The 110437-nt window shown below is 40.9% G+C and overlaps 4 protein-coding genes and 2 non-coding genes across 7 annotated transcripts; all 6 read right to left on the minus strand.

Moving 5' to 3' along the window:
* Window positions 1–6554: 6554 nt before the first annotated feature.
* On the minus strand, window positions 6555–23710 carry trim66 (tripartite motif containing 66). The gene is made up of 18 exons (XM_069663282.1): window positions 23641–23710; window positions 20129–20353; window positions 19206–19419; window positions 17453–17582; window positions 17010–17126; window positions 16712–16826; window positions 16299–16445; window positions 15985–16102; window positions 15076–15893; window positions 12120–12326; window positions 11371–11500; window positions 11210–11285; window positions 10950–11118; window positions 9933–10810; window positions 9721–9844; window positions 9537–9611; window positions 8699–8851; window positions 6555–8580 (listed from the first exon to the last, which is right to left on the minus strand). The coding sequence occupies exons 2-18, from the start codon at window positions 20135–20137 to the stop codon at window positions 8344–8346; spliced, it is 3717 nt and encodes a 1238-aa protein (XP_069519383.1). The 5' UTR covers window positions 20138–20353; window positions 23641–23710; the 3' UTR covers window positions 6555–8343.
* Window positions 23711–24846: 1136 nt separating this feature from the next.
* dennd2b (DENN domain containing 2B) lies at window positions 24847–80491 on the minus strand. 2 transcript variants are annotated; one of them, XM_069657788.1, is made up of 20 exons: window positions 80412–80491; window positions 62504–62602; window positions 55578–56837; window positions 53162–53307; window positions 48810–48931; window positions 47194–47409; window positions 46867–46963; window positions 46647–46691; window positions 45359–45543; window positions 44083–44192; window positions 42432–42501; window positions 39729–39806; window positions 38577–38717; window positions 38318–38466; window positions 31375–31552; window positions 29734–29775; window positions 29145–29256; window positions 26481–26720; window positions 26103–26189; window positions 24847–25346 (listed from the first exon to the last, which is right to left on the minus strand). In XM_069657788.1, the coding sequence occupies exons 2-20, from the start codon at window positions 62575–62577 to the stop codon at window positions 25312–25314; spliced, it is 3387 nt and encodes a 1128-aa protein (XP_069513889.1). In that variant the 5' UTR covers window positions 62578–62602; window positions 80412–80491; the 3' UTR covers window positions 24847–25311. The 2 variants fall into 2 exon arrangements, with proteins under 2 accessions (XP_069513889.1, XP_069513895.1); XM_069657794.1 differs by lacking the exon at window positions 80412–80491 and adding an exon at window positions 73392–73548.
* Window positions 28158–28229, minus strand: trnae-uuc (transfer RNA glutamic acid (anticodon UUC)). The gene has a single exon. It is a non-coding gene; the product is annotated as a tRNA-Glu (tRNA).
* Window positions 28767–28838, minus strand: trnae-uuc (transfer RNA glutamic acid (anticodon UUC)). Its single transcript has one exon. It is a non-coding gene; the product is annotated as a tRNA-Glu (tRNA).
* Window positions 80492–81634: 1143 nt separating the features above from the next.
* On the minus strand, window positions 81635–87877 carry tmem9b (TMEM9 domain family, member B). The gene is made up of 5 exons (XM_069664023.1): window positions 87668–87877; window positions 86134–86225; window positions 85948–86056; window positions 85472–85606; window positions 81635–82885 (listed from the first exon to the last, which is right to left on the minus strand). Exons 1-5 carry the CDS (start codon window positions 87737–87739, stop codon window positions 82730–82732), a joined length of 564 nt encoding a protein of 187 aa, XP_069520124.1. The 5' UTR covers window positions 87740–87877; the 3' UTR covers window positions 81635–82729.
* A 2302-nt stretch (window positions 87878–90179) lies between these two features.
* Window positions 90180–106227, minus strand: scube2 (signal peptide, CUB domain, EGF-like 2). Its single transcript, XM_069685385.1, has 23 exons — window positions 106140–106227; window positions 105555–105671; window positions 105173–105298; window positions 104723–104857; window positions 103733–103858; window positions 103502–103618; window positions 102303–102392; window positions 101657–101773; window positions 101449–101571; window positions 101050–101166; window positions 100788–100910; window positions 100373–100489; window positions 99644–99733; window positions 99372–99494; window positions 98644–98811; window positions 98136–98342; window positions 94390–94560; window positions 93204–93371; window positions 92298–92459; window positions 91973–92170; window positions 91621–91773; window positions 91443–91522; window positions 90180–91273 (listed from the first exon to the last, which is right to left on the minus strand). The coding sequence occupies exons 1-23, from the start codon at window positions 106225–106227 to the stop codon at window positions 91127–91129; spliced, it is 3063 nt and encodes a 1020-aa protein (XP_069541486.1). The 3' UTR covers window positions 90180–91126.
* Between the last annotated feature and the right edge of the window lie 4210 nt (window positions 106228–110437).

Below are 110437 nucleotides of genomic sequence, written 5' to 3' on the forward strand. Positions count from 1 at the left end.
GATAAATAAGTTGACATCTCCTGAAAACAACCGGAAATTACTCATCACAGGATAACGGAGTAGATAGAATGTATAGTTGCATGTCCACTTAGGGCTTCCATAGACGAGTCAATAGACATAAGAATAATTAATTGACATCAATTTCTGCCCAACAGGTCTTTGATATTGCAAAGATATTACAAAGCATTATAAGAGCAACTTTTCACATATGAACACTCCCACCTAACTTACAAATATTCGCCCTGCATCATAGCCTCATGCCTTTCTATATCCACTGTTCTTTCCCTGTAATAGTGAAGTGATAGGCTATATTGATATCATGTATGTCTTGTTTCTTTGTGCAATGTTACTCACGCTGTTAAATGAGTCTTGTCACTGTGTTGTGCAACTTCCACTGACCCTGATCATGTCTTGAAGTTGAGAGTAAAGTGGCCCATCGTTATGATTTGGCGCTATATACATTTTGATTGATTATTTGAATTGATTGATAAGATAATGCTTCAGTTGTTTAATAAGAAAAAGCCGCAAACATTTTCTGCTTGTGGCCAAATAAGACACGTGAAGATATCATCTTGGACTGCAGGAAACTACAGACGTTTCTTTTCTTTTTCTTTCCAAGTCATTTTTTTTTACTAAATGTTTGATTGATCTGTTGGGAAAAAATATTGACAAATTATTTAATAATGGAAATAATTATTTGTGGCACTAATGTCCTTTTCAAGTGGCGTATGCTAGTCAGACCACTGCAGCATATAAAACATTACCAAATGCTTCTAAATGCACAGAGTCAGAACAGTTCCCACTTTCCCATCTCAAGCAGACCATCAAGATATCACACATTTCAATCACTGTCGGGGGCCTTTTGAAGTTGGCTTTCCTTAATGGCAGAACGAGTGGAATAAATTAGGCTTAAGCAGCTCTGTAATGACGGTGCCTCTAGCTGTAACAAGCAGCCGCTAAAATATAGCCTGCAAATCAAACAAAAACAGAATCTTACTTACTGCAATTAAAATATAAACTGCTATCCGTTTTGCTTGAGCCTAAATATCACATTTTCCTCATGTGAAACTTAATCATTTATTGACAGCTTGGCTTTGATGACAAATGATAAACTTCACAGTGCTAATGAAGCGTGGAATTACATTACCTGATGAGGCAAGAAATTGCATGTTTAGAATGCAAATACAGAGCCCATCTACTTCACTAAGTTATGAGGTGAATCCTAATATTATGCAGAGAGATTATCAAAGCTTGTGGTCTAAATGTAATATGCCAAGAGCACATCAACATTAAGCCATTAAAGCACGCTACTAAAGAGCTGTGCAAATACCTGACAGCTGACGTGCTACAGCTCTGACGACGAGGAGGTGCTCTATGTTGCTGTTCCTACGCTCAGCAAACGTAATATATGTAGTGTCCCCGTAAACAAATCATTTAAAGGCCCCTCTGAGAATCCCTTCTGTCTCCAATGGTCATGTTTGATAAGTGTCTGTGGGCAAGAAAACATGCTTTGCCAAAAGGAAGCAAAAGATCAAATTCTGCCATTCGCTCAGAGCACTCCACATGTTGCTCGGAGATAAGGGCCAACAAATTCAAATTTTCTCATTGGTTTAATCCTGGTTAAGGCTAATCTCTGCCCTTGCTGGGCTCAGCCTTAGGAAGCTGGGAGGGCAGACATCTAAAAAAATGTAGGCCATAGCAGAAACAAGAACAAATCAAATTCATTTCAATGACAACCTGGAGAGAAGTCAGCATATTCATATCAGAATACACAGATGTCCACACCTATAGTTATGAATCATTTATTGTCCTCCTGCAGAGGTGATAGCGTTGAGACTATTCACTAAAATATTTTTAATCAGTCAAAACAAAATATGCAGGACAACAACGTCAACCTGTATAAGCACCTACGATTTCACATTATTGCAGGCTTTAACAAAAGCAAAAAATAGCATTAAGAGCTTTTAACTTGTAAGGGATATAACAGTTAGCTTACATTTTACAATGTTACATTTCATTTAGCATTGTAAATTGTAACATTGTAAAATGTAAGGTAACTGCTGTGTTTCAAACGTTCAGACGCTTGAACCGAGAGTGAGTGCCCAAACTAAGCTAACTTAACAAGTTAGTTACTTAGATCAGTGAAGGCATCTTATAGTTATCTTACCAGGAAGGCCTTTAATTCCGTATGTATGTTTTTTTAGCATAACTCTTACTAACTAACCTAAGTGAGTAAGCTAATGCTAATAATGTTAGAACATATGAAGATATATTATTTATTCCTAAATATATATTAATACAGGATAGAAACAACTGGTACTAAAAGCTGATAACTGTCACTGTGCAGTTTACCATCTTGTAACGTTACAACTATGTAAATGAACGCTAATCTTGTAAAACGTGAAAACGCGCAATGAGCTAATTACTGAACATTAATTTAAGGAAAGCAGCGTTCAACATGGCACACGTTGTCATGGCAACGAAACATAGAGTTGCAGAACCGTTTGCTCTGAAAATGAATCAAACAGGTTTAAAATATGTTTCAAACGATTAACATATGACATTTCACATTTTGGAGGGTAAAATGTGAAAGTTGCTGTTAGAAAACGAACAAAAGTTTCTTACCTCTCAGAAGTGATCATTTTCGCTCTGCAGGTTGGTCCTCATGCAAAAAGTTTTTCAGCGTGTGACTACGGAAGGCGAAGGGGGACACAACTGAAATGAATTAACAGGGTTTCTGCTTATTCAGGGGCTTGCAGCGCCCCCGGTGGCCCTTATGTGTCGGCCATCGTGAAATAAACTAGAATTTAAGATAAACGTGACCCAAGCAGGACTTCCATTGAATTTCCAACTAGCCATTAACCATAGGCTCTCTTACATGAAAGCGAATGTTTAACCCGTTTCTTCCTGTGGCATCTTGATTTTCTTTGTCCTTAGTCTCCATCTAGTGGACAAAACTGGATTCTTTTTCTCTGAGTTATTGGTATGACAGATTTCATTTACAATTCAATCAGGACCAAACAAACCATGGTTATATATCTGGAAAAGTTATTTCCAGATATAGTTATCGTTATTTTTGAGTCAACCCATCCCAATGATTAGTGTATCCACTGTATCACAGATTACTAACCAAATATAAAGAAATACAAACATAATAAATGAAAGCATGGCCTTTGTGCTGAGTTCAAACTGTTTTTACTATTAAAGCAGCTTTTGAAGCAAATTTTACCAAACTTTTTCCTCTTCCTCTGTAAATTCTTTTTTACCAAGACATGCTGTTAACTCATAAGTATGTGCACAGCCATTTGGCATGATCTCATCCATACCAGCTTAGAGAAAACATTAAGAATAGTTTTTACTGTAACATAAAAACAACGCTACATACAGTTTAAATGTATTTGTAAGCAGACACTTACAATAACCAAAAAGTTAGTACAAAATTAGCTCCAGCTTAGTATGCAGCAGAATCACAGAGACCCCATTACATAAGACTCTGGAGTGCTGCACTAAAAAATGAAAATGCACAAAGCTTTCTAACCGAGAGGCAGCAAACACAGCATGGTGCCAGTTAAGTCAAACTATGGAACAATGATTACTGTAATTACTGCGCTGCATAATTGCTCAGAGGAGCCAAAAAGCTAATTAGTTTAGGCCAGAAGTGAAAAGGTTTGAAATTTTATACCGCTCTTCAAACTGTAATTCTATTACAGTCATCCAGTCTGTATGATAAACACTGAGTGATGGTAAAATGTGAACGTCACTCATTTCAAACACATATGAAGTAGACTGAGAGGAGGGTTTGTTGAGTCACTTTAGACACGAATAATATAATTAGTCTAACAGCAACAGAAACATAGTGAAAAGCCATATGAGACCAACAAATGACATATCTCTCAGTGATATAACGACATTACTGGTTTAATGAATATATTTACATACTGGCACAGCATGTGCTCTCTTCAATGAAACATTTAGTTATGAATCTCACCAGAACAGCTGTGCAGAATATAAGAGAAGGAAATATGGAGTCAGTGTTTGAAGTACATGCAAGTTACTCACACAGTCATTGAATAACACAAAATATAGACATGTCAAATGCTATATGGTGCAGAGACTTCATCTGAGTTTTGATGTGTTTACATGCTGCACAACGTTATACAAACAAAATATATATATCTATATATTTGCATATTTTGCATTTAACAAATTGATGTACGTTTTGCAAGGAAATGTAGTTGTTTTTGCGCAAAAGTAAAGTAAAGTTTTTATTTCCCATATCGGACACTGACACTACCCTAAACACGCTGAAATGTCATAATCACTCAGCTAAAGGTAAGAAACACCCCAGTTAGCTTCAGGGGACACATTCAAGTCATAATCACCTCTTTCACTGTCACTACTTTCAGTTATTATCTTTCCTCGTAACTGTGGTGATGTTATGTTAATGATAACTACATAAATCATATACTAAACTAAAATTGAGCTAGGTCTATGTTGATCATATATGAATTTCAAGAGAGAGATGAATTTAAAGGACCTATTCAAGGATCGTCAGATGCAGTTGCAGAATGTAACCCGCAGATTATTAAAAGTCAGAACATGTTAAAATGTAACACATCTGTTGACCTCTGCGTCCTCTCTCTCTCTCTCTTCTGTCTCCACATGCACAAAGATTTCACAGACTGCTTCACTGGTCAGCTCTCATTTTTCTCTCAGAACCGGTCTGCCCTTTTCATTGTCCACCAAAGGTCACAGAAGTGTCTCATTATTATCCTCTAATGTTTTACTCCAAATCTTCTGACTGAAAGGTCACAAACCTTATTCAAGAATAAAACACAGCACAATGCCCCCAGACCAACACCAATGATGTATATGTAACATCTTTGACTTATCTCACATGTGCTCATTAAAAATTACACAAAAAGAGAATGAGTGTGTAATGTCTGTAAAGATTTCATCCATGTATTTTTGTGGGACATTATAAACACACCAGGAGTTTGTCTTGATAGTTCTTAAAGGCGATCCCTCCCTTTTGTTGAGCCAGTAGTGTTGTAATAATTGCAGATGTAAACAGAGGTCACAAGGTCAAGAAAAAGGAAATGGGGGCAATCAAGTGCTGCTAAGTGAACGTGCCCTAATCCAATCTAATCATTGCTTTACACACCTTAAAAGCCAAACTTTGTTGGGGACAAAGTATATTAATTTCCTTCACCCAAATCTAGTTCATCCAACCAACTTTCTATATAGTAGTAACTATAAAAAAAAGCCTGTAAAGAAAGTGCTTTACACAATCGAGGAAGATTTACACGTGTAGAAACATGGCGCAACATGTGAGGCAAGGTTTGATTCCTGAGTGGCATCATTTTTGGTTCAGTGCCTTCAGGGGTATTCCCAGAAATGTTGCAGACTCTATATAAGCTCACTATCAAAGAAATGTGCTTTAAGGGTTTCGGGGAACTGATTCACTACTGTGTAACAGCACAGTTGCTATAAAAAGTCTGTAAGTCAGAGAACGTGATCTGTGAGAAGATTCCGCTAGTTGGTTTTGAATGCAGTCACAAAGGTTACAGAAGCGATGGCCCCTCGGCTAAATGTTTAGTGCGAGCTGAATTTAGCATGTGGTTTCATTAATACAGACGCATAGTCAAAAAAAAAAGTCTACTCACTGGCCACACTAACTGGACAAACTGTGAAGCTTTGCATGAACACATTTGTATATTTGTTCATGTTAACATAAAGTGAGAAATACTAATTCTGTATTTATTGTAATGCACAAGCTTATGCATGATTTTCATGTCCTGTGTTGGACCGTGTGCTAAGAAATCTGCACAAATCTGCTCCTGCAGCTTTTTACAGTTACAAGTAGAAGTACAGCCTTCTTGCTTTAAATGGCACTAAGAGATCCCAACCATGTTATATCACCCAACACAAACACACTGGATTGATGAACACCGTACCATAGAGAGGGATTTTGGTGTGGGATATTTCAATCATCATCATCATTACTGGGACTAATCAGAGAAGACACAATGAAATTAGAGACGTTATTTTTATAGGGAGGATGTTTTAATCATGACCCCTTAAAACCTGTCAGGAAACTGTGAGATAATGGAAAATGATATAATCATTTAGAAGAAATGTGCAGGAAAAATTATTTTATCATAATATATAAAGCGCTGGAGATGTGCCACCTTTCCATAGTTAATAAAAGTGAGATACAATTTTAAGACATATGTTTGAATTGTATTTTAGAGCATTTATATATTTGCTACTGTACATTTAAAGAGAGAAGCTTTCAATCAAAATACTAAGAATCAAACTTTGAGCCCTGTTGCTACTTAACTGTGGTGCTGTAATTAATGATAACTTATATAAATGATATACACTTCCTAAACCTTTACCAACTCCTTTAAATACAAATAAATGAGCAGAGTAAATAGTGAAGTAGATGAGATGCCAGACAAGTGAACTTCCCTTTGGGGATCCATAAAGTTATCGTCATTGTTATTGTTAAATAAAAGTGGCAATTAGAAAATAATACAATAATAACAATATTTTCTCTTGAATGCATTTTATTGATATTCACATGTGTGCATTTATCATCGACTGTAACAGTAAAAAAAATGAAAGAAAAGAACCAGGCTGCTCACCTGAAACAGTAACAGGTAACTATCAGTCCCTCATACAAGAGGGAATAATGTTACATCTACTTATATTAAAGGAAGTAACATTACATACACTGTATATTCACTACTCTTGACAATGATCAAGGAGTGCACAGACAATTGTTTTGTGCAGTAATTACTCTAAATGTCAAGTCAAATCTAGCTTAGGCTGCAGGAAGGAAGAACAGAATATTATAAACAGGAAATGCCCTACAACAGCAGGTATTATAAAATGACATATTTCAGAGTGGCTCTACTAAAAGCATGAACATCTTATAGTCATTGATATTGAATGATATCAGTACCTACACTTATCAAGCCTGAGATATTTAGAAAACAGAAGAGAACAACATTTTGCTGAAACACTGGTGGAACAGAAAGGCTACATGTATACAGAAACTTTAGATATGGTTAAATGTTAAATTAAAAGTTTCCTGCATTGTTTCATCTGGATATTAAATCCTTTACAAATATAAAAAACATATGCCCCTTTAAAGGGGGGTATTATACTAATTTCAAGCTTCATAGTTCACTCTGTTATAAGTGTGGAGTAGCTTAGCATAATTTACAGTTAAAGAAAACTTTTCTCACACTGGTGCTCTGTGCAGGCCCTCATACAGCCTCTGCCCAAAACGACTCAGTCAGCTCTGTCCCTTGAAGAAACCCCGCCTCTACAAGCCCACTTTCTTCTGATTGGCCAGCTCTCTGAAGCCTGCTGAGGCTGCACTTTGTGATGTCACAAAGTGCAGCTTGTAGAAAAAATTGTGAAACCTGGCGTTGACAGCATCCTGCAGACTGAGCTGAGAAGCCTGGGGATTACTCCAACATACTTTTACCTACAGATTTGAAATGTACCCATGTTTAATATGGACATCCAACATTGTAACATTAGGTCTTAAAATGTGAAACAGCATAATACCCCCTCTTTAAGTTCCAACACTGGTTATAGTGCCCTCAATTACTCAGATTATGTTTTATTCTCTCAACAAGACAAAATTAATCAGATTTACAAATGTATTTCTATAAAAAAAGCTACTGAGACACATAATTATATCAGTAATTAAACATATTGTAATTGCCTGAAATCATTTCGTAATTAATGACAAATATTGTAAAAAAAAACATGATAAATATAGTATGTACCATTGTGAAAGTCTCAAAGTGCCAAGTATAATCAGAGCTATGTCAGTCACCTAAAATAATCCACTTCATAAAGATGCAAAGTGAGAAGCATAAACATCCAACTACAGCATCCTCTTTGTACAGTATAGCGTATAACATCAGCTATGTGACGTGAAGACTTTTAAATGTAAATACAGTATTGTGAAGCACATGAGGAGTATCTAGGCAATGATTATGTTATGGTATGATACAGTTACAATTACAGCATCGCCTTTAAGGCTTCAGGAGGAACTCAACAAACTGTTTGATTCATGTTTACACTCTCTGCTCCTTTGATTAGTCTGCAGGGATAATAATCCATCCTACATTTCAAATACTCAAAGTACTGTTTTAATATGTTCAGCTGCCATCGGATGGCAGCACTGTGATATTATTGCAAGCCACTAATTAGAAATACTCTCAGATTACATCCCCACAGTCTGCTCAACAGCAAACAGCATAATTACACACACATACAGCATCAATGTGTCCATGGTTGACCTCCATTCCCCTCTGCTTAGAAGTTATGTCTCCGTGACTTGAGGGAGTGTCTCCTCTTCCTCTTCCTGTGGCACTGCTCCCTCCTCTCTGGCCAGGGGAAACCGCCCTCGGCCGTCCTGTAGGCCTCATCGTACTCATCGCTGTCAGAGTCTACCTCAGCTGCTAAGAAGACTCGCTCTTGGAAAACTTCTTTCAGCTTGGAGGTGAAGAACGACTCGAGGCTGCGGCCTGCTTGGGCCACCTCAGAGTCAGGCTGAGGTCGGAGAGAGAAAGAGGTGTTATTCAAGTTGATTACTGACCTATTATGATTTAAATGACCATTTATTGTGATTATCGTTAGAATTGTACATATGAGATTATTTTGAACTTACATAATTAAACTTTGCACAGTTGCGGAACATGAGATAGACATCAGCAACAAACTGGTCTGCTGAGTTATAATGTCGGCTGTTCCTCATGTTGAGTTTGGCCCTGATCACAGACAGGTCCATGGGCCTCTTAATGATCTGGTAGTAATGACGAGCCTGCATGAAAAACAATGTTAGACATAATCCACCATGCCACTTTAGTTCCCTGTTACCATTCAAGTGTTATGACCTGAATTCTTTCTGCTTTGAGATGCATGAAATAAATGTTGCATAAATTGAATAATGTAACACTGTGACAAAAAGGGCACCACAGATGTGTTTACATAAATCAGTCAATCTTAATTCATCCTAATGATAAATATGCTGACACAATATGTCAGCTATGCACCTACAAACTGTAGGTTCTTAGATCGTCTACACTGGACTTGGGAGGGGGTGCATTTCTGCCAATGGTTTAGAGCTATTGATTGATAGCACCAATTCTGCAATGTCTCATTGAAGACAGAGAAACAGAAGAATGAAAACCAAAGTAAACATGGACATAAAGACTGAATATATTGTTTAACGAGGAAGAAAATGTGTTTAGCCCATTTGTCTGGTTTCAAGGAGAAACTTCAGAATTTTAACATACTGTATATATTTGTTACAAAAAAACGGGGCAAGTGTAGGCCCAAAACCTTGACAAATATGGTGGAAATCCAAGTGTTTTTTTGCCGAAGATATGACAAACTTTTTTAATGATCTTTCTGTGGTCCTGTACGTCTGATCAAAAGTAAATGAGATTTCGAAAAGGAGTTGGTGTCTTCTGTAACTGGACTTTGAGAAATGAAAGATCACTCACAAGTGGGCTGACGGGCTCGTGGAAGGGAGCACTCAGGATGTTACTGAGGATCAGAAGAGTCAGCCGCTCACACTTCTAACAGTTGAACAAACATGAAAGACAGTTGTTATAAATGCAGGAAGAGGAACACACAGAAAACCATTTAAAAAAACATTTATATTTTGCAGGTACTGAAAGGACTTACTCTCAGGTCATATGCAGACAGTCCGTGTGCTGGTGCATGCTCTCCGGATGCTCTCGCATTCTCACAGTCGTACTCCACCTCTGGCTGCACCACATCTCTGCACAAGCTGCACACCCAGTCACCTCTGAGCCAGTAAGAAACACAACCAGGTTATGAACAATGACAGGATGATGTTGAATGTAGGGTATAAATTTAGAGTATATGATGCTTACGAGGGGAAGCTTAGCAGAGACGGGATGTGGCAGGACAGATGAAAGACTTTAGGACAGCGGTCGCAGCACAGCAGCTCGCCTCCGATCAGACACACGGCACAGAAGTCCTCACTCTCCATCGCTGCACTGTCCTGGTAGGGCTGGACCTCCTCTGAGCCTCGTGGAGCTGCAGGGTTTGCTATCAGAAGCGGCCTCTGAGCAGGACCGATGTGCGAGTCCTCCTCCAGGTCAGAGCGGAGCGGTTGCGGGTCGTCGGTTGTCAGTTCAGGGTCAGAATCTAAGTCGAGCTCAGACTCCACAGAGCCCTGCGAGTCTTGAGGCTGATCGGATGCTAGGTCTGAGTCCATCTCAGCCTGAAACCTGGGATCATAGTCAGGCTGGACGTCGGACTCTGTTCCTCCATCGCCTGATTCCTCAGCACCATGAAGCTCTTGTCCATCCTCTGATCCGGGTTCTGCTTCATACTCCAGACTTGGCTCTGAATCCCCTGGAATATCAGCCTCACCACAGAGCCCCATCTCTCCTGCAGCCACAGATTTCTCCTCAGCTTCAGAGGAAGACTCTGCATTTGGGTCAGAGTCTGGTGATGCATCCGAGTCCTGAGGGGGTTCTGGATCAGTCCAAGAGAACACTGCGTCCTCTGACACTGATCTGGGATCAGAGTCGGAGTCCAGCTCTATTGCTGAGTAACTCTGTGGCACGTATTTGGGGTCAGTGAACGGCAGTGTGGGGGCTTTACAAGAACTGATGCGCCCTCTACTGTCAAACTCATTGGTGGTTGTATTTATGTGAGACTGATTGTGGGTCTGACGCTGTGCATATGGGGGCGCTGTGTGTGAGCGGGTGGTCCTCATGGTCTCTGAGCCTCCAGCTATCCCCTGTGATCACAGCACAGAAGAGAAGAGAAGATGTCTTACACACTTAGCATACTATATTTGTACGTGTCACATTGTCACAGCATGTTAACAACAATTTCTAGTAACTATGTAAAAAAATGAGACATACTTCTGGTGCTGCATTGTGCCAGTTTCTGTGCTGCGACAGAGTTTCACTGTTCTCCGTCCCGCTGGCAGGTAAAGGGTCGCTCTGTCGTCGTCCATGTGGAGGAAGCTGAGACACAAGTATTTTGAGACGCTCTAAGCAAACCACAGGGACCCTGGGCCTTCCTGAGTCCTTCTCAACATCTCTGTTACAACAAGACAAGACAAGAAGAGAACACATGACAACGAAACTACTTGTTTTTAGTTGTTGTTTTTTCCTTGACTGCTTTTACACACCTGTCGGGGCCATTTCTTGACATCCTGCTTTTCTCCTTGGCCTCATAATCTTCATTTACGTAAGGGAAATAATGTTCTAAAAAAGAGAAATATGGTGAGCATGTATTCATTAAGGTTGATGTGAGAAGCCATGACATGATGAAGAGGTATATTTGAAGCACCTGGCTCAGTCTTATAGGACAGCAGAGGAGAGCGGTGGCGTCTGTAGGGATGCATCTCAGATGAAGATTCCTTGACTACACAGAGCACCCCATCTGAAGCCCTCCTCTGCCTGGGATCCACATCTGTGTACTGAGAACAAAACACACATTCTGTTAAACTTCTAAGGTTCAAACTTCAACGACAGATTAAAAACAGCCTCATTAGTGAAGTAACTTCACCAGGATGCTTTTATTTATCTAAACAATGACTTGCAATGGATTTATAGACGTACAGGAGCGTGCAATCTTTCAAGTTATGGTAAAATTTGAACATAATTAGTCAGAAAAATTGGCTACTAGGTTCTTTACGCTCCCTCAAGTGCACTACTAGATATATTTTGATTTGATCTAAAACTCCTGCCTTTAAAGTTTGAGTTCAAAGTATTCTTGACCTGAATTTTAATGTTTTGTTTTTTCTATTTAATTGAGAGCGCCACAGACTTAGCATTGCACTTCCAAAACTTTGCCAGCCATCTGAAGCCATGTTTTGGACCCTTGGAAGACATTTTGGCTCTATTTTCTGACAGTAAAGACAAACAATTAAGAATATATTCAGCAGATTAATCAAAGGTGAAAATAGAATCGGAGTAATATGTTCATTGTTGAGTACAGCTGTGTGTGACAGGAGACAACAGTGATCGAAGCTATTTTATCTGACAGCCGAGCTACACTTCCTCTTCATGTGTGATTATATTCAGATGCAGGGCTACCTTATTTGCGGCTCCTGCCTCTGGGCCCTGAGTGCTTCCTGTGGGCCTTTCAGTGTAAGGGCTGCCGGATGGGGCTGCCAGTTCTGCCGGGATGCTCTGGGAGCGTCTCTTCCTCCTCGTGCACACCAAACTAGGACTGAGTCTGCTGCTCTGCACGTCAGATACACACTCGTGGGCTGTCACTGGTACCTCCAGGGACGTGGATCTCTGTTAGAAAGACACAAGCATGGTTTCAAGCCGCATCACATGCACAGACGCTGCTGTTCATGTCGTTAACAAACGAGGGTGGGATGTGGTGCAGTGGAAACAACCTTGAAATGCAAACAGACACACACCAAATGAGCACAAACATCATTCAGAGTTATTAATTAAAATCCTTACACACATGGAGACTGGTCCACACAGCTGCATGTATTACTGTTAATGTGTATGCAATAACAGGGTTGGTTATTACACTAATTATCATATGTAAATTCACTATCAGTGTGCAGTGTGGCCCTCTGAATAAACCAGTGACTACAAAAGTGTGAGCTGCAGCGCACTGCTGGGCCATGAGAAGTCATTTACATTAAAAACATTACAATAGTAGTTTCACTATTTGTGCTTATTTTGTTGCTTACGTGTATTTGGATGGATTGTTTACTCGTATGTAGATTTATGAAATCGAAAATTGGGAATTAGACTTGTGAGAATATAGTTAGGAAATGGCTAGATTAAACCAAAACAGCAAATTAGTCTAAGCCTCTCTCTGCGTCTCTATATCTTTATTACAATTAAACTAATGCAAGAGACCCAAAATGCTAATTTACACACCTTAGCGGGGTTTTAGCTAATGTGAGCTAAAAGGCAGAAAAATCATTTAGCACCACTTTTTTCAACACGCACCTCTTTCCTCTTCCTTCCTTTTCAAGTGCACCATCCTACAAAATCAGGCCACACAGAGCACGTGCTCCTAAGTATCATGCGATTTAAACACTTACCTGCCCCGTGCCCCTTGGGAGAAGCTACATAGGACTCAGACTGCAGAGGAAAATAGACTATAATCCTTCTCTCTGGAACAATGGAGGTGGGGGAGTAGGAATTTATCTCAAAGTGCAAAGCAGAACTGAAGTCAAACTGGCAGCTCCCTCTATTCCCTCAGTGGCTCATTAATGACAGGTTAAGTACATAAACGACTGCACCCAAGTGGTTTTATGTCGTTTCAGATGCTGCGACTTGAGAATGCAAATATAATACATCATTGTGCTTGTGAGCGTGCACGCTAGGAAATTTTAGAGAGGTGATTATGTGGCTGCTCAGACTTCTGGCATCAAGCGTGATGATGAAGAACAGTGCTCTCCTGGTTTTTGGGATGCATTGCTATGAACAGCTCAGAGCTTTAATTGTCAAAGCAGCTCTTTGTTTTGCCATCATCCTTTCTTCATAAAAGCACAAGCACTTTTTTGTTGCACCATCTGTTTTCAGGCGAGCTGTCAACTGTGGGAAGAGATCATTCTGGCATTCAAATAAAGTGCTACTTTATTTTTAGGCGTTTACAGATAATCAAAAGTGATCACTGCCGCCAATTTCACACTGAAACATTTCAGAAATTTAGAGTTAAACATCCTCACACTGATGATTGATTTGACTTAAATAACATCAGGTGATAATCATTGTTGTATTTGGCTTTATGCTTTTGTTTTCTTCTTTGTGTTTGTCTGAGCTACTGCTGTGAACACCTGTGTTCTACAGGAAGTAGGCCTGACACTGACCAACACACTGTGGTTTTGGCAGAAGCGCCAATAAACAGCGTTGAGTGGTTTACCAAGCCAGGAGTTGTGAGTTGGGTTCAAATTAGACCGACGGTATAGAAACTCAGCAGAACCACGTGTGAAACGAAAAACCGAAGACTGTGGTGCAAAACATTCACACCGCACGCCCTGCTTTGATCTCACAGCAGCAAACACATCAACATCTACATTTCTCAGCCTTGTTTTGTTTGCTAAATATGTTGCTGTAGTACGACAATGAGTTCATGTGATAGATTCCAACAAGAAGAAGATACAAGTATTACAGACTTGTACTTGTACAAAAGGGCTTTTGCATATAACATGTAATAAATCGCTTAATCGCCCTGCTTCAAAAGTGAAACTTAAAGTTAATGTATTATGCTGTTTCACATTTTAAGACAATGTTGCAATGTTGGATGTCCAGACTAACCGTGGGTGAAGTTTCAAATCTGTAGGTAAAAGTATGTTGGAGTAATCCCCGGGCTTCGCAGCTCAGTCTGCAGGCTGCTGTGAACGTCAGGTTTCACACAGTTTGTTCTACATGCTGCACTTTGTGACCTCAGCAGCCTTCGGAGAGCTGGCCAATCAGAAGAAAGTGGGCTTGTAGGGGCGGGGTTTCTTAAAGGGACAGAGCTGACTGAGTCGTTTCAGGCAGAGGCTGTATGAGGGCCTGCACAGAGCACCAGTGTGAAAGAGTTTTTTGAACTGTAAATTATGCTAAGCTACTCCACAGGTATCACAGAGTGAAATGTGAAGCTTGAAATTAGCATAATAACCCCCCCTCCCTATATATATATATATAGGCTGTAAATTAGGGCTGTACTTACATAAGAACACCTTAGGTGTAAATTGAGTCAATCACCTGTAGGACACTCTTGTGTGAAACCTCCCGTTATTGCTTTTTTGCTCATGCTTATGTCTATGTTGTCTGTTGATGTGATAAAGTTTTACAGCCGAATGACCCAAATGTACTTTTTGAGCTGTGAAAGCTCAGTAACAACGACTGTGTGAACGCTGTGGTTAGATTAACTGTCAACTGCTGTTTTCAAGGTCATCAATGTACTTTGAAAGGCTTTTTCCTTTTCTTGTTTGAGTTGTTGATTATAATGATGTATCAAGGGAAGTTATTGCAGTGCACATCTGCACCAATTAAAAATCAAATAAGAGGGATGTTTTAATAGTCTCACCCTGCCGTCTCTGTGGTCTCTGAGCGTCAGCATTGGTCTGTTTCTCTGCGGCTCTTTCCTCAGCTCTGCAGTAGGATGACCATGGAGCTGCTGTTGGACGGGACTCTGCTCCCTCCTGTCCGGCTGCAACTCTTCTTCCAACAGCTCACTGCTTTCAACCCCAGCCGTTCGTTCATGATCCTCCTCCAGTCTGCATCTGTCCTCCCAGTTCTCTCCAGTCATCACATCTCTGTCCAAAGCTGTGTGGCCGAGATCCTGCTGCAGAGATGAGCTGGTCGACAGCTTCCTCTGACACTGGCCTGGCCTGCTGTGGTCCGCACTTTGCTGAGCTGGGCTGTCTGGAAGAACGTCTCTCGGGTGTTGGTGATAGAGATAAGACTTTGTTTGAGCCTGGTGCTGAGAGGCAGCAGCATGCGGCTTGGATGCAGGTCCTCGACTGCAGTTGAGCTGGATGGGTCCCATGATTGGGACAGGTGATGAAGGGGGAGGACATTGGGACGAGCTGTCCGGGTCCCAGCACCTCTGGAGCTGCTGGCTCTGGTGCAGGGAGGAGATGAGGGCAGGCTGAACACAGTTGGAGTCATAATGTATGGCTTCCAGCTGGCTTTTGTCCAGACTGGACAGATCTGGCTGAGAGGGAATGCCGTGCAGGCAACACATCTGGGGCTCACAGCAGGCCTGGTACCCACAGCCTGCCTCTCGTCCTCTGTGACACACAGGCGGCAGAGCCATGCAGGTGAGGGGCTGCGGCCTGAGGATACTGGAGCAGGACAGGCCCTGAGGATAGGTGCAGTTTCCCCCTTCAATATTTAGCTGGCCTGCAGAGCAACAGAGGCACATTAAGAGCTCTGTTCAAGTATCATGCAAACATGTTAAATAACTATCTTGGTTCAATACCATCCCTTTTACCTAAAGAGGAAATCTGCTTGGTCCAGTAACTCGCATCCCAGTTGAATTTGATCTTGACAGGACTCCAGGAGTCTGAGTGGAGCAACGGCTCAACAAGTTGCTGCATCTGGAGTGAAATCTGAAAAGAGAAGAGAAGAGAAGAAGATGTGTCCCTCCTTTTGTCTCTATGAAGGGGTGAGGCTTCAAACTAAGTGGATCCTACATGTCCCCCTTTAAAGATTTAAAATATAAAAGGGAGATCAAACTTGTAGTTTGACTTCCTCCTCATAGGATTGCGTGTGTTACAATGAGGCATCGGGCGCCTGTCAGCGTACCAGAGCCCTGCTGAAGAGCACCGGGCCTCTGCAGTGGTGGGTCTTCGCCCAGGTGATGAACTTCTGAACATGGTCCAGCTGGCCACACGTCTCTATTGCCCCCTGCAGCTGGTCCTCCAGACGCTGCTGGAAGTCCTCTGAGATTTTCTGTTAAGAAACCAAAACAATGCATCCAGTTACATGTAAGCACTTGTATACAGAGAGTCATGGCTGAACTGAATCAATGGTTCATTTTTTATTTTTTTTACTGATCTGTTCCATAAATTGGCTTAAGCAGCTTTGACAGATTATTATGGGTTCCCGTTTGCTTGCTTTCAGGACTGATTACATCACGGCGGTTACTGATTCTTTGCATGTAGATTCACAGCTGGCTGAACGATAAGAAGGAAAGAAAAAGAGGGGAAAGTAATTACCTCCAGTTGCTCTATTAATAGGTTAGCTCGTTTGTTAAGCTCGTTCATCATAATCATCTTTGCCATTTTAATCTGGTTCTCTGCCTTCCTGTGTGCAATCTTTACTCCGTGAAGTCTACCGAGACAGAGAGGAGAAAATAAATGCATCAGTCCCGGCAGAAGAATCCCAAATGTAGAAGAAGAAAGCAGACATTAATTTATGCATTAGCTTGCTATATTTCACTCCGCTGAATTATTGACTTGAGGAGTTGCTCAGACTTGGGACTATGATTTTGCTTCTGTGTGAGTCAACACCAACCTGTCCTCTATCTGTTTGGCATTGTTCTCCACTGCAGACCTCCTCTCCTCCACCTGCACCATCAGGCTCTCAAACAGCCACTGCTGATCCTGTAGGGCCTTCCCGATTTGCACCACCCTGAATAAAAACAAGATCACAATGTCCACCACACAGAAAGTTCACTAATTTATTCTCTGGGCATGAAGATCACCAGAATTAAATTTGTTGTCCCTGGGGACGGGGCATTATGCAGGTGACCTTAGAGGCAGCTACAGTGCTGTAACATCACACTAAACAAAAGCGTATGAATACTTAATAGGTATTAGGCGGGCCAAGGATAGTGTATGCAAATGCACATGATAAAAGTGACAAGGCAGTTAAAGAGAGTAGCTGCTCAGAGGCAGTTTTAACCTGCGGTTAGCCCTCCTCTGCTGTGTCCTTGTGCTGTGTGTCTGAGGACTGACCTGTGGGTTTTGTGGGAGGACAGGTGACAGCTGCTACAGCACAGAAGGTCACATGACTCACAAAACAGCTCCAAGGGCTCCTGTCTGTGCGAGTGGCACATGAGAAGGGAACAAGGATACGACCCCGGACCTAAAAGACAGACGGAGAGAGAGGAGAGGGGAGAGAGGGGAGAGAGCATGGAGCATCAGCAAAATTCAAAAAGTGGAGGGACATGAGCGCGTACATGCAGTTCAGAAAGTTTTTGAGGGAGCAAACATTTAAATTCATTATCAGGGACTTTTAATAGCTTAAGAGTTATCAAATGATCAGGCAAGCTATTAATTTTCTTAAAGGAACTCATTTAACTTTGATTAAAGTTGTCACCAGTAGATGCCTGAGAGGCATGCAGCATCACACATGTTATCACTTCACAATCTAATTGCACATACAAACTTGCAATATTTAAAATTTCGGTGCATAGTTTGAATAATTAGATAAGAAATAAGAAAGAGTTTTATGCTTAGGTTTATCGCTGAATAAAACAAACACAATATCAAATGTTAGTGAGCTCTGGAGGTACAGGAGGGCAGTTTTTGTTATCTTCCCCTTGTTTTCAGTCTTTATGCAAAGCTGAGCGAACCGGCTGATGGCCACAGCTTCATGTTGATTGTACAGACATGAGAGTGGTGTCTTTTTATTTAACTCTGAGCTGGAAATTCAATAAGCACATTTTTATTTCAGGAGCCACAACAATGGGTGTCATTTGTCTGAATTAGAACAGACCTCTGCAATGAGTTTCCAGTTGTACATTCTGCTGCACATTGTACATGGGCTTTTTAAAAAAACTTTTCATTGTATAAGCATGCTGTGAAACGTTCAAATAGTGCCACCAAAGTGGATGGTTAAAGGGAAACTGTAATAAGTTATAATGGTGTGCAGGATTAAAACTGGCCTGCTCTGCACAGAACTATAATCAAATTGTGGAAAATAGGTTGCAAGTTAAGGTTGCATTGAGACTGTGTTGAAGTGTGATGAGTGGCAAAGATGCAAGCGAACATTATTTCAGTGCTGTCCAAATGGTCTTTGATGCACACTCAAAAATATCCTTCACATATTTCTAAATAGGTCACAGTAGAAACAGTTGGCCCACAGTACGTCTATCTAACAATAGCAGGATAAGGCTAATGAACGCAGCCCTGCTGCTCTCTGCTGGCCGGCTTACCTCAGCCAACCCTCCTCCTGCCTGCAGATCATCACAGATCTTTGTGGTAGAGAGCTGAGCATCACCCCGTGTGCATTCATTGACCACATCCTGTCAGTCAGCGCAGTCAAACATTTTCTCACAAGTATACGAAACCAAACAGAAACACAATAAAGGTGTTCAGGACGTGCTTGTTATGATTTGACAACTTGTGCAATGCACACCTGCAGAAGCAGCTGGCAACAAAGCTGCCAGGCTTACTTGAGGGTCTTTAAATAGCAGCACGCTAATATTAGCAAAAATGAAATCATAGGAGCACTTTAGAATCTGGGACACGTGTTAATGAGAGGTGTAATAAAACACAGGGATCTCCAGGAACTATAATCAACCATTGCCACTGCCATGCATTATTCAGTGCAATGGTTCCTACTGAGACATGATTAACAAGCAAACAGAGCAGCAGAGGGAAAACAAGAAGTCAAAACAGACTGTGCAGCCTGATTAATAATCTGTTACTCTGGACTGGAAAATGTATGTATGAGACAAACTCTTGAAATATGTGGATCTCTTGCCTTGTCCGGTGGGAGGCAGGGAGCTGGAGCCTCTCTGGTGCAGGTCGGGACACTGGGGGGCACTGGGCCTCTGTTGTGGGTGCAGGTCTGTGTACTGGGAGGTGGTGGAGGCTCTCTGATGCTGATGCACATCTGTGCACTGGTAACACAACCACTTGTTGCAGAGTGTGCACAGACTCTGTGCGAGTGTCGGCTCTGAGCACTCTGAGCAGCTCTGAAAGAGACACAACGAATAAACAATGAACACCCTCTGTCACACTTAGATACCCTGTGTGAAAAAGAGCATATGTATGAAACATATGTGTCGCTGCTTCTGTTTCAGCTTAATCACACTTCTGAGAGTTGTTAACTGTTGTCATGACACTGAAAACGTTTTATTAACACTTTAACAACCATTTTAATGTTATGATGCATGTGAACGTTAAAAATAAAAGACTTACAATCTGCTAAAATACGGATTTAGACAATTTTATTGTAAAAAAACTCTGTTTACATCTGATCTTTGTTCCAGATATGAGCAGTTAAAGAAGAATGAGTTTTGTGAATAGAAAACTGGGCAAACGATGCATTTTACAGCTACTTTCACCTCAGTGCTACTTCGTTAATCCCTGTGAGGGATTTTGTCCTCTGTGTTTGACCCTTTCTGCCAATTTAGGAGCACAGAGAAGCACCTTGGGACCAAATCCAGTTTTAAAACCCTCTTCCTTGCCCAGAGGCAATGTCAGGGCTTTTCCACATATCTCGCATGTCAAGTTGGGTGAATAGAGAACAACACAAACATAGTAAGCATGCCAACTCTACACAGAAAGGCCCCAGATGCCCTGAAGGGGTTCATGCACGGGATCAACAGTAAAAACTCACAGACTGCTGCACAAACACAAACAGAAGAAACTGTTGAAAAATCAAGAAAACAAAAACCTTACCTTCTCCATTTCAGAGCTTTGAGAGCGGAGCCGTTGCCTTCTCAGCAGGAGGGAGAGAAGAGGAGAGCGAGCAGCCTGACGCCTCAGCAGCAGAAACACTGAGGCTTCTACCTGAAGCAGGAAGCAGTGCGCACCGAGAGGTGGCCCCAGAGGAGACGGCTTACATGACAGCCTCACTGTTCTCTCTCCTCCCCCAGTTCATCCATGTGTAGGACCCCAGCCTCACTGCAGCGGAGGAGAGGAGCGTCACATTCAAATTTCATCCACTGCTCGCTGTTGCAGCCGCCAAAAAAAGAGAGAAAATCTAATCCTTTTTCTTAAATAAGCCTGTGCATAATAATTGGGAATTAGGGAGATAAGACAATTATTTTTTTGTAGGGCAAAATATCCCCGGAAGCCCTTTCCAAAATGGAGGAAGGAAGACCAAGTGACCTACAATAAGCAAGGAGGGAGAAATTGTATTGTAAGCAACTTTTGGTTCTTCTGAGCAGGCACAGTGTGAGGCAGGAGTAGGTGACGCTCGCTCAGGTTGTGTCGGGCTGTGTTGAGCTGGGATAGGTGGGCCGGCTGTGGCCTTCTTCCCTTTGTCAGCACAAGGAGGGGACAGGTCCCAGTGGAGCTACACGCCAACGTAGCTCACTGAAACCGGGTCAGGCTCTGATAAGCTCCAGATGGGACTAGGATACACTCGTGCAATTCCCTCTAACACTGTGAAATCAATTAAGATTTTAACTTAGCATGTCAAAGATAATGAACACAGTAAGACAGGAGTAACAAACTGTCGATGAAGAAGGAGAAAATTCAGACACTGAATAGATTATACGTAGAGCAGTATATCTGCAAAAGAAACATGACAATATAAAAGTAAAAAAAAGCAGAACTAGAGGAAAGCAATCAAAACTTTTGCCCAACATTTATAACCCACCATCAAACCAATTTCACATCTGGATCTGTAAGCAAGTCTGCCTAACAACAACCCCTGCAGCCTGACCTACAAATCTGACAACTTTCTCATCCTTGGGTGCTTCAGCAGGGAGCTCAGAGCAATCCCATTCCCCATTGTGCACTAAAAGACCCAATTTGAAACACAATTAGTCAGTCGGAGAACACCCTGCCTCTCAGCTCACTCAGCTCTGCAGCATTTTCAAACTGTGCACATGCCTTCACTGCACCTTCACAGCGTTTATCTCTCAGACTGCAACCTCCCAGCAGCCTCCCCTGCCCCGCTAAGTGAAGCTGGCACTACATACGCATGTCATCTCATGAGATGTCACCATAATAGAAACCTGTGCAGTGATCCCTCCCTTGAAAGCACCCCCTATGTAACATCTATTAACTCTGAGGAGATGAGATCACGTATAAAAGCAGGATTATCTTCAACCAATCCTAAATTGTTACGCCATTTAACTATTTCAGTACTTAACTTAATGAACAACGTCCTCTGTTTTCTGCACAGTAGAAAAACATCTTCACTTGCCTATAATGCAGATAACTCTTAGAAATATTATAACTCATAAATAATGTAAAGAATGTGAGACCCCCAGTAAAGGAGTTTGCTTAAGAGTTGACTTAAGGTGCTTCGTCTTCAAGCAGAAGACATTTTCGTTATGTTTATCTACTCATTCTAGGGGTGGTTAAACTGCTGCAACCGCTGAGATCACACCATCCACCTCCTGTCAACCGATTTCAGGCGAGCGACAATAGTTTTACTTTCGTTTGCTGAGACACCTCACTCTTATTTTTCAAAACGTCTTTCAACAACCCTCTTTGTGTGCTTCATAGATACATTTTTTGGCCACTAGGGGCCAGAGAAGGTCTAAAAACACAGCAGCAGGCCAACAGCTCTGACATATCATTGACTTGTAAAGTTGTTGTGGCTAACTAAGTGGTACATTATATGCCTATCACATTATGCTACAGACATGCTGGCTGCACGATGCTGAGCAATTAGCACAAGTGGGTTTATTAGCTGTAATCAAGGTACGCTGGCAGTGAGACACAATGTGTGAACTTCCCAGTCAATTCCTATTTCAAATTACATTTAGTCATTAAAGTCAACATTTTTTTAAAGAATTATATCAATTTTCCTGACTGATGCAGGTTAAAGTATCCATCCATTATCGATACCGCTTATCCTGTTCAAGGTCGCGGGGGGGCTGGAGCCTATCCCAGCTGTCATTGGGCGAGAGGCGGGGTACACCCTTTAACTCATAGCCTCTGTAATGCGAGAGGAACTGTGTTTTCTAATTCTGATGGGATTTGGAGGCAGATTCTGGTGTTTTTTGGGTAAATAACATCAAATTTGGCAGTTTAAGACAAAAAAACTTTAAAAATTACTATTAAACTAAATGAGGTACTGAGTATTTCACAAAAAGGAAAGGCATTCAAACAGCATTTGAAGAAAGAGAATGATTGTACAGAAATAGTATAAAGGTAGACTAATGAATAAAACATGAAAATATAAGTGACTGTGGCGCTTAATTGGCATTTAAAAGAAACTGTGTTAAGCTGCTTTTAAATCCTACTAATCTGAGCAATTTCAGTTTTAACATGTTAAAGATAAATCCTCCATGGAGGCTAATGTTAGTCACAGAGTTCCACAGGGTACATTGTTCGGCACCTTAAATATACTTCTTCATGGTAATATTGGCCATAAATTATAATCATATCGCAGAAGATACCAAATTATATCAATCTGCACCTAAACTCAGACTAATCTTTGAAGTTTAACTTGAGGGTATTCTGATTTATTTCCCCCCTTGTCCTTATTATAGTTAAAGTTTGGCAATGCAGTTTATGATATACAGTTACTGTATCTGAGGCTTGGTAGGATACCTTAGAAATATAGCTGTAAAACAACAAATCAGTGTGGAAACGCACTGGGAAATCTGTGTCAGTACACCACCATAGTTTTGTGTTATTATTACTGACTGCATAAAGCTGAGGGAATTTGGGACTTCCAGAGATTCTCCTTATGGTGTCTTACACGTTTGGCTACCTGTTCCATCTGTTCATGAACGTGTCAGTCTGACAGCACTTTATTAACGCGCCTCAGCTTAATAACAGCCAGTATGTCAGTCAAACTGCAGAGCGCCCGCCCCCGCATCCTCTGCCTGCCTCTGCATTAGCAGCCTCACCTCCAGCGCATCACTGAGCGTGATATTATTTTTTAGAAAGTGCGCATGAGATTACGCCCCTATCATGGCATCGTGGTGCAATCCACAACACAACAAGAGGGCAGCCAGAACAATAAGTCAGCACACGGATAGTTTTCTGCACAGAGCATCCAAAAACTGTGTCTGTGTACAAATTAATTCCGCTCGTTAAGTGCGCAGCTCATGCGGAGCATCCTGTCAGGTAAACACGAGCGTGTGTGAGGATGTCAGAGTGCTGTTCTCAGTCCAGTGGAAACGAGCCTGTCAGCCGAGCAACTCAACTTCTGTCTGCCCGTCAATCATGTCAAGTGTGCTGCAGTGTGTGTCAGTCCAAAGCGAGAGTGTGTCTTTTTTTACCTTGACCCGAGCATCTCCGAGAGTCGATCCCCCCATCGGATGTCGCTCTTCAGACCGGCCAAAATTTTGGATACCAAGTCTCGCAGTTAATCGTGAGATTTTATGTTCGTCCTCGTGCAATACTTCTGACGTTTCTCAAAGCTGTAGTGTGACACTCAGTGAGACATCTGGGTTATTATGAGAGTATAATATAATGCCCTGCCCCCTTTATGGGGGAAGTATTACATCTATTACTTTTAAATAACAAAGACAATTCTCCGGACGCACCAACAAGCCTGTTTAAGATTTTTTGTTGTGGTGTGGCTTTTTTATGGCTGTTAATTATTTTGGTTTTATTTCGTGTTGTAATGTGATTATGTCTTTAATGTGCTGCAGATTAGGAACCTTATGTAAACCAGTCAGGCCAGGTTTAAATGCACAACACATTTTAACTTTTCTAATGTTAATATAATTCTTCTTGTCATCATATGATATTATTAATTAGTTTACCTACAATAAGATTTTTAATGAAGCATGTGGTTCAGTGTCACTCCAAAATGGTGTGTAGCATGGCTTTTCAGTATGTGAATTCTCTCTACTCTTAATGCAAAACATCAACCATCAGCTAAATGTATTTTAATAAAAGTAAATAATCCGTATAACATATAAAAATGGGAATAAAGTACCCTGAAATGTGATGTCTAATCATTGAATAAACTTTGCTACTCTGTAAGAAGATAAAAAATGTTGTGAAAATGTGATTAACTTCATCCTAAACATAAATTGTTATTTCAAAATCAAATGTCACCTTTAATTGCTTTAAAGGACACAAGCGGAGGAAAAGTAATATGGCGGCTGGACTCGACAGTGAGCCTCTCAGTCAGGAGAGCTAATAACAGTGTGGCAGTGACAGCCACCAGAGTGATGTGTACAGACGTAATAAGGTTACCAGCAGCATGTGGTAGCTGGTGCTAGACTAACTGTGCCTTCTGGGATCCTGCCAGCTTCTCCTAATGCGCAGCTTTGGGGAGAGCTGTCATTAACATGCCAGGTGTATTAAAAAAAAGAAAAGAAGTGTCGTTTTTTTATTCATCTGTTGTAAAATATGATCTTCTGTTTTTAAAAGTGATATATGTATGCTGTGTAAGAAAAATAACACATTGCTACTGGCAGTCAAAATCAGAGATTAACCTTTAACCAACATTTAATTACAAAAATATTTAACATGTGAATAATTAGTAAACGTAATACTTTACACTCAGGCAGCTTTTGAACTACCATTTTTTATTAAAAGATCGCAAAAGACTCCGAAGAGTGACAATCATCCTCTTCATCGTCCTGATGCATGTACAGTTTGCTGAAAAGGTTTTACACTCCTTGAACAGAGGACAACATTGTAGTGAAATCATGTAAAAGAAAACATATGAACTGTACATCTATGCCAACGTCACATCACACACACTCTCATTACTCTCTTCACAAGCACACCTGGACATCAGTGGTTACTCTGAGGCTCGCTCGCTGTGTACCGTCCTGCTATCACTATCTCATAAGGCACTATAAACATACACTGAAGAGTATCACAGCCAGCTTACAGTGAAATAATATGTACATGTTTACATTAAAAAAGTGAGAATCATCATGATGCAGAGATCAGATCTTCAGTTTGTAGTAGGACTGCATGATTTCCCCTCAGTTCTTTTTGTGGAGGAACTTCATTTTACTTCCTGAAAACAGATAAAACACATCCTGTTAAATACACATCTGAGAGGTTAAACTTAAATCATCTTTCAGACCGTGTACAGGCTGAGATTACGCCCTCATTTAGCTCTGATTCATCTTTCTACAGTCTGTTTATACATCCAAATACCTGTTGCGTTGTTTCCTGATAATATAGTGCTCCACTCTGAATAATAAATTGTGTCTACACCTTCAGTAGAAGAATGTAAAAACAGTCGCATAGTGTCAGACTCTGCTCTTACATTATTCTGCAGGATTAAGCTCAGAGATCCAAGTGAAGTAACAAAAAGCAAAGCACATTTTTGACCTTAATATGAATTATTGTCAGAATTATCAGGACTGTGTTGGTGATTTCCATCATGTCAGATATGTATGAGTAAAAGTCTGGAAACAGCAGCAGCAAGTGAATATTGGAAATATTGTAGTCTAGCTCCCTCTGGCAAATAAAATCAGTAACAACAGAGAGACACGTGTGCATTTTAATCCTGTAGTTTGATAGTGCTCAAAAAAGTAAGAGAAGAAATAAGTCACATTGCCCTCAAGGGTGTTATGCAGCCTGATTTTAAAAGTTCTTACATTTTTGTGTTTTTAACATCTTGGCGAGGGACTACACATGAAGATATTTATTTCTTGGCTACTTTCTTGCTTTTTTTTTGCATTGTCCCTAAAATAGACTAAACTAAACATTTTTTTTAAACTCCTGTAATCTGAGCCTGGCCTTGTGCGTCTGCTGCAGAACTCACCAAGGCCTTTCAGAAACTTGTTGACTCCACTCTGCTCTGTGTCTGGCAGCTCCTCCAGATACTGATCCACCCTCTGCTCAAACAAACCTGTCAACAGACAAACAGAAGAGATAAAAATAAAATCTCAGTATCCTAAGAAGATACAGTTACTTTTGTCTGCCAAGTAGCAGAGTGATCCGGTGTAAAAACATGCTGATGGTAACTTTCAGCCACTAGGGATCAGTGTTACTGCAGCGCCTTCACCTGCACAGTTGGTGTTAGAGGTAATAAAAGGTTGGAAATGCATACAGGAAAGTGTCCAGGCTTTCCATCAAAACTTTTAAGGAAGAAAGAGAACTGAATAAACACAGCTGAGATTCAGGGAAAAAAATGGTCTACCTTTAGCCCGGGTCTTCCTCAGCTCCCGATCCTGAATGAACCCTGCAAACATCTGAGACTCCATGAAGACGCCCAGGAAACGACGGATGCTTTTAGATGCGACGGACTTGCGGAAAGGCTCTCTCTGGAAGACGCGCTCTCCTCGCTCGTTCTGGGTGATGAACAGGGAGTAATGGCCGATGGTCTCCAGGAAGAAGCGGATGAAGGCCTCTGACACCAGGCTGTTCAAAGAGTTATACTCTGTTGACACAAAGGAGGAAGTACTTAGTCCATTTATCCACGTCACTTACATAAATATTCATAACAATAAAAAGAGTCATGAAACGAATAGAGCAATCACAGTCAGAATACATGGTTTGGCTTAACGCTTACGGCCACATGAGTAATAAAAGTAATAAAAGTATCCCATAATGCCTGGTCAAATCCTTCTGATTCTAATTAACCACAAATAAAAAAAAATATTAAAGTGGTTGCCTCTTTATTACTTCCCTTTTCTCTTAAATCTAGGTTTTCAAAGAGTGTCAAAAGTAAAGTAAAGGACAAGAGGACATGGCAAGAGAACAGACTCACACCATTATTGTTACAACTCTGTAAAGAAACTGAAGCTGAAGCTGAACTCAAAGCTACGACACTCAGTAAGCATTACCAGATCTGTAACTGTGGGCCTTACCAACGGTCATTAAAGCACATTTTCACCATGATTGGGGTTTTTGCTCTGTTTCTGCATTCCCTTGCTGTTAGTCATAATTGCTGTTTGTTATTTTCCTCTCATATTGCTTCTTTTGTACAGTAAAACTGTAAATAAATATAAGGTGTCATAGGCGTGGCACACTGTAGAAAAGAACGTTGTTTTGTGTAGAAGTATGATGTAAAGTCAAGCTTAAACATCCAGTTCATTGAGCGGGATACAAGCAGAAAGGCTCTGGTGTTGTTTTGCACATTAGTCAGAGCAGGTTGTGACTGACATGCGGCAGATGTAACGTAACCACAGTGAGTGCTTGCTGGAAGTTTTATTTTGGAGAAGAATGTGGAAAACAGATGCTGCAATCACTTATGCTCCCATTTCCTCAGTCAGGAAGTCCTTCTTTTGACTCCTGTTAGATCATAACCTTTAAGCGTTTCTGTGTGAGAAACATCGACGCTACATTAAGATGTGTTTAATTTGATTGGTCAAATCATTGAAACGACACAATGATGGTTAGTTCAGTAGTTTCAGACTAGTTTCTGTACCAGCAACCCAATATCTGTCCACCCTTTGGACTTCCTTACTGAACCCTTGCTGAATTCACTCATTCATGCTGTGACGTAATCACCTAATGTCTGTGAGGCCTAAACACTACAGCAACAAAATACACTTTGAGTTCCTCTGTAGCTGATACTTCTGTGTCATGATGTGGTTGAATGTTTTTCATATTCATAAAACATCCTTTTGCGTCAGCATTTTTTTTAAAACAATGTCACCTCTGTTTTTAAATGAATTGTGGGTAATTAAATCAAGGAAATCACTCTGGAAGTGCTTTCAGACCAGGTGAATTGTGGGTTTTGACACATGTCACATGTACTCAAGGAACTCTTCCTTGTTTCCAAGCAAGTTCATTTTTGTCTTCAGTCTCCGTATTCATGTTTGTAATCTATTGTTTTCATATGTTCTTCACACAAACCTTCCCAAAACCCTTGTTCCCACACCGGGAGTTGAACCCGGGCCGCCTGGGTGAAAACCAGGAATCCTAACCGCTAGACCATATGGGACATGTTTACAGACAGATTTTCTATGCATTCCATTGTTATTATACATTTCTGCTTGTGTTGGTTTTTCTATGCTCATATTTCATCTTGCTGTCAAACTGTGATATTACAGTAAATACCACATGTCATAGGCCTGGCCCGCTGTCTAAATATCACACTGCTTTAAGTGGAGGAACATTTTGTGTCTAATAGTATCATGTAAAGTCAAGCTTGAACATACATTCAATCTAACAGACTCTAAGGTGCACTTCACAAGTGTCTTGCTTTGATTGGTACATTAGCTTGAACAGGCTGTGACTGACATGCAGCAGATGTAACTCAACCACTGACGGTGTTAGAATGTGGAAAGCAGAGACAGAAGGTGTTTAAAGCTCACTTCCTGCTCTTACATGTGAACCATAGTGCAGCTTCAAGTGTTAGCTTTTGAATGAGCATTAGGTTGCTTTGTTTTTTGCTATTTGAAGCCCTATATAGCTATTACTCTTACCTGAGGTTTACATGGACACACTTTACTACAGATAAACCTTCCCAAAACCCTAATTCCCACACCGGGAGTTGAACCCGGGCCGCCTGGGTGAAAACCAGGAATCCTAACCGCTAGACCATGTGGGACATACATTCCCTGGATGATATTCGCCTTCAGATTCAACTTTGCAAAGGAATCATATCGGGGGGGGGGGGGATTTGCCACCAGTCAGATCTGCACGTACCTTTCATTATCAGAAACAGCGTATTATCTCACCTGACCTCGGTTGATCTTTATGGCTCACTGTGATGAGAGGTCTGTTCAGAGGACGTCATCTTTAACGAGTTTCACAGAGACTCGGACTGAACATGTCCCGCTACAGAGACTGTTGCTCTAATTAACAAGGAAAACATCTGTCTTTGTAGGGGAGAGATGATCCGTCACTTATTCACCTTCGTCTGACTCGCTGTCAGAGTCCTGATTGATGATGTCATTCCTCTGCTCCAGAGCTTGCTCAAGAGCTGCCTGAAGTTTCCGCGGCAACAGCGAGGCCTCGTCGTCCATCTGTAAACAACAGAGAGCCCTGAAGTCACCAGCGATAAACAACAATGTTTGGAGGATATGTTTCAAAGGCTCAGACTTACAACAGAGACCCGCATGTTTTACAACCCTGTTTGAAGTGAGACCGTGTAACTTTTTATAGAAGAAAACACACATGTTCATCTTCTTCTATAATGGTCTGGTATAACTGCTACCTTTTGCTAGCTTGCTAATGTTTGCTAGCTTCACTTAGATTACTTTAAAGACCTTCTGTTGTTATCTAGCATACATTAATGAGGCAGTTTGCTGACTGTGTTGAATGTTTTATTACTCGAGAACCCTGATAATTGAATACAAAATTCTTATGATGAAATATTTTAAAGGTCTCTGGCTAGGATGTCACTTTAGACTAGGATGCCATTATCTTACAAATGCCCCATATCAGCAGATGTTACATAGTCTTGCCTTTTTTGTCTTTGTTGCATGACTTTATGAACTTACCTGTCGGATGAATCTGTCAGTTCCCAGGTCAACCATTAAAGCCTGAAATGAGGGAAACAAAAGCATATCATTCATAAGAACTTATTCTTTTATCTCTTACAGGTATACGTTTTTATTCCACCTGGAAACGTACATTTTTCTCCACTAAATTCAGTCTGGAATAGAAACAATCATAACCTTTAAAGAGTCTACATAAAAATACAAAATAAAATACAACATAAAATCCACTACTTAAAAATCAAATCGGTTTCATGAGTCAATCAGCAACAGGAAGTGTGATGTAAGTAGACAGCAGATGTTGTTGACAGCACATTAACAGGTCATTGTTAACTGTGACTGACATAAACATAAATCACCTCTCTGAAGGCTGTACTTTAGATTAAGATAAAAAGATATTAAGATTTAAAAAGAGTTAATCGATTTTTATCAGAAAACCTGGTGAAACCCAACACCTGCAAAACAGATTAAGGTCAAACTTAACTGGGCGTTGGCTAGAATAAATATTGTGAACCAAAACTGGATTGAAAAAAAGGCCACATCTCTTCTGACACTGGCTCACAAGCAGTTCATCAAAATAGAGCTACCTGAGGTCCCCTGCTGTAAATGTTCAGAACAAATATGATGAGTAGAGTTTTTTGGCCTGTCAGAAACATTTAATTAACCTGTGAAAAATGTCCTGGCTGGACTGTCAATTTAGGTCTTTTAGGTCAACAAGTACATTGATGTTCTCCCTTTTAAAGTGATTCATTGTTTAGTTGGTAGAATTTAAGCAAATCAAGAAAAATCGAACCATCATGAGTTTCCAAATCCTTAGGTAAACATTTAAATTGTCTGATCAAACAGTCTGAAACCCCCAAACTTCAGTTATCTGTCATAGAAAAATATAAAAACTGAAACAAGAAAATGAGACACACAACTGAAATGCTGTAGCATTTTTGCAGACAAATTTTCTGTCAGTCAGCCTAATGAATAATCAACTATTTATTTCAGCTCCTTTAAAATACGTAGTACTAAGCTTCTGTTCAATCAATGACTAAAAAATCACGTCTTAATAAGTTAACAAAAAAAACGCAACTTTAAAAGAATTAGCTGCACCAATAAACATGTTTATATAAAAAACAGATCACATAGCTCCATGTCATATAAGCATGGCCGACAGGACTGACTCAATTGGATAAATGAAATATAAAATATTGCTAAACTGGCAGATCAGGAGGAGTTAATACGTCAGTGGTTTGTTTACAGCATCTTCACTGCCCCCTAGTGGCCAAAAAACATTGAATGCACCTTTAAGTTGTTTAAAGGTAAGTTGATTTAAATTGTGACCCTAGTTTGAATCCTTTCCCTTAGTTGGAAGTCACCTGGCTGGTTCCCTGATATAATAAGCCTCGAGGTAGAGGAGGTAGGACAGACAATAGAGGGCCGATTTATAAAGGAATTACTCTGAATCTGTACTGTTGTGATTTATCAGCCAAGAAGATCCACTCATCCAAGAAAGAGGCTTCAATCACAAAAATATACAGAGCAAAGACAGACAGAACGCCAGGGACAGACAAAACATGCAGGAAATGTAAAATGTCTGGAGAAGAGAGTGCACTCAGAGGTAGAGAGTCGGGGAAAACACAAAGACGGAGGACTCACCTCTTCCACGGGCAACTCTTTGAGCTTCGGCAGAGAGCTGGACAGCAGCCCCACCAGGAAGGGAGTGGGACAGCAAACGATATCCAACATGGACGCGGGCAGCACGGGGATGAAGGTGTGTTGCCAGGAGAAGGGGTAGAGCAGCGCCACCACTGCGTGCATGCAGCTGGACAGGGTGCTGATGAGGAGGAAAAGCGACACATCAATCACAGCACTGAAACAACAACAGCCTGCAGAGGCCACACCAGATAAACTGAACGCAGTCAGAACACATAGATAACGATATTTTTTACAGACTGGGAGTGGTGCTTTAAATGGTAACAACATTTTTCCAAAAATAGTGCCTACTGATGTCATACAATTTTGCGAGACAAAAACTGTGGATTTGCCTTTTTTTCCGTTGCACTTCCCACCCTTCCTCTTACAGGTTGAACACATGTACTACAAACCACAAAGAGGATGTGTGAGCCAAATTAAAAGCATTACTGTGACATTAATCACGTCTTTATGGGTGGCGTGACTCTGACATGTTGATATAGTTAAGCTGGAGGCTTGTTGACGCGATACCAAAAGAGCACCAACACAGTTTAACTCCGACAGCTGTGGTATAAAACGGAGATCACAAATAGCAGCCCGTCTTTCTCACGATCCGTCGCTTGTTGACAGAGGCTGACCCTCCTCCCCCTCTGTCCTCTACATACTGTCCAGTCCATGTACACAAAGAGAGTGAAAATAAACTGTGGCTGCACACACACACAGACACACACACAGTGGAGCACTAAATCAGTATGGATCAGGAACAAGGCCCAGGATCAAACATGGTATGCAAACGCACCCCACTTGAGACGTATACACTTTTAATGAGGCATGTTTTCCAGGGTCGCTGCAGTCGACAGTTTACACAAGTGACTCCTTTTTATGTGACCTCTCATTCACGCAAACTTTCATCTTCAGACTGGAGGAACCTTAACTCATTTTGGGCAACAAATAGAGAACAGACATCAGTCTCCTCATCAATATCCTGGCGTGATGGCAAGCTTTTCCCTCTGTTCATTCAGGCTTTTCATCTTAACTTCCCATGAGTCAAATCGCCAACATCCAAATGTGTTTCCTTCACAGGGTAAAACAGAATTACACAAGTGAAAACCCAAAGGCTGCAATAACCGCAGAATCCAGTCTTTTTTTCCAGTTTTGCTCATAACATGAAGCACTTGCAGCTCTGCTTTGGCCGGTCTGATTTCCATTTGCCTGAGGAGGGCTCGATAATTCCTAACAGATCCCATCTCCCGGGTTTGACGAGTTCCAACAGGGAACGATGGGGGCACAGATCTCAGAAAACCTTCGCCACAGGCTACACGCGGCCCTACACGCCACCGATACCAAAAAGGATCAATTACACTCGTTCCCCAACCGCACACTCCTGGGAGAGGATGAACTTGCAATGAAAACATTCTGCACTACCAGAGGTTGCCACTCAACTCTGGAGAAAGAAAGAGACATTCCTGTGAGATTCAGACTAAATTTAAGACCTGCAGACCATGCATGGGTTATAACAAAGAAGAACAAGCTCTCCAGCCCCTTTGCCCACTGTCAGGTGAGAATATCACATAAGCAATAAAAAAATAAACATCCTGAATGACATCCTTTAATTACACAGAATCTGCAAGGGGACCTTTAACAAAAACCTTGACATTTGTGTTGCGTTATTGCTTTTGGTTCCTATACATGGATACATATAGAGATTCCAATATATTACACATTGGATTATGATGTAAAGTGGCAAGAGGAGAAGTTCTAGTGATAGAAACGTTGGTCGGTCTACAGTTTTGGTCCAGAGGTAAACATTTCTTCGGCAACTATTACCATAAAGTTTTCTTTGATCAAATACCTGCAAAACTCTTGACATTCCCATGTTCTCTTGTTAGTCAATGTTAGCATGCTAGCATGTTAAACTAAGATGGCAAACATGTTAGCATTAAGGTCAGCATGTGCTGATGTTATCATGTAGCTCAAAGCATCACTATGCAAAGTACGGCGTTGCGTCTAAAAGGCTTAAGACTCTCTAACTACTTTGTTACCCTCATATTAATCTATATTTACAGATTCTACATAGAAATGTAGAACCTGTTGGCAGGGGCGTAGATTTGAGGGATGGCAAGTGTTTGTACTACGCTTGTAGTCTGAGTAATATTGACCAATCACGTATCAGCAGGCTGCGGTGAATGCAGGAAAAACAGTCTATGTGGAGAGCAAAAGCAGGCGGAACGTAATGACATCCCAGCTCCCATCAGGGTCATCTGACAACGATTTGTCTTCTTATTAATCTCTATAAACAGACGTCTGCAGCAAGTTCAGCTAACAATCCGTTTTAGATCTAAAATACAACTTGAGATAAACTCCCTGTGTGAGCTGTGTCACGAAAGCCGTTCAGCGTTCAGATTTCCTGACTTTCTCGAATGCATCAGAAATGATCAATCCGACCTCCGTTGAACAAACAAGCATTTTAAAAGTAGTTTTCTTCTCCTCTTGAGGACAGACCTGACAAAGCTTCACTTTTACTTTTACTAATCTGCACCATCATGATTGAAATTTCAGCAAAGGTCAGACCTGTTAATTAAAGTTAAAAAAAAATGTGCTGCATTGTTTCTGAAAACAATGCAGCACGCGGAAAAGGAAGTCTTGACTGGAAGTCGTTTATCGCTAAACGCTGGCTTCACACCCCAGCATGTCCACCGTTGTCCCCAGAGGCTATACTGTCGTCAGACTATAGGCGATGGGATCCTAGATTGCCCTCATATAGATATGTACGGAAGCCCAAAGCAGACATGCAGCCGAAGAATAGATCAGACCACGACATGCCATGCTGCCATTGCACACTCTAATCAGGTAAGTTAAGCTTATTTCTATGTTTGTTTTGCGCTTTTGCAACTCTGGGGACACAAATTATGATCATCTGTTAAGCTGTAGCAGTGTTGTTATCTCCAGATGCATGTCCGCTTCGGGCTTCCGTAGATATGAGAGGGGGCCAAAGTTAATACGCTGTCTGGCTTCACGGTATTTTTACTAATGTGTCAGGCTGCAGTACTCTCTGACAGAACACAGCTGATTCTGATTGATTCTCTTAGAGCAGCAAGCAAAACAACAAGATATGTGAATACTCTATCATACAAAGATGATCCACAGAGACAGAACGCTTAAAATGTTCAACCCCGAAGTGGCACTTATAAAATATACACCATAAACATTAATTTGATTAATCTCAATCTGATTACACATTTAAAAGTCATATTAATTGATGACTCCTCTCTCAGGGAAAGAGAGAAGAACCAGTGAGGTCTGTGCAGAGCTGTTACGTGTTGAGGTTTGCGAGCTAATCCTGACATATTAGCTCTCGTGGGTCTGCCAGGCCTGGTTTAGTGTGTGTGAGGCTGAACTGGCAGATACTCCAGGAAACATGGGATCCAGAGGCTTAGTCCGTGAAACCCGGGGGAGGAGGGAAAATTTCAGTGTCCGAGACAGAGAGAGGGAGGGAGACAAAAGCCTGTATCGCCACATGCCTCAGAGCGGTACTGAAGCAACTGCACTGTGTCTAGCAGTCCTGGCATGGCACAGACCGATTCCACAGACAGAGGACAAAGAGGACGAGACTGAGAGGAACTGAACACAGCTGTCAGACACCAGCTGTGCTGCAAGGATCTGCAAAAGCATTCTCCAATGTTCAAGCTCAAAATAACAGAAAATTACATAAAGAGTCGACAGAATGTCCATATGGAGCTATAGTATTCCTTATGAAAAGCTGCACGTGGTTTATTTTTATCCTCTAGCAGAATGTTCTCTGCTCCCTCGGTCCCCAAATGGTTTTCCCTCACTTCCTGTCTTAAAGGATCTCTCAGACTCGGCTCTCCGGCTTCACAGAAGGCAACAGCAGGAGCCATTTTACACTGAGACACAGCTCCTACATGTGAAACTCTATACATGCTCCTACTTAAACCACAATATCGTCTGAGTTTGATCAGCGCCGTCTCGAGAGCAGATGAATGTGTGCAGGTGTTTGTGTACGTGAGCGTCTACATGTGACACTGATTTAAAAATCAGCTGCTCGGGCTCTGCTAATAGCCAAGTCCTTCTTGTGTCTTTGGAAAACAGAAACTTTTCACATGTTTACAGTGAGCGAATTTCGCTCCAGCTCGGAGTTAAACACCACATGGGAAACCGGTTAAGTTGTTAAAAGCGGTTTTGGCGACGTGCCAGCTCTGCGGAGCGTGTTACACAAAGTGTCTGAGAATAACGGAGGCGAAATGAAACGAGTGTGCTACCATGCTGATTAGAAAAATGCCAGCGGCTACGGCAATAATTCTACCTGTCTGAGGATTTACAGTCACCATTGATCATAACGCTGCAGCTGCAAAATGTCTTGGTTGTCGACATACCTGAAACTAACTTTGAGAAACGTGTGTGCACCAAACCAGAGTCTCTATGCAACAGTGAGCTGCATTAATTCACCATCGCCATCTCTTACTTTTCCCCTCTCTCCTCCTTTCAAACATGCACTTGTCATCTCCTATTTTATTCCCTACTTTTCTTCTCATCTACCTCATCTGACATGTGAGATAATCACCTCCTGCAACAGGTCTGTCTCTGCAATAAAACTGTGGCAATTCTGGTTAAGATAAAGAAGGGAAGCTGGTGCGATTCAATCATCGTACAGATGGAGTTATATCAGGGAAAGTCTTCTGTATCCAACATGCAGTAACACTTTGACTCTAGGAGTACTTCACGGCCATGCCAAGAGCTCAATCCAGACTTGCAAACACAGTTTGGGCACCGTCCTCATCTCTACCTCGAGGACCGACAGAGGCTGTTTACATAAGTCTGCAGCTCTGACAAAGCTCAGTCAGAATCTGCAGGTCAATTGAGTTAAGCAATTACAGAGTGACATAGTTGATGATGACTTTATCTGATTAGGATTCCAACTTGTTATTACAGGCATCAGATGGGGAAGATCACTTTGAAAGAAATTGTCTGTGCAGACTTTCCTGCAGAGGCAACAATCTGTCTGGAAAAAACAACAAAGGATTCTGGGTAATATAGCAAGAGTTAAGAGAACGTAACAAAGAAACGAGCCATAGAAGACCCCACAGAGAACGAACACGACTTTTCCTCCCGCTTCCTGCTTGTGTTGGATATACATTTCAAGGGGAAGACTCATACATCATGTTCTGCGGGCGAAGTATTTTGGGAATGGATTATGTACCAAAGCCCCAGAGGGAGCAGCCCTTTTATCAGAGAAGTCATTAATGCTGCAGTGAGGCCCTGTCACTGTTACAGAAGCATCCAAGACACGGGAGATCTGCATGTATGCATGGATGCTTACATGTTTACATCACACACACACATGGTTTGAGCAGATCATACAGGAAACATGCGGATAATATTGATAATGCATACATGCTGGTGACAATTTTTGCAATGTTAGCATGCTAACTTGTGCTAATTAGACTTATTCCCCACAGTGTTTCATAACGCAGTGACTGAACGACTGAACTTTGACTCGAACAATGAATATTGCATTGCTTGTAATCAACCGTTGATATATTGAGGAATACATCATGATAATATTGTATCATGAGTCGCCACGTGACTCCCGCCCTGTGACTCCTCGATGTTATCGCTTCCTATAATGAGCAGCTTAGGCCCATTTTCTCCGGGGACACAGAGAGGTCCGCAGCTCATACTTAGGGAGTGAACGTGGCATCATAAGTCAAACGGTGACAGTCCAGCCACAGATCACAGAGGGCAGAGTCGCGCACACAGGAAGTACATTCCTTCTCCTCGCAGTCACTGCCCCCACTGATGTTTGTTTAAACTTGGCTTTGATACATGGAGAGATTACTTCTCCTCTCAAATCTCCTCCCACTCCACCCTCGCCTCCGACGCTCTAAAAGTACCCCTCTCTTTTTCTGTAACGAGAGAACAGACTGGGACACGCAGGCCCTGGAGACTCTTCGCATCTTATCAGCTCCACCCTGTCCTCCTCCTGGCAGTGACTCTCACTGCTGTGACCCACTTTTCGTTGGTATCAAACTGATTCAATGACGAGCTAACTCGCTGACCTGTTGCCTGATTTTCTGATACTAATTGATACATACCTATCAAAACAGTTACATGAAAATCTCCAGCTGCCAAAACCACAGCATGGGGGGATGTTATGTGTCTGTGTGTGTAGAAAGGATCCAGCCTGACAAAATGAGCCAGGATTTTTCTAAATTGGCAGGCTGAGGGAGAGCTATCTTTTTAGACTCTCAGTTTAATATGACCAGGAGGCATGGACAACAACATCAGTGTGCCAGGACAGGTGAAACAATGCACCTAAACATGTCCTTCAACCTAGTGTACGATACAAATATTTGTAGTCAGAAAAGATGCCAGCAATCTTCTTAGACTTGTTCCTTTTATAAAACTTCAAACAAACCTTAATGATGCATTAAAATGAGTCATTATATCCACTCATTCAATTATCCATTCGTCTTCTAAGCCCCTTTATTATGTTTAGGGGCCCCCGGGAGCTGTCCAATTGTCAGTCCATCACAGGGATCTATGAGAGTTATTATTAATACATTTAAATGAACTTTCAGTCCTGGGGCTCCTGAGGTCTGACACTACATTTGTCAGTAACACCTGGGACATATTTTATTAGGACAAAAATGTAGGAAGTAAAATATTCCAAGGAATTATCAACTGTCGATTAATCCCCAAATTTGCTCTGGCCACATTTATAGAAAAACGTCTCACTCTCTCACAGTGCAAGAGGAAAAAGAAAAAGAGCTGTGAAAACAATCAATAGGTGAGACAAAGAAGCAAATAACAGTTTTCTTCCATTAAAATGAGGTTTGGGAGGTAATGGTTTCACTGCAGATGGACTAAAGATAGATCAGAGCCATACCTGAGTTTATCAGCCACAAAGATGACTCTGCGCTCCAGCAGCAGCGAGGCAAACACTCGGATCACCTGCCGTACACTCAGGCAACTGAACAGACTGTCAAAGTCCACATGCTCCAGTCTGGAGTCCGTGGGCCGCCTCAGCTCGATGACCTGAGAGACCAACGAAATATGTGAGATTTTAGTTATCACAACCAGGAATTAAACAACTGAATATGGAAGGCATTTGGGGAAAATTAAAGCAGTGAAAGAGAAGCTCTGACCTCATTTCCTGCTCCAGGCAGAAAGGTCTTCACTTTGATAATCTTCCCTGGTGCAGGGAAGGGAGACTCCATCAGACTCCTCATGAAGGGGTACACCAGGGCTGCTGAGACGCCTCGTCGCCGCTCCACTTCGTCCAGGATCTGAACATGGGAAGACAGAGCAGAGTTTTCTTAAGATATTTCAACCATATTTTGACATCAACACTGCACACTTCCCTGGAAATCTGTTAGTATGAAAGGAGACGAGGATTTTAGGGCTTGATCTATGTTGAATGAACAGCCAAGACAAGAAGTAGTGCGTCTTCATCAAGGTTATTGACAATGGCGACAACAAATGGAAACATATTATGTGTTTGACTAGACAGCAGTCGTCTGGAGCTCAGTATTCTTTTTTTCTGTTTTGAAAAATAGCAAATGAATTTCTTTCCATGACTGTGATTGGAAATTTCCACCCAGCGTGCCTGTCTGTCTGTTTTGGTTCAAGCTGCCTCCTCTCTGGAAAGCTGATTGGAGAATCACTTGTTTTCAAGGTCATATGATATCACCTCTCTCCATCTGTCTATCTGACAGCCTGTCTGTCCTTCTCTCACACACAACTCCCTCTGAAATCAAACACTAGCTTCAAAGCACTTGTTTTCCATAAAGGTTTGCTACTGACCGTTTCTTAAAATGGTGATATTTTATGCTTTCTTTTTAACTCTTGAATCGGTTCATTTACATTTCAGGTTACAGCCAATAATCACAGCTCAGTTGTCATCTAGACAAGCTTGACAAGGCTCTGACAATGCATATTTGTACTAAGTCTTTGAAATGGATTTTATATTTTCATGTCATAAAGCAGCACTTTGTCTGGACTTCTTCAAGTTGAATTAATAGATAATCAGATAAGGCTGCTCTGCTCTGTGTTAACACCAATGAGACAAATGTGAAGGAAACATTTATTCTGGAAAATCAGGCAGTAAAAAAAATAAGGTTTACCACTGAACAGGCGTTCAGCAGAAGGTCTGCTGAAAGTCATTCACTTCGGCTGTAACCGCAGCTTCAACACCACAGATAGCTATCAAGATAGCTGGCCGTCTCCAGTGTGTGTGTGTGTGTGTGTGTGTGTGTGTGTGTGTGTGTGTGTGTGTGAGTGTGTGAGGCTGAACTCACCGTGGAGAACAAGTCAAAACAGCCCAGTCTGCTGATGACACAATACACCTCTGGAAGGCGAGGTCCTTTCCCAGTCGGCTGTAAAGTAAAGCAACAAAGACTCGTTGGACTCTGATGTTAATGGACTGGATGAAGAGAAACACTCACAGTCATTCCGACAGATTAGAGATATCATAACTTCAAGTCTCACGTATACTGTAGGGTGAGCCCTAAAATAAATTGACTGCGTTTCCCATAATGTAACTTTTGGCAGAGCGTTGACAACACCACACCCCCAATCTGTAACACGGGCCTTCTGCTAAAATAAAGTACCTTCAAAGCTGAGACAACCCTTACTACATTATTAAGGACACTTTTCAGACTTCTCTGGAGCCACAGGAGACATAAAGATATCCTTTCACAGGCTGAATTTTACTCCCTGGGAAAAGCAAATTGCACTTGATGTGTAAAAACGGAAGATCGGCAAGTTTCTTTTTTTCTGGCTTTGATTTCACCCCTCAAAAACTCATCTCTGTTCATCATCAAAATTGACATGATAAAAGTCCCCATTGTGCCTTAAAATTGGTTAGATGTGACTCTATAACTTTGCCTTTATTCAAGATGCAGAGCCATTTGTCCCCGCCTCTAAATCTTTACCATCCCCGTTCATCCCTTCCTTAAAGCCTTAGTCATGTTGATGTATGAGTATGGTAATGAATTTAATGTATCTAACTTGTATCTAACTAAGAAGGGTTACAGGGATAGATACCATGAGCCTTGACCCTGACGTTATCATACAGGTAAAAGTGTTAATCCTTTGTCTGGGCCATCAACAAGTTCAAGTTAAATATTTTTGGGGGGCTTTTTATGTCTTTATTTGATTGAGACGACAGTGGATAGTGTTGGAAACGGGGAGGAGAGAGTGGAGAGGGCATTCAGCCAGGGGTCGAGGGGGGGAGGTCAAGCCCAGGGCCGCCGCATCAAGGCAAATAGCCTCTGTATATGCGACGCATGATTTTGAGTTAAACAAGTGCCCCGTTAATGTGAAACTTAACATGCAAAATAACGCTACATAGCTACACATGGGTTGTCCTCTTGATACCCGCCGCAGCATCACCTCACATATTGTTGGGATTAATTCCTTCTCAGATATGTGGTGGATGAAACCATGATTTTAAGACTGTGGTTTCAGAGGGGAAACGCTAAGCCAAGCCTGTTGCTGCTTATTTTGCTCCTGATATGTCTTGTACAAACTCAGATGTTTGCAAAGTTAAAAACTAGATTTTCATTGGACGGGGGGTTTTAAGTTTGCTTAGCAAAGATGAATGAAAATGTTTTTGATCAAACATGTGACTGGACGACCAAAGTACAGTAGTTTCTAGATGAGTTGTTTGGATAAAGTCGCTGAGGTCTTCTAATCTAAGCTGTGATTCAAAGTGAAAGTCTTTCATGTGGATACTAACTTCCTAAACACAGGTGGTTTATCTGCTCCTGCTGATGCTATCTATCTTCTTCCGTACACTCACAGGCCATTATGTGCTTCGAGACACAGACGCTCAAACACACAGACACAAACGAACACAAGCACTCAAGAAACACCAATCCTCGTGTCCATATTAGGAATACAATTTTCTCCTCTTGTTTCTCCTCCGCTTTTTCAAATGGATGATTAAATCAACTATGTGGAGCTTGATTCAAGTCCTCAGGAATGCTCGGTTACTGCCAACGGCTGGTTGGACAGCAGGAAGGAGGAAAGAAGAGGAAAGAGGAGGAAACAAAGTCAGTGGAGGGGAGCAGCTCACCTCCTCCTCCACCTTCATTAAAATCTGCTTCTATGAAGATGAATCTCAGATCAACAGAGCAGATCAGAGAAGTTTAAAATGTTTTTGTCTGGTCGAAGAATTCCCCAAATTTCCTGCTGTTATCCAGCACATACAGGCAGTGGTGAAGACACTCCCTGCAAACCTCTGGGAGCATACACACTGTAGTACTGTAAACACACTCAAAAAAGGCCATACAGCAAACAAAGAGTACCACCACATTCACAGAATCCCACACAGCTATGATCTCTACCCACAAGCTAAATGTGAAGCTGGACAGAAAACTTCAAAGCTCCCTGCAGACTCATTACGAAGGAAAAAAAAGCTCCACGATGACAAAGTTAAGATTTTTCATGGTTTCTCTTTGTCCTGCCTCTCCTGAGAAACTCTCGTAAATTGAATGTGTTAATCCTAAATGAGTTTTTATCTGTAATTATAATATTCTCACCATATTTGTGCCCACTTTATGGCTCAGATTGAAAGTATTAACACTATTTAAATATCATGTAGCAGCTTGATTTCTTTGTGTTTTATAGGACACATATTTCAAATTCAAATTAGACTGTGATGTGGTTTGAATGTTTGTTATTCCAGATGTGTCTTTAACAGCTTGACGTGGCTATTTCCTGGGCAAACGTGAGCAACAAAAAGAAGCGCATTATCCTCACGCTGATCAGCAGCTGTAATAATGTGTTGGTAAATCTCTACTGTGTGCTTATTCTGTCCTTTTTTTGCTTCATATGTCCTCTTTCCTGCTGCCACAGTGGATAGTCATGTAACACATGGATGCCCCCACGGGAAAAACCTATCACATGTTCACACAAAAACGTTCTGTCACAACAAACAGGCTCGGCGGGGTGTGAACAGGGAGCAGACGAGGAGGGGTCGAGCAGCAGTGGCTTACCAGCAGGCGTCTGCAGTACCCGAACCTCCTGCTGCCGTCCTCTCCGGTCAGCATGAAGGAGAAGGTCTCACTGGGGAACAAACAAAGTTACGAACATGAGGATCAACACACAGACACATGTAGCACACACATGAACATAATAAGGACACAGCTTTGTGTTGGGTGTTACATTAACATGATGGTGAAGCGGCTGATAAAGCACAGATTAAAGGTTTGATCATGTATGGCAACATGCGTGTTCAAAATATAACCGTGATGATAAAATCAGTTGATACATTTTACGACAACATAGTTTCAAAACATGCAGTAAGTGCAGTAGTTATTTCTGTAATCGTTTCTTTTACACCTAAAGCAACAGTCGATAGTGGGGAACTCGTCACGAGTACATTGCTCTGCCTATTAAACTGTTGTAAAATGTGTCCTCCAGGGAGGGAAGCTTTCCAGAATTAGAGATAATTACCTTAATGATGTCATCAGGGTTATCATTATTACACCTTAAGACTTTATTAAAGCCTGCAGAAAGCCTGCACCACAAAATGGGGTGTGCGTTCTGAAAAATGTGGCAATTACCAGGCGGCGAGTGTTTATTGAAAGACCCTACTGTTGTTTTATGGCAGAAGTTCTCAAACTTTCTCAAACTCCTGTCATGTCTGCTTTCAGAGGCCAAAAAAGTTTCTTTAAATTTGTATCAATCATTAACAATAACTTGTAATAAAATGCATTATTGTTACTTATTTTAATTTTTAAAAATGCAATTAATTATACTCCTTTCCCAGCAAAATTAGGAGGTTTTTCAGACCCGGGAAGACCTGCTTATAAATGCGGATTGTCTCTGTTCCCATTGCCAGTGGAGTATACTCCTTTCAGTGTCTTTTCTGCTGCGTCACCGTCTGACGTCAAAAAGGTGACGGAGACAGGGTTAGTAAACAGTGAAGATGTTACGGTGGTTAGGTCTTTATTGTATCTATTACTCATTCAGTCTGTTTATCAAACTCGGCAGCGACAACTTTGGACAGTGTTTGAGCTCTGCTTGGAGGAATTTGTAGCTGAGATGACAAGTAGTCCCCGAAGTTACTGACAGAGCATAGCACCACGCCGGCAAGGGGGCAGTGTTTAGCGTTAGGGGAGGCGATAATTACCCGGGTCTGCTGCAGAGTCATTTGTCTGAACGCCGATTGTAGCCTTTCCCACTAAGCAAAAAAGCCGGGTGTTAGTGGGTGTTAGTGGGTTTTTTGACAAGTGGGAAAGCTGCTTTAGAGGCGCTGGTTTAGCTCAGTGGGTAGAGCAGGCTGCCCATATACAGAAGCTATAGGCCTCAATGCAGCTGCTCGACTCCCGCCCTCAGCCCTTTGCTGCATGTCATTCCCCTCCTCTCTTCTCCCCATATTTCCTGTCTCTCTTCAGCTGTCTGATCTAATAAAGGCAAAATGGCCAAGAAAAGAAAGCTTTTAAAAATGCATTTATTATATTCAGGCCCACTCAACCTTATTCCCCTTCATCGCTCATGTGCCCTTCCCCCCTTCAACGGCTCTGTGCCCCAGTTTAAGAACCACTGCTTTATGGTGAGGGTGTGAATATCGATGGAATTAAACGCTAATTGACCACATAGTAATAATATGTAGGGCAGAATTAGGATGATGTTCAGCCATACCTGCTGTACTCAGACACAGGACTCCAGTCTTTTGCATCTGGGAAACAGAACTGAGGGATGGCTTTGAGTCTCTGTTCTGCCTCCCTCATCTGCTTGGTGGGCCTCTCTAGCTGTAAGAGGAGAAGAGAGGGGAGAAGAAGAGTTAGAGTTTCAATTAGCTCTTTCTCCTTCAGATAACTGAGTCCTCCTTTTTCAAGATCCCTGTGGATGTCAGCATGACCAATAACTGACCCGACTGACATTTCTCTCATAAAGGGGTAAAACCTTTGCCCCCTCCAGTCCTCATTAACTCAACAACAGAGAGTGTTTCCCCTGGATGGCAGTGATGTACTTCTCCCAAGGGACACTTTAGCTGAACCATATCTTAAATAACTTTGAAATATATCTTTGGATGAGTAAAAACACTTCCCTGGCAAAGAAATAGATCATTTTCCAACCACAAACAAACTCCCAAGACAAGAGAATGTTAACGGCCTGTATGTTTTTAATGTTTTTATGAATCACCTGCATAATCAACAGGGAAAACTGGAAGAAATGTGTATTTTTATATCGTTCAAACCTTCAAAAATGAGCTTGGCTCCTTGTCTTATAATAGATAATGCACATCATTTGTTTGCATACACCCCGCTAGTAAACCATGACTTACAGCTCACAGTGAGAACACTCTGCAAAGCCAGCATTATTTATTCGGCTTTTATTCTATTACCTTTTTTTTCAAGATGGCACTGGCCTGATTTACCTATGGCATGAATATTGTTTTATACTATATATCTGTCACACTGTTTAAATATGACTTAACTTCATTACCATTTGTGAAAACTGAAAATCAACAGTTTATCTTCATCATCAATGCTGCTGACAGCTGTTAGATGAGTTTTCTAAACTCTCTGTTGATATCTACATGCATGAGTTTATTTGCTTTAGCGTTTATGTGTCAAATTAAGTAGGCCTAGTATGTTTCTACATATCAACTATAATTAGGGCTGACCTTTCTTAGACCATGCCATAGATTTTCTAACTGATAAATACATTTTTCCACCTTCTGTAGTCGCCTAAATAAACTAACTCACCAAAATGAGTGCTTATAAAATATATCCTTTCTGTCAGCAGCATTAAACAAGGAGATTAATGTGGCTTGGACTCATCATAAGCTTTGGCAAACAGTCAGCACTGATGTATTGTGTGTGTAGTTTGTGATTTGTAATTTCAGAGCTTAAACACCATTAAGATGTATTTATGATGCATTTAAGGGGATGGCTTCTGTTGTGACTTTTACCTTGGGGAACTGGTAGGTGACCTCTGGAGAATAAGAGTTTTTGGTGGGTTTCTTTTTTAGAGAAACAACCACAAAATACTCAAAGAGCTCTCTCTCCTGCCACTCGATGAGCTGCAGCTCCAGCGTGCGGTAGCTCGGGGCCCGTCGAAGGATGGACTGCAGTTTCAACAACCTCTGAGTGTGAGCTGAGGAGAGAATCAAACATTAACACAATCCCTGTATAAACTAAATTCAGTTAACAGTTCAAAGGCTCAAAACCTTCAGTAGTTGGTGTAATTCACTTTAACTGACGTAACGAAAAGTACAAAACAGACAAACATCACTAAATCTGATTAGTGACACCTCCTGTGATTTAATCTTGATATGCAGTTCACCCTATCTATATGGCGGCCATTTTCCCCTGAGATCATGTTCATGGTCGGAAACTCACATTCTTTTATTATGTCATAGGCCTACTGCTGTGCTCCAGGTTTTAAGTATTATTAACATAGGATAAAGTGGCATTTTTCCACCGCTTCTCAGTTGTTCACAGCTGAAAAGACGATCTATTGTGAAAACCCTGAGTGACATCGGACAATATTTCAAGTTAAAACTACACATTTGATAACTATTAGCTATATCAGGCAAGAGCTAATCCTAGCATTCAGCCAACACCTAGCTAACATAATAGTTAGCTAGGTTTTAGCTAATCCTAGCATTCAGCCAACATCTAGCTAACATAATAGTTAGCTAGGTTTTAGCTAATGCTAGCATTCAGCCAACACCTAGCTAACATAATAGTTAGCTAGGTTTTAGCTAATGCTAGCATTCAGCCAACACCTATTCAGCATTGTTGCATTCCTCATATTTGCACTATTGTCCTTCTTGTAGCCTACATATTAGTTTGATATTTCATGTTGAAGTGTACAAAGAGAGCAGAGTCGAATTCCTTGTACGTGTACCTGGCCAGTAAAGCTGATTAAGTTGCTAGATTACAGTTAGCGAGGAACTTAAGCCTAACCTATTGTATTGTGCTATAAAACTATGAAATGGTAAGGTTAGCATTCAGCCACTTTCAAATTAACAGCAATATTAGCCAGAAAGTGGTTGAATGCTAACATTAGCTTCTGTTTAGTGGCAGCTAAAGGGTTATCATATACAGGTATGTTACAGGAAATATGGGGAGGTAAACATTATCACCTGTAAAATACTAAAGTGGGAATATGTTGCACAAACACTGAGAAAAACAGCTGTCAGCAAACATTCAGGGCTGACAGACGTGTAGCACCTAACTGTTGCGGTCACTCACCTTTGAACCTGTCGTCGGAATCACTCTCACTCTCACTGTTGTCATCTGTAGGCAGACATGAGACAGACAAGAGGGTTTTCTAAGGGTCGGAGTTCAGTTTCACAAACATGCGTTCATGTCATGAGTGGGACACAGAAAAGACTCTCTGTGGGTGGTTGAGACACAAATATTTACCCTCTTATCTTGCCAGTGGATAAAGGTAATAAAGAAAAGCTCTTACCCCTCAGAGATGTAGTCTCAACATTGGACATGGAGAGCTTCTTCAGCCTCTTCTTCCCACGTTTTGTGCAGTAGATGGAGTTGATCCTCTGGACCAGCTGTAAACAGAGGAAAGTTTTGATTCTTTTGATCCTAAGTATAGAAGAAGGCGGTGTACCTGGCCAAAAGTAATATGTGCTTAAAATACAACAGAAAAGGTTCAAGTTCTGCTCTGACTTGTTCCCTACAGAAACATGAGTTTATCTGAGGGGCAGGACGGGAAAGAGAACACAGTGAGAGATCTGCAGGGCTTAGTCCAGGTGTTTGTGTAGGATCTGCTCGTGTGTACCTTGGGGATCCTCCAGTGCCTGTGTGAGGCCAGGGTATCGCCGGTGCTACGGAGGCTATCATCCAGCAGGCCACAAGGTGAAGTCGAAACACCCAGCGGGGGGTGAAGCAGCATTTCATCGTGGCTGTAGCGTTTGGACAACTGGGACATCCGGTGGCTCTTCCTGTCGCTCGAACCAGTGAGTCGAAGGGACTGGCTGCTGGGTTTGGACGGCAGCTATAGTCAGAAAGGGAAAAATATGGGAGGTTATGTAAATTCACATTCACTTTGGCAGCAACAGTGTCAGATTAGATGTAAACGCAGGTGTGTTTTAAGGCCTACACAGGCCTACTCGCTGATGGTTTGTCTTCAACTGAACACTGAATTTTTTTGAAGGTTTTATTGTATGTGGTCATTAATCTTTTTTTAGTTTGTTCCCCAATAATAAGACAGAAGAAATAGTACACCTCTTCTGCCTGCTCTCTCTGGCTGACCAACGCCGCTCTGATCCCCATCTTATCATCTCTGATCAATCATTGGGTTAACTCATTTGCTAAAAGATATCAATTTAACAGACATGTCCTTAACTTAAAATCTTTGAAAATTTAACTTCAAGGTCATCCCAGTGCAATAATTTGATATACTTTACATAATAATCATTGAGATTCTGAATGAGTCAGTCTGCCATTCCCAAGCAGGATACACATTTCTCACCTAAACTTGAGGGATTTAAAGAAGATGCATGCATGTTTTACAGTGTTAATGTATCTAATCGTATCGTATCATTTATGTCAGCCTCACAGTTTACTGTTCACTCTCTTTACAACGTATAAGAGAGGTGTGAAGTTACTGCCAATTTCCATAGAACATTAAAACATTACAAGCTTTGAACCAGGAGAAAATGGCCTTTATTGGAGCACAGGAAACTCCAGAGGCTAGAGGTTAGCACAACAACAACTCATCAAAATTACATTTACAAAAAGAAGTCATCATTACCTTGTGCTTTTTTTCTACTGCTGATGAGGTTAACATTTAGAAGTGATGGAAAAGAAGAAGCCAACAGAAAAAGCTGTTGGCAGAAAAGCTAAAGGTGACACCCTCCTCAGGAATCTAACAAACTTTACAGTGACCAGTTTTTGTGCAAAAAACTAGTCCCATCTTGTGAACCATGAAATCAGACCGCAGTTGCTCATGTCGTGAGAAAAAGGTCAATTGTTGATTGATATCTTTGTTTACACAACAGGAAATAGTTTGGCTGCACTATAAACAGAAACAGCAGTTGCTCCTGTGTTGTGTTCCTGAAAAAGTATCTGGAAAAGGATTATTTTCTGGAGTAATGAAACAAACTTTTTTGTCACCATCTGTGGTCATTTGTGTCTCCTCTTTATATATTGGGACGAGTGTGTCTGTGTTTAAATGAGGACGCCAAATCCTCCAGTAGGCCTTTCTGTGGACAGTCACCAGATCTAAACATATCAAACTGTTTCCTGCAGTGACAGAAATCAGGTGTGGGATTCTTAAAAAGATCTTGTCCAGGTGCAGCACTTGTGATTGGATTAACACAGGAGAACATATGTGCTATGATCACAAGAGGAAAACACATCAGTGCAGTTGATCCCAACAGGCTTATGACTAACCTGAGGTGGAGAGTTCAGCTTCCTGTCGATGGTGGTCCAAGATCTACTGCTCTCCGTCAGACAAGACTTCCGACCCAAACTCCTCCGCTTCAGGTCAACATCCTCATACGGGTTCTCCTTCTCTGTAAGGATGAAGAAACGTTTCAGTGTAACATCAGGAGCAAAGCTACATGTCTTTGACAGGAGACAGATGAGACCGTGAGGTCAAAAAGGGTAAACAGGGGGCAGTAAAGGGTGTCAGGGGGCAAAAGAGGGCCTCCCTATGGTAAATTTGAATGGAGATGAGTCATGAAAGGTAAGTCAAAGGTCACTGCCTGCTGGCTCAAGTGAATTCCCTCTTTTATAAACAGTTACTGTTGGCTCTGGGCCCCTCAGGCCCCACTGGGCCCAGCTGAAACTTCTGGACACAACAGTGCTGGTGAGTCACTGTCAAGGCATGCCTACTGTCTGCTGTGAGGGCTGAGGAGGAGGAGGAGGAGGAGGAAGGGGAGTGTCATCTTCTTAGACTGAGATTCTGAAAAAAAACCTTTACTAAAGAATTTATTATGCAATTAGATGACACTGCTAACTTTTGAAATAGAGAGTTCTTTCTTTCTTGAGTAAAACATAAATATATATTTGTAAAATATTCAGAAAAGACTTGTTCAGAAACCATTTTTCCTTCCTGATACTGGTTTCAAAACCTAGACTTGAGTATTAGCCAATAGCACCCCTCCAATATTTGTGTCTGTTATAGTTCCAAGATAATTTACCTTAAATCAGTTAATGGCAACTGGTTAAGGTATCTATCTGATCGGTACATTGGTTGACGATACCCGCTACTGCATTTTATGCAGGGTTGGAGGCCTATATTGATACTGGTATTGGTAACTGTACTCCAGAGTATGGAAATAAACCATTTGAATCCCATGTTGTGGGCCTAAACTTATTTAGAATATCTGGAAGGGTTAGAAAACGGTGTAAAAACCCATTTTACACTGAGAATGCACTGTATCTCAACACGTTTCATTAAGCACAAACTTTGCTACTCCTCTATTGTAGAGGACTTCAGTCAACACATGATAGCAGCAAAAAAGGAGAGAAAAGGAGCTTTACAGAGCGGTGCACAGCTCTCACTGATGTCACCTGGCAGATGGCCAACCTCAATAAAGAGAAAACTTGTGTAACACCACAGTCCATGTCTATTCAGACATGTGCTCTGAGAATAGCTTCTTGGCAGGGTCTGAAAAAGGTTGTGAGAAAGTGAAGAAACCACAGCGAAGAATAAAAACAGAGCCAGATGGCGTCTAAAATGCATGAGGGGAACTTCGAGAAGAAAGAAAAGCAGTGTTATCTGTCGGTAGAAAGGGGAACGAACAGAGATCGACTTGGTAGCTGTGTTCCTTCTTCCGCCATGAACTCAGCCTCTCAGACAATGAGAGTGTCCTTTAAAAACATCTAAGATTAACCTGTGTTTGTTCAGCTTTATTCAGTTATCTATTTTTAGGTTAATTATTGAACCTGTTTGAGGTAAATACACACACCCATGCACACAAAGTGAACACAGCCTGGGATCTTCCGAGCGCTGGGTTGTGTCTCACAGTAAATTAGCCGACTGGAGTGGATTTTCTGTGCATCATTAAAGCTGAGGAGCCGAAAAAGAGGGCTCAGCCTGACCCCACGTTGTGCTGCAGCTCCATTAAACTGAAGCAATACTGTAATGAGAGCCTGCTGGGAAAATGATATGTCTGTAAAGCTCCTTATGGACTGGAGGGTACTAATCTACTCCTCTGATTACAAACATCCAGATCTCTTGCTCACACGGCCCCAGTAACACAGTATTATGCAGGGAGTGGACACACCTCGGCTGCTGCACACTGTGATTGTACATTTCTGTGAACACAATGGACTCTCTGGGCAGGGCGAGGCACAGAACAAACTATACCCACAATGTCAGGTTCAGGTTACCCTATAAAGTGGATGAAACACAGTAAAGTGGCCGTCGTAAACCAAAATGTGCATGGGAAAAAAAAATTGGTTCAATTTGCATGACTACCATAGACGGAAAGTCTGCTTGGGACCAAATTCGAGGGATTATGAAGGAAAACTTCTGTCTGATTTTGCACCAAAGAATAACAAAATCACATGTCCAACTGTGCATGTAACTGTCCAGATTAACTCTATTTAAATATGAATTACTCATTAAGTGTAACCAGACTGTCTCCCATGCTTCTTCTCAAGAGTTACAGCAGACAACACTGAAGCAAACTAGGTCAGCGAGTGAGTTTGAACAAGACCAGGCCTCTATGATGCAGACAGCTGAATCACAGTGTCAGTGGAGCACAGGGCGTGATTCATCTGCCGGTAAACACATCACTCAATGGGACACCATTAATCAACCACACCAGTCAAAAGCATTTAAAACAGTTGCCAATATTGAAATATGTCATGCAGTTGTAGTCACACTTTATCATAGGTGACAAATGACATGCACTCTTGAAGTAAACACCTGGAATCAAGCATTACGTGACTGAATGTAGAACCGAGACATGTCCAGAAGCCAAGATGTCCTCATGAAGGTTAGGAAACATGTGGGGACTTCTGGTTCTGTGCAGGAAATTCTTGTTAAAATAGGGGCTCAGAGGGACCAAAACATGGCTAATTTACTGCTTTGGCTGCCTCTCACATGGATCATCTGACCTGTAAAACACTGCTCTCCTCCATTAGGACGCCTTGTTTGAAATAGCTGGAGCAATCTCACACATAGTCAGAGACAATATCTTTGTCAGGGACAAACAGAAGTTGGCAAAAGTGCGTCTCCGAACTTCACTCTGTACACCCACAGTGCTGGATGAACAATGGGAGCTTTGTTGGGATTCACATGAAAATCAGGCATGCCCTGACGCTCTCTTTGAGACTACCCAGCTTAAAAAAAAAAAATGCTGATGAGCCGACACTGATCACTGATTCGAGAACAACATTGCTGCTTGTAGAAGAAATACCATGAAGCAAGACTTGCAGCAGCCCTTATTTGGTCATCATCACTGAGCTTTTATCATGAAAAATGTTTCACAGTATGAACGTTCTTTTTTTACTGCATCTGAAATTCAAGCTTCATCATGAGACTTTGCTCACACTGACACACATTTCCACCGTGTTGAGTATGCACAGGGGGAACCAGCAACTGGACCGGGCAGAGGGCCGGGGGTCATTTGCTAGTGGAAAGGAATTTGGCTCTCCAACAAGTTCAGCTTCAACAGTTTACAGCAGTATGCACAATGTGACGCTAAAAGGGTCTGTAATGTGAAAGAATGCTGCTCCAAGATCAAAATATAAGGTTTGCATTTACTCCTCGTGGAAGGATCTGAACACAAACCAACACATATTTTCTATCACTCCCTGATGTTGCTGTTAAATTTCACCTAACATTATCTTTAATAGGGTTGGGCCGACCACAAAGCCCTATACGATTATAACATTGTAATTTAAGGCCCTGTTAGATAGTCCTGATTATTGACATTGCTGTTGTATTTCCTTACAACAAGGCAGCCTAAAAAAAAGTGTCATCGTCTATGGCGATGTGTCACTCTAGACATCATCTTGTGCCAATTTGGAATTCATCGCCCAACCCCACTTTTAATGCTTCATCCTGACATTCCTTAAACACTGTCACTGCCGATGACTGTTCATTCATTACCAATTTGGATTCATCTGTTGATTATTTTCTGGATTAAGGGATTATTTGGTGCATAAAATATCAAAACATACTAAATAATGAGCCTCCGTCCATCCATTATTTATACCGCTAATCCTGTTCGGGGTCGTTTGGGGGCTGAAGCCGATCCCAGCTGTCATTGGGCGAGAGGCGGGGTAAACCCTGGACTGATCGCCAGTCAGTCACAGGGCTGACACATGGAGACAACCAATCACACTCACATTCACACCTACATTAAATTTAGAGTCACCAAATAACAAATAAACATTTCTTTGGACTGTGGGAGGAAGCCGGAGTACCCGAAGGGAACCCAATCATGCACGGGGAGAACATGCAAACTTCACACAGAAAGGCCCCTGGTTCTAACCAGGGACCTTCTAGCTGTGAGTCGACAGCGCTTACCAATGCACCACCAACATGTCAAAATTACAAATATATTTTAAAATCTTATAAAACAGAGAAAACTAACAAATATTCACATTAAAAAGGCTGGAACCAACAAAAATTACATTTTACAATCATTCAATAATCAAAAAAATTAGTGATTATTGATCAGTTGATAAACTAATCGACTTATCAAGCCATCACATCAGCTCTAGAGTGCCTAACATCAGACAAAACCAGTAAAATGAAGGTCTTAATGAACCAGTGTGCTTACCTACTATGTCCTCATAGGCATTCTCCTCTAAAGTGCTTTTTGAATTGGGCCGACTCCGCGTGTCTGTGGTCAGTGTGCCATTCTCTGTAGGTGAGGACGGATGTGAAGATGGCAGACTGGTAGGATCCTCCGACTCACACGATTCTCTGGAAACAAATGATGAAAGTAAAACAGACCAAGATGAGGAAAGGCATTGCATCGTAGAGAAAACAGAAAGAGTCCAGATGGTGTTGAAAAAGTCCAGACGGCTGTTTTTACTTCTTATCCACTTGCCAACTACAACAGAGGAAGGCTCAACAGGTGGCAATAAAGACAAGTCCAAAGCATCAAATTATTCCTCAGAAATCTTGAATCAGGAGCCACTAATTATATAATACAAAACAAAACAGAAAGAGCAGTGTCGACATGTGCTCCGGTCACAAGGAAAGTCACAAGTAAACACGCAGATATCTTACTATTTTAGGGTGTTCTTTGTACGCCACATGTGAAGGCGCTGCAGAGGAACTTTGCAGCACAAGTGCAGGGATCTACAGTACGGACATGTCGCCCCATCGACAGCTTGTGGCTTTAAAGCTTGGTCTGAAATTGCCTTGGCCACAGGAATGTTAAACACAGAGTCCAAGGGATGAACGTTTTAGGATTTCATCCCCCGTTTTTACATAGGGACAATCCGGAGAGGCCCCACCCTCCCACTGAGGGCGTCTGATACTGAGAGCTATATGTTAAGAATGAAAACAAGACTCGGCGCATATGTACCCAACGAGGAGGCACAATGATCAAGTGTTGGATTTCATGCTTCTCTAAAGGGATTCAAGGCTGCTAGATTAAAGAGAGTATCATCAGTTACAGATGAACTTCTGTTTGAGTTAGACTAAACAGAAGATTGGCGAGGAGTGCATTTGGATTGCCAAATCTCTTTATGGAAGAAGAATCCCTCATTTCAAACCATCTGTAATATCAATCAGTTGGTTTCTATGATACATAGAAAGCACTTACGGCATGACTAACTATATAAATTGAATGAATAAGGTAAGCTGGAGGGACAAGAATGTAATGTTCTTCACCTGGAGTATAAAATACTATAAATCTTCAGTGGTCTTTGGGAACACAGAGCAACTACTACAAATGCAAACTAAAAACCAACTTAGGAGAGCCAATATAAGTCACTTAAACACTACAGCCACACTGATCAGTAACTTATTAAACTACCACACCAACAAAGCAAACATTTCCAAGGAATCCGAATTCCTCAGAAGGCCGTCAAATATGTCATAAACATTTCAAACTCCAACATCAGAACTTATTAAGATATCGATCATCAAAAAGGGATACAACAATCCAGGCTTCTCTTCTTATGTTTCCAATACCTTAGCTCATGATCTCTTCTGATACCATACACCAGGCCATTACCAGTGCTCTCCACCTCCCCAGTTCAAAATGTGTTTACCTCACTGGGTGGAACTCTTTGGAATCATTTGTGTTTGAAGGGAACATGAGATAGCACCAGGAACTGTGTTTGCACCCTGCCATGCCAAAATAAACGCAACACATAAAACATGAATTGTACAATGACATTCGCATAGAAACTTTAAGGTCATTAAGGTCATAAGGTCATTATTAGTGTCAATATATACGCCTTTCCCACCAAAATTAGCCTATTGGTGCAGGTTTTTCAGAACCGGGAAGACCCACTAATAGATGCCGATTGTCTCTGTTCCCATTGCCAGTGAAGTATACTCCTGTCAGTCTCTTTTCTGCCGCATCACTGTGATGTCACAAACACGCCGGAGATAGGGTAAGTAAACAGTGAAGATGTTATGGTGGTTAGGTCTTGTATCTATTACTCATTCAGTCTATTTATTAAACTCAGCGCCAACAAATTTGGAACGATGTTCGAGCGCTGCTTGAACGGAGACGGGCAGAATTTGTAGCTGAGATGACAAGGAGTCGCAGAAGTTACCGACGGAGCATAGCATCGCGTCGAAAAGGGGGCGGAGATTAGTGTGTCGACATGGGTTTTCTGTTGCCATCATTGCCGATCGGAGCTGAGGCAATAATTACCCGGGTCTACTGCAGAGTCAATAGACCCGGGTCTGAATGGCGATTGTACCCTTTCCCACTAAGCAAAAAAGTTGGGTGTTAGCGGGTGTTAGTGGGTTTTTTGACCAGTGGGAAAGGGGTTATAGATTTGGAGTGATGGAATGGTACGTCCCAAAACAACCAAGCTTTACAAGACAAGTACATTGCGATTCCACTAAGAAGCATCTCCTGCACAAACTGTTGGGTGAGTCAAAAGTAACAGCACAAATGTTTATTGTCTGAGAATGCAGGAATCAGATGTATGCAGCTCACAGTGATTGAGCTGACAATCTTAATCCAAGGTAAAGGAGAGAAATAAGCACACTGTTGCTCTCACCTGTCCTGGATCCTCACTGAGGTGCTCCCCTCAGTCTTCACTGCTCGTGTCATACTGGGTGCAGGGGTGGAGGGCAGAGGCGGGGGCGACTCAGAGGCTCTGTCCGGAGGTAGTCCATTGGCTGACAACAGGCCCTTCTGGTCCCGTTTGGCGTCGTACTCAAAAGTGCGTTTGGGTTTGGGTAAGGGGTTGACTGGCGTGCCCACAGGGGTCTGCTGGCCGGGTGGTTCTGGGCTCTCAGACCTGGCTGAGCTCACACTGAACCTTTGCCTGAGTTTAGAAAGCTTGTCAGGCACCAAGACAGAGTCTGGTTCAGTGGCGACTGAGCAAATGCTGCTGCGCTTACTGTTGCATGTACTGCCCAAGTCGTCACCTATCGCAAAAGACTTCTGTCTCATCTTGTCCGCAGCGTAGCAGTTGTTCAGATACCGAGGAGGGGACGGGTTGGGATTCTCCTTCAAGGCTTGCTCTATCTTTTGTATCCTGTTTAGGACTGCCGAGGTCTCCTTCCGAGTGGACAGGGAACGTACAAATGTCCCTGAGGACTCCAACTTGCCAATCCTTTTCTGGAAGCGACCTTTGTCTGAAACTCCTTCTTCCTCTTCTGTCTCTGTGTAGGAACATTCAGAGAAAGCCGTGCTCATCCTGCGAACCCCCTTAAAGTCAAAAGTTTTCTCGCTGCAAGGAGATGAGAGCAGGCTGGGGCAGCCCTCACTGCCCCCTACACGCTCCCCTCCTCTTTTATCAAGACACAAGCTCATCCTAGGCAGAGCCACCCTTCTGCACTCCCATTCTGAGATCTTTTTGCGGATTGTGGTGGGGGGAATACCCGCTACCGAGCGGCCGAGCGAGAGGGTGCGTTTGTGGCTTTGGTTTGAAGAAGGTCCCAGTGAGAGAGTGCTCCAACTCAGTGGTCTACCATTAGGTCCGTCTCCTGGAGAGAGATCCCCGGGTCTCTCCTTCTGACTCTCCTGACAGGACTTGGTTAGAGCTGGGGGCTTATAGATGGAGAGCCTGTTGTCCAGGCAGCTGATGCTCTTTGACTTTGTGAGACGGCCTTGGGATTCGGTGTCTCCTGTGAGAGATGCACCACTGCACAGGCTGGAGGTCTTGCTGCTCCAGCCAGCACGTACCAGGAACCGGCCGTCAGTCCTGACGTACCTACTCTGCTTCCCAGAGTTCTCGCTGTCGCTGAGGTGAGGCTGCTGGCTCTGCCCCTGACTGGCAGAGAGAACAGGACCTGGCGATGTGGACTGGCACCTGAAACAAGATAGAAAAATAGATGAACAAAAACTGAGTCTCACAAACGGCCCCTTGATGCTGGCTCCAAAACGAGTCAATCCCCTTAAGTCACCATGGCAACATGCCCAACTTTACAGCACAATTAAACATGTTCACTGCCTGGTTTTGATGCCTGTGGCTTATTTTCTCATTCATGAAAGGGGGTGAATTCTTTATAACTCACCCATATAATTTATATAAAGGCTAAAAGTTAAGCATAATTAGGGGCGAGGCTACTCTAATTATGCAGGGTGTAACCATAGCCACTTCTCTGCCATCTTTGTCGTGTTGATGCCTGGAGATTTTTTCATTAGAATATCACACATATGGCTTGCCCTGCACCGAACCAACAGACTGTCCAAGAAGTTTAGTATAATTCTATTTATATGTAAGCAGCAGTTAGCAGGTATGAGTATATGCGCTGACAATTCCTGGCAGTTTAGCTTGTTCACCGTTTGTCATACATTGATTTGTTTGTGTAAAACTGTGAATGGGAGTCAGGGTTGATGATGTCATCTCCCAGAGGTGGTGTCAGGCCTTAGCAACAAGAAGACCTGTATTTTTAAGTAGCCTCCTGTCAGCTACCACTGCCAATAGAATCTTGCTCTGTGGGAAACACTGTCTATCTATCGAATTACTCAGCTAATGAGTAATCCCTAGACGTAGTCTGTTTAGCTTAGATAATTTAGCGTTTTCCAACCTCACGCTGCTCTTTTGCTCGACCTTCTTGTCTATATATGGGCACTTCTGTCTTAAAAGAACTAACATTGCGACTGCCACTATGTCAAACTTAAGGCTTCATATCGGCGGACCACAAACAAATGGGTGACATCATGGTAGCTCCGTGCACTTCTTACATACAGTCTTCTTACATACAGTCGAACAGCAGGAGCTTGCACAAGCTAAACACTCCAGTTGTGTCGGCCACACTGGAAAATAGATATTGCTGACTGTGCGTGTTTAGACTAAGAATGAAAACCAGAAGGATTTGGGTACACAACATTAGTAAAGTTAAACACTCTGTTATGAAAGTCGAAGCCTTTTGAAGACAAATTTTGTACATACTTTTGTATGTCAACATTAATTTGATTATTTCCTGGGAATCAATAAGAGGACCCATTAGCAACAACATTTTGGCAATTTATCGCAAGTTAGGTTTTTATGTCAAATTAATGTCATTAACTCGGATGGATTTCGACTGAGTGTCTGTGGTTCTATAGTTCATACAATCACTCTGAAGGTTCTCCAAAAGATACTGATCTCTTCTTTGTTGTCACAGTTGTCATCTATTTGAGTAAGGGTAATTTCTTAAACTATATGTATTTAAAATTATTGTTAAGGCTGTTGCATTCTTGGTGTGAACAGCCCTTTACCAGATATTAAAAGAGACAAATCTAAAACAGCTGCCAACAAATCCCGTCAAGTCTGCAGCATGACAAGAAACTTAATGTGGAACAGATGTGAGAAAACTAAAGAATCAGCTGAAGATTCTGAATTCATTCCCCAGATCAAAGACCGAATAAAAACCTGATCCACTTATTCAGAACAACCACAGGAAAATATTCTGTCTTTGGCAGCATGAGATTAAAACAAATGCCAAAGGAAATAAAGTCTACATTAAAATGCCACTGTGGATTTTTCCACATAATCTTAATAAGTTCAGGAGACTCATCGTGGACCTCACACAGATAGCTCGATTTATTACAGCAGTCTTACCTGTGAAAGCCTCACACTGCTCCTGTCTGGTCCTCTAGCCTTTCCTGATCCCTGCAGATGAGTAACATAGGTGCTGCAGTAGTCCCACGCTCCCACCTGACACACACTTGCGCTATCTCACGGTGCTCACGTCAGTTAAGATTTCCACAGAGGAACAGACTTTTTCCTGACACCTTACTACTCATAGTTCTTGAGGAACTGTGTCATGACTTGGACGCTGGCTAAGTCTTGCGAAAGTGAAGCGTTGGGAGATCTGATGTCACAGCCATGGTTAGAATAACAAGCGTTATGGGAGGAGGAAGCTGAGGGCTGCGGACTGTGATCCAACAATGCAGGTTGGGACACATCTCCTCTCACACCTTTCTGCCCTTCCCTGGTTTCACTCCTCCTGCTCCGGGGTGGGGAGACTTTTACAACCTGTAAGCTGCAGTGGGTGATGGATGCTTCTTATCTTACTTTCCCTGAAGAAATATGAGAATCTGAGACGGTGGCTCATGTCTGGAGATTTGTACTGCTAGTTTGCAGTTTTCTGAAGGATGCTGAATATATTTTAAGCACACAAAGATTTTTAGTCTGGGATTTACTTGACTGATGTATGAACTGATATCACTGAAATATGAATTCTCCCAGCATACTGAAGAAAGTAAAAATAAATATGATGCTGCTTTTGCTCTTGTAGAACGGTCTGACCGTTATTTACTGTTCATTTCAGTCACTATCATCAGTATATATATATGCATATACCACAAAGTGCACTTCCTACCGGAAGTACTCTTCAGAACTGAAGGATCGTTTGGTGTCACTTCAGGGTTTATTTCACACAATAATGTTATTTCAAAACAAATATTTGTATTAATTTGTGTTTTACTGTTCTGTCATTCATAATCTGTTTATACTCCAGGAGACCACTCATGAGTGCCCGCAGAAGGAGTTAACACTCTCGATAAATACATGAATAAAAATAAATAACTGTTAACAACTACTTTAGAGTGTGTTACAGACAATTTACTTAATGTTCATATAAATGTCAAATGTAGTAAATCCTTTATATCTATATATTATGAGCATTTAAACATTAAATAGACTTTATCTTCGATCTCAACTGTATCCATAACAACCAAAGCCTTTTGTTATCATTAAAGTAAAAATCTCGTGATTTTCATGTGAATAAATGTCTGTTAAGTCTCTATCTATCGCCGAATGAGGTAACACAATGGTGATTGAGCCTATGGCCCACTGATGAAAGCCTTTAGTATTATTATGGACTGGATGTCTGTGGCGACATTTGCGGAAAAAATCACAAGCAGCGCCCAGTTAGTGACGCGTTTTCCATCACCAAGCAGTGGTTGGTCTGCCAGAGAGGGTAGGCAGAGCTAAGCGGCTGCTTCTCGGTCTCTGCAAGTGTTGAGAGTAAACAGTAATCTACTATGGCTGAACAAACAAAGAAAATCGATGACTACAGAACCAAAGAATCCAAAGATCAGCGAGGAAAATCAAGAGTTTCAATCGGAGCAAACCGTGGACGTCACACTCTGGATATCTGGGAAGTGTGCTCCGGCAATTACCGTTTATCGCCACAGGTGCAGCCAAAGAGAACGAAACTGAGATCTTCGAGATTACAAATATAAGGCTTTTTAGATTTACCTCACATGAGCCTCTAAAATGCTGCTGTTATTCTGCTGGTGTTCCTTTGCTGTAAATACACTGACTCTGATTATGACCTCACTCAGGTTATTAATGTAAGTAAACACCAACTCGGGCTCGAAAAGAGTTCAACTCCAACCTCAGGTGAAACGTCTACAATAAGTCAAACAGGCCAAATGAAGAAAATACTTTGTGAGCTGATATTAATCAGCAGGCCAACCCATGACAAGCTGCAGTTCTTCAGCAGGGAGCTATTAGAACAAATTAAAGTGTTTCTGGATCCCGATCCTCACGAAACGTCTGCCAATGAGCCTGGATGATGTAGGAAGCCAGAGAGGGAGCAGAGTCTCTGAGGCTAAATATCAATGAAAATGTTTTAGTAGCAACCAGACCAAAACACACAGTAATGCAGCTCTAATGCCAGAAACAGTGCAGTAATTGAGTTAATCATGACTTTTGGTGTTTGGAGTTTGGTTTGAATGCCTTTAAGGGTTTTACATTATGTCTAATTTCACAATGAAAATATGGGGAGGATCAATGCTGTCTCAGCCACTGAATGCAACATATTTTAGAATATTATGTCCTCATTCAAACAGCTTTTATGCTGGTGAATAAAACATAAATTGCAGAGTGAGGGCCTCTTGTTTAGAGACAAAAAGGAAATATGTGCAGGACTTTCTGCTCATAGGGGTTGGGGATTTTTAGCGGGTTCCGGTGGTCTCAATCATGCTTATAAAAATAAACTCACGTCAGACAGCTTCATCTGGGCGGCCACACGTACAGTACTGTTAAAAGAGCTGCATGCCAGTCACAACCTGGCCTCTGGCTCTCACTCAGGCGTTCAGGGCATGCTCACCACAAACCACTTCCTGTTTCTGACCAGGAGGGAGGAAGCAGAGGGCGCGCACAAACAGCACTTCTACCATTATAGATCAACATATGTGAACTTTATCATCCATCAGCACTTTAAAAACAACTTAAAAACTCCAATCCAGCACACATTTTAGTTCAACTTATTTGCTTGCAAATCAGTACATAGGATAAATTCAGTGGATGTGCATTTGTGGATGTGTAAAACTCTCCCTCTCTCTCTGCCGTGTCAGCATGTTTCGTGTTGCCAAAACACCTCTCTGGATTGCTCTTGTAGTCGCTTGTTATCTTCGAGGTGCAGCACACCCTTTCAAAGCACAATTCACTGGGACAATGCTGTAAGTGGTTTATTTCCATTTATTCCCCCACAGAAGATCACAGAACATCCTACATATTTTGTACCATGTTGCTGCAGTGTGTGCCTCTTGAGGCTGCACAATTCAGCGTAGGTGTAAGTTGTCCTAAAAAAGATCCCTAGCTGTCATGTTAGTTGGGAGGAAAGCACTGTGCAGCAACACATTTCTCTCCATCATAAAGTGAATCTAGGGTAACTCAGGCCCTCCAGGAGAGGAATTTACCAGAAAATGAAGTTATCTACATCATCATTTTAGGATCATGATCGACATTTGTGTGGTTTGCCACTTCCAGTACGGCTAACATACACCACAAGCAACAGCAGAGAGCGGCTGCCAAAGCTAACTTTATATTTTCTGGTAAGAAATATGGTCCTGTGTATCTTTAACACCACTTCCTCCTCAGCACATGAACAGAGGTAGGAATGAATGAGCAACACCTACAGATAAACAGCAGCATTACAACACAGATAACAGCACCTAACAAACAACTGCGATAAAATCAGCCATCAGACCGTCACAAGGTGTGAACACAGGCTATGTTTCATAGCTGTGACGTACAACGATCACATGTAAGTGCTGCATGCAATAGACAAAATCTTTGCTCACCAGTCCGCCTGCTCCTAAGAAGACTTTGTGGTCTAAGAAGAAGCTCAGTAAAAGTGGACACTATAATAAACTGTAAGAATCACTTCCAGATATCACATATCATTCCCAAAGTTTGTTATCCTTTCCCAGCAGGACACTGTCAGCTCTCAACATGCTAACACAAGCTTCTGCTCACTACTCACAGCTCAGAGCTGGATGGGGCCCTCATCCAGGATGCAGGATCCTGCTTGCTAAAGCTCTGGAAGTCTTATCATGACTGTCAATCATTGATGGTTCTTTCCCATGAGTGAAAGTGAAAAGAAAAAGGACTACAGGATGTTCATCGATGGGAAGATATGGCTGAAAACTAATGAACTGATGAGCTGTCCCCTTTAAATCGAAAGAACAAACACTGTGATGTGACTGGAAGTGCACATTAACCTGCTCACTCCTCCTGAACCGGATGTCACTGACCTGTCGGGGACGTCCCGCGGAGCTTTACCCCCTCCTGCACGAGGCGCAGCCTTCGAACTCTTGTTGGCTGTCATGTTGGTCTGCAAACCGCCCACTCACCTGACGGACAAACACAAAGACACAACACATTTAAAAAGCTGATTACCACAATAAAAACAAGCAGAAAACTTTAAAAACTAAACTTCTTTTAAGGTTATTTGGGTTTGACAATGAGTGTTTGAGGAAGTTAACCCTGATTATGATGATATTAAATGGAATAAGACTACTTAGATTCCTAAAAGGATCCGATCTTGTCCTTTACATGCACTTTAATCCAGCTATAGCTCATTGAGCAACATACCTGTAAGACCACAACCAGGGCCCAGAACAAGTCTCAGTGAACCTTTAATGTGAAGAGGTAAACTCATGTTATTTGTCTTGGCTTTGCAGCTCTGCTCACCACCTTAACGTTGATCTGACACAGCTTAACTTTGGCATCAAAGGGTGAACACATGTTCCAACAGTAACAAGAGGATTTTTATAAGGAAATTATGAACTATTACCCTACAGTTCCTATTAGCCTCACTTAAGTTCTTACACACTAAATTTACTTTTGTTTCCTTTCTTTTTTTTCATTAGGGAAGATGGGAGTAGCTCAGTCTGTAGGGACTTGGCTTGAAAACTGGAGGGTGGCCGATTCAAACCCTTGTACGGACCGAGCACAGAATAGGTGCTGGTAGCTGGAGAGGCGCCAGGCCAATCCTCTTGAATGATGAATTTCAACAAACCAAAAGCAAGGGGCATTCCCAACACAGCATGTTAAACATGTTGCGCCAGAGAAACTGGCACAGATGTTCTTTCACTTTTCAATCGAACAACACATACAACACAATACATCACTGCCACTGAAACAGGTCAACTGACAATATTCAAACCAGTTCCTGATGTTGATTTGGAAAACAGCCAGAGAGGAAATATTGAAAGAAAGCCATCGATGACATAGCTGCTACGCCTGTTGATGGTTTTATGTTGCTTAAGCTGGGAGAATCAAATGTGTTAACTGAGCCAATTGATGAGGACATTTATATTTTGCTGTAACTTAAGGGTAATGAAGTTTTGACACCCATAGTGACATTTGACAGAATGTACGATGGGCATTTTATATATATATATAAAGACACAAAACAAAGACACATTGGTTACAAGGATTCCTCTTTTTATCGTGTCCACAATATAAACACAGTGTGGCACTTTGTAGTTCAAATACAAAGAAGGCGCCGGAGACAGGGTTGGTAAACAGTGAAGATGTTACGGTGGTTCGGTCTTTATGGTATCTATCTATTACTCCTTCAGTAATAGACACCGACAAATTTGAAAACAATGTCCGGAGACGGGCGGAAATTGTAGCCGAGATGACAAGGAGTCGCAGAAGTTACCGACAGAGCATAGCATCGCGCCTGAAAGGGGCTTAGATTAGCGTGTCGACACAGGTTTTGTATTCCCATGGATGCTGATCAGAGCCGAGGTGATAATTACCCGGGTCTACTGCAGAGTCATTTGACCCGGGTCTGAATGCTGATTGTAACCTTTCCCACTAAACAAAAAAGCAGTGTGTTAGCTGGTTTTTTGACCAGTGGGAAAGCGGCTCTACAGACAATTTTAGAGTCAGCAGTGAACCTAACGAAAATGTCTTTGCACCGTGGCAGGAAGCCAGAGTACCTTGAGGAAACCCACACATGCACAGGGAGAACATGCAAACTCCTCACAGTATCGCTGACCACTGCATCACCGTCCATCCATACCATGAACATGATTGGCAATTTTTTATCTTATTAGACGACATACGCAGAAATCAATATCTCTGATAAGCTAATATTGGCTGATACAGCAGACCCTCTGAATAGATCGGTCAAGCTCTAATATCTAGCTGTGCAGATGGTCCGGCCTTTATCTACCAATGGATTTCCTCTAATGAGAATGAATGAGTTTTAAATCTGTTTCGGGGAGTTGCTTGGAGATTGCAAACAATTGACAATCATTTTCCCTCACCCTCCCTTTGCGTGGGAGAACCTTCAGTGAACGGCCTTCTCAAAGGCCAGTGTTTGGTCCACTCTGGGCTACTGTAGAAACATGAGTTGCAACTTGGCTGATTCTAAGGTACAAATAAAAACATATTTTTGGGGGGTTAAACATAATAAAAAAAGCATTACTTTAAATATTATGGGCCATTTATGCCCTGAAATCTTTCACACTGGTCCTTTAAAGCATGCTCTTAAAGATGCATGTTGTTTCCTGTGGACTGTTGTTCTGCTTAACACGAGAAAAACAGCTGTTAAAAAACTCTTCTTTATAATAAACATTTCCTCAACTTAATCTCAAATTAGACCAGCAGCTAGTTAAACCCTCCCTCACTTCAACTGCAGGTCGTTGACCCCTGAAATCACTTTGTGAAATGCAGCATTGACCCTTTGAAGAGGGCTCAAAGTGATTGTTCTGGTGCATAAGGAGGTCAAACGCAGATCTCTGGAGATCAGAGGTGGAGGATGGGAGGGGGACAGGCAGCTTGGCTTGTTTACAGGAAGTTGTTGTATGAAGAAGCCAGCCAACCAGTCGTGGAGCTGAGTCCTATAGAGACAAATGAGGAGAGAGAGGGAGCATTCCTGCTGTCAGCTATTTCCTGTAACTGTGGACTGAGCGGAGAGGACGGGCCATGCATCATTATTTTCATCAGAGGAAAAGACAGTGATGTCCTGTCCTGCTCTCCAGTACTGATATTAGACTTAAATGCAAAGACAACTGGCACAAAAATGACATAAAGTCTTGTATTATATATATATATTCTGTGATCCAAGCTTAGAGACGTTCATCAGCCAGTGTGTAGAGTTGCAGGTGACTCAGAGGGAGATCTATATCAAACAACATGACAATTCTTCCAAAATGAAATCACTTTTAAATGCTTTCTAGAAAACAGAGAACCACAGCCACATTTGGGATAAGGAATATCGGTTGCACTGTGAAAAGACTCTTTTTGGACACACAAATGGAACAAAAATTAGCTAAATAACTTGTCTGAAATTGCCTGATTTAACAAAACAAATCATTCTGGACAGCTAAAACAAAAAGGAAATGGGTACAAAAATAAGCAGAGCTTGAGAAACACAATCTTTCACATTAATCTAAATCAAACCAAATTAAAATATCACATGCTTACAAAAAAATCAGACACACTGGCAACTTAAATCAATCATACACTGATAGGAGGATAAACTGCAGGGAGCGAAGAAAATGTAACATCTCAAAGATTTACATAATTTAGTTACATAAAAGTGAGAGCAATGTTTATTTATATATTTCTGGTCAGGGAAAGCTGCAATCCCAGAAATGGGTCACACAGGCCCAAGATGGACTTCGCAGTGTAAACACCAAGGCGTTAGCCAACTGACTTCCTGAGGCCTGATAGCATCTCTCGACACAAAATAACAGCCTGTAAACAAGCACTTCTGAGAAAGCTCTGGAGTACCTTTAAAGTGCATTCAGCCAGATTCAACACAAGTTTTCTCTGGAGATTTCAGAGCCAGAGGAAAGCTAACCGCCAACAGCTATATGTCCACGGGAGGCATTTTGGGAGTCTTGATGACGCACTCGACATTGATTGTTGTTCAGATGTTTGCTGTGTCACAGAATGAGGCAGGGCGTGAAAGGACATCAGTGTATGTTTGCAGCACTTTGGCCTAAAGTTAATATTCATTTGCAGACGACTTTGTTTGAAAATGTTTCACAGATAAAAATAAGAATGTTGCAAATATTTCTATAATTCTATATAATAATTCTATATGGATTATGCACTAGGAGACTCTAAACTCTCCCTGCGATACTTCATGACTCCTCGCGGTGGCACTTGTGACATGAATGGGGGTAACGTGAACGGAAAATTAATTGGCCAAAGAAGATATTAATTAGATATTGTGATGTATCATTGTATGATTATTTTGTGATAAATTCATTATTGCAGAATCGCTGTATCGTGATTTTATCTTTATCCTGGGCAACGCATCGCGTATCGTGAGTTATCCTGCGATTTCCACCCCTATTCCCACCATTTTTTACTGGTCTGATTTGAGATTAAGTTCAGCTTTCAAATGTACTTAGGTGGCTGTCTGACAAACACATATCTGTAATAAATAATATTTATATTATAATATACATTGTCAACCGAGCGAAGTGCAGTGCACGCTCTGCTCAGCTGTGATGCTCTGCTACTACATGTGCTGCAGACGGTGCTGGAAGTATAGTTAACTTTCATACTGGCATATATCAGAAAACATTTAACCCATTACAAATTAATGTATGATAAACAGGCAAATATCAGATGATTATATCTGCTAACCGTCATCCTATAATTTGGATTTTAGCTTTGGAGTTGAAGGATGGATGAGGATGAATGTATGTGTCATAACTTCCCGCTCCTTTTAGCTCTGTTGTGGTCTCCATAAAGCCGCCACATGCTCCCCTACATCTCCAGCTTTCAGGTAGCTTTCTCTCTCTGCTATTTGAGTTGAAAAACAGCACCCGGAAACAACACTGAAGTGAACAGTGGGCCTGAACCACAACAGTTAAGTTCAAGGCTGCAAAACAATAACCTAAAAGCAACTTTGAATCTGTGTAGACCTGAAGGGAACAGCAGACTTCATCACTGTTAGCAAGTATTAATAAGGTAGCTTTAAGTGTATAGATTTATATAGAGTAAAGAAAAAGTGTTCTTGAGGCGGTTTGACCTCATTGTCGATGGTTTCGATGTGAAAACTAACAAACAAGGTCAGGTTACAAACATGAGCAATAAGGGGAAACACAGAGTGGCAGCATATGACGTCAAAACACACACACACACCAATTATTAAGCCTCCACTCACTCTGGTGACGTCTTCACAAACGTCATCAGTCTTTACAGTAAACACAACCATACACTACTATTCTGTTTTACACACAGACACTTCTAAAAGACACTTCATTGTTAAATTTGCTCCTAAATCAGACATCTGCGGCTTAAATATCTCTCTGTTATGACCTTTAGCCTTGTCAGACAAAACATAAAACCATGTAACAGTGAAAAAAAAGTTTGTTTTTCATTCACCAAATCTGTGTACTTGTAAGGAGATTTTTCATTTTCTTCAAACTCAGCACAGAGAGATTAAAAAGTCATCTCTGAGTTTGTCTCTTTGGCTCGGGCCCACACATTTAATCCTACAAGCCGAGCTGTCTCTTTAAGATACTCAACACCACGGCCTAAATGACCCAGCTTGGCTATTTGCAGAGTTTTTCCCGGTTTTGTCATGCTCATGCCGAGAAATATTAATTGATTACAAGAGACTTATATCAATGACGCATACTTTCCTCAGAAACAAGAGCATATTCATGAAACGGGACTACAACAGTGTCTCCATTAGACTATTTGGGCTGGAATAAAGAGCCCTTTGTGTTCAATGCGTCCTTGGGAGGGAGAAGTGGTTAAAAAGTAAGTCTTTTATCAGCTGTGTGCATGTGTGTGTGTACGTGTGTGTCTCTGCGTGTATGTGCGACTCTATTAGGTTAAGTATCTTTCAAAAGAGAGTCCATGCGTCCTTGGCCCTGTCACATTTGACGGATCATCTGACACACAGTCCTCTCCACTACATGCAGGAATGTACTAATATTTGCCCGAGCCGTCAGTCTGCGGCTGCATTCAGAATATTAAAGAATGTTTTCAGAGGGTGAGAGAAAGCGGAGGGGTCGGGAAGAAACACCTGCATCTCATGCCAAGAGTTTCTTTCTCGTTCAATAAAGACGGCGCTCAAATATGCTCTCACCCGGCACCTGGCGCTTCACGTTGCAGCACGATTTTATCTACCAATGTTAGGACGTCACGATGGATAAACTTTCATTAACCTGATGCTGGATTATGATCTTTGTTTATCCTAAAACATGCAGTAGCAGACACATAAAAAGAGGCGAATACAGTCCTCCTCTGTCTATTTCTACTCTGCTTTTTCTGGCTGACCTGTTCCTCGTTTTCTGCTGATCAGCAACCTGACTTCAAGGTTTTATAAAAACCCCACTGCAGAGCGTCACAGGCAGCCAAGAAGTTACAGAGGAAAGGAAGATCTCTGCAAATTCTCAACTCTTTCCACACGTCACAGCGCTCTGGCAGGCAGGAGCCCACACACTGATCCACGCCATTGTTGGAATATCTGCAGAAAGAGCAGTTTTTGTCCACTACGGACAAAAAGAGGCTTGAGATGAGACTGAGCATTATGGGAGTTCAGTCAAAGGTAGAAGGGACCAAGCTCTTGATACTCAGGATTATACAGTCCATTTAAAGGCCTTTACATACACACTGTACATGTGAGGTTCAATCAAAACCTCTCACATTAAGCTGCTTTATTATGCCATATCTGTACCTAACTGTCTCTGGATAGTGGTTTAAGACTCTGACAGCCTAAATGTGTCTGCATGTAAAAGAAAACCACCAAGGTTGATGCTACTGGCAGTTGCACAAAGCCATACCTACATAATTACCCCCACACTCGACCACATGCCTCACCGTGCCGCCACTGTATAGCTCTGCACGCCAGGTGGAACCAATTCTTCCAATCTTTTTTTATCTCCTTTTTTAGCCGTTTCAGCTTCTTTTTTTTCAGAGCGATCATGGCATATTTTCTCTTTGTGGAAAACCCTTCTGTGTAACCTAGATATGAGCGTGCACAGCTGCAGAGGCAGGCATGTGGAAAACAGGCTTATATCCATCTGAGCTGCAGCAGGAGGGCCAGCGTCAGTGTCAGGGAGCTGACCTCTGACACACAGGCTGGGACTTTTCCTAGGATGTAAGTATGATAAGATGTTTTCTTGTTTGCCTCACACTTAAAGAGGAGGTATTATGCTGTTTCACATTTTAAGACACGTGTTACAATGTTGGATGTCCAGACTAAACGTGGGTGAAGTTTCAAATCTGTAGGTAAAAGTATGTTGCAGTAATCCCCAGGCTTCTCTGCTCAGTCTGCTGTGAACAACGTTTTTTCTACACGCTGCACTTTGTGACGTCACAAAGGCTTCTCTCAGCAGGCTTCAGAGAGCTGGCCAATCAGAAGAAAGCGGGCTTGTAGGGGCGGGGTTTCTTAAAGGGACAGAGCTGACAGGCAGAGGCTGTATGAGGGCCTGCACAGGGCACCAGTATGAGAAAAATTATGTTTTTTTTAACTGTAAATTACGCTAAGCTACTCCAAAGGTATCACAGAGTGAAATATGAAGCTTGAAATTAGCATAAGACCCCCCTTTAAAGTCAGAGATCAGCTAAGCAAATACATATATTTGGTGTTCCTTCTTCTTTCACCTCAGATGTTTTTAAGTGCCACTCCTCTGGTTTCGCAATGGTCGCATGATACGAACGTTATCACTCCGCCCACTCGCACGCTGTGAATGTTCCTGACTATTACTTGCTGCGTTCACACAGGAGGCTGGCAGGAAAAAGCCTGCATAAAGACGAGGAGAAAAATGTGGCCGTTTGCAATCACAGATGCAGCCCACCCGGACAAGGTCAGGAGTGCAGTGCGCATGTGAAAGGGGCTCAAAATAAATGGAAGCGATCTTATAAGGGAGGCATGTGTATCATGACAAAGTTAGATAAAGAAGTAGCTTTAATTCTTAGGATAAAATGCTATGGAAAATTAAATGTTTGTTGATTTATGGCACTGTGAAAAAAATATGCTCCAAGAAAAGCAACTAGCCATTTATCAGAGGTTATCAGCTGTCTACTTTATGACCAGGATTTACAAATCACAAGCTTTAAGAAAAGGCACACAGCATTTATTCTGAATAATAACAGGTCCTGACAAGTGTTTAAGAGCTGAGAGGTTCACAAACACAGCCCACAGTGTTTGTGTTCAGACTTCAAAGCTGACAGTAAATTGTGTGTGTGTGTGTGTGTGTAAGATTAACGTCCTGAATAAATGACGGCATGAACGTCTCGTGACATGTTAATGTTGACATGGTGATGTCATGGTGTGGTGGCGAGGTATGCAGCTCATTAAGACATCAAACATCACTGAATGCATTCTGCATTAAGACGCTGGTTTGGACGTGAACAAGTTAAATGTGGCTGTCAGTTAAATGTTAATACGGTTAACCTAACGAAATGTGAATAGAAAGATGCCACATGCATGAAGTCAGGCTAACATTCCTTTAATTACAGTGTAATTCAGAGGCTATAAATCTATGATAATACATTATTAGTGGGTGTAGGTCTCAGCTAATAAAACCACACACTACAGGCAGGCACTTGTAGCTTCATTTTAAGTGATCATCAGCAAAGAGGCGTCATGAGGGGCAACAAAAAATGAATGTAGGTTTTTCTATCAGAAGAGACATTGTGTGTTTGAGGTTAATAACTTCAGTTGAGGTTGGAGCAAAGTTAAGGCAGACGGTCTTGTGACCTGAACAAGACTCAAGTAGATATCAGACGAAGAAATCTTCTTAGAAGGAATGATTTAAAAATAATACTCTCTCCACTCTGGTTCCTTGAGCAAGAGCATGAACAAAAATGTCCCATCAGAGCTTTTATATAGCCGACTCTAAAACGAAGCACCTCTCAGCCTTGTCTTAGAGTGTATGACCCTGAAGTTAAGCACTTACAAACACAAGCTCCCTCAACAAAACAATGGTTAAAAATAACCGACGGTCCAGCTGCAGGTCTAAAAGTTACCACCAAAACACTAACTGTTCATGAATCTTGAATTTGCCAGAATGGCTGCACGTACTTTATAGATCATCTCATGCAAACACCTGCAGCACAACTTCAACTAAACAAAGAGCGAACAAGAAATGAAGAGACAAAACTCCCATTTAACCACGATCTTCTCCATCAACCATCACCACAATGATGCAAAGGATGCTCAGATGATCACCTCGCTTCTCCTGAGGGAATGACTACTTCAAACATCACTGTAAGAGTAGATATTAACATCTGGAAAAAAGTCTATACATTTCCTGCTGGATTAAATATTTTGGCAACACCTTGTTTGTACTACTTGCTCATATTTCTTGCAGTTAATTCCCATTTCAATGCACACCGTACTAATAACAAATTTGGTGGCAGTTCACTTAAAAACATAACGTTCACTGTAACCCAAAGCACTGTTACACTGTTACACATATTTTAAGCGCAACTTGGACCAACACAACCTAACTTATGGCATTAAGTGCCATGTCACATACATATGGAAAAGCTCAACAACAATGTTTCTTTATAAATGTGACAGCTATGTGACTCATATACTGTAACTCCAAACACCTTGTCCCTGCAGACTACTTCCTTGAGAAGTACCTTTTCTTTACAAAGGACTATGGTCATTTCAATGACTCATTGTGCAAAGAGACATTGTTACGTTTTTAAGATCCCCATTAAAACACACCCTCTCTATCTGCATGGATAAATATAAACCAGGAAGGACAACTTTAACAGGGATGTTTAGTTGACAAAGGTCCCTCTAAAAGCGTCTGACTACAGGCCAGACTCACTGCTGTTAGACAGAAAAGAGAGCAGGGAAGAATTTCCTCAATAGCTTTGTGTTGACAGTCCCGTCCAGTGAGAGGGGAAGGTCATTGTTTGATTACACAATAGAAAGAGTTTCAGGGGAAAGAGAGAGCTAAAGAAAACCATTTTCTGGGGTCTGAATTATAGTGAGTAAGATAAGATCATAACAATAAAAGTTTTAATCTGTAAAGAAAACTAATTTAAACTTCCATGGTGTCATTACATTTAGTCTACAAAACACTCAGTGAGAGCATGCATTGATGAACAGTGTTATTCTAACATTAGTTCCTTTTAAATTGGATTATCTGCATGTAGATAAGCGCCAAGTTCACACAGATAATCATGCGTTACATGAACCCCGTTGTTTCAGTGCAGAAAGTGGAGAAAATAATCAGAAATACACAACTTTTAGTGTGAAATATAATCATTTTCAACTATTGAATGAGTTGTTGCAGAGCCAACGGCTTAAACTTTGGCAGAATTTCATGAAATCTGTGATTAACTTTAGAAATAAAATAAAAAATAGATTTAGTTAAACATACGGCCCACTAACTATCAAATTAACTAAATAAAAAGAAGCGCTGGAAACCCCGTCATTACTGACAGAATATACTGTATGTAGTCTAGTTTGTGTAAAAAAAAAACTATACTGACAATACTGATTTGAACATAAAGTGTGTATATCCCTTTTACATAGACTACCTTTACTTTCTGTACATGACATGTACAATTGGCTTTGACACATACAGTGCATAGGTCTGTGCCCTTCTAAAGTGCTGTATATGTAAAGTCCAAAAGAATACAGCATGAACAAAGAAAACTGCATGTGTACAATCTGAATAAACTCTGACCATAAGTAGCCACGTAAAGTAAACGAATTTAAAGCTCATACATTTTGTTTCATGTGCGTTTTATCTTAAAAGAGCACCTCTCTTAAATCCAAACTACAACAGGGAAAGTACACAGTGAGTTCAGTCTGCTCCTGAGTGCTGTTCTGTTTCTGTTTATCTGCTGCTTCTTTGACTTGTTGGATGTCTCAGCGATAACTCGGTCTAATTACAACCCACACAGTCACTGCTTGTATCCGCCGGGACATTTTTCCTCATTCAAATGGTCAGAAGAGAAAAAAACAGTCGCGGTGTTTAAGCCTCGTTTCATAGTTTAACATATCAATGACCAAATATGGTCACGTGGAGATAAGGACAGCATTTAAACGCACCATTGTAACTTTCCACACAACTTTTAGGCTTTTATTTTGAAGCTTTGTTTTCCTATCGCTGCTTGCTTAAAGTTTAACCCTCCTGTGTTAGCTCGTCAATAACGGTTCAGAAAGCAGGCGGCTTTTACCTCCGAGTTTCTCCTCACATCCATGGCTAGTGCTGCTGCTGACATTTTCAGATTATAATCCCTTTTTGCGACGCAATAATCCGGTTCGTCTCCTCGTTGGAAAACTTTGGCTGGTTACCTGCCCTCCTCTTTACTCTCCGACTTATGTCTTTCCAACAAAAACCGACAAAAAAAGAAAAAAAAAGAAAAGCCCTCCTGCCTCCCCTCTCTCAGTCTGCTGCAGAGTGGAAGGCAGGACTTGTAACCATGGAAGCGGGTTGTTTGCCCCCCACTTTCCTCAGGATTTGCCCCCCTAGCCCTCCTCCTCCTCCTCAGCCAGGCATTCATGCTCTCTGTCCCTTGTTTATTGTCAGGGTGAGGATGAGGAGTTTGGATGAATATTCACGAGATGAAGGCTGCTGATGAGATGAGAGCACGTTGCTGCACACACACATTGTCACGCTGCTGAAAACCTCCACATAATGTGAATACATTTTAACCACACAAAGATGCCTTTCACTGTGTAACCAAGCTGCCCATAGAGTAATGCACGAGGAATCAGAGTTATCTACATGCATAGACACATTTTATGAACAGTATCATGAATTATAGTCAGTAAGTTTCCCGATCATTTAGGCTACTAAAGTACTTATACTGTAAAACATATAGGCTACTTTATCTTATCCAAGTTTCATCTTATCTTCTTCTTATCTTATCTTATCTTATCCACATTGTTTAGATAAAGTATATAAGCAGAAATGTACAAATTAAATAGAAGTATTAGAAGTAACTTGTACTAGTACTCGTGAAAACAGTTAAAAAGCTTTTCATATCATATCATTAGATCACTACATTTTTGTAGTTGAAACTTACTATCTAAGCTGCATTATAGCTTTTTAGATGTTCAAGGTAAGTTAATTCTAACTTCTTACATACAGTTTGTGAGATGACAGTAAAATGGGGTGTAAAATTGAAATTTGAAAAGTTACTTAAAGCTCCTGTGAGGAGCTTTCAGGTTTGTGTTGGTTTTGGCGCCCCCTGTGGACAAATCCGTACCTCGTATCTCTTTGCCGATTTTGTCCTGTACATGCTTAAGTGGTGTTTTGTAACAAAAAATCTCATCCTACTTTCTTTTAACAGTCATATGTATCACTCACTTTTAAATTTGCCCTGAAAAATGTAAACAAAGACAGCGTGCAGTTTATCACTTTGTCTGACACCTACCCCCCGCCAGCAGTTTCAGGCATTAAAAATAACTATATAGAAATAATCAATCTTCTTCCTGATGGTCTGGTTTGCTTCTGTAGATCATGTAGAGTTAGAATTAATTTCAGTCTGTTTCATAACCAGATAAAAACTCCACACAGGAGCTTTAAAACTATTACATACTGACATATACATACAAGCATATATTCTTTCTAAAATTCAGTGGAGTACATAAAAGAAGGTGGAGTACTTAAAAGAAGGTACTCAAGTTAAATTATGGTCCTCCAAATTATAGCCTACTTTATTACTTAAGAATTTAGTACACTAAACATCATGCATTTAAAATCTTGCTTACGTCAAAGTGCCCTCGTACTATCGATGTACCTAAAATATTAAAAGCAAAAGTATTCATTATGTAGCAGAATTGCCCATGTCAGTGTCAGTGCCTACTTGAGAGGATAGTTTGACCTTAACAATGGTGTACCTAATATAGCATACTGATTTAAGGTTTTGCACTGTCAAATATTTACTTCATGCACTAAAGATGTAGTACTAGGCATGTAGTTAAGATTTATGTAATATAAGACGCTGATACCAAAGTAAATCGTTAACTCACCAAAACGTAACTTAGAGAGTAACTTCACAACCCCTGAAAATCTTGTTTCTGCTGACCTCTAGTGGTCAAACATCTCACTTTTTCGCAGCGACGTTGAAGCGTACACCATGACATCACTTGAGGGTGTGGTTATGGGTGCAGCAAAGCACAAACAATCAAGCAAAAGACAATGAACCACACACATCAGTGATATTTGGTGTTGGGTGAGAGGTGAGAGATCTTATCAGCCTGGGGTTAAGTTTCTCTTTAAGTGCAGTAATAAAGCAAAGTGCACAGTTAGATTTATACAGTTTCATTCCTCTTAATATATACATGTGTGAAAAACAGTTTCAAACTTTAGTCGACCACAAAAATGAAAATATTCACCCAAAATATAACATCCCCCTGAGGTTTGAGTTAACTCCAACCAAATTAAACCCCTAAACTCTCTGCGTGCTTCGGTTCAGCACCGTTCACAGAATAATAAAGAGCGTCTTTGTAATGTCAGCTAGTAAAACATTTCAGACTGTGCATGTTCGTTTGGTCACATTTCTACAAATACCAGACAACAACAGGATGAGAAAGCCACATGAATTCCAAGCTCGTGTGGTATGTTTCTCAGTGGTATAGTGGGCAGCAGCCATTAAAATGTGCTCATCTGTTCACCATGAAATACAAGAAAGTGGGTAAAGTTGTTTTTTATGCAGCACGTCTTTAGATCACACATAAAAGTGTTTGACAATAAAAGACAAAAAAAAATAGACATAAGATTTATCCTCCAAAACAACACAAATCACATAAGAAGAAATTCCCTTTAGGCGTTCCTGAGGTATCACACACTGTAAAACCGTCAGTCTATCCATCTTAATAAACAAGTAAGTTAACTTTACTCAATCCTCAAAGAATTTGAGCTGGCAGCCTACGGTAATGTTGATTGTTGTAAGGGTGGCGGCTGCAATGGCGATCATGACGGTACATGTCAGTTGAAAAACATTGGGGAAAAAACCCCATAAAATTTAACATTAAAATATTAATATAAAACATTAGCATCAATTAAATACAATGTAATGAGGTCTTTCTTAGTTGTCCAAGTGAGTGTTAAAATCTGACATTGATTTGAGGACACTGGGTCACATGACATGGAAGCTATTGGAAAAAAAAACTATACATTTTTCTATAAATATATGAAAGAAATGTATTAAAAGTGCATCTTATACACCGAACTTTTGTTTTGTGTTTATTCAACTTAAAAGGTTCATTTCACACAGTTAAGTTCTTTTACTTCCTTTTCCCAAAGTAATCGTTTACTAAAAAGTTTCCAATTTTTTTAAGTAAACTTAACTTGTTAGAATTTACAGTGCAGTCACAATAATGGCACAGGAGTCATGGCCAGAAAAGTGATTTTACAGGACATGATGTCACAGGGAAGGTGACCTTTGACCTTTATGGTAAAAATAAATAAAGTAATCACTTTATCCTATTAAATCATTTGTTTTAATTGAAGTCAAAAAACTATATATAGAAGCATATGAGTTATGATCACAAAACTTTTAAAGATCACAGTGACCTTGACCTTTGACCTTTACCAACCAGACTGTAATCAGTTAATTTTCAAGTCCTATAGTGAAAGTTTGAGCACAATTTGTATATATTTCCTCAATGAGTTCCTGAGATATTGTGTCACAGGAATGGGACGGATAACCCGGTGAAGAGGCTTAAACACAACAAACATTCACTGAAGTGGTTTATAGAAACAAAACGTGGGAATGATCATTAAAAGCCCAAATAAAAGCAGACTTGAAGTCATCACACAAACCAAAAAATAAATAAAATACAAAGTAATAAAAGCCAGCATGTGGTCAGGCATGGCCTCACGATGACACTCGAATGTTCAAAGAGAAGAGGCGGGTCTGATGCTTTTTGAAGATATCCAGGGAGGTGGAGCATGAGTGTCTAAGTATTTCACAATAAAAGGGCCGATTAGTAAAGCTTGGTACAGTAAACCACTTTAGGTTGCTATGTAGGTGCGTGGAAAAGAGCAGGGATTGGTCACCACATCTCAAGTTTTTAGCCTTTTCACTCTTTTTAAAATTTTGGTTTTGTATTCTCAAAAATTTGAAATTATTTGAAGTTGTTAGTGACTCATTTTCCCAGAAAAAAACACCAAAACAACCAAACTACAGGACGTTTGACATCTACAGTGCTTAATGACAGCCTAGCAAACGTGCTATGAAGACAGTTAACTAAAAGCACATGGATATTATTAGAGATTGTTGTGAGCTGCTGCCAACGACAGAATTTAAAAACTTAAGTTCATCACAAATACATCTTTTAATCATCTATTTTACAGCATATTTTATTGTGAAAGAGCTCCCATTCCATCTGGCAAACTAACCACAAACCTCTTCATATCGATCCTTTCATCTTTCTCTGCTCTAACATCTTTACACCAAATGTTGAAGCACCTCCCGTCTATAAAACCTGCACTTCACTCGCTCTCTCGGGGTGTCTTATCATCCCACAGACTTGGGAACAGAGGAAGTCACAAAAAGCCAGACATCTGTCAGCACAGAGTGTAACATCAAGTCAGCAGGAAGCCTATAGAGCTCTGCCACTGTGCAGCGTTTCTCAGAGAGCCACTGCAAAACCAAGGCCTCGTAAAACGCTGTCCTTCCTGCAAACACTGCAGACCCTCGCTGTCTGAGCACAAAGGAGCAGAGTTTGTGGGATGTTTTACCGGAATGTAACGTAGGCTTATTCTCTCACTGAAGTTTTCATTGATCGCAGGGCCGTCTGTATTTCTCATTAAAAGCCACATCCTCTTCTTGCATGACATGGGAGCATCAAAGAAAGCTCAAATCTAAACATCACAAGCAGCTGCTCCACGTGTACGATCACATTTAGACTTAATACAATCCTTACGTTCATTATTCCAAGCTACAAAAACGTTATATACTTCCTTAAAACGGCAGTAGGCTTTAATTTTTAGGGTCTTTCTTCTCTTGATTTTACACCTGTAACAGTGTAAGTGTTTATTTTCTCCAATAATCCCTAAACCATATGTGTGTTTGTTAAGGATCCACTCCGAATCCTAAATTCCTAAAACATTCGAGGGGATTATTCCACAGCTCTGTGGGGATTTTTCCACCTACACGCCAAAAATTCACCTCATATCCTTTCTTTTAGCGTCTGCATGTTCCCAGGAGTTTGAGGGACGTTTGGATATATTTTAGAAGCAAAAGAACATAGCATTTAGTTGCTTTGTTGAAGAAATATTTGGTGGAATAAACACAATATCAGGTTTCAGAAACAGACCTGAGGCATCTTTAGGATTAAGCAGACTTTGACGAGATCGGCCTGAGTTACAGCCTGACAGCTCTGACAGGAGTAAAGACACCCTCCCCCCTTTGAAAGTGAAGGAAATAAGCTGCAGGTGTCTTCAACAGAGGCTCTGAAAATGATATAATTCAACTGCTAATTATTTGTTTGTTATAACTACATGCAAAACCTTCTGGATTAACACATTTTGATGTTCAGTGGTTGTTCAGAGAGAGAATAACCAGGAGTTGAAGCTGTTGGATTATTCAGATGTAGGAGACTTTACAGCCTCAGGCTCATTTCAAACCAGTTTGCCTGTTTTTCTTCTTTCAGACACAATTTTGCAGCCTATAAACCCACAGAGGGGACTGAAAATAACACTGAAATTATACAACCAGCAGTGGAATGTGATAATTACAAGTACAAATTCTAGGTACTTGTTTTCTAGTTGAATATTTACATGTAATGTATCTTTATACCTCTACTACACTACATGTAAGAGGCATACTGTAAGAGGGCTAAGAGGTCTGCGCTAAAAGCTACAAGGATCAATTGATTAATTGTTTAGTCAACACATACATTAATTGTATGTTTTGGTTTTTTTTATACATTTAGTTTTTTTTTAAGAACATTGATCAAAATTCTCTGATTAAAGCTTCTTAAATCAGAATATTTTCTGGTTTCTTTTCTTCTCTATGACAGTAAACTGAATATCTTTGGGTTTAGGACTTCATCTTGGGCTTTAGGAGGGAGTGATGAACATTTCTCACCATTTTCCGACCTTTTATAGGTCGAACAACTAAATGCTTGATCGAGAAGATAATTGACTGATAGACTGACCATGATAATAACCATTCGATGCAGCTATATTGGCACCTACAGATTTTTGAATTTGGGTTTTTATGATAAACTAAGGGAGTAAATCTTCCTATATGTGTTGAGACATGTCCCTAATGCTAAAGAGAAATAAACTAATCTCATTTTAGATGGAAATGTATCATCACAAAGCTGAAAAGTTGAGCAATGCTACGATCTGACAGAATATGATGCATTTAAGTAGATTTAAATAGCTAACAGTATCTCATAAAGTAACTTATTATCACAGTTTGTATATGTATCACCTCCAATCATAAATTCAAAACTTTAAATTTTAAACTTTGGGGACAACAATTGGTAAACAACTCATGGCAGAATAATTGAACTTGACATTTCAAACTCTATGTAACTGTTTCTGAATAAGCTTTGAATAACAGCAGCTGCAGTTTCACAACATATTGTTCCAGAGGAGCAGCAACAAGCGCAAGTTTAACACAAGGACATTCCTTTATCTGCTGGCATCTTTCAGCACACAGCAGCTTCAACAGACTGACGAAGAAACCTTGAAGGCAAATGCAGTGTAATGGGGTTATGTGCCATACACTGGAGCTGATGCAGTGTGTGTGTGTGTGTGTGTGTAGGGTGGGTTTGGCATATATCTGAGAAAGACATAAGGAGTATTTGAAGTGAAACTTGTGGCGGCATGAAAGCAGAAGGTAAACACAGGTGAGAGCGTCAACAATTTCATATGTGCATAGACACTGATTGTATGGATGGATCAAATTTAAAGGCTGAGGCGCCCCCTGTAGGCCAACTCGTGCAAATACAGCAGTGAAGCTGAGAAGAACTACTTTTTCTTCTTAACATCAAACAGAGGATTAGAGAGCTTAACAACATCGACAAAAGTTAGCATTTATAAGTAACTTAAATATCAGTCATGTTAATCATGTCAGAAACGTAACAAACCAAAAATACAAAGTTTTCTTTCTTTTTTATGAACGTGACTTTCTAAAGATGCTCGAAATACTCACAATTCCTTAAAAAAGGTAAAATACCGCCACATTCCGTCATCTTCAACATGTAATGCGCTGAAACAAAGAGCCTACCTGTGTTTCTGTGCTGCTGCAGACTTTAGTTCAGTGATCCATTCTGTAGCTCACAGAGCCTGTGTCGCTTTCTGTCTCTACAGCCTGAAAACTGCCTGGTTTTTTTTTCTTCGGAAAAATATTCTCCTCCGTGTAACTGCATGCAATGAGGGAGGGAAAAAAGGAAAAGTTTGCAGGAAATGATGACGCAGCTGTATGGAAATCATTTAACTTATTGAAAATGAGATACGGATGGTTATCAAACAATTAGAGGGGGGGGGGGGGAAATCATGTCACAGTTTAGTTCAAAGGATCTAATCAAGAGTTTAACTGGCCATTTTCCAGACGTTTGTGAGTCATTAACAGTAATGAAGAATGTGCTCTAAAGTATGTAAGCAAATAAGTAAACAGCTGAGTACCTATTGCGCACTGGCAATATTAAATTGTCAGTACATTGGACAGAAAGCATTGTCATTTTAACATTTTCTTAAAGGCTATTTGTGCATCCAGGGCCAGACTCCCAACAAAACTGGGCTATGTAGTTATTTGTCCTGTGGCCCCAAATTCGTTTGGAACCCCCTGAAAACTACTTCTGGAGGCCCTGTCATGTAGGCATAGTAAGTCACAGTCCAACGCTGTAAATATCTTTTTAAAAATATATGACCAAAAACATAAAACAAACGGGACACAGGGTTGTACTTGAGTGTAGACACGCTAATTGATTTCTTCAACTGTGGGTAAACTGAGGTGGAGGAATGTGTGTCTGGATTCTATTAAGGTGTAGAGTGTTACGCCCCAACCTGAGGTGGCCCTATGGGGAAAATAACTATTCGTGACTAACCCAAAAATCACTATGTGAAACACCTTAAAAACACCCATAAACACGGGATTTATTTAAGGACACCCAATTTAAGTCCAACAAAACACAACAATACAAACTCCCTGCTGAGAGGCAGAACCACAGCAGTCCCCACTTTAGAAGCATCTCCTCTGATGTCAATGGTGGTGTCTTAAATACCGTTCCAAGGCCAGATTCACCTGCAGTCGTTAAGACGACAGAAGGGGAAAGGACAAACAGCACAGGGAAACATACAGCCGTAACATACAGTATCATCAGAAAATCCATATTTTAACTCCTATTCATTTCAAAGGAACCTTCAGCTTTACGAGCTGTTAAGTACTTTGTTCTTCCAACTGAAAGAAAATGTTGCTAGGAAAAAGGAATGTAAACACGTGACAAAAACTAGAATCACAAATATGACATAAATTTATTTCAAAGTTAAAGGTATCACATGTACAACAGTTAAGAACACTTCCACAGGTCTCCAAACAGAATGATTCTTCATCCACTCCGCCCACGTACACGGCCCCATCACACACAAAGTAAGTCAGAAGAACACCACAGTGTCATATTAATGATGACTGAAACTGATGTTAGAAAGTACAGACTACTCATTAGATTGTTTAGACAGTTGAAGAGGGCACTGATTTCAAAAAGGGTCTTCAACAAATGAGGATCAATAGCACAGCTACGTTCACTATGACATCACCAAGAAGTTGCATCGATTTCAGAGACGAGGTTCATTGAAACTACGTTCAGATATCAAATTTATACGTTAAATGATGATTCTTCAAACCGGACAGTAAACATTATGGTAGGAATGGAGGATTGAAAACACAATTATAAAAGGTTTATTATAAAACATGCATTTTCAAAGAAGGCTGAGAGATTTACATCTTACACTTTGTCCTTTCTCCTGCGGTGAGAGCTGTAGTCAGAGTTACTTGGAAATAACCAGCTAACAGGGTCCATTTATCCAACAAACATCTTAACCTTTGATCTTTGAGCCAGTTTATCTTGCAAAAAGAAAGGCTGGTCAGCTGTGGACTGATTTCTCTCCGACACTGTGGCCAGAAACAGTCAAATGATGTTATTAAATATTCACTAGAGATATTTATTTCTATCTCACATTTATTACGTCCAGGCTGCCTTCAGACTCTCATCTGAAACTCTCTGGTGACTTGGCACTTCTGCAAACCAGACGGCAGGCAGAGAGTAAATTCAGCTTTTGGGAATGCTATTTAAGACTGTTCATTCAGGATTGTGCAAAATGAGTCACTGTTATCTCTTGTGCTGCCTGCAGACTAAATTAGAGTTCCCAGCTACGAATTTACATCTGCAAGGGACCCCGAGCATCACACGATATGAGATACGAATCACAAATGAGAGAAAGGAAGTGATTTATAAATTGAAAGCGCCATCACAGTGTTTTTTTTTTGTTTGTGTTTTTTTTTTTGCTCCACCCTCAGTAAATCTTGATCACAGGGCAGATTGGAGTTTAACTGAGAACAACGTGGCGGTCGAACACGGACTTCCTCTGCTCCTGGACCTGCCTCCTCCAGCGCTGCTGGGCGTGCTCCACTTTGTTCAGCATGTTAGGTCGAGAGTGTGAGCGAGACAGGACGTTGTGAGCGTTGGCGAAAGGCTGCTGGTCCTGAAAACACAGAAGGAAGAAAATGACGATTAACATGAAAAGATTTGAAAGAGATCCATCATAAGGCTATCTTGTAAGATTCATTACAAGATCTAATAGACCTCCCTTCCTTTTAGTAGACCAAGATGGGAAATTATTTCAGTGTAAATATGTACAGCAGTCACGGCATGGCAAAAGTCTTTCGACCCATCCAGTCATGGCAGACAGCCGTTCAACATGAGCCTGCCTCTGCTCGAGGTTCCTGCCTGTTAAAAGGAAGTCTTTCCTGCCACTGCTGCCAAATATAGCTAAGTGCAGCTCACGGTGATTCATGTTGGGTCTCTCTCTAAATAATGTAACAAAGAGTACGGTCTAGACCTGCTCTTTTTGTAAAGTGTCTTGAGATAACTTTGTTTGTGATTTGGTGCTATACAAATAAAATGTGATTGATTAATTGATTGATTGAACCAGTCCTGCATGCTAGCTTTAAAGGAACACACGGACTCTATACGTGCAATATCTGCAGATGTTCAGGTTTGGGGTGGCGGTAGAGCTTAACTAAATTGCACAACCAACCAACTCATCTAGTAAACATTAATATCAGATCAGTGTTGACCAATAGGTGCAAGATATCAGTATTGGAACAACAAGTTGTTTGTGTGTATACCAGGCTCATTATTCTGTGTCTCAATGTGGTTTTATCGCAATCATGCTTGAGTGATGTTTAAGTTAGTAACATTACTTTTACTCTTATTGTTGGATTTCCTGGATTTCCTGTGTTTTTATAAAGCATTATGTAATTTGTTGATAAAAGAAAAGCTGCTATGGTGAATATCAAAAGGAAACGCATTATAAGAGTAGGTGAAAGAACAAGACTGGGAAAAATTAATGGAAGGAAATTGACCAAAATCAGTTGGGCTCCTTCTCAGTACAAGCCCACAATTTCCTCTGTAATTAATGTAGCAGCAGCACTTCCCCTTTAATCCTTCTCTCTTTATATTGGGCTGATGACAGTTTATCAGCTACTGTGCCGCTCTGAGTTAATTACATAAATGTAGTATCACTGTAATTATAAGGTTTCTCTAACAGTGGTCCTTTTCATGTTTAGTAGCTTTCATTATTTCCAAACAAACAGCAAAAAAGTAACCTCTGTACTGTTACATGATTTTTGACTGTGAACTGAGTGCTGCTATATTAATCATCCACCTTTTCTTTTAAATAATTATAGTCAAATAATATGATACTATGTGACAGGGAACATATGGTGCAGACTGCTGCTGCTTAGGAATACTTTAACAGCAAAAGCTTTTTTATGAGAGAAACTTCTCAAGTAACAATTCCTCTTGCCCGGACTCTTGCCAGTGAAAACACAGAGTGCTCAGTGTGTTGGCTGCCTTTTCCTTCAGGCAAAGGCAGTCACTGTTTGTTTCTGTTGATATCGAAAGTCCTGTGTAATACTAGTGAAGACCCAGTAGCTTTACTGTTCTTTGTTTACGCTTTGAGTGTTTTAACGGTACTTCTGTTTCCTGATATTGCACAGCAGTTGTGAGATTACTCCGAGTTTACTTCAAGCTGGTCAGTAATTAGTTTTCTTTTCTTCTGGCTTCTAAACAGTAATTGCAATATTTAGGATCCATTATAATGTATCATTTAATGATTATTTGAGAAACCTGGGAAACTTCTTTTATGCAGATGCTAAAAGAATTTTCTTTTCACTGATGGCAAAATGACAAAACAGTTAGGGAACAGAGCGAGCAGTCGTTCCTGCTTGAAGTTTCATAAACTGACTTCAGTTCAGCTTGAAATTAATCCAGCCTATCTTGAAGTTTATTTTAAATGCTAGATTTAACCTTAGTTTAAGTTTAATAAGGACTTGAGCAACTACTAATCTCCCCCTGCCGCAGTCATACTTTCTCTGTCATGCCCATATTTACAGAATAAACAGGTTTTCCAATCAAAGTCAGCGGCATTAACAATCTTCTTCCAAAGAGAGACGGTCAGTAATTTAAATGATATTTTAGAACCCCATTAGTGCCAAAAGTATGTAGAGAAAGAGAGAGTAGTATGTGAACACAAAACACTTAAAGCTGGCTGCATCATGCACTAGCTTCAACATTTCCCTGCTGCAGTACTTGGCCTGTGGTTGTGGTTAATAATGGCTCTGACTCAGAGTGAGACAGCACTATTAGAAACAATGTAACGCTACCTGTGTTTGAAATGGAGCTGTAAAGACCTTGCCTCAAAATAAGCTGCTGCTAAATGTGAGATTTCCAAGTTTGTTTCAATCCATGTGTTGAAATTAATGTTTTATGTTGGATATGGAGGCATTTGTAGTATGTTCCAACTTCACCTCTTTAACGGCATTCAGACCAACAAGGGTTTAAAAATCCAAAATGTGTAATCTTGTTCAATTTTACCCACAGAGGATGAATCCAATGTGACCTTTGTGCAAAGAGAGGTTACTGAGAGCGTCAGAAATTATAACCATTAGAAGGAATTCAGAGTAGGTTGTTATCTAGGGTGAGGCAGTGCCATAAGTACCAGAATATAAAACATTACTTTCCTACTGTGAGTTTGCAATGCTGTAATATTAAGAGGAACACATACCCCAACATCATCATCACTTTGGATAAGCTGTGAGTGTCCAAACAGACGCCTCTTCAAAATGGGCTCCAGCAGAGTCAGGTAGACCATGTAGAGCAACAGCAGGCCCAAAATAGAGAGGTACACTATGATGGTACCCTAAAACATGGAACATGGTTACTGATTGGTTTGATTTCATTCAAAATATAATATTTATATATACAATATAAACAGAGAAAACACACAAGTAGTGCAAAAACAATCAGACAATTAAATGTATCTACAACAATATCCTGTCCCTCATTTAAGGTATGTATTTACAGAGACTGCTCTCTCCACTTTCTTAAAATTGTAACTGTATTATCTTTGGGTTTAAGTGTCGTTTAGACAAAAAAATAATCTAATTATGACAAATTCAGAAATTATATACAGATTAATAAGGAGCAGCACAAGAAAACTAAGTGATCAACAGACCCTTACTCTGTGATGCACAAACATACCCTAATGGTCCATGAGCTCCTCTGCTCATATTTACACTCGCAGCGTAAACAGTACGCCTCCACATCTTTTCCATCAACCGGCATTGGTTCAACTACATGGAGACAGTTACTGAACAACAAGAAAATCACATTAATAACATAGCAGAAAGCGTAGCGTGAAGTGTAGTTACACATCGCTTTACGTACCAATCTTTGAGGGAAACATTTTGATTGTAGATTTGTCCCTCGATGTCTCTGTACGGCGGACAGATGCATTTGCAACGAATGTCCTCAGAATTCTGTAACATCACAGATCACGTGTCATATCGGTTTTTGTTTGTTTAATTTGTGTCTACATCTTTTTTACTCTCTTTCCACACTTTCACACAATTTTGCTGGTTAAAAAAAAAAAGGACAGTTGGTTCCGACCACGTAATCTGATTGGATAAGAGGCATTCCATGAGTGGCGATATAGAGTACAACAACACTCGGACTTTTCACTGTGTGTATCACTCCGCCTCAGCCAGGTGTTCTGAAAACTATTAATTAACACTACAGCCAACTGGTATGTCTATATTTATCAAGCTGGTACCTCTGAATCACACAGCAGACTCTTGTTTCACTGGTTGATGATTAATTAAAACAAACAGATAAATGTACATGATAGAAACAGCTGATCCGTGGTAACCTGTAGACACAGAGTGCAGGAGAATGTTTGTGTTGCTTGGCAACAAAAGTCCACTTTCAGTTAAATTGTGGAACTAGTTGAATTAGTGGAGCAAAAAATAATCTGTTGTTGATTATTACTTTTTACTACTATTTGCCCTTTGTATAACCCTTTGTTGTATAAAAGCAATATCACACCTACGACCGAATCACAGCCGTGATGATATTCAGTACATCACTCCCACTCATGTGATATTGCGGCATAAATTTGTCTTTTTTTTAATTCATTTTTTCCCCTTTACGTTCTTGTTGCTGTATTATTTGTATTTTATTTCTGTACTAATTTTCTTTCCTTTTTAATTTGTATATTGTAATTTTCTTAGTCTGACATGTTCTGGAAATTATCTTTATCATGTGTTGCACTTTCTTCACTTATGTCTAAACAGCTTTTACACAAATAAAGCAATATTCTTTATAATAATAACAATGATATCAGTAATAAGTGTTAGTAATAGTAGTGTTAGTATATTGATATGCAAAAAATATTACACCACGTCATTAAAATTTTGTTACACATTTTGTTGCAGTCATGTTTCATACTGCAAAAGGTGCACCTATTTGTGATGCATCATATTTCCTGATAAAATAATATTGATATTGATTGACGAGCAGCTAAAGCTAATGTTAGCTTCCTTACATCGTACAGTACACATTCAGTTGACAGCCCACTGGGTAATTGAGCTAGCTATAGCTACCGTAGTGTTAGCCTTGCATTAAATCTTACCTTCATGGGGGCTATGATGTTCAGTTCTTGTTGAACCTGTAGCTAGGTGCATTAATCACTCAGTCACTGAATGTATAATATGCCATACTGTATATTAGCAGTTCAAAATACCTGCAACGATTCATATTGTCATAAGAAAGTCTCAAAGACAAGATGCTAAGAGTAAGCGTAGGAATTTCAACGCTTATCTAACGGTCGAGTTTGGAGTATTAGTATTTTTAAGGGTGGACATTTTACTTTGGTAACCATTTTCTCCATAACGCTAGCTATCCAAGCTATCATTAGCCTTACCTTCGCTGTCACTTGGCTCAACAGAACAAAACAAGCCAAAGAGAAAGCCTCGAGAAGAAACACCGACTTCATCTTTACAGTTTGCCCCAAAAAAACCTAGTGAACTGTTTCCCTCAAGGATGAGACAACACTATAAAAAAGAAAACACTGCTAACTGACGACATTTGCCATCAAGCTTATTCAGGGATAAACACCATCAGCCTCCGAGCAGCGAACTTGTAGTTTCCGGTAATGACGGCGATTTCCGGACATAGGACCACGAGGAGCGCTCGATTGTAGTCACAAGAAATCCCGGCTGGCGGTAAGACGCTTATGTATGTATGTATATATAATTACTATTTTAATATCATATCTTGATTGTAACACACCATTGTCAATCAGAAGATAGTAGTAGTGGTTAACAACATGACAACGTGGATATAAGAAATGATTTGGTGGTGACTTTTATTCCTACTCACTTATGCCAAATGACCACCCTTTGCAAAACAATATTGATATTAAGTCCATGTAACCAGCTCCACTGCCGCAATGCAAAATCATAGTGTTTCTAATGATAATAATTTGCCAATATTCCATTTGATCCATTTGTTTTGCTCGTGTGATACTTGATTTTCTCTTCTTGATTGAGAAAATGTTATTTTACCTTACATCAGGTTTTCAGTAATCCCGTGATGAGGACATATTACACTTTACAAGACCTACTTAAATGTTTTACTACAAATGCTCTTGAGCGATTATTATTCATCATGTAGAGCAACCAATATACCCAAAAGAATGCAATTAAAATCATAAATGACGTATATTTGAAAAAAAAAAAAAGTATATATCTTGTGCTTTATTATTTATTGTGCATTTCTGATCTTGAGTCATCTATCAGAGATTGTTCATGTGACGTCACATCAGGCGGAAGTCATTGCGATTACTGAGTGGCAGAAAGCACAGTACTGAGTGACAGCGTCAGCATTCATCCTAAATGCTGCAAAAACACATAAAAGACTTCTAAAATGGGAAAGAGCTGTTGTGCGATTGACTGTACAAATAGATTCAGTAAGATGTCCGAGCTATCTTTTCACAGACTACCGAAAGCTAAAGAAAAGAGAAGCAAATGAATCACTGCAATTCGGAGAAACAACTGGACTCGAGGCACTGAAATGTGGATTTGTGGTTGCCATTTTGTTTGATTTTTGGGTGAAATCATAACTTCTGTTTTTTTTGTACTGACAACTCTGCCTTGTGTCAGATGGATGAATCACACTTCTAGGGGTTTTTTAAATCTTGTATTGTGGAATACCCCTCTAGATACATAGGTCAAATGTTGCAAGTAATAATGAAATCATGTCTATTTCCTGCAGAGGTGAAAATAAATTAATGTTACTTTACTAGTAAAACTGTGTTTGTTTCAGGGAAAAAGAGTGACGATCCCCTACACCCTGACTACGTGCCAAGTTTATTCAGTTTCACCTCCATCACTGATCGAACCCGGGCTGTCAACAACCTGGAAAGATATCTTTGATCTCAAGAGGTTACTGAGAGGAGACTTGTCAACACAAGTAGAGAGCTAGCTGCCACAGCTCTTCTGAACCTGCATCAATGTCCTGTATCGGAAGCAGAGGTACACACTGTTGAAGGCCAAAGCACTGAGGTCCAGACGGAGGAGACACACAAAGACATTCCCTCATTACATGAACAGATTAAATCTTTAAATGATGAATGTCAATCACTGAGGGATAAAGTTCACAAGTTACAAAGTGAGTTGAAACATCGTACCTGTGACACGTCACAATTTGATGACAGCAAAATGAGATTTTGATGACATGACATGTTATTGTTCACGTATGTCTCATCAGTTTTTTCTTCCCCAGCCTTTGAAATCAAGAACATTTCAATGTCAGGAAACCCGTATGGATCTCTGTTGAGTCCAACTGCCCCTAATTTAAGCAGATATTCATCTGTTTTACACGTTTTTGTCGTCTCCCCTACTGAACGCAGCCATGTTGCAGGATGTTTTGCCACTCAGTCCGACTGAGGGGGCATTTCTGTGGGAAAATGACCTCAGTGCTTACCCTCTTTTGTTCTTCACACCATGGCCCTCTTGGTCTTCCTCAGACTATGGTTTGATGACCCGACTATCCAACACTATAAAATCAAGGAGTGGGTTCATTTAGTACTCCAGGTTGACTCCTGTGCACCAACAGGGTCAAAAAATGTTCCTCCTCTGAATTAGTTTTTTTAAATGTGTCACTAATGCTGCAAGTTTGCCTTTATTCTCAAAATTTAGACTTCATCTCATAATGCAAAACAAAGCGATCTTTCTCATCTAATTTTCTTTTATGCCTGGCCCTTATACTCCTCAGTAGTTCAAAGTTGTATTTTAATGAAATGTAATTTAATTAAAAAAAGTAAAATAAGTAAACGAAATGCAGCTTAAAAAATTAAAAAGATACGTTTTGACACAAAAATAATTTAAAATAAAAGTTATGGAAGGGAAAAACACAACATAAGTGTCCTATCTTTATTTACAGCATATTAGATGTACAAAACCATAAAAAATATACATACACGTGTCATCTAAGACAGGCGAGTAGCTCAGTTCTATTTTACAGGACTTTTCTGACATTAAATCGTTCAGTCTCTCAAATAACATCACTCCCAACTCTCTGCAGTGTCTGCAGAACAAACAGTCTTTGGTTGCTGGATCACATCCTCAGTGTATCGATGCTCACTGAGGCTGAAAATGAAACAGTTCTTCGGGGCAGTAGCACTCATTTACACTCCCTAGAAATCAAATACACGGGCCGCCTGTAATAGCAGCAATGCTATAGATGCTACAATACATCACCTAAACTTTTTACATCATATACAAAACATTCATCAGGATAATTGCTTTTGTGGTGCCACTACTTCTTCAGTAGTGCTAATGTTCCCGGGAAAACATTTGTGCTATATTTGTTTCTGACATTTAGCAGTATTTCTGTCCATTAACCTCTACCTGTAAAAGTAGTCTATGTTAAGATTAGATTCACATTAGATATATACAGTATCACCCACACGCAGTATATGTCTGTTTAGCTATTGTGTTTTCCATCATGATACTTGTACAGTATTCAGTAATATTCAGATACACAGATTTGCATTTTGAATCCTGAGATGGTGACTTTAAAATCTAAAGGAGGGTATAAAGTCATTACAGTTCTTGTGTTGCTAATTTAAACATGTTTCCATATTAGCCAAATAAGGTGAAGAGATTCAGACCCTCTTAAAGCTTCAGGTAGTAGTCAACTTGCATGACTTGTCCACTTTCTCCTCAGGATCAGATTTAGTCCACTCTAGTATCACTTCATGCGAAAACAGAGAACTACAGAATACTTTTAAAGAGGTCAGCTGATTAAAACTGATACTTTGTCTGGTATCGGATCTAGTTTTTCTTAAAACATCCAGATGCTGCGCAGCAACAGACTTCTAAGGGCGGAGGAATCTCAGGACTTTTGAGCGCAGGAAGCGAATGAAGGATTTGGGGAACATTTCTCTTGATTCTTGTGCCGTGTAGTTGAAGAAGTTCTGTGGGTGAGCCAGCACGTCAAACAGCGCCTTCATGAGTTTCTTGTCCTGATGAGAAAATGTATGGGGTTAATGGAAAACAATGAACATATTTAAAAGGCAATATGAGCAGCTGCCTGTATTTCCATAAGCCTCCAAAAGAGGGCACTACATGCTTAAAGCACAAACAGGAACAACAATGACAAGTGTTCTTTGTGAAACATTTGTAGCTTCATACCTTGAGGATTTCCTGGTGATTCTCTGAAGCGTATAATCGTCCATCTCTGACAATGTCTTCTATCAACTCTTGGTAATCCTCTGAAACAGATGATGTCCATAAAAAGCTCATTAATTCAACAGATCAAATCTGGGCAAAACAATGAAGTAACAGCACGAAACGTAATGTTTCTTCTTACCATCATACGTCACATATGGGACCTGGAAGCCTTTTCCACTGTTTCCCTCGTTGGACCTGAACTGTATCCAGAGCCTCTTGGAGCGGGAGGTGAAGGCGATGGGACGTTCATATGTTTGACATGTCTCGTAGGTTGTCACAGAGTTGGAGAGAGCTGTGAAATGAGGATATATGAGAGCAGAGGACAGCATTAATGCTAGCAGCTGTAATACAGATACCTTACTTCTCATGCTAATGTGAAAATCAGCATTTTGTGCACAAATGGGCAAAACTAACCAAAACAAATCAGAACCATAAAATAATTTGACGTCAACATTCTGCTCATAATCCATGCACACACTGTCGAAACTTACAGCTCTTTCTCATCACTAAGTAGTCTCCACACTCGTCCTCAATAGGCAGGTAGATTTCTGGGACGACAATAAGGATCCTGCGTTTGGGTGGTGGGTTGATGGTCCAGGTGCACTCGATATTAGCTGGGTAGTTCCCTGGGTAGTTGGGGGACTCGATGTAACCGGTAAAATCTCCCAGCTCTCCTCCACAATGTCGGTCTGTAACATAATACATATCAAAGTGTTAAATAGGTTGTTTTGTTCTAGGTAAATTACTTGGAGCTGAGGCCCCTGAAGTGCTGCTGTGTTTTATTCTCTATCCGTACATGTTTACAGACATACATACTTTTGCATTGCATGATGTTAGTGGAGCCGTCGAAGTCGGTGGTGGTGTTTCCAGGGCAGGAGACGCAGTAGTTCTGCCCAAACTCTCCTTGATACGTGCCCGTGGGACAGCGGATGCAGCGGTGTGTGCTGGTGTTGTAGTAATGTCCCGGAGAGCACTGGACTGCAGGAGCCAAGCACAGTGATAGAGGACTGTTTGTTAATATAATGCTGCCTTTATTCACTGTTGGATAAATGTTTGCAAACACAAACACACAATACTGTAAACTGACATTGGTGAGTTATACTGACATGGTGTACGAGGACAGACAGCAGCTTAGCTTTTGGCTCAGGAAACTCTTTAAGTACAGGTTGACATGACCCTGATTTCACTTGTATTGAGTCTTTGTTCACTTCCTCCTTTATCTGGTTAATGTCTGCTTCAAAATAAAATGCACTAAAAGGACTCTGCAGGACATTGCTACAAAGAGAGTATATACCAAAATAGAATCTATTCTGTCCGATTGTTCCCGCATTACAGTTTCTGCTTCTGCTATCCTGCACCTGCTAAAAATGCCGATAGGAGGAATGAATATAGCTTTTCCCACTAAGTTCAGCAGAGTTGACATTTAGGAGGTGCGTAATTTTAAAACAACTCAAGCACCTACATGTAAAGACAGGGACACAGCTGCAGAGGGCAGCAAAGTTCCTGCCAACACCCACAAGAGCTCCATAGACTGAGGAAGCATGTTATACTGTTGTGATGCCAAGTGTGAAAAATAGTCCAAACTATTTAAACCAAACAGCCACAAAAGGTTTGACTAAATCTAATATGTTTATCCATCACATCCCTACATTCATGAGGATTTAAACTTAACTAAAACTGCAGTTTTTAACTCTGTAACAATAGCACACATGACGTTCTCACCCTTGGTCTCACACTCCTGAAAGGTAACAGCACCACTGCGCTTGGTGACCAGGTTTCCTCCGCAGGCGAAGCAGGAGGTGCGTCCCACTTCAGGCTGGTACGTTCCCAGAGGACAGGGCAGGCAGGGGATGAAGCCATCATGAGAGTACTGACCGGGGGAGCACTGACCTGAACACACACAAACAGTCTGTCTGTTAGACACAGCAATGTTTTATCTCTCTTACAAACCTTTTAGAGCTGCACCACTTGAGTTAGTTTATTTTAAGTTACATTTATGTGAAAAATAAGAGACAATGTTCTCCCTTCCATTAAGAAATGAAGCAAATGTTAATGGAATGACTTGTTTTTATCTCCAAGTGCACCACCTCTCACATGTGTGACTAATACAAACTGGGTGCCAGTGGGAGTTTGCTCCTGTTGTTTAGTCTGACAGAGGAGATGGGATCAGGGATTCAGCCACAAAGTGACTCTGATAACAGCTCAGGGGGAGAGCAAAACATGGTGGCTCCTTCAGCTTTTATTTCATACACATCTTCAACATCTAAACTCAAGCTTCTTTGGCTTTACACAAAGCAGAACATCTGCCGGGGAGAGATCCTTATCAAGGCACCATCGCTTCCTGTGTGGCTCGTATTCACAAAACACTTTCCTACATTTTGTCTCCTTTTGTGCCTTTTTCTGCTTTTTGTTTTCTTCTTCTTTTAGTTCTACATTTTTTTCCCATAGGTAACAAAATCCAGATACCTGCACCTTTAGAAAAAAATCTAACTATTCTCTTAATTGAGTCATTTTTGCAATGCTCCTAATAATAATGAAAATAATAATACCTTTTTAGACTTTTTAGACAGTGGAGGTAAGTGAAGTCTACCTGTGCCCTTTGGCCACATTATGGTAACAGTTACCTTTCATAGTCTCATTCTAAAAGTTATAAAGAGAGGACTGGTTTCATATTGTGCTGTTTGAACTTACTGCCTGCATGTTTATTGTATCTGGGATGTAATAATTGTTTTGGCCTGTTTTAAGATCTGTGTGTGAGCAGAACAATTAGAAGCAGTTTAAAAAGGAAATATTAAGTTTCAGGCTCCCTCCAACAAAGCTAAAAAACATGTATAAATAAAACCCCACATGCATTCAATAGTGTAAAATTCTAAATGTAGCATTAGAATAAAGGATTTAACTGTCTCACCTCCACACTCTGACATGTTTCGAGCTCCGACCACCTTGGAGACTTCTCTTCCCTCAGGTCCAGGACAGACCTCACAGGACATCTGTCCCTCCTCATCCTGATATGTTCCAGCTGGACACAACACACACCTTCCCTGATCCACGTCGAAGTGAGTCCCAACACTGCAGCTCACTAAAGGACAGGTGGGGAAAGAAACAAGATGGAGGAAAGGTTGATCATTCAATGATTTAGAGCTGAGGCCTATAATGTTGTGTTGATTGTCACATAACTGAGAATTGGTGATTTTGTGTTAGTGCTGTGATGAGTTTTTAAGTTCTTAAACACAGCCATAATTCTCTCAAAAGAATACAGTCATGTGGACTGGAGTCTAAATCTAACCTAATTATTAGTGAAATCAAACAAACACTGAAAAAACGGACTGGTTTGTCTGAACTTGTCATTAACATTATTTCTAACAGACAGGTCTGACTCATGTAAAGCTCGTCTTCAAAAACTAGACAGACAATGCAAAACGCAGACGACAAAATGATGATGAATTATGATATAAAAAATGGCAGAGTAGCCCGTGGCTACACATAATCAAACACTCCTCACCACAATGCTGATTTACACTTTAAATACGGTGGTTTAATTGCATGACAAGACCATTAAAGTAAAGTAACCCAGACTTCATCAGCTTCCTGTTAATCAAACGGGGCCGTGTACGTACTTGAAATGGATAAACACAGTGAAGAGCATCTTTAGACATCAAAGGCTTCAATATATCAATCTGCTGACAGATTCAGAGATTTACTCGTGTTTAAAGCACAGCGTACGGGCACATAGGGGTTTAAAGTAAAAGCTTAAGTGTGTCCTACAAAACACACCTGTTTTTTCATCTATCAGAGTTAATCGCGCTTGTTTGATCTTAACCAAGCATCTTTTTTGTCATACAACTTTTACAGCTTAACAAACTCTACTATTATAATTAAACTACTCATAAACTGGAACATTAAAAAACAATTTCTACTGATGAACTCGGAAACATCACGCACATACAGCAAAATAAATGAAATAAAATATGTTGGAACATTAAGCTGTAAGAAAGCATTCACCATCCATCAAAATCACTGAGACAAAAAGCACAAACGCTCTCCATAGCTGCCTTCTTTCCCGTAGGTCTGACACATCCTAACACTCTCAACAACATGGCAGTGCATCAGGGGGAAACTTTGAAACCACCATAAGCACCCTCACCTCTTTTAAAAGCAAACACAGAGGCAAATCAAAGAGAGTATTTCCCTCTTATCTCACAAAAGTGCAAAGGCTTGATTAAAGGGAGCAAAGTGCCCTGTTGCTTCGGTTCCTCCCATTCAGAGTGATGCCTGTAATTAATTTGGGAATTACTGCGTCTGTCTGATGGTCTTTAGAAGTTTCCTAGAAAACTGGAGCTGATCTCACACAAGAATAAATCAATTAAAAGTTTAGCACAAAATGTGCCTGGGTTGTAGCCTTTAAGCCGTCTGTAAGCAGAGAAACCACTATCTCTAAAAGCTCCACACACAAAGGCTCTAATGTCGATCCATCCATTATACGTGGCTCAGCAAATTGTTCGATTTTCCTCCGAAGAAAGAAAATGTAATTCTCTCAAGAGCAGTTCATTTTTTGAAACCCATTGTTTACTCTGAAAGAGCATGAGGAGCCATCATTGCATTGTCCTCTAACAGCTTTTATTTGACAGAGGGAAGCAGTGCGAGAAGAGAGAGAGTGAGAGTGAAAGAGAGAAAAAACCTTGAAGCCTTTCAAATGCAAAGAACGCTTCTATAGAGTCCTCGAATTGATGGCCCCAAAGAGGTTTAAAAGACCTTTCACCTCTATTCAAGTCCCCAGTCTGTGCCTACTTGATGACATAGGAAAACACCACGGTATCACAGTGGTAAGGAGCTGAACCCAATAAAAGGGGTCAGGTTTCTGAATCCCCCCATTCTGCTCGGCCCAATCGCTGCTCGCGCCCATCAAGCCGAGGCCCAAACAACTGATGCTAATTGATTCCCATGGTGTGGCTGAAGTCAATTCTCTTTAGCAGTTTAGTGGCTGGGGGTCATGCAAAGTGGCCCCAGTTGGGGGGCAGGGGGGACACAGCACTCAAACTGCCAGCTTGAATCAACAGCACTTCCTAAACATCTTCAAAGTTAAAACAAACACGCAAACAAGTCGAGTACAGCGGGCGAATAGACGTGGACACGCACTGCTAACAGCGTCCTCAGATCATTATTGTAGCCTTGTTTGCACTTGTCTTACTTTTTACACAAATAAGTCTTGGGATTAAGTTACATTAAAAAGTACCAGCAGGACAAATAATTAAACGAACACAGTCATAATTCACTTAATCATCAATATCCTGGAATAAAAACAGATGTCAACAGTAAAGAAATAAGACCAGAGTCAGAGGAGAAATGCTTTTAGGAGGTGAAAGCACATTTTCTCCAAATGCACAAGAGGCTGTGTTGTCATCCATCTGAGGCAGCGAGAACAAGCCCCAAATGGGCTTTTCAATGGAGTGGGCAAACTGAATAGGACTAAACTGCACTCTGAGCTAAGCCAGAGCGGGAGGTGGGGGAGGAGGAGGGGGAAAAATATAGCTCCTTTAAAGAGCTGGAGGTTAAGAAGAATGCCTTTCAGCCCCCCCCCCCCACCCCTCACTCCTCTCCCAAATTACATGTCTACACCCCTGCCATGGCCAATAGACTGCTTAATGTTGACCTGAAAGTAAAGCGGGGGAGTTAAGAAATCAACACACTCAAGAGCTGTGTTACTGAAACAGAGGAGTAATGCACAGGAGCGTTTTTTTGTGGTGTTACAGGGAGATATCCGCAACATAAAGCTGATGTTTTTCTTCCAACAAACTACAGCATGGCTATAGTTTAAAGCAAGTTTTGGTCTCTCGTTGAAGAGCAAAGACCTTAAAAGATGGTTGTCCATGTTTTCTTAGGAGGTAAACAAAAGCCTTAAAGGTATTTGAAGATCTGCGTCTATGTCAGATTAAAACGTCTTCTACATTTATGCCAGACATTTGCAAATATTGAACAAAAACGCCAACTATTTGAATAAATATTTAGACATCTCAACAGAGGAAAGGCAGCAGTTTCCTCTCACTGATACTAAGACGGCAAGCAGCAGGCAAAAAACTCACTGTGAGGCCCGAAATTAGGGGCGTGCGGTCCCAACAGCCAGAGAAAACACATGCCAGCCTTCAGCTCTGTAACACTGACAGTGTGCGGTCTTATTTAATGAACATTTTCTCCATCACAGGCTGTATATAAAAACCCGAGCGAGAGGCAGCAGCTACCAGGAGAGCTGCCATCAGCCCTCATGTTACACTCTGATCCGGGGGAGATGCTGGACGATCTCAACAACAGTCTCTCTGTTCCTCCATGCGAGCTCGCTCTCCCCTCCGACTAGCTCATTACAGCATGTCTGAAAACCATATATGGCACTCATATGGCCAACACCTGTTCCAAATCCAATCATTAAACCAGCTTGTCTAAATATATCTCACTGGCATGGACCATTTCAATCGCTTAAAGAAATGATTGTTTGTGTAGGGCCGAGTCAAAGGCACTGCTGCCTCCATGTTGGCTGCAAATGAGGGGTTGGATCTACTCATGTGAGATGAGAAGCAGAAGTGATGCCTGGCTGAAAGTTGCATCTCCAGCCCTTAAAGAGTTTCTGTGTTGAAAAATACGTAAAAACGAATCCAAACTCACCACATTTCCTGCCCACGAGCACCTGTCCCCCCGCACAGTGTCCGGGCAGCTCTGCCGGCTGGCCCAGAGTCTTGCTGAGCTCGTAGTCAGAGCCGGCGAAGTGGAGGTGGAACTGTTCCCGGTTGATGGACTTCCTCAGGGTCCTGATGGTCTTCCTGAGCCTCTTCTCTGAGCGTCGGCGCACGCAGTTCAGGTCACAGCTCTCTGCTGAGAGAGGAACTTGATACCACAACTGCTTCCACAGCAAAATGTCTCAAACATATCCTAAACTGTACATGAACAACATGCAAAATTGCACCACCAAGTCAAGTTAAGAGCGATCTGTGCCACCATTAAACCAAAAATACACCAGTCCCAACCTAGAGCCCATCACCACAGCCAAGTCAAAACAGGAGATACTTTAACAGCGTGGTTTGTTTAGTGACGAACAGACAGCAGCGAAAGAAAGCAAGATGGAGAATATGAAGCAAAGGGCGCAGGCAGGCAGAGAGGAAGCGCAGAGACCAACCTGTTACCTCCTCTAGGTTCACATCCAGCTCAAACTCAGCTGTTATCGAGGAGCCGTCCTCCTCGCCTGCTTTCCTGCCGTGGCGGCTGCGCGGACGCTGTCCGGAAGAGGTGCAGCGCAAGCTCACGTAGCTGAACTGGACATTTTCAGTGAAGAGGAACCTGCTATCTAAAAACAAACAGGTGATTGTTTACAACAGTCCTCAGTATTTGGTTATTTTTGTCATGTATATTGGAAAACTAAAAAAGGCTTTAATGTCTCAGTGGCAATTTCCCCTTTATGAAACAATAATGTGTCCTTTCAGTGAGTGTGAGGGATGTTAAAGACCACAGAGAAACCCTCTGGAGGGGCAAAATAATCCCACAATCGGAAACCCGTTTGATTGATGGCTAGGTCAGACCCAACTGAAAGGCATGCTATGGCTAATTACATCCTCCCCTGTCACTGCCAGACAAAGTGCTGCGCTGAGACGTTCAAGACGCTCCAAACCACATCACTTTCCCCACAAGATTTCTTTCACATTCGCCTTGGGTTTTCGGTTTACTTTGACTTTGAGGTCTGCTTTATCTTCTAAAGAGTGTGGCTTTGAATGCTGGCAGCCCTGGGTAAACCCATAATGTTCTTTAACCAGCAACATAAAGGAGCTGTAATTGTAATCCTCGCCTATCTATGATCTGAGCCTTGTGTTTGGAGACATTGTTTTGCTTGTTGTTTGGCAACCTCTGTACCTGAGTGTGCCGAGTTCAAACTCTCCTTGAGCTTCTCCTGACTTCGTTTTAAGTTGCATTTTGCAGCGCCGGACTTAAAAGTGGCTGTGGTCTTAATGCGAGGAACATTGGCCATTTCTGGACCTGCAGGATAGAAACAGAATACTTTGTCATTTTCATCTAATCGCAGTGTGTATCACCTGAAAACACGTAAAGCCTGAGCTGCTCCTGAGTTACTGTTTTGTGTGGCAGAGGGGAAAGATGGATGTTAATCTGCGATGTTTTGTACTTGCCTAAGCAATGCGAGCCGCTGTTGTTCTTTTGTGCTTCAGCCAGGCAGGGCAGAGGCATTCCACAGGTCACCGTGTAGGAATCCTCCGTCCCTGCAAACACGAGAGGCCGTGACACACAGACCAACACAGACAAAAGTTAAGGCCACAAAAGCCGAGTTAGAGAGAGCAAACAGGCAGCGTGTCGGGACACGAAGAGTCGCTCCTCAGACTGATGTTGACATACAACCGGATTTTAAGCAGCTTGACTTAATGACTAATTATGTTTCCGTTAGCGTGCTTTAGCTGTGCTGCACCAGGGAAACCTGCCCTATACTGTATCATGGGTCTTATAGTGCCAAGAAGATGCACATGGCTGATATGTGTCAAGTCAACTGATGACTTTAAGTTGGAAAAACTAGGATTCACTATATATATAGTAGCATCATTGTTTTTATGGGTTGTTAGAGCCCTATTTAATCTAATTAATCCAATTCCAATGTAGTGTTAAACAAAGAAAACATGCATTAGTATTATGATATGTCAGCTTTAGTTTGCCACAACACAGCAGCAATTTAAAAGGCAGTCAGTGGAGGACTGACTAAGATGGTTGAACCACTCTAGGGCTTTCAATTGATTCAATGGCTGTATGGAGTGTTGAGAAGGCAGCAATGGTTAGCTAACAAGGGCCCAGATGTGCCCATCATGGCATTTAAATCATGCTACCAGGAGCTCAAGCTCAGCTCAACTCACCACTGCTGATGTGGACTTGGGACTGGCACGTCAGGAAGCAACGGTCCCCTCCCTCCTGCTTACTACAGTTCAACGTAGGTTTAGTGGTGGGTTTTACAGGTGGTAAACCCTCAGTCTCTAGATAGAAATCACAACAAAAACTCCAAGGTAAAGAAGAACACTTTTGATAGCAACAAGGAAGAAGAGGGCACAAAACATCTGGCAGCAACAGTATCATAGCCTTTAGGATGTTTCACTGAAGCACAGGAAAACCAAGTGACAGAGAATCAAAGAGAAAAAAGAGAACAGAATTCAAAGTATCTCCTGTTTTTGTCCCCCAAGTTTTAGTCCAAAATGTGGGATGTCGCATCATTTCCAGTAAGACAGCAAGCACTTAAGAGATGTGCCTTTCATATAGGAAGAGGCACTGGCTTACCAATGCAGTCCTTTTTGTTCCAGTGCAGCTTATAGCCAGGGTGGCAAAAGCATTCAAATCCGCCCATGGCGTTCTCACAACCCTGCTCACAACCGCCATTGTTCACACTGCATTCATTTATATCTGACAGGAGAAGAGGAAAATTACTATTATTGTCATTAATACAGGTAACACTATAACAAAAAAAAAAAAGAAGCAAGTATGTATGCTTCACACATCTCTCCATTGAGCACTTAGCTCTCTCCACCTGATGTAGACTCACCTCCGCAGTGGGCCAGTCCATACATGGTGTAGCCTTTGTTGCACAGACACTGAAAACCACCAGGGGAGTTCACACATGTGTGATCACATGTCCGCTCAAAAAAACACTCATCTATATCTGTAATCAAAATGAGCACATGACATAATAGCAGGGCAGTTAGTTGTAATCTTCATGAGGTGGGATTTCCCACCCACAGACTCACATCTGCGTTTCATCCTGAATATTCCCACTCGGTGTTACCTGACGGGTACTTTATGCTGCTAGGTCAGGTATTCGTTAACTTATGTGATCATGGAATTACAGGTTAAGCATTGTAGGCTTATGCAGTGCACATTTCGTCTCAATCTTTGCAGGCTGTTCAAAGTTTGAATTAAACAACTCATGAGCCTTTTTTTTTACCTTGACAGGAACGCTCATCCGTTAGCAGCTTGAAGCCTTTTCGGCAGTTGCACTCAAAGCTGCCGATGGTGTTCCTGCAGAAGTGTTCGCAGCCGCCATTGTGCAGCTCGCACTCGTCAATATCTGTGGGAGAGAGGGGAAAGAAGACTTCCTTTACAAATTCCAAAAAGCCAGATCAGCGCGTCTCTCTGTGGAATGGCAGTCTGACCTTTGCATGTTTTCCCGTCCGGCTGCAGTGTGAAGCCGACTGGGCAGCTGCAGCGCACGCCTGTGGAAGTGTCTTTACAGGTGCAGTCACACCCCCCATTGTTCACCGCACAGGTTTCTGAAATTAAATCAAACAACGTGAATGAATGTAAAACACTTATTCCTCGATGTGAAATACTACATCCTTAGCAGAACAGAACTTTGATTTTTGAAGTTTGTTACATTTCAAATACACTGTTGTACACCAAAACACAGAGACAACATTTATTATTCATAACACAGGACAAGAACGAGCTCATGCTCTGACCTGGTAAAGTGCCAAAGATGCAATGTTTTACACGTATCAAGTGGCCCAGAATCACACAGTTGATAAATACTAACTCTATAAGAAAAGATTCACACCTTCCCCTTTCCAAATGGTGGGATAACGTGAAATGTACCACACTGTCACAAATGCATATTTTTCAGGGGGGAAGCTGGGGGCGAGACAGCCAGCACGTAGTCATTTCACAGTTTGCTCCAAAGTCTGAGGAATGCATAGGTTTACTACACATTAGTCCTCTCTCCTGTTTCACATCCCTGAGCGTTTCTTAGCAGCTCATCTTACACATAAAACACAAGCTGTTAGAAGTGCGTGTAATTATTACCCATTAACAGTCTCCGTTTGACCCTTTTGTCCACCTCTGTGAAGGATGTAGAGTTGTGGTCTGCGGACTCGGGGGTGGCTTCGTCTCGTTCTGCGACACACAAAACAAATTATTTGCACAAAATCCCCACATTTAGAAAATAACACAAGAACAACAAGACTTGTCCACTGACGTCAGCTCGGGGTGTTTGTGTGGGTCTCCGTTCAGTAACCAGATGCATGTTTACACTCAGATACTCAGCTTGTAGCGGCTTGGTGTGCGTCAGATAACACACCAGATTACTGAAGTGAATCTGGAGACAACACTGCAGCGATACGCCGGGACCTCACACACACTGCTGCTGGAGGGAGAGATATTACCCAATATCTGATCTTATCCTACATAACCATTGTGTGCAAAAATGCACACTGCCTAACAGGGGAAGATGTTTCCAGTTACTGTGTTTTCATTACTTCATCAAGATAGCCTCTGTAATACTACAGAATAAAGTTAGTGGAATGTGCACTCATTGAGATGAGATCTAGTTTCATTATATTCTGAATAAAAACTGTTGTCAGAAACAAGAATCATACCTTAGTCATCCGGCCTGTTTTTCTATATAGTATGTGAAAACAACAACCTGCAAACACTAGAGGACATGTGCCAACAAATATAAAAAATCCTGTCTCCCATTTTCTTTTCATTCATCAACTTGAATGATATTAAAATCTTTTTCCACACTTTTGGATTGCAAAATATACCTCACAGCTCTTCATTCAACCTATAAAATGTTGTACACTTCATCTGGACTCAAAAACCCAGGGCCACATATGACAAGAAAATCTAAAACTTTCTAAAGAGATTTTAACCCCATATCCTGCTCTGAACTCTGAGGTCAAAGGTCAAGATTTTTTTTTATGGCTGCATCATTAGATCAAATTGAAATATTGTAGATGTGTTGAGATTTTTATAAACATAAACCAAAAGGTCAGACATGTTTGGTTCCTTCATATTAAGATCCATTTAAAAATCATGTTTGATATGCCAGGTTAATTTGATAACAAGACCATACATGGATATATTTACGTATATGAGAATTGAGATATTCCTTTCGGTAGGAATTTAAAGGTGGACATAAGAATATCAAAGATGACTGTTTCTTACATTGTCTGACATTTCCTGTGTTAAGCAACAACCAAATCTACAAACTGTTTTCTTACCTACACACGACCTCTTGTCAGGTTGCAGTGTGTACCTGACGTGACACCTGCATATGGGGCCGTTCTCCGTGTCCTCGCAGGTGTGCTGGCAGCCTCCGTTTCCATGGTTGCAAGTTACTGCAAGGTCACAAACATTGCATCAGTGAGACATTTTATCTGTGCAATCTCTGAAGCCAACTGTGCGTGTGTGTTTGTGACGGGGTCAGTGTGTAGTGGGAAGTTAGCACGTACAGATGCAGCCTCTCTGGTTCCGGGCCAGCTCGAACCCTGGACGACACTCACAGGCCACACCCCCTTTGGGTGTCTCTTTGCAGATGTGGGCGCAGCCGTGCTCCTTATTCATACAGTTGAGGCCCTCTGGGATAGAAAGAAGGAGAGAGGTACACAATGAAACTCTCCTACAGTGACTGACCGGCTCCACACAAAGGCACACATACTGAGAGATTAGTCTGGCATCCTCAAAGACACTGATTGTTCTCACGCCTCACACAATCAAAAAAACATCAGCCACTGTGTTATCTTTAGCACTTCTAGATAAAAGAATATTCTGTAAGAGCAGCAAAAGTTGCTTAAAAGTTCCCTGAAAATAAGCTCAGGGAACAAACTCCTTTTGAGCTGCAATGAGATGAAGCAGCATTTATAAAGATGGGTCACAGCTGAGTGGATAGGTCTACGGGATTTAAAGGGTTGTCAAGACCCGATGGAGTGGAAAGTAGGCGCATTTAGTTGACTTCAGACAAGAAGACAATACAAAGGCACCTCAGACTAATCTGTGACACGGACCACATAGATCCGAGTGTTGCAGTTATTAACTTATTTTGTTCTCAGGGACACAGTGATCCTTTTCCCACAGCATGGGGCTGCTGCAGATAAAAGCTCGGTGACGGGAGCCAGCTTTAACCTGTCACCCCTCATTGTGCCGTCAATCTTAAATTTGTATATGAATATTGGGGAATTTGCTACATAATTCTGTCTTTTCTCGCAGCTTAATACGATTAGCAAATACAAGCATCCTTAAACAACCACACACGCAAACAATACAGACATAAAATGTCTATGTAAAATGGACTATGAATTGTTTAACCTTTTACTTTTCACACCATATTTTAATTTATGAGTACAAATTAATCTAAACTTCAGGTGCAGTACATCTGTGTTTTTAAGCTAAAGATGCAGGCCTGGCAGCTGTTCACACAACAAGTGTGCATGTTGTACACTCACCCACAGAGCGGTGGATGCATGTGTGCTGGTTGTCACTGAGGAAGAAGCCCTCTTTGCAGCGGCATTCATAGCTGCCCATGGTGTTGACACAAGTGTGCTGGCACCCACCATTGTTGAACTTGCATTCATCCACATCTACAGGACAGGGGATTGATTAAATTAATTAACAGTGTTTACAAAACTTTAATTCATGTAAATCAACCTGTTTTTCCAACTTGCAGATGACCGAAAAGCTTTTTCAAAACACATATCAGACATAAATATTTATTACTGTTTAAATCACTGCTTAAGACAAACCAAAACTGTTTGTGTTAGGCTGAATTGTAGGTTTACTAAAGAGTGTGTGTGAGAAACTTCACATACAGCCCACACAAACATGAACTCTTCAGCATCAGAGCAAATGATTCAACACAAACGATTATGTACTCAGTTGTTAAAAACTGATCTTACCGAGACAGTTATGTCCGTCATGTGCCAAATTGAATCCATCATAACAAGTGCAGCGGTAATTGCCTGGTATATTGTTGCACTCATGTACACAGCCACCATTGTACTCCATGTCACATTCATCAGTGTCTGAGAAGTAAACACCACATGAATAAATGATCAAAAAGTTAAAAGGCAAGAAATTTTGGTCTTCAACAGTAAGGAAAAGAACTTGAGTAAAGAAGGAAGATGTATTTATCTTCATAAATATAGGAAGAATAAATGAGTACAGATATCAATAATTGTATCATAGAGAAATTATGCTACAACAGACTAAGTATTAATATAGTTTTTGTAAACAGATTATAATGTGCATTAGACAGGTCAACACAAAGGAGACACTTACCCTCACAGTGTTTTCCATCTCCTTTAAAGCCTGTTTTACACGTGCACTTGTATGAGCCTTGGGTAGTCTGACAAATAGCATCAATGTGACAGCCATCACTTCCCTCAGCACATGGATCTGCTGAAATCCATATGGGTCTCGATTACAAAAACACATTCAAACAGTCTCAAACGTCAAATTATATAACATTAACCATAAACACAATTTTAAGTTGCCGTGAGACTACACTAAAGCAGACGAGACGAGGAAAAACTCCTGATTTTACTGCCAAACACTGAACATAAACTTCCCTGATAATAACATTAGCCTACAGCGGGATGTTTGAAAAATCCAGTTAAAAATAACCTGTAATTATATGAGTGCTGATACAATTTCAATACAAAACAAAACTACAAATGTATGTAGATATGAGCAACACATTTCCAAAGCAAAGGGATTTTTTATACAGCCATACATTTATAAACTACAAGAAAAAAAGTCACTACTGGGAAACAACAAGAGCGCACTCTGAAAGCGTGCGTAAAGCAGCACTCTCCATGACTGGAAAACACAACACACACTCACACACACTCACTACAGTCCCACCTCGATTCTCTGGAAGAGCTGCGCTTTGGCGACTATTTAACAAGAGCAAAAACAAACAAAAGTCCCTTGCAGCCCAAATAGCTCCCATGGTGATATGATCCAAGTTTAGAGGTCTTCTCAAAAGGACGCGTACGCACTGAAGTCGTGACCGAGCGTCCGCCTCATTTTCATTCTAGCCTGTCAATCTGTTTCACAAGGGGCTTTTGAAAAGAGAAAGGAGTAAGTGAGTGTGTGCGCCTGAATGTGTGTGTGTTTGGGAGAGCGAGAATGAGTGTGCGCGCGCGTACACGTGAGAGTGAAAAAAACTCTTTTGAAGCAGAGCTGCATCAAGTCTGTGAAATAGCCAGTACAAAACCGGAAGTATGGAGACTTTGCATAAAACGTTACAACGTAAGTATGTTGAATTAGCTTTTATTTTGAAAGCACGATACAGGAAATGCTAGATTAAAAAAAACTCAACCCTGTAAACATGGCCTTTGGGGTCTGTTTAGAAGCCGACAAAGTCAAACTTCTGAGGTAAAGAGACCGAATACACATTACAACTCATGATATGAGATATTCTTTAACGCTGGAATAGTGAGCTTAAACACCTACCTGCTGGCTAACTAGCTATCCCTCAAAGAGTGCCAAACAACGTGGTTGCTAGGCAACACACGTTTCTGGTGGTGGAAGATGATACTTTTTGCACTAAATACAAAGAAAACGCCAGATAACAGCCGATATAACTCTCTTTTTTAAACATACACATTTTGATACCGTTACACAGAAATCTTTATTTTACCTTCAAATCTATAACTTATTTACGGTTTAATATCTTTCTAGTCGAAGTGGTAATAAATTCTAGAGTTCACGTTGACACTAAAGCTTATTTTTTTCCTCCCTTGATATTGAAGTTTCATGTATTGCGATAGCTTTTCAATGACAAGATAATCTCCGGAGCTAATTATAGAATCTAAAAGCAGTGGTCTAATAAGTACTAAGATATATTACTTTAGTAAAAAAAAAACAATACCACATTGTAAAATTTTCGCCTAAATATCGACAAACCGGACATGACGTAATGCAGCTCACAAAGGAGTACGGCCAAGTTTAGTAGCCTATTCAAACCATAGACTGTCAGTCATTGATTCAAACTGGTTGTTTTTATAATAAATGGTTGAAATGACCCGATACAGACTTTTTTTTATCAGACTTTATCAAAACCAGGTCAGTCTGTACTGATATTACTTTTGATGCTGACCCATAATACAGACTAATGTGCAACTATCAGCCTGTGCTAACTTCCCATGGCCTCCGGGCCTCAGCTGTGGAGAGTGTTGCAGGGAAGTGGGTGCCCCTTGGGAACCTGAAGGAGGATCTCACAACCAGACCAGACCGGATCAGACATAACATGCCTGACACTGCACCTGTAAATTGGGGGCAGACACAATTTATTAATCAGGTAGGTCCTTTCACTAATCTGATTTAGTGTTGGGAATTAAGACTCTCTGAAGGGATCCGGATCTTCTGGCTCCATTCCTCCATTCCGAGACCATTCAAAAGAATGGCTCATCGTTCGCGACTCTGTATGACTACAGAGATGTCACCAAAAAAACAACAAACTTGGTGTAGGGTTATTATGTTGCTCACGGTCAGCACTATGTTGTGGTGACATGATCCAGCTGCACATGACCTAGTATAGCAGAGTTGTGGTTGAAAAAAGCTGCCTGTGGTAATTCGGCATAAAGAGTAGTGAATCTAGGGCGGGCAGTGAAATTTGGGCACAACTATAAAAAGAACAGCTCTCACCTACGACTCCATTCCCGCTGTTGAACCAAAGAGCCATTCAAAAGGGTCAGATCATTGGCCAACGTCACACCACTAATCTGATTCTCAAAGCAATTCAAATCTAGGCAAAATTCAGCAGTTTTTTAAAGTCAAAAAGTCATTTTAAATCACATGTTCCATTAGTATATATTGTGACCGTATATAACACCATCTGATCTGAGGTTAAGTAAAAATGTTCAGAAATGCTCCTCTAACAATGATGAGGAAGCGTTAAAAACTATTCACTTGATCCTTGGCCTAATGATTTACCAGACTTTAAGTCAGAAATGATCTGGGAATGAACCCAGATGAAGAGAAAATCTATTATAGAATTGTAAAACCAAATTTTATTCAGGGCCACATGGTGGAAGTGTTGAGGCAACACTGCCACCCTGTGACTAACAGTGTCACTAGACATCCAAGTTGATTTGGCACACAAAACTTGTGTGTATTGCAGTCTAATACAAGAGCCTTCCACTAAATTAGATCTTTATTATGATTACAATGATTTTTGTACAGACTCCACTCTCTCTTGTTGTGTACATCCAGATTGTAATTAATGAGGTTTTGGCGACTGTGTTGAACTGCCATGACAGTCTATTTACCTGCTGTACATAGCATGGAGGAAGTACCCGTGTGTTTTGGTGCAAAGTGGAGGATGGGAGAGAGAGATGCCTCCAGTCCAATGTCTGATGCTATGGGGACATATACCCAACACCTCCACAAGTGCTGCTCTAAAAACTTTATTCTCAAGTTTAAAGATTACCACTTATTCTGCATACCCATATTCTGTACTGATGTTTTCATCATTGTCCACAGATGCATTTATTACACACACTGATAAGGTATGATTGGTCCTTTCTTCCCCATCCTGAGATGGATGAGCACAAGCTGGGAAATTCAGGAGTGCTGCTTTCATGGATGTCCTGTCCTTAACATTGTTTCTCATAATTTGCCACCTGGCCTCCATCACCATATCTTCTCATTAGGTTAGGAAGCTACAGTCCAGTATGAATGGTAATAGCCTACCTCCACAGCTTCAGGTCATCACCCTCCCTCTCCATCGCAGCAGCATCCAAAGCTTTCCCTTAGGGAATACTATTTAAGTTAATAATAAATAAACAAATCTTATAGTCATTTCATGGAAATATTTACTTTATAATTCAATGTATTTTTTTTCCCAGGTAACTGTTATTTTCTAGAGTCACATTATTTCCTTGCAAGACCTTTGAATCCACCAACTTGATCAGAATTGATTATGTAAAATGAAAACAGAGTTTTACCAATGGACTATTCTGACTGACTAAAGACGTTCATTAAATGTAAATAGTCAAATAAAGAAAAGATGCCTTAAAATGCACTTAAGTACAGTACTTTGTTTGAATTCTTTAAAATGCATTTAAACTATTCAGTTAACCTATTCAGGTCAAAGATATCTGGACATCTCTAAACCTCCTTAATACTAAAACACAAACAGCAAAAACTCAGCACTGTGTTCAATCTACATAACCTTCTCCATCTTACTCTTACACTCCACCTATTGGTGGGAATAAATGAGACTGTTTTTCTTACATTTTGTTTTATTACAATACAGTTCTACTTTGTGGTACAGTATACAAAAAAGCATTAAAAAAACATCTACATCGCATGTTCAAAGGAAGTGCACAAAATGAATAACAGTCTTTCAGAAAGGCTCTACACCCTTTAAAAAATTCTGTTAAGAAAAGTTTTGCAATAAATAAGTATAAATTACATGATAATCATAATGAAAAGGTCAGGTAATTCATTAAGGCACATCTCACATCCCAAAATGTACCTCGCAAAAACAATATGGCAACTCCCTAAGGACAAAAACAAGCTTATTTCCCAGTTTAAAATGGGAGCAGCAATTCTCTATTTTACAAGAATCATAAAACATGTTCAGCATTTAACTACCCTGCCGCAGAAAAGTTTATATATTAAGCAACTTTACAGAGCATTGCCTGTCAATTCATGAAGTTTGATATATGTTACAATTAAAAAAGACAAAACAGTTGTCACTACAGTATTAATTTGAGGGACAGTATGCAACATGGCTTAAACTGTGCAATCTGCATGACACACAAGAAATATCTTGAGACAATTGTGATCGGGAAAATGGAAAATTATTGCTGAAATAATGGATGCTTTTCACAAGCCAATTTGGTTGAATAAGGATCAATCCCTTTGCACTATATTAGCAAAAGTGATAGCCCCAGAGCACTTCTCACATTCAAAATGTCTGCATAGTTTGAACTTTGACAGTTTTCCGAGGATAAATCACAGCACTGGCAGTCACAAAGACATTTCCTCTAACAACATACACAAGAATAACCGTAAAACATGTTCAGCTACTGACCATTGTATGTCCTTAGCAATCAAACATAAGGATGCTGCTATTTAGCATCTAGCTTTCCCTGCAGTTTACACATATTTCTAAAAACACCTGTAGAGAAATGCGCCTGAAAATAATA

The sequence above is a fragment of the Semicossyphus pulcher genome, unplaced genomic scaffold, assembly GCF_022749685.1.
Source record: "Semicossyphus pulcher isolate SPU_LCO1_2020_fin unplaced genomic scaffold, fSemPul1.0.p SCAF_1, whole genome shotgun sequence".
Taxonomy (NCBI): Eukaryota; Metazoa; Chordata; class Actinopteri; order Labriformes; family Labridae; genus Semicossyphus; species Semicossyphus pulcher.

Excerpts from the sequence above, each read along its gene's own strand:
- trim66 (XM_069663282.1), bottom strand. Across the intron at positions 17,127-17,452 it reads TCCTCCCACAAAACCCACAG|GGTGGTGCAAATCGGGAAGG; the intron begins GTCAGTCCTCAG and ends GTTTTTATTCAG. Across the intron at positions 10,811-10,949 it reads AGCACAGAAACTGGCACAAT|GGGATAGCTGGAGGCTCAGA; the intron begins GCAGCACCAGAA and ends CTGTGATCACAG.
- dennd2b (XM_069657788.1), bottom strand. The coding sequence starts at position 62,577 with ATGACAGCCAACAAGAGTTCGAAGGCTGCGCCTCGTGCAGGAGGGGGT. Across the intron at positions 47,410-48,809 it reads AGCTGAACTCTCCACCTCAG|CTGCCGTCCAAACCCAGCAG; the intron begins GTTAGTCATAAG and ends TTCTGACTATAG. Across the intron at positions 46,692-46,866 it reads TGAGACTACATCTCTGAGGG|ATGACAACAGTGAGAGTGAG; the intron begins GTAAGAGCTTTT and ends GTCTGCCTACAG.
- tmem9b (XM_069664023.1), bottom strand. The coding sequence starts at position 87,739 with ATGAAGTCGGTGTTTCTTCTCGAGGCTTTCTCTTTGGCTTGTTTTGTT. Across the intron at positions 86,226-87,667 it reads TGAGCCAAGTGACAGCGAAG|AATTCTGAGGACATTCGTTG; the intron begins GTAAGGCTAATG and ends GTGATGTTACAG. Across the intron at positions 86,057-86,133 it reads AATGTTTCCCTCAAAGATTG|TAACTGTCTCCATGTAGTTG; the intron begins GTACGTAAAGCG and ends CTTGTTGTTCAG.
- scube2 (XM_069685385.1), bottom strand. The coding sequence starts at position 106,227 with ATGGGAGCTATTTGGGCTGCAAGGGACTTTTGTTTGTTTTTGCTCTTG. Across the intron at positions 103,619-103,732 it reads GAACCAGAGAGGCTGCATCT|TAACTTGCAACCATGGAAAC; the intron begins GTACGTGCTAAC and ends GTGACCTTGCAG. Across the intron at positions 93,372-94,389 it reads AAACATGTCAGAGTGTGGAG|GTCAGTGCTCCCCCGGTCAG; the intron begins GTGAGACAGTTA and ends GTGTGTGTTCAG.